Genomic DNA, 144179 nt, shown 5'->3' with positions numbered 1-144179 from the left:
CTCCAAACACCTTCAACAATAGCTTAAAGCTTATTCACAAGCAACAAAGACTGAGCTTTCTTAGAGACAAACACCTCAGATGTTATATTTTGGGAGCGAAGTTAAGAGTGCAAAGGGACTCGGCTCATCCAACTCAAAAGCACAGAATTCATGGTAAAGACGTGATATTCCTTTACACCTTCAAATCGCTGTCAACACTTTCAATAGGATGCTTCTGATAACTTCCAACTCCAGAAATATGCAGAAGAAATAGGTGCCCAAACTTTATCAAAGTTGTGCTCTTAGACACGTACTCGGCTGTTACCTCACATGCTTCTTCATCAGTTTTATTGATAAAAGTTTTATTGATAAACTCATCCGACTGCTGTTTATTTGATGTCTTTTCAAAGTCATTCCATTTTAACATTAGGATGTCATTCCACTACTGCTATGCTGCCATCTCCTCTTACTTTGGCACATAAAAGAGCAAAAATTAAGTGTTCCAACATGCAGAAAGGTTAGTAACTAGATGGCTACCATTGACTGAAAGGAGGGAAGCACCTTCCCTGGGCGTACGCGTGTAGAAGATGAGAGCAGAGTTTCATCTCGTGTCCTTTCAGTCACTAAACCAAGGCTGGCAAAAGGTAAAATCTCTTGAGAGATGCTTTCTCCAGCAGCTGAGGCCAGAGGAACGTGGCCAGCAACCCTCTCTCTGCTGGCAAAAGGTAAAATCTCTTGAGAGATGCCTTCGCCAGCAGCTGAGGCCAGAGGAGCATGGCCAGCAACCCTCTCACTCAGCAGCAGATTCGCCAGGAGGAGTCACAGCCACAGGGGAGCCACAAGAGGAGCAAGAGCCTGCAGAATGTTGGAGTCACGGGGACCCACAGGGGAGCCACAAGAGGAGCAAGAGCCCACAGAACGTTGGAGTCACGGGGAGCTTTCTTTCTTTAAGTCAAAAAAAAAAAAAAGTTCTTAAATGATTTACATATGAATTGCTTCTAATGAGGACACACAAGCTCAGTTTTCCAGCAGACTTTCAACAAGGCCAAAATTAAGGCTACAATTACATGGCAGAACACTAGACTGAGATCCTCATGGTTTTTATGTCAACAGTGAAGTCAGCCGCTGCTGGTGGGTGGGAAGCAGCTCTCTTTAGGGATGTTGAGCTGGTTGATTTTCTGATTACTTCAGAGAATTTTAAAAATAGCAAATTATAATAACAGGCCTATAGACTCTGTTAGCAGCTTTCTGATTAATGTGAACATCAAGATACACGCTAAGTTCTCGTCCATAAGGTATGCTGTTCAGACATTTTCTAGATGCTATTTTAACCTGTCTTCTGAGTCACATTAGTCAAAAGAATTGGCCTGTAATTTAATTATTGCAAATGGTGCATCAGTGAGTTATTTCCTAGGAAAGAGAGTTAAGAAAACCCAACACTGCAATTAATGCTGAAATGGAACCCATTTGCTTTGGCCTTTCGAAAATTTTTCCATATGACGGGAGCCAAGTGAGACTGAAAGAGTTTAGAAAATTCTATTAGAAAGTCATCTTCACCCAGAGCTTTCCCAGAGACCAGAGGTTTTATGACTTCTTTTTATTTCTTCCTCTGCTTTGGGACTACCTAACTGTTGCCTAATTTCCTGCAGAATTATAGGTATTTCCAATTTACTTAAGAGACCTTGAGTCTGTTCAGCTGCGCAAATGACTCAGATTAGTCACAGGATTTTAGAACTCAAAAGAGATGTCCTGAAGGTCCAGGGGGTTTGCAGCTTGTGTGACAGATGACCATGCACAGGAACCACGTAACACCCTGTGCTTGCTTTCCTTCCTGAACGGTACTGCCAGCAGCTCCCAGACATTTCCTCATGGCTCTTAATTTCTGTTTTTCTACCATTTTGTAAGCAAAGGATTCTCCACTTTTGCTTCCCACAGAAATGTAAGTACGATGCAGTTTTCACTGAATTTCACTGAATTTTTAGAGTTGGAAGGGACCATAGAGATCATCCAGTCCAACTCCCCTGCCAAAGCAGGACCACCCAGAGCTTGTCAGATCATGCCACTCAGGACTGCATCCAGGCGGGTCTTGAAAATCTCCAGAGAAGGGGACTCCACACCCTCCCTGGGCAGCCTGTTCCAGGGCTCTGTCACCCTCACCGTGAAAAAGTTCTTCCTCATATTCAAGTGGAACCCTTTATGTTCCAACTTGTGCCCATTGCCCCTTGTCCTCTCACTGGGAACCACTGAAAAGAGTCTGGCTCCCTCCTCCCTCAGCCTGCCCTTGTGCATCCTAATCTCGTTAAGAAAGAGACCCTCGCTCTATTGCTTCTTCATAACTACACAGCTTGATAATTTAGAACAGTAACGTTTGAGCTGATTAATTGACAAAATCAGCAGCATAAAGGGTTCTCAGTGGGATTCAGACACTCTCCCAAACTGAGGTAAGGAGCCTTGAAAGGTTTTAAAGCCCTGTTATGTCCGAAAGCGCCACCAGGTGAAGACTGTACCAAGTCCTGTGGTCCACCCCTCCAAACTTCCTTCTACACCATCATCTTTCAACTCCACTGTGTCTCTTGTGGGTACTTTGGGCCATCCACACTCCACAGATGAAGAGCAGGCCTTGCTGTACCTGGGCTGAAATATAGTCTTTCCACACCCAACTCATCCAGACCACCTTGGACACACATTAAGGTGGGGAGCACGTCTGGATTTTTACCTTCAGAGATCTCCAGAACATAGCCTGCTGCCCTGCAGTGTAGGTTCCATAAGTTGTGCAGACAGCACACAAGTTTGGAGCTCATAAATTATTTTAAAACCCCTCTATACAGACAGTTGAGCTGTTCTGTGAGCAAGGATTCTGCCACTTAACATCTTGGCTGAACTAGGCTACCATTGCCTTAACACTTAGCAAGCAGCACCCTCCAAGAACAGTATTTCATTCATGCAGTCCATGAAATACCCAAGTGATATTTCATTTTGGCCTATAAAATGCACTTATATTCTGCCTGACAAAATAAACAGATCAGAAATAGAAAGGGATAGAAAAAAAAAATAGCACAGAAAGGAAAAATTCTAATAAACACAAAAGATATAGCAAGTCAGAGTGCCACAAATGCAGAATGCTAATATGCAACATCATTAAAGCCTTGATCCTGTGGAATGTGTAGAGCACACACGGGAGCCTATTTTACTTGCAAGGAAAGAAAACAGTCCCATTTCCAATACATTTATCTTCTAACTTCCTTCTGCTGAAAACATGTTTGTTTTAAATTAATTACTTTGGGAAAAGGCAAGAGAAATGGGTGCGGTGGAGTTGGAGGAAAAATAAATCCTGTGAGTTTGAACTAATTTTAAAAAAAACAAACAAAAAAGACCCATGCACCCACAGAATATGGTGGAGACCAGGTTTCTGCTTTTCAGCTCTTTCTGGAGGCTGAAGGAGCATAAATGATCGACTGAACCGGTTCTACCCTCCATAGCAGGTTGCACCAGAAGATCTTTACCATTTGTCCTTCAAAGTAGAGAGCAAGATACAAAAGGAAATGTAATCATAACGAGCCACACAATCTCCATACTCCAGTTGTGGGTTTTTTTTTCACTTGATCTTTGCAGTAGTTGACCTTTAATACATGCTGTATTTAAAGTCAAGGAAGCCAAAGCTTGGGAGTGGACCAGATGCAATCTTTCTGCTGTGGGAGAGCTAAATGTTAAAAACTATTTCTAGTAGACTATGGTCTCCAGCACTTCTAGCCACTTCCTAGAAATCAGTGGACTGATGCTTGTGTTGGCAGGTGGCTTCACTGCTCCAGGTAGACTCATAGTGGGAAACGCCACCAGCTGTAAAAATCCCTTCCCTGTACCTGTACAGGATGCATGTATTAAAACTAAACACGTATGAGATGTACTGAGAGCAATTCAGATTTGTGCTTGACTGACAGAGCAGATGGTGGACGAGAAGCTCGACATGAGCCAGCAACGTGTGCTGGCAACCCAAAAGGCCAACAGCATCCTGGCCTGCATGAAAAGAAGCATGGCCAGCAGGTCAAGGGAGGTGATTCTGCCCCTCTACCCCGCTCTGGTGAAACCCCACCTGGAGTATCATGTCCAGCTCTGGAGCCCTTACCATAGGAAGGACATGGACCTGTTGGAACAGGTCAAGGCCAGGCTGGATGGGGCTTAGAGCAACCTGGTCTAGTGGGAGGTGTCCCTGTTCATGGCAGGGGGGTTGGACCTTGATGATTTTCAAGGTCCCTTCCAACCTAAAGCATTCTATGATTCCGTGTACCTTTTATTTCCAGGGTACATGTTTTCAGTGGGTCCCAACTGGCCACAGTGTTCAGATCCTTTGGCTGTTCCTGTGCTGCAGTACAATAAGCGAAGGCAGATGATTCAGTTCTCAGTGTCTTTGCCTGGAGAGATATAAATCACATCGTAGGTATTATTTCCTCATATGTTGTGTCATTTGCTGAACAATTAAGTGTGCGTTACTGGAAGATTAATAAGTGAGCCAAGGCTACAGAACATAATGCAACCCCACAGCAAGAGATGACAATGCAATTCTTTAATACTGTAATAGTATTTCATGTAAACCCAGCTGATGTAAAATCAATCTCATGCTAAATTGTGTTTCTCCCTTCAGTCCTCTTAAACTATAAACAAAAAAAAAAGTGGGAAAGGTACCAACATCCTGTAAATAATCTCTAAATAACGTGTTACAGACTGATCTTAAGTGGCACTCTCACAAACCCATATTTATATTAAAAAACCTCATATATATACATTATATAGACTATCAATTATAACAGCTGAAAGTAAAATAAATGCGATGAATGTACATCTACTTTACTATCCATTACGTTTTATCTTTCTGAGAAAATGCTATTTTTATTCCAAGCTATATATCTTATAAAGATAACACAAACATATAGTTTGTATTCGGCACATCAAAAATCTAAATATCTACAGCCAAGACACGTGCAATTACACAGAAGTGTATTATAAACTGTACAGAAACGAGTAATAAACTACTAGTTTTTAATAGAGCTCCGCAGAGAAAATACCTATGACATGCTTTGGCAGACAAATTAGTAGACTCATCCTTGCAAAACTGCACTTCTTTCAATAAACGTGACTCTGGGGTGTGATTTTGGACAGTATCTTCATAATATATGACAGCTCAACGTTAAGACTGCTGGGACCCAGAGCGGGTCAAAAAGCCCCCAGCCAGTTCAGAGGGGTTTTTTGGCTGTTTGAGGGGCAAAGGATACTGGTGTCCCCACCACATCCCAGCACGGTGTCACAAAAAGCCTGTCTCTAGAGCAAGTGCTGGCTCCACCGGCCACGGCTTGAGAAGACCCAACAAACCACCCTCCTTTTCCCTCCTCTCCCCATGTGTTGGTCCCCTGCTCCATGGAAAATGCTCCACTGTTGCTAGCACAGCAATTACGCTGCAGGAAAACTCGCTTCCAAATAATTTAGTCTTTATTTACTCAGAGGAAAAAAAAAAATGAAGAAAAAGCTAAAAGGTGAAAGCTAACGAGGTTCTGGAACGGGAATTATTTTACAGTAATAAAATAGTTTGCATGTTTGTAAAGGCACAACATCAAGCACAGATGCACAGAGAGCCCTTCAGAGCAAGCTTTCCTGAGGACCCTGCAGCTCTATACATAAGTGGGTAGGGGGAAAGCTGCTACACCAGTCTGTCCCACCACATTGAGAAGGCAGGGCACAGGTTAATCGAAAAGACAAGGCATAGCATGGGCTAATAAGGAAGGTGAACAAGCAGAGAAACCAAACCAAGTGCCCTTTCTTTCTTCATTAACTTTACACGTGAAATCTTTTTATAATGGTTTTTAAACCTAAAGTTGCAACTATCCCATATTCCAGCTCCGTGGACCCACTATTCATCTAGTTCACAAAGTTCCCTGCACCCTCCTCACAGGCATGCAATATTTCTCATTTGGCTGCTTTTTAAAATTAGTATATTCACATATAAGTAAGCTAAACTGGGAGATGCCTTTCTGTGTAACTGGCAAAACACACTGGGGGGGCAAGAGTGCTTGCCAAGTTGGAGCAGGAGCAGAGATTGTGCTCGAGACATCCCCATAGCACCTAGGAAAGGAATGATGCAACGCAGAGCTTGAGGCTTTGCTCCCACCACTGACCCCCGCAGCCAGGGAGAGAACTGCTCAGCATCTCCCTTTGCTCCTCGAAATCACAGCGCGCTCAGCGACACATCAGCTGGGGAGGTTTGAGGCTAAACTCCTGCAAACCAATTTTTTAATTCCTCCCATCATGTCTCTCATTAAGTGCAAAGCGCCTCCAGGGAAAGGCAGCTGATTAAACAGATTCCTCTGTGACATAATGAATTTACAAAACCCCTCCAGTTTCGCTGGGGATGTTTGGGGGAAAAATACCTTCAGCCACCGAGGGCAAAGTCCACCAAGAGGGAGAATCACTGCATTTCCTCTGCCTTGGGGACTGACAAACTCTTCCCACCCATCCTGGGGGCTGAGAGGAGATGCCTCCCCACAGAGAGGTATTGCCTCTCGGCACAGGAAAGGAGTACCAGGCTTTTTCCAGCATTCAGATCCTGTTTTTCATGTGACTCAGCTCTGCAAAGTCCATAAGGATGACACGGGCTGTGCTTTATTAGCAGTTAGGTTAATGTTTGGAAATAAAAAGACTGATGGTTTTATCTGTTGAATCATTTGGCCCTGCCAAGAGCGACCATAAGCACAGCCCAACGATGCATGGAGAGAGTACAGCCTGACATTCGTTTCCCCCCACTAAAATCCAAACATTAGCACAGGAGTTGCCTAGCAGGCTGGCAGGGCTGGCAGCCAGCACCGCAGCTATTGGACTGACTCAATGATCATAATTTTTCTTCATGGAGATTTTCAGCCTCCTCGCAATGGAAGGAAATAGGGATGGATGAGGTGGGCTAATTTCAGGGTTTGGCAGTTCATTTGTGATTTTTTTTTCCCCCCCAGCTTTCCTGTGCCCTCAGCTGAACTTAAAACTCCTCTAGTTTTCCCCCAATATGATTTCACTTTTGTATGCGTGGGGGATGAGGTTTGTGTGTGCCCCTCTCTCTTTTTTTTTTCTTAAATCTCCTCTTCTCAGGTACATTCTTCAGCAAACAGTAGCTGCAATGCGGATTCACCACACGTAACCAGGCGATGCTACTGCCCTGCCATATGGGGCCAGCAGCAGCTAGAGCAATTCATCACCGAAAAGATGAGATGGCCATCTCTCACAGGCAGCTGGCACCCAGACAACACTAGATGTGGCAGATGCCATCAGTCCAAAGAGCAGAATAAGAGACAAAAGGAGCCAACGGTCACAAGGATGTTCTCTTAACAGACAATAGCTACCTCAGCTGGTGTTTATCACCACTTATCACTAAATAAGTGCAGCTGTTAGACACATTGAGGCTTTGAAATGCAGGCAGAGCAGAGTTTGGTGATTTTTGGCTGAGTTACACACACCACCTCTCCTTCTGTACACACAGTCAAGGGGGAGAGAAGCCACTGAAACAATCACGGTGGAGTTGCGCTCCAAGCAAAGCTTCCTCGGGTGTGCAAACACACACACACCTTACCCACTTCTGGGAAGGCGCGTGGCTGGATACAGAATGGTCCAGCTGGCCCAACAATTCCAAGGAGCAAGTTGGAAGAGCACAGCAGAGCTTGTGACCAGCCACATAAAGTCCATTTTGTAAAAGTTTCTTAACAGCCACAGAGGTGGGCTGTCACCTAGGGGACTGGCTGACCACGTTAAACAAGAGTTTCTGCAGGGCTGGCAGACCTGAAACACAAGGACTTGAGACCCTTAAAGCTTCTGAAATTGTCCTGCATCTAATTTCTTTCTCCTGTTTGTATTCTGTTGGTATCCACTCTTTCAAATCAGAAGGGCAGTAGCAGCAGCCCATGTTCTCAATCACCTCACATGTCTGTGGTGTTTCTAAGAGAGAAGATGCTGTCAGGAGCTGCCCGTGTCAGCCCAACACTTCAAATCCTTTTTCCTCTGCCAGAACTATGCTGTTTGCTAGCATAAAAATAAGCAGAGCCCGAGCTCTGCCTACTCTCCCTGCCTTTCCTTGTATACTTACCAGAAAAATAGCTGGAGCACAACTCCCACACATTGCACAAGATCCAGAATCAAGCAGCCCTAAAACAGGCTTTTTCCTGTCCCAAGTCTATGCTAGAACTAGTCAAAATTTAACACTTGAAAGATTATAACACCTTTAGAGCAGGGGAGGTAGGGAGGGGGGAAATCCAAACAAACCTGAACACACCCAAAATGTGCTGCCACTTCCATAACTAACAGAATCCCACAATGCTAAGCTAAAATAAAATAAAAAATTCTTACCACCACCTCTTTAACCCCAGCCTCAAGGCAACCTCGACTCCACAACTATGTAGTTTCCCTCCAGCTTCGCATTTTCAGCCTTGCCATCCTAATGAGAAACCTTTGCCAGCTGGATCCAGCTCCCAAAGCAATCTCTGTAATGAGGACAGGCACCTGGGGACCTACCTGCTTGGCTCAGGAAGAAAATTTGGTTTGTTCTTCCAATCCCCCATACTGCAGAGTCCTTTGAGGCCATGATAAGGAAATGCCAGACCACCTGGCAGCAAGAGCAGATGAAAAGGGAGGGGACTGATGAAGAGCTGAGATGTGGGTGGGAGCCAGGGTGGGAGGAAAGCTATCATATCATAGAAGCATGGAATTGTTGATGTTGGAAAAGACCTTGAAGATCATCAAGTGCAACTGTTAACCTAAAACCACCAAGTCCAACACTAAACCATGTCCCTCAGCCCCATATCTACATGTCTTTTAAATACCTCCACAGATGGCGACTCAACCACTTCCCTGGGCAGCCTGTTCCAACGGGCAGCCCTTTCAGTGAAGAAATTTTTCCTAACATCCAGTCTAAACCTCCCCTGGCACAACTTGAGGCTGTTTCCTCTTGTCCTATTAACTGTTACTTGGGTGACTGAACCTGCCTCACCACACCGTCCTTTCAGGTAGTTGTGGAGAGCGATAAGGTCTCCCCTTGGCCTCCTTTTCTCCAGGCTGAACAACCTCAGTTCTCTCAGCCTCTCCTCACAAGACTTGTTCTCCAGACCCCTCACCAGCTTTGTTGCCCTTCCCTGGACCCGCTCCAGCACCTCAATGTCTTCCTTGTAGTTAGGGGCCCAAAACAGAATACAGTATTCCTCAGGAGAATATGATAGGAAATGGTGTCAAAGGAAGTCTAGGTAGGTAACATCCACTGCCTTTCCCTCATCCACTAAGCAGGTCATCTTGTCATAGAAGGAGATCAAGTTAGTTAAGCAGGACCTTTCATAAACCCATGCTGACTGGGCCTGGTCCCCTGGTTGTCTGGTATGTGCTGTGCGATGGCACTCATGATGATCTGCTTCATAACCTTCCCTTAACATCCACTGCCTTTCCCTCATCCACTAAGCAGGTCATCTTGTCATAGAAGGAGATCAAGTTAGTTAAGCAGGACCTTTCATAAACCCATGCTGACTGGGCCTGGTCCCCTGGTTGTCTGGTATGTGCTGTGCGATGGCACTCATGATGATCTGCTTCATAACCTTCCCTAACACTGAGGTCAGACTGACAGGCCTGTAGTTCCCCAGATCCTCCTCCCAGCCCTTCTTGTAGATAGGTATCACATTTGCTAATCTCCAGTCAACTGGGATCTCCCCAGTTAGCCAGGACTGCTAGTAAATGATGGAAAATGTCTTGTTAAGAACTTCTGCCATGTCCCTCAGTACCCTTGGGTGGATCCCATCCAGCCCCATAGACTTGTCCGTGTCTAAGTGGTGTAGCAGCTTGCTAACCATTTCTCCTTGGATTATGGGGGCTTCATTCTGCTCCCCATCCCTGTCCTCCAGCTCGGGGGCCTGGGTACCCTGAGAACAACTGGTCTTACTATCAAAGACTGAGGCAAAGAAGACATTAGGTACCTCAGCCTTTTCCTCATCCTTTGTCAGTATGTTTCCCCCTTCATCTGGTAAAGGACGGAGATTCTCCTTAGGCCTCATTTTGTTGGTAATGTATTTATAGAAACAATTTTATTGTCTTTTACAGCAGTAGCCAGATTAGGTTCTAGTTGGGCTTTGCCTCTTCTATTTTTCTCCCTGCATAACCTCACAGCCTCTTTGTAGTCCTCCTGAGTGGCCTGGCCCTTCTTCCAAAGGTCATAAACTCTCATTTTTTTTTCCTGAGTTCCAGCCAAAACTCTGTTCAGCCAGGCCAGTTTTCTTCACTGTCATCTCCTCTTAGAGCACGTGGGGACAGCCTGCTCCTCTGCCTTTAAGATTTCCTTCTTGAAGAATGTCCATCTTTCCTGGACCCCCTTGCCCTTCAGGACTGTCTCCCAAGGGACTCTGTCAACCAGGCTCCTAAACAGGCCGAAGTCTTCCCTCCTGAAGTCCAAGGCAGTAGTTCTGCAAACCCCCCTGCTTACTTCTCCAAGAATTCAAAACTCATTTTGTGACCACCATGCCCAAGATGGCCTCCAACCATCACAACAGCCACTAGTCCTTCTCTGTTCACCCAGCAGGGTGTTCTCCAAGAATTCAAAACTCATTTTGTGACCACCATGCCCAAGATGGCCTCCAACCATCACAACAGCCACTAGTCCTTCTCTGTTCACCCAGCGGGGTGCCTTCCCTAGTTGGCTCCCTCACCAGCTCTGTCAGGAAGTTATCTTCCACACAATCCGCGGACCTTCTAGACTGTTTCCTCTCTGCTGTGTTGTATTCCCAGCAGACATCTGGCAAGCCCCCACAAGAACACAGGCTAGCTATTGTGAGACTTCTCCCAGCTGCTTATAGAATATCTTGTCTGCCCCTTCATCCTGGTTGGGTGGTCTATAACGGATTCCTACCATGATATCTGCCTCCTTGGCCTTCCCCCTGATTCTTACCCATAAACACTTGACCCTATCATGACAATCATTAAGCTCTAGACAATTAAAACACTCCCTAATGCACAGGGCTAGCCCACCGCCTCTCCTTCCTGGATTATTCCTTCTGATCAGAACCCTCAGATATGAACACCCAACTTTGATCCCAAGCCTGAGAAGAGGGTGTAGGGTGCTGGCGCACATCTGGCAAAACTGCCTTTTTGCTTTATAGCTTTGTTTCTTTACTCTGCCTTTTTTTTTCCTCCTTGTTTCGTTTGCTGTGTTTCAGTCACAGTTAGTTGGGAACAGGAGGCTTCACTTTCTCATGAAGTTACTGTTCAGTCAAAGCCTAACTTTAAAAATACATTTTCTAAATATGCACTATTCACTCTTGTCCTCAGTGATTTGATTGGCAGAAATAAGAGCTGCAAAAGCGGATCTTGTCAGTCATTCTTAAGCCTTCCTTAATATGGAAACAATCACTTGCCATTTCAACCATATTTTTAAAGGGGCACAGTGTACTTAATAAGATGCACACACCTGCAGCCTCAGCCTCTGCTCATTTTCTGGTTAAAATTTATTTCTGGAGGCTGAAGGACTTGAGTCTTTTTAGTCTAGAGAAGAGAAGGCTGAGGGGGGATCTGATCAATGCTTATAAATATTTAAAGGATGGGTGTCAAGAAGACAGGGCCAGTCTTTTTTCAGTGCCCAGTGACAGGACAAGAGAAAATGGGCACAAACTTGAACATAAGAAGTTCCATCTAAACATGAGGAGGAACTTCTTCACTTTGAGGGTGGCAGAGCCCTGGAACAGCCTGCCCAGAGAGGTGGTGGAGTCTCTGTCTCTGGAGACATTCAAAACCCACCTGGACAAGTTCCTGCGCAACCTGCTCTGGGTGGACCTGCTTTGGCAGGGGGGTTGGACTAGATGATCTCCAGAGGTCCCTTCCAACCCCATGTGATTCTGTGACTGCAGATGTGCATGAGCACGATAACAGATCCTTCCAGGTGGCACCTGAAAACCCATCCTGGCCTACTTTCTATCATTTTCTGTAAATCCACTGCATGTATGTGTACATCTGCATATCCTTTCCATCCCGCAGACACCCACAGGCCCCTGTCCCATGAAATCCAGAGAAGGAGCATGGGCGGGTGAGCTGGGGGGGCACCTCACTTTGGAGGTCACGAGCATTTGCTTTGTTACAGGTCACGTTGGCTCTACAGCAGAAGGTGGGCCCAATATGGAGGAGATGTTGCTATTTGCTATTTTTAGGCTCAGCTTTTTTTCTTTTTTTTCCCCTTTTTTTTTTTCTTTTTCATGTGTTTATTCACACATGGTCATCGCTTGTGTGTTGTGGACACAGACCCTGTGTCATGCAGTGCCTGCTCATTTCAGACCTCTCTTTCAGAAGCAGGGAGTACCCATGGTACTGCCTGTCTTTTGAGAGACATAGAGACACCCAGACTTTAAAAACTTTAAAAGAAGACCAAAGAAGCCTGATGCTGGGGTTCAAATTATGCTTGGAGAATGGTTCCACAACAAGCAAAACATTTCCTTTTCGTTAAAAGACCTCCTAAGAATTCATCTGGAGTTATCCTATGGTAAATTTAGCTACAGCTTTTCTGGGACAGGATGTCCAGAGAACAAGCATCTTTCGTCTTATCACCAGAAGGTCTCAATTTTGACCTGAGATGTGAATTTGGTGCCAGGTGTAGTACTGTGTTTGTGGTCTGTTGCAAATACCAGCCAGCGAGGGAATGTGTTGCTTTATGGCACACAAGTCAAAAGCACAGAGCTAAGTTCAGCGGCGTTGGCCTTTGCTGGGAAAGGAAATAATTATTCCATTTGTTTTGCTTCCAAGATGGGAAAAGCAAATGTCTTTCTCACCTCACTGAGAGGAAAAAAACACACCCACTACGGTTAAGGTGCACTCCTTTTTTTCTGAGCAGAGTGACAACCTTGCAATTTGAACACTTTTTTTTTTTTTGGCTGCTACCTTCTGTTGTTGTTTTTTGCTCTTTAATGTGGTTTATCCTTGAGAGATGCCTCATGTACAAACATCTTGGGATGTTTCCTACAAAATGGCAGAGCTCATAAATAAAAGGAACGGGGAGAGAAGAAGCGAAGCTCATTTCAAACATGCTTTACAGAGGAGCTGATTTTACTGCAATCTGGAGGCAAATACTTGGCCATAGAGGAAAAAAAGAAATCTTAAAAGGGAGCCATGCCGGTTTGTCACCAGGAGTGGGCAGGTTGGTCCTTCCCAGGGGCCTGTGGTGATTTTTCTCTTGGAGGATGGGAGTCGTGGTACCTCTGAGGCTGCTGCTCTATTTCATTTGCTTCTGCAGCAAACGTGCTGCCACTGAGATCACCTTTCCCACCTTTTCCACACCTTCTGGAAAGCCAGCGGCCAGATGAGCATTTTGATGTTTGTGTCCCGTGATGAAGGGCAAGGGCTTTGGGAGAAAAACGGGAGCACAGCAGATGTTTGGACTGGAAACGCCTCTAGCATTGCTGCTTTTTGACCCACCACACAAGCCTTTTGGGGTCCCTCCTTCGTTTTTCAGCCAGTGGAGGCTATGACACAAATTTCTTGACGTGCTGCATTGCTTCCTCTGACCAAAGGGCAGCCCTTCGGCACAGCTCGTGCACGAGTTCCCCTCCTCCCCTCAGCTCCGGTGACAGCAACCTGTGCCCCCTCATTACTTTTTTGGCCACAGTCCCCTCGCAGTAAGATCCTCTGACCAAAGGGCAGCCCTTCGGCACAGCTCGTGCACGAGTTCCCCTCCTCCCCTCAGCTCCGGTGACAGCAACCTGTGCCCCCTCATTACTTCTTGGCCGCAGTCCCCTCGCAGTAAGGTGATCCACAAAGCCAACATTAGAAGGTGTTTTCTGGGCCAAGGATTTTCCCCAGGAGGGTTTCAGAAAGGACCGTCTGTTGGCCACAGTCCCCTCGCAGTAAGATGATCCACAAAGCCAACATTAGAAGGTGTTTTCTGGGCCAAGGATTTTCCCCAGGAGGGTTTCAGAAAGGACCGTCTGCTTCTCTTGTCCCCGGTGTGAGCCAGCAATTGCTGCTGATGCTGCATTTCGCTCTGGCTGCGGTATTTCGGCACAGCTCGTGCACGAGTTCCCCTCCTCCCCTCAGCTCTGGTGACAGCAACCTGTGCCCCCTCATTACTTTTTTGGCCACAGTCCCCTCGCAGTAAGATGATCCACAAAGCCAACATTAGAAGGTGTTTTCTGGGCCAAGGATTTTCCCCAGGAGGGTTTCAGAAAGGACCGTCTGCTTCTCTTGTCCCCGGTGTGAGCCAGCAATTGCTGCTGATGCTGCATTTCGCTCTGGCTGCAGTATTTTGATCAATCAAAGCAAATCATAGAATCGCAGAATTGTCAAGGTTGGAAGAGACCTTTAAGATCATTTAGTCTAATCATCAACCCAATACCGCCAAAACCACCACTAAACCATGTCCCTCAGCACCACATCTACCCACCCTTTAAATACCTCCAGGGATGGAGATTCCACCATTTCCCTAGGCAGCCTTCCAACGTTTGATAACCCTTTTGGTGAAGAAATTTTTCATAATATCCAATTTAAATCAAGGGCAGGTCAAAGCAAGGCACTACATGGATTTTCTTGTCTGGTTCATGTCTTACCCCTGGCCACATGCTGGACAAATTCCTCCTCAGCTTGTGTTCCCCTCATTACTTCTTGGCCGCAGTCCCCTCGCAGTAAGGTGATCCACAAAGCCAACATTAGAAGGTGTTTTCTGGGCCAAGGATTTTCCCCAGGAGGGTTTCAGAAAGGACCGTCTGCTTCTCTCGTCCCTGGTGCGAGCCAGCAATTGCTGCTGATGCTGCATTTCGCTCTGGCTGCGGTATTTTGATCAATCAAAGCAAATCATAGAATCGCAGAATTGTCAAGGTTGGAAGAGACCTTTAAGATCATTGAGTCCAATCATCAACCTAACACTGCCAAAACCACCACTAAACCATGTCCCTCAGCACCACATCTACCCATCCTTTAAATACCTCCAGGGATGGAGATTCCACCGCTTCCCTGGGCAGCCTGTCCCAACGTTTGATAACCCTTTTGGTGAAGAAATTTTTCTTAATATCCAATTTAAATCAAGGGCAAGTCAAAGCAAGGCACTACATGGATTTTCTTGTCTGGTTCATGTCTTACCCCTGGCCACATGCTGGACAAATTCCTCCTCAGCCCGTGTTGCTTTCTCAGCAGCTTTTGCTCTGACCTCCGTGATGGTGGTCAGGGGAGGAAACACAGCTCTGTAAGTAGAGACAGACAGAAAAGAGCTGTGTTACACTGAAGTCCCAAACCTTGTCTGGCCATAGAAGGACTCCACAGTTGAGATGCAGCCCTGTTTCCTCCCTGGAATTGGGGTGGGAATCCCAGCTCAGTTGGTGGGTCCAACGTACTGCCCCAGCTGCTGCACCGGCCACGCGGTGGGTGAGTTAAGGACATACTTTCAGCCTTAATTCTAAGTTTCCTAGGTTTTGTCAGTTTAAGCCAGATTCCTAATGTTATTTTAATGCAGTTGTTTTGTGTGTGAATAATATGCTTTCTATGCCAAACCACAAACCCTGGAACTAATATCTCATAAAAATGCCTAGAGTCCAAAGCTAATAGCTGTTATTCAGCTGATCGAGTGGTGCCTAAAAAGTTACAGATTAACGCTCTTCCCCAGGGGAAGGTAAAATTAAACTCGACTTCTGATGGGGCTGGGTGCTGCTTCCCACAGTGCCTGTGCCCTGGCAGGGGGACACAGATGGCTGCAGACCCCGGGTGCCCCGTGGCAGGGCTTGGCCACGTGAATGCATGTGGCTAATGCCATCTGGGCTCTACCTGGAGTCCCAGCGGGCAGAGGTTGGGGGGAGGTTGTGAAGGATTTTCATCAGTTTTCCCCTAAAAAAGCCCCCACCCTTCCAGCAACACCCAGCCATGGGTGACTACAGCTCATCCTCGCCCAGCCCTGCTGCTGTGGGCAGTGATTCAGGGGATGCTGAAAAAGGAAGGGGGGGACACGGGGATGGACACACGGTCACTTGCTCCCCAGCCTGGCAGTGTCTGTGTAAGTGGGACTGTGTTGAGGTCAGGCCCTGGGATGCTGCCAAGCTGGCACGATGGGCCGGAGCTGGCACTGGTGTCACTTAGGGGGTAGGTGTCCCTTCTTCTGGCAGCCAGCACTGGAGGGGTTGGCTGGGGCATCAGTGACCCGCAGGGAGCAGAGGGGGGACGTGGAGGGGACCGGTGATGGGGGGGTGAAGCTGTCCCTTCACTCTTCTTCTCGGCTTTCCCCTAAAAAAGCCCCCACCCTTCCAGCAACACCCCACCCAGCCATGGGTGACTACAGCTCATCCTCGCCCAGCCCTGCTGCTGTGGGCAGTGATTCAGGGGATGCTTAAAAAGGAAGGGGGGGACACGGGGACGGACACACGGTCACTTGCTCCCCAGCCTGGCAGTGTCTGTGTAAGTGGGACTGTGTTGAGGTCAGGCCCTGGGATGCTGCCAAGCTGGCACGATGGGCCGGAGCTGGCACTGGTGTCACTTAGGGGGTAGGTGTCCCTTCTTCTGGCAGCCAGCACTGGAGGGGTTGGCTGGGGCATCAGTGACCCGCAGGGAGCAGAGGGGGGACGTGGAGGGGACCAGTGATGGGGGGGGGCGAAGCTGTCCCTTCACTCTTCTTCTCGGAGGGGAAATGGAGCCACAGGATGTCAGTGCAGCCACACTTGCCGAAAGAAACGACTGTCTCCTCTCTCCAGCGCACAGGAAGATCTCTTTCCCAGAACTCCTTCTTATTTAGGAAACTCGCCTTGCGGCGGCAGAGCAGAATGCTTATTTGGGATTAAGAAAATGAGATGTGGGCCCCAAGCCGGTGCTCGCGTGTAGGCACCGCAGCAGAAAGCTTTGAGGAGGCAGCAGAAGCAGCTGCTGGCTCACAGCGACAGACGCGGGGCTGGATGGGCTGGTGGCCCAGATGGCTGGTGGTTGCTGCCCGCGTCCTCCCATGCTGGCCACGGGGCTGTGAGGTATCGATTATTTTCCTGTTACAACCCAAAGGGATTAGCTAGATTAGCTTCTGCAGAGGTGAGGAAGAAATGTGTCATGTAGACTGTTTAGTTTGCTCTAATTGGATTTGCACCCTCTTTCTGAATAAACCTCATTTTACTCCAGCTCTTGTGGTTTTGGTCTCATGGCCGTGAAAGCTGAGGAGCTCTTCCAGGGATGGGCAAGTGAGTCTTGGCTTTGGTGGGGAAAGCGAAGGAGTAGTGCCATGGTCACTAGAGGCAACCACTAGATTGAGGAGAAACTTCTTTACTTTACGGGTGGCAGAGCCCTGAAACAGGCTGCCCAGGGAGGTGGTGGAGTCTCTGTCTCTGGAGACATTCAAAACCCACCTGGACAAGTTCCTGTGCAACCTGCTCGAGATGGACCTGTTCTGCCAGGGGGGGTGGACTAGATGATCTCCAGAGGTCCCTTCCAACCCCATATCACTCTGTGATTCTGTGAACCAGCCTTCAAACAGTGTGGCCCAGAAAGCTCTTGTGGTCATGGCACAGACAATGCTTTCACGATCACCGACAGCTTTTGGCAGCAGGAGGTAAAAGCCCCTCTCTGAACAGAGAAATCTAAGCTTTTCAGTCCTTCTGGACACAACATCCACACCTGCTCTGGGGCAGCTGCAGCACAACATCATGACCCAGAGCCATGGCAATGCTGCCCATCAGAAAGCAACGTGTGCTGGTCCCTCTTCTGCAGGGCGAGCTGCGCTGTACGCTAAAATTGTCAGTAAATTTTCGCCTGCACTTCATCATCTTTTCTAGCTGGTGCAGAGCACGGTAGGAAAATTATCTTCCTCTGCTGTTTTTCTTGGCCCTCTCACTCAGTAACACGGAAAGTACCTGCAGCAGGGGTGACTTCTCAAGTTCATCCTTTCAATCTCTGGAAACAAAGTGAGCTCGGACGGAAAAGAAAGAAGAAAGAGCATAGTTTAAGAATTCTAGGTCTGGGTGGCTGCAAGCTGCTGTGTCCTCGCTGTGTTAATCCTGCTAAACAAGTAAATGCTTTTCACTCCTCTCTCCTTTGCACTGTGGAAACTTTTGAGGTCTCTGTACTGGCCGCTGTGGTTTGAAGCCCTGCCTCTGAGTCAGATGGGTACCAAAACCCTCAGAGCAGCTGGACTGAGCAATGCTCTCTCGTCGAGGGCCGTAGAAACCAGATGCAAAATAAATAAGCCAATGAGATTTTTTTTGGGGTGGTCTAAATTATGCCTGCATGTGCATTTCAGAGTTAAGCCTTAAATTTGAAATTCTTCCACTAATTTCTTGTTCCTACAGGGAACAAATGAGTGCCACGTCAGGAAGGCACATTTCTCTAGAGAGCACCTGCTCCTGCGGTTCCCAAAGATGTGCTGTGTTTGCAGATGCCTCTTCATCTACTTGTCTGAGAGAGTTCAGTAGGTCTTATTGGAATTTGTGCACACATATTAAACTTGACATAAAATTTCTCTTTTTATTGCTGTTTTGGTCATGTTTCTCCACATGACAGATTGTTATATTTTCTATTGGCTTTGTTACTCTATAAGTGATCACTGAAGCATCACATAAATCCATACGCTGGGTGCATTCTCTGTTTGAGGTGGGCATTGGAGTGATCTGGTATATACACTGCCATAATTTTCAAGGATACCTTTCACCTTGCTCATTTGCTCTTGCAGAACTCATTTGTTTTAGTACTTTTAGAGCCCATGGGAGGTGCTAAATAAACATTTCAAACTATAAAAAAAGTTACTTGCCAACCGTGAAGTGGTAAAATGAAGTAACTTACCCGGCACCACACACGAGCAGAGCATCCAGTTCTGCAGAGCAACCTTTAGATTCCTCCTTTTTCTTTCCCTATGCTGTCCTGCCTCATGTACAGCACATCAGACCAGGCTTTTACATCCTCCCTCCCTGCACAGTTCCCTAGAGCAGTATCCATCCTGGCCAAAAAAAAAAAAAAAAGAAAGAAAAAAAGCCCCAAATTAAAACAATGTGATCAACTAATCTGAAAGAACTTTTTAAAATATAGACCATACAGTCTATTTTCCTTATCTTCGTTTTTGGAGTGACTGAGCCATCTTAGGAAATTTCCCCCCAAAGCATTTATCCTGAATCAAACATGTAGGATTTTCCTAGCAGGGAATAGTCCAGTCTACAAAATGAAAGTTAGGTGAAAGGAAAAAGAACTGAAATCAGAGCCTGCTACTAGAAAACATAATAAGACCTGGACAGTGGGAAACACTGTAACCCAGGAATCACTGCATCTGCTGAAGTTTGCCACCTCTGCAATGGAGCTGCCAGTTGCTTTGGTTCCAGAAAGCAGCGACATACAGAGAAGGAAGCAAACCAGGATATTACCTCTAAGGGAAATCAAAGCTGCAATGAGGGGAAGTGATGGTGAAGGCATCCCTTTCCCATCACAGTACCCACACAGCACAGAGAGAAAGGCTTGATAGTACAAGCAAGGACAGGATGGGCTCTAAGGGTCTCCCAGTTAAAAGCTGGTCGGAGGAACCAACAGGCTCCCATCTCTCCCTCGCTGTCCTGCCAGGGGGACATGTAACTGGGAACTGGCTGCTCCTCTGCAGATTGGAAGTAAAGGGTTATGGATCACTTGATCCAGAACTTTGTAAAACAGCAAGATGACTTTTAAAAACGCAGTAAGACCCATCTGCCTGTTGCCTTCTTAGCAAGTTGGAAACTGAAGGGCACTGCGTAAGTTGAGGGAAATTCTCCTCAGCCTTCAGCACAAAATTCAGTTAAATCTCTGCCTTCATCAGCTTCCAAATCACAGAAGCTTTGGGAATATAAAAGGACTGGGACACGGGGCCTTAAGGGGTCAGGGCAGAAAATGATGTTGTCTCCTTTCCAGAGAAACTATAAATAGTATTTAGCATCTCCAAGCAGGCAAGTTCATAAGTGAGCCTGCCTGATTGTGGACTGGCTTCCTCGTCAACTTAGTATTCAGGAAAGGGAAGATATTGCCATAGCAACCTTCCCATCTTCTGACATGTATCATGCAGATCATGTAGTCAAGGCAGCGCAGCACCCTCTCACACATGTGCTCTGTGAACTTTTGTATTCCTGACAGTATGAAAGAGAGAAATATGTCTCATGATTGACACGCTTGCCTCTGTGTCTCTATGAATCCTTAAAAAAAAAAATGGAAATGCTTCCCTTCCCCCATTCTCCTCCTTTGAACTGTTTTCTCTTCTCCATCCCACCGAAAGGATGAGAACAGCTCATGCCCCAGATCTGCAGATATATGTTCTTGACAGTAGTCCTACGCTATGCAAATGTGTAAACTGCAAAATGTAGAGGGTTTTAAAAAATTAAGTGTATCCAGCAGAATCTAAATTCTGAGTTAAAGTGCTGAAAGGAACTAGAAATCTTCCAGTACCTGCATAATTAATGCTCTGTTAAACAAAGCCTTACGTCCTTTTTCTTTTTTTTTTTTGTTTGCTTTGTTTTGTTTTTGGTTTTGTTTTTTTTTTAATTTGAGTTAGTCTGAAATCTCCAGACACAGATGCCAACCATACCTATGGCACATAGAATCATAGAATCACAGCATGATAAGGGTTGGAAGGGACCTCTGGAGATCTTCTAGTCCAACCCCCTGCCAGAGCAGGTCCACCCAGAGCAGGCTGGACAGGAGCGCATCCAGGAGGGTTTTGAATATCTCCAGAGATGGAGACTCCACCACCTCTCTGGGCAGCCTGTTCCAGGGCTCTGCCACCTTCAAAGCAAAGAAGTTTTTCTGCGTGTTCGGATGGAATTTCCTGTGTTCCAGTTTGTGCCTGTTGCCCCTTGTCCTGTCCCTGGGCACCACTGAGAAGAGCCTGACCCCATCCTCTAGACACCCATTTATAAGCATTGCTGAGGTCTGCTCTCCCTCTTCTCTTCTCCAGGCTAAACAGACCCAGGTACCTCAGCCTCTCCTCATAAGAGAGGTGCTCCCATCCCCGTCATCATCTTCATATCCCTTTGCTGTACCCACTCCAGCAGTTCCCTGTGCTTCTTGAACTGGGGGGCCCAGAACTGGACACAGTGCTCCAGTTGTGGCCTCACCAGGGCAGAGTAGAAGGGGAGGATGACCTCTCTTGACCTGCTGGCCACGGTCATTTTAATGCACCCCAATATATAATGCACATAATATATATGTCGCCCTATCTGGGAGTGGAGTTGACAAGCAGAGCAGAATACTCTACATGTTTGCAGCCAAGGTCCAACTAACCCCTGGGATGGAGTGGGCTACGTGATCTTCCCACTGAAAGAAAAGTCCCCCACACTGCACAGGGCTCAGCTGTGGGACAGTACAAATGGGATGCTACAACACCGTGCAGAGAAAACCACTTTTGCAGCCCTGACAGTGGTGGCAGCCAGGCATTTGACTTTATAAATGTTCTTGATTTAATTATATCACAGGACATCCAGTGGGTCTCTTTCTAAGCCTATTCAGTATTGTGGCTCCCTTCAAAAATTCTGTAACGCTAGAAATAGTTGGAATAGTTGCCACTATAAATATATATTTATGCTTCTAACTATGCCTCTCCCACCAGTGGTTCTGACATTAAAAGTATCACAATATACGGTCACGTGCCGACGTATTTTTTCCTCAGACCTGGGATTTAACAGCCTGTGCTGTCCTTGGCAGGATGCCTACGGCTCTGTTTCTACAGAAGGGTTGGCCTCAGCAGCTCCTTCTCCAAGGAAAGGGCTCAAAATCCTGCATAACTCTATAGCCTCAGCAGAGAGAGACCAAAACCCACCTCGACTGAGTGCTTCTCTCTGGACTGGAGATGCACCTGCTGTGGGCTACACCTAAGGGAGGCAATTTTTCTAAGCAGGTTAGTTTATCTTCTCTTGGTTTTCCTCTTTCTTACACAGGTCCCCAGAGCTGCTTAACGTTCCTGTTGGGTGGCAGAAGGTCCCACTGTCTGTGCCAAGGGAGCTCCTTCATATAACAGTCTGCTGGAGGCAAGTCACCTTCAGATGGTGACAGTTTTTATATCTTCCCCCCATTCCTGTCCTCACCCCGACTCCTCTTCAGTGTTTACGGTCACTGTACAAAGCTTTGGGACCTTACCTTCCCCAGGCAGGGTGAATGTAATTACGTTGTGGTCAGCATTGCTTAATGGTTCAGCTGGGATGATGTCTCCAATGAGCTCCTGAGCTTCATCCAGGTTTGAGAGCCCTCCCTGCCTCTGTGTACTCCACAGCTGCTCGTTCCAAGAAATAACCACTCAAGAAATTTCCCCTTTATAACTTGTCCCGTGGTGACTCTTGGCCAGATCGTGTACAGGTAGTTGAGGTCGGTCATTATCATAATTTTTGCTGCCTCTCTAAGTATTGTGTGCTTAATTGCCTCTTCCTACTCTATGACTAATAACACTCCTGCTCTATTAAGCCACCTCTAGAGAAAATGGTTTGCAGCTTAACGCCAGGAGCAGAAGAGGGGTGACCTCCCCCTCTTTTACATCTGTTAGGTGTAAACCTAGAAGCCAAGTTGGGAGCCATTATTAAATCAGAACAACTTAATTTATTTTACATAGTAAATAAGCTAAGACGATTGTATGTAGAAAGCTTGCCAGGCACTGGTCTGCCTGCAAATTTAAACATGCAGGAATGTGGTCCTGCAGAGAATCTACAGCCACAGATTGTCCCCATTGCTACAGGCAGGACGGCCAGCAGCTCAGCAGCTTTCCTCCCAGGGGAAAAGCAGGAGTGTGGGGAGCTGCCAGTCTGGAGTTATGGTGGAATTACTGCCCGTGTCAAGAATGACACCTTTTACAGTGCCTGATTTCTTTCCATGTTGTCTCCAGGCACCAGTACAGGCTGGGGGCTGACCTGCTGGAGAGCAGCTCTGAGGAAAAAGACCTGAGAGTCCTGGGGGACAACAGGATCCCCATGAGCCAGCAATGTGCCCTTGTGGCCAAGAAGGCCAACCGCATCCTGGGGTGCATCAAGAAGAGTGTGACCAGCAGGTCAAGAGAGGTCATCCTGTGCCTCTGCTCTGCCCTGGTGAGGCCCCATCTGGAGCACTGGGTCCAGTTCTGGGGTTCCCAGTTCAAGAAGGACAGGAAACTGCTGGAGAGGGTACATCAAAGGGCTACAAAGATGATTAGGGGCCTGGAGCATCTCTCTTATGAGGAAAGGCCGAGGAACTTGGGTCTTTTTAGTCTGGAGAAGACTGAGGGAGGGTCTGATCAACGCCTATAAATACTTAAAGGGTGGGTGTCAAGAGGATGGGGCCAGTCTTTTTTCAGTGCCCGGTGACAGGACAAGAGGAAATGGGCACAAACCTGAACATAAGAAGTTCCATCTAAACATGAAGAAGAACTTTACTTTGAGGGTGGCAGAGCCCCGGAACAGGCTGCCCAGAGAGGTGGTGGAGTCTCCTTCTCTGGAGACAATCAAAACCTGCCTGGACAAGTTCCTGTGCAACCTGCTCTGGGTGGACCTGCTTTGGCAGGGGGGTGGACTAGACGATCGCCAGAGGTCCCTTCCAACTCCACATCATTCTGTGATTCTGTAATTCTACAGAAGATCGTGTGTCTGTGCGTATACATGCATGCGTGTGTATATATATCCATATGCATGTGTGTAACTGTTATGCACACAATATACATATAGCAGGGACTATCTGCATATCAAAAAAGCAAAGAGATATTATGTCCTAGCACTGAGTGTTCCATACCAATCTCTATATTTAGAATGCACACTGCGGAGATACTTCTCCTGCCTAATTGTAGATGTTTGCTTTTTAATACACAAGCTATATATAAAATGCTGAACTTGGACACCATGACGAGCTACAATACAAATTATATGAAAAAAAACAAGATGCTGTTTTACTTCTGGCTCATTTTACACAGCTGTAAGGAACAGCAGATACCTCCTCCGGTGGGCCACAAGGTCTGTGGCCTACCTTTCAAATTTCCGTGCTGGCATTTATTGTGTTGAGGCTCAAATCCCTTTACAGCTGTGGTCTGAAGAAGAAAAGGGCACTTAAGGGAATAAGACTACAACTTGCTCTTCTGGGTTACATTAAAATCCATTGATTTCCATCTGTTACTTGAACAAAACAAGAGTGCATTTTTGATAAAAATAAATTTGCTTATTTTGGAGAATATATGTTAAATCTATTGGATGTTTATGGCCTGTAAATTGGACAGTTCTGTTGTTCTTAGGGTTACTTAATAATACAAGGAAGAGGAAGCCGCTATGCTCAGAAGACCCATTTTCACTCTAAAGCACAAAAAGCTCTTCCATTACATCACTAGAAGCGTTACAGAAAGTGTCCCACCTGCAAGCCCCACTTGCCCCCTCACTCAGCAGAGCCCCTGAGCTGAAAAGAACCAGGGTGGCTGCTGTCAGCATGGCATGTGCCCACCTACTTCTTACTAAACAGATGCCAACAGCCAGACCTTCTTACTTCCCAAGCTCATTTCATTTCCCCTTTGCTCCTCTTGCTTCAAAAAGAGGAGAAATCATCGCCACCACAGAAAGTTGACCAGTCAAACCTGCAGCTGCTATTTTTTTTTTTCCTGGGAATTCAGCAATAGTCAGATCCCAGGTCTAACACCGGAGCCAGACACACTGAAGAACACTTTTACAACCTGCTCTGGTGGGAGGTGTCCCTGCCAATGGCAGGGGGGTTGGAACTCGATGATTTTTGAGGTCCCTTCCAACCCAAACCATTCTATGATTCTATGATTCTACATATGGACACGTTGGCCTAACATAGTGGCCCAAATATGCAATAGAACTCCCAGGTTTCTTTCCTTCCCTGCAACACCCATGACCTCAGTTTGAGTGGCTGGCTACAACAGCACGTGGAGCTTTGATGCCCAGGAGCAGAGCCAAGTGGCTGGGATAACCTAGAGGAGATGACCTCTTCTACTACTCTGCGCTACGCTTTGATTAGGAGCTTTCTTTTGCCGCTGCAGATGTAAAAGAGCTGCCAGCAACATCTGTTCTCATGAAACACTGGAGCATTAAAAGACAGGATTAGTGGCATGATTTCTCCAAGGTTGCACCCAGAGGCAACCTCACCTCTGCACCAGCACAGGAAAAACATGGATCTGTTTCAATGGGTCCAGTGGAGGGCCATGAAGATGGCTGGAGCACCTCTGCTATGAAGATAGGCTAAGAGAGTTGGGGTTGTTCAGCCTGGAGCTGGACCTTAGAGCAGCCTTCCAGTACCTAAAGGGGGCTACAGGAGAGATGGGGAGGGACTCATCAGGGTGAAATGGTAGGACGAGGGGTAATGGTTTTAAACTGAAAGAGGGGAGATTTAGATTAGATATTAGCAAGAAATTCTTTCCTATGAGGGCGGTGAGGCACTGGAAGAGGTTGCCCAGAGAAGCTGTGGATGCCCCATCCCTGGAGGGGTTCAAGGCCAGGCTGGATGGGGCTTGGAGCAACCTGGTCTGGTGGGAGGTGTCCCTGCCCATGGCCATCGGGATGGAACACAATGATTTTTAAGGTCACTTCCAACTCTAACCATTCTATGATTCTGTGATCTCCTACTGCTTGCTCCTTTATTCCCAGAGCAGGAACACTGAACCTACCTCAGTGACACTAACCTCAGGTTGATGGTCTCTTGAGGACTATACTTTAACTCAAGTTTTAGATGATAAATCCTTTCAGTGTTCAGTCTAACAGTATCCGAGTCTTCAAAGGCTACCAAGGTGTGCATCAGAGCCCTGCAGACTGACCGGTCTTTATAGAAACTAAAAGGTGAAGAAGAAATTGTTGTTACATTTTGAAATAGTCTTTGAATAGCAAATTCAATGGGGAAAATGAACTAAGAAGTCTGTGCCTTATCCACTGTCATTACAAGCTGCCACATGGGAGCCTGCAGAATGGTTGGCTGTTTTTCACTCTACTCAGTGTCCAAGTGGCTTTGACGTGCACTGGTGCTAATTCAGCTGATATTACTCATGCGGGCAGAGAAGCAATGAATCAACTTTAAAATTAGGGAAAATACCTGTCATTTTCCTTTAAAATAAGGCAGCGGTTGCAACAGAGGGACAGCAAACTATGGTTTTACAGCACACGAGATAAATCACAAAATAAAATAATTACATTTTGAAATTGTGGCGTAAGTTTGCAATTTATGGCAACCTCTTTGTAACGGAGTGGTATGGGAACTGTGCATGTATGTTTTACAGTAGCTAAACCCATGCAGAAAGTGAGGATGAGCCTTCTAAAGCCAAACTGGGGATACGGTCGTACTGAAATTCATGGCATCTCTGTGGCTAGACCTTCTAACCAGCCTTAAAAAAAATCCTTCCTTTTTTTTTTGTGTTCTCTACCAAGTCAAGAGAGGATTATTAAGATTGCAAAGTCGGGCGTTCAAGAGTGAGGTAATGTCAGAATTAAGGCCGTCTGCTCAACCTTAATTTGGCCCCTTGCGAGTATGAATTATGATAGTGCCTTTAATTAGATGATCACACAATATTTTTTCCTCTGCCTCATTCATAACACATGATGGATGGTGCTCACTGAATGATGAAACTGTGTTTTGTTTTTTCCTTGTGGTCCAAGGTGGGGCAGCCTGCCTTATTTACTGCACGCTGTATTCTTCTCTGACAACAGAACTAATGATTCCTTCACAGAGTTTTCTATGTGGTTTATCATCACAGCTATGACATACTCAACAAACATTACCAATTTAATTTTACTGCAGTCCTCAAGGGAAAAGCTAAGAGTTTTGTTCATGCAGTTTATCCATCTAGAACCTATTCTCATGGCACAGGTTTTCACCAAAGCTTTGCTTCCTTCATATTTGGTCAAGGCAGTTTTATTTGCATCAGCTTTGGGGAAGCATTGACAATACAAGGGAACCAAAGTCGGGGTCCCCATTCTGGTGTGTGTCTTGGGTAGTTGGGCCTGGAGAAGGTCCACAGACATCCACACATCAGGGGTGGTAGGGAAAATCCTCTTCAGCCACAAGGTTGATCATTCCCAAAGTTGATAAACACTTTGGAGAATCACTTGTGCACTACAAGGAAGTGCAGGCATATTTTTTCTGAAACTTGGGCAAAGACTAATAGATTTGCTTCATAAATTCAGAAGTGCTACCAACATAAATGTTATCCTTCTTCCAAAGACCCAGTTCCACAGCAAGAGAAAAGTAGAGAAAAGTTTTCCAGACAATTTTTTTTCATAGACTTGCACTTGGAAATAGATGACTTGTTCTGACAAAAAGTTTTCCACCAAAAAAATAGTTCCCCCAAGAGAAATACCTTTCAGGGACAATTTCAGCCAAGATGGTTGAAATTTGGCAAGCTTACAAGTGACTTTTACTTTAGTCATCATTCATCCATCATCTTTCTTAAGAATGATGGATTGTGTAATTCTAAAGGGAATGAACAGAGTCTAGAAGAGTGCTCTCTGGGTACACAGGCCCCTAAGTTATTTATATCATGGTTCATACATCATAGGCTGGATTTAATGCTCTAAAATGTTTTTGACTTTAAATACAATGATTCAAAGCTCACAGGAGTTGGGGAACTTTTTGAGATCGGAGAAGACAAATTGAGTTCAAACCTTCTTGGAATACTATAAATTTCCTCAAACCAAATAAACCCCACCACATTTTGTGTCACATATATTGCCAGCCTCAGGGGCTTAACTGAGATCTAAGCCTGGTAGTCTATTTGTTTGAGGTGCTGAATATTCACAAATTCATGGACACAAGGGATGACAATTTTTAGTGTCCCTATGGAAGAAGAGTCTTCGTCCACTTGGACACGTACCTATGGATTCATCTATGCAATTCCGGTCTCAGATGTTTATGTTCTCTTTGTATTCTTACTAGATCTCCAGTATCACCTAAAATAACATGGTATTAGAAGAAAAATGCATCTTGAGCAGATGCAAAACTTACTGAGAAAGAAGCAGCCAGTTTTTGAGGCCTGAGGCATTCAGTGGTGCAATGAATACAGCAGAGATGTTCAGTGTACTCTAGCAGAATCTGTACAGCTGTGTGGCATTTTGGCATTTCTTATTTTTATTTAACACATCCTTTCCATCTGTACGGACTCCTGAATTCAGTGGAGGAAAGAATCCCTGTGAAATAGAAAAACCGCAAAAAATGTCCTAGGCTTAACAGCAGAGCGTTGAGTTCTGTGAGTTCTTCAAATGACAAGTCAACAGGGGTTGTGCTTTGGGCTTCCCACCCCAAGCCACAGTGATAATCCCTCACGGTGTGGTGTCTGTCACCACTGCTGCTGCTGTTGGGAAACACGGCCAGATTCCTCAGCACAGTCATTGCCCACCAGTGCTTCCATGTGCTACCACAGCTTTCAGAAGAAGCAACTTTTAACAGTTCCTAGCTCACTAAATCTGTGTTTTCCTTCCCTCCTCAGTTTTGAAAGCCTGTTGCAAGTAACAGACATCTTACCACCTCCCATAACAACTCCCATTTTCGATCAAGCCCCAGTTATCTTTGAACGGAGTAATCATGTTGCAGTATTAATTGTGCATAATATCCCTAACACAAGGCCACATTTGCTTCCAGAATTCTGCTGGTTTTATGTCCTCTCCCTCTGTGGGACCATCAGAGGAGCTCCTTCTTCTTTGTCTGAGCACTTATTTCCAAGAACTTTCTAGTAACTTGCCCAGCTTGGAGATCTTTGCAACTCTGATAAACAAGTTAAAAATTATTGAGAGGACCGACAGTCACAAAGACAGCATCATCACAGAAGCCTCATTTTTGAAGGAAATCAACCAAAAAAGCACATTCTTGAACTTGTGCAGTGTTTCTTACATTCCCGTGTACATAAATACAAGTACATTTAAACAAATAGTGTAGTGGCATGTCATGAGTTGCACAAGATCAGTTTTCCCTGGAACTGTTCCAGAGCAGAAACATAGTTATGTCCTACTAAAACACAGCAGAAATCCCTTTAATAAAAAGCACACATTAACATTATGCATCTTTGAAAGCACTCTCCATGTGTTAAAATAAATACATCTAAATACACTAGTGAATAAATATGTGAATATCAAGACATTTGGATTTTAATTAGTTTTTTATAAATAATTTCTTGCTGGAAATTATTCCATTCACTCTAATTCTAGACAATTCGTCTGCCTTCTGGTGCTCCTTCTTCATTGTTTGATAATTAAACAGAATCCTGTCAAGTTTAAACGATCGCTAGTATTTTGCAACTGAATTTCTAACACAAACAGGCATACATTTAACTTCAAACATTTGCTTACGTGCCTTCCTGAAGTAGGGCTTAAATGCTCTCTCTGGGACAACACTAACGGCTCAGCCCATCTATTGAGAACTTACAACTTGAAAATGCAGGATCAGGCTTTGTACTAGGAAAATAAGAAAAAAAAAATCCTCATGTACAAATAATATCATCTACAGTTGATACCGGAAAATCTGAAAATGCACCATTCAAAGGATATCTAGAATTTCAAGAATAAGCATGAAGAAACAGAAACGTGGGGATAATTTGATCTTTATTTGGGTCTATTTAAGAAAAGTTGTGTCATATTTGGATCGTCTGCAAATGAGATTTTACTGGACTGAAAAAAATTTTTAACATCACCGATTTAAGGCAGCTCTTACATAGTGTTACATTAATATTTCAGTCAGATTGAATTCTTCTTCGGATACATTCATGCAATTAGCTTCTATTATAGTGTTACACTGTACTTTGAAATATAGAGGGTTGCTTTGTTTCCCCATATTAGACCTATCTGGTTAAGCTTTTCTCAAACAATACAGAGAATGGACTCGTTCTTCTTGGTGGAGGTGAAAAGATCTAATGACTTATTTGACGCAAGAAACACACATTGAGAATGCCTTGGAGATAAATATACATCTTATATGTGTATGTCACATGCAAGCATGGAGAAACAGGAACGGAGGTTGAAACATTATTATTATTCTTAGCTAAAATCATTTTCCCTCCATATAAAACCCAAAAATATCCTTGCACTGAGCAGAGGGCTCATTAAACATCCTCCTTCCCAAAAGATTCCTCTCCATGCCAACCTCTACTGGGGATGAGAAATCTTCCATGGAGCCATGAAGAACCCTCCATGTTGCCTCTAGTGTTCAGTCCAATTTTGGCTTTTCTTTTCCTTCTTCAATACCTGAAAACACATGGAGAACAGCTTTTAAAAATCTCTCAATGAATGAAAATGAAGAGTTTACTTAGAGAGGTTCTTCTAAGGCGTTAATCTTTCTTTCCCCTTGATTGCTGTTGTCTCTCCCCTACTTGCTGACATGTTCATACATGTGTCACCACACCTGCTATAAAGAACATCTGCACACCTGATGGCCGTGGTTGTCCAGTAATGAAGCTCAAAACCTTCCCTCCAGACCATTTTCAAACCAGCCTAACCCCCTGCCGCAGGCTCAGCCTCTGGCTGCTGCAAGGGTCTGGGAACAGATAGTTCCCTCACCTTCTCTGCTCCCCTACAGGCAAATTAAAGTAGATGCTATTATAGCTGAAGCTCAGCAGCTGACTTTATTTGAAAGTGTGTTTCAGAATTTCAGAATTTGACATCCCACCCCACCCTTTCATCATTGAAATTTTAAATATTGGCAAGTGCATCTCTCTTTTTTGAGAGTACAAGAAAGAAGAATCAATCACTGCCTCTCTCTTCTTGCAACGACCATGTCTTTCAGCAATATCAGAGGGCTGAGCTGAGTGTCAGGCTCCTTGAAGCACTTATCCTTGCTGCAGGACTTGTCTCTTTTCTATGCTGAGCAAAGCCTGGGCTGGGCAGCAAATTTTGTTTTTTCTGGCAATGAAAACATTCAGCTATTTCATATGCCTGTTCCTGGACAATGAATTACTATTGGTATCTGACACAAGTATTGTTCTTCTGACTAAGCCCTCTCTGCCAGACATCTCAAACACAAATATTTCTTTTGGAGGTCTGCAGGCCTGCTGCAGGCTGGAAAAGAAAGCCTTCTGAGGGCTGAAGGCGAAAGAGAAGCAATGTTGGAGAACACCGAGAGGAAAATCCAGTCGCAAGTAAGATCACCTGCTAGTGCAATAGACGCAAATTTCACTGAATTTCACTGAATTTTTAGAGTTGGAAGGGACCATAGAGATCATCTAGTCCAACTCCCCTGCTAAAGCAGGACCACCCACAGCATGTCAGATCATGCCACTCAGGACTGCATCCAGGTGGGTCTTGAAAATCTCCAGAGAAGGGGACTCCACACCCTCCCTGGGCAGCCTGTTCCAGGGCTCTGTCACCCTCACCGTGAAGAAGTTTCTCCTCATATTTAAGTGGAACCTCTTATGTTCCAACTTGTGCCCGTTGCCCCTCGTCCTCTCACTGGCAACTACTGAAAAGAGTCTGGTTCCCTCCTCCCTCAGCCCGCCCTTGAGATACTTGTAGGCATTAATAAGGTCTCCCCTCAGCCTTCTCTTCTCCAGACTAAAGAGTCCCAGCTCTTTCAGTCTCTCCTCATAAGGGAGATGCTCCAGTCCTTGAATCATCTTTGTAGCCCTACGCTGGACCCTTTCCAGTAGTTCCCTGTCCCTCTTGAACTGGGGAGCCCAGAACTGGACACAGGATTCCAGTTGTGGCCTCACCAGTGCAGAGTAGAGGGGCAGAATGACCTCCATTGACCTGCTGGCCGGTAGGCACACCAAAAGTGTGCAAAGACGGTAGGCACACCAAAAGTCACTTCAAAAACACAAGGCAGAATGACCTCCCTTGACCTGCTGGCCGGTAGGCACAACAAAAGTGTGCAAAGACAGTAGGCACACCAAAAGTCACTTCAAAACAACAGTTAATTAATTCCAATATGGCAAACAATAAGGCCCATCTGTAGTTAGGAAGCCATTTGTTTCTGTGTTGCTTCTTTTAGCACGGCAGCTCCGCAGTTGTGCCTTCCCAGCAGCCCAAGGACAATGGCCCTGGGTGCTGTTGGCCAACCCCTCTCATGGAAGAGCCACAGCTGAAGGTTTAACAACCAAAACAAGAGGCCGGGGCCAAAAGATTACAGTGGCTTTACAAGGCTCCTCCAGAGCCAATCTGGAGCCTTCTGCTTTCTGCTGGAAGGAGGAACTTTTCCAATAGTTTTAAATGAGCTGTTTTATTTGCCTTTTTAAAAGAGCCTCTTTTCCTTTCTTCTGCAGCAGATGCATCGCATAGTTTGGCAGGGATGCAGATACCCTCAAAACTGTGGACAGACACTGGCTTGTACAAAGGGCAAATTTTTCCTTGCCTACCATGTTTGTGGTTTAACTTGGAAAAACTAACTGCAAATCATTTTGTCAGTGGTGAGGTTTTATTTAATGCATCTCCAGAGGAAAAGGATAAAAAAAAAAAACCCACCTCCAAACCCAAACAACCCCCTTTTCACCCCAGAAATCTTCTCACGGCAGCCTGCTTTAATTTGCAAGCTTACTGCTCAAAAGCCCCTTTGAAATGTACATTTTTCAAACAATATTTTCCCAAGTCTGGCATTATTTTACATCTCTGCTGGTGGTGGTGTGCACACCCTACGCTGCAGGTTAGGGTTATTCAAAGTGCTTGAAGCACAGCACATCAGCAGGTGACTCATGGCATCTTCTGGTTTGAGCCACAAAGGAATTTGGATCAATATTCTTTAACCAAATCGAGGAAACGCTGGTGAGGATAATAAGGCCGTGGTGAACATCAGAAGAGGTTGGAAGAATGACTGGATTGATGTTAGCTCCTCTAGGGTGGAGGACCACAAGAACCAGGGATTTCGTTACGCGTTCTGTCGAGTAGTGAGGGAGATTTTCCACCACTTACTTATTCATGGACTCGGTAAGAACATGTGATTTTTCACCACACTATTATTCTTCATACAGGACTTAGGTCGAGCGAAATTATTCCTTGCGTCTGCCTTTTTTTTAGGAGCTTGTTTCCTGAATTAACTTAAATATGGATGTGAATTAGGAGCTTGTTTCCTGAATTAACTTAAATAAGTCAAATGGATGTGAACGTGACATCAAACTGAGAACTGAAAAACAGGCTACGGCAAAACCAGGTGCTAATATCAGCAAACGGCAAATAAAAGTGCTTTGAGCTTCTGGCATTAGGTTCTACCTAGTACTGGAGGACTTGTTAAAAGAGATTTGTGTGTGCAATAAACTACTATGTGAATTTAGGGTGTATTAACCAGCGCACACGAGGTTCCCCACGAGGGGATACAAACTGCTCACAGCGTCCCAACGTGTTACTGCCCCAACCAATGTCATGGCAGAACTCCCACGGAGCATGGATTTCACCCCAGTTGTGATTTGCTCCTGTGGCCATTATGAAAGTTGTTTGCTTATTGCAAGTAATGGCAGAACTCCCACGGAGCATGGATTTCACTCCAGTTGTGATTTGCTCCTGCAGTGGTTTGATAAATGAAAGACAACTTTCATAGATTAAATGAGTAGATTTAATCTTGTGTTTGTCTTTTTTTCCCTTTTCCTCAGCAAGGGGTGGCCGATGCGGGGTAGATGATGTAGAGCCTGCACAGTTATGTTTCCCCTGCACTAAGGTGATTTTTCATTCCTATTAACTTACACGAACATTTTCATTCTCCTTGAGTAAATTTATAAGCAGAAAACACCTCATACCTGCAAATACTAAAAGAATACATTTTTATTTCTAAGTCTAAGCACCCATTAACAGCACTCCCACAGAATGCTACTTTATTCTAGCTGCATTTAATGGGTTCATCAGCTAATAAGTGGGTTGTAAACCAAGTGGGTTGTAAACCTCTCAGGTAATTGCCAACAGCTCTTAAAATAGTATTGGAAGTTATAAAAAAGAATACATATTCATAGCTCATCATCCTCTTAAGCAGCCATTCTGTTCACCCGGATGCTTTTAAGAGCAAGCAAGACATTTCAGTGGAACTTTTGTCATTCTCCTTTGTTTTAGCCAGCTGAAAACCTTCTCGACTTTCAGGGGAGCACACTCAAGTTGCAATGGTGTATTTCAGGAGTTAATATTCTTAAAACAATACTCACATTTTTGGGTATCCCAGATGTAGTTGTTCAAAACCTCTCCCACCAAGTAGAATATGTTAATTACTACGGTAACAGCTGCAAAAAAGATTACTTTGACTCCTGGGCTGAGGTGCTCAAGAAGCGGGTACACCCACACTCCTGTGACGTGGTGGATCCAGCACACCCTGAAACAAAACACAAAATAACAAGCACTGACTCTTACAGCCCTTTTTTTTCAAAAGCAGCTTGGGCTGCTGTTACCTGAAAAGCCATTATTTGAAAGAACTGGAAGTTGCAACTGAACTGGAGCCCTTGGATGACATCCACCCAGAACAGACATCACAAATGCTGAAACTATGACTGATTTCCCACATTCTTGCTGCTTTGTTTTAAATTTAATATGAGCAGTCGGACAGCTTTTCACGTTCTGCTGTAGGTAGGTATTTCCTTGCTGCATTTATATTTACAGGGAATACACACCCGTTTTGTGTGGCAGAGTGGAAACTGCAGCTCCCTCCGTTCCAAGCAGGTTCTTTACCCAAAGAGCATTCCAGGTTCTCCTACATAGCTCAACTCTCCTTTCTGCAGTGTCTTTCTTCCATTTTGCACACTTTTGTGTGTTTCTGCTGCTTCTCCTCGCTACACCTGGCAAGAACGTCAGTTTTTGGGTTTGCCAGAAGCTTCTCTTTGAGAGTAATTCCTCCAGCACCTGTGTTTTAGGTTGCTCCTCCTCTTCTTTCAGTTACCTGCTATCTAACTGGGATAATAATTTTTCCTCTAATAATTTTTCTCTAAGTAGGATATTTTTTTTTTCTAAAAACACAGGAAACCACTTTATCAGTGAAATTCTGCCCAGCTCCACACTCAACATACAGTAAAGGAAAAGGAATGACGGTGGTTTGCTGATGACACAGAGATTTTTAGCACTCAGCTCCAGTGTGGACTCTTGGTGTGCTGACCCAAGGGACACGGTGTCAGCTTCGCTGTAACACAGCCTGATGAAGCACTCTAGGTTGGTGGTTTGGCTGTGTGTGACCACCATGGACACCTGTACCCTCTGTGTGACCATCATGGACACCTGCACCCTCTGAAGGGACAGCTTTTGCCTTGAGATCTGATGTGATGAGTAGTGAAGTCAGAGGGAGCAGAGCGAGTCCATACCTTCCAGCAGGCAGAAGCTAAGAAAGGCAAATGCTGCCAAAGAACTGAGCAAACATCACGGAGGGTGCTGGGAAAAGCACTCAGTGGAGACAGGCTGGGGCCCGTGAGCTGCTGAGCCCTCTCCAAAGACATAAATCTCTTCCTTTCTGACCCAGCAATTTGAGAGAGAAGCTCCCAGTGAAGCACAGCTAGAGAAGACCCAGCAGCTGCACAGACTATTATTGAGGGGGATTTCCATGTCTATATGATTTGTTGCACTTGCTGATACTTGCATTTGTTTAAGGAAATCTTTTGATCTCTAGATCAACAGTCACAGGCTCCCAAAGGGCTGAGACACACAAGTCCACCCAAAACTGTTACCATAAATGAGAGTACAGAATCCCTGTTTAACGACTCTCCATCACCCTGGAAATGTACATGGTTGTCATAGCTTCCCTCCTCCTTCGAAAAGCTTTTATTACAGCCAAACCCTCAACAGTTGGACACTTCATGTAGGAATTTACATGTGTCAGTAAATTAATCTGCATGATCTAAATGCAGATTAAAAACCCTTTCTCCAAATGAGTTCACATATGGAAAATGATCTCTGTACTTTACAGTTCTTTTCCACAACATTCTTCTGTGCCAGAATTAACCTGACATGATGAATGTATCTGTGAAAAAAAAAAAAGGGTTCCTGTGTAACCCATGGTAACAGGGGATACCATACTCATCTTGACTGAAGAAGAAGAAGAAGAAGAAGAAGAAGAAGAAGAAGAAGAAGAAGAAGAAGAAGAAGAGTTGGGTAGAAGGTAATGGGATGTCCTCTACACCCAGGTTGGCTTAGCAGGGAGTGTCTATTATTGCCTGAAGTTTTTAAGTTTCATTTGCCTTTGTTTTAGGATCATTCTGTGAAAAACAAGCTCAATGAAAAAGCTTGAAAAAACACCCAGTGCTTCTTCTCCACTTCTTTTCCCTGGTGTGATGGAACTGCCCAGCACTTTATTATACAGGGACTTTTCATGGGACCTTCTAAACTGCACCTACATAGCCAACTTCATGAACCAAGTAGAAGTGGGACTTACTAGAATGCATTTATGCTGGAAAGAGCAAATATTTTCTAAATCCAGCCAATGAATCCTGCTCTCTGCTGCCATTCATTGCCTGGTGACACTGCTCCTGTGTTCAGTGTGGCTCTTCTACACCTGGCCCCGGCGCAGCCACATCGTAGGAACTCATCCTCTGAGCACAAGAGGTACCAAGCACCGCTTGGGAGATGATGTTGGAGCACCTCTGCTACGAGGACAGGCTGAGGGAGCTGGGGTTGTTCAGCCTGGAGAAGAGGAGGCTCCGGGGAGACCTAATAGCAGCCTTCCAGTACCTGAAGGGGGCCTACAGGAAGGCTGGGGAGAACCTGCTTAGAAAGGCCTGTAGTGACAGGACGAGGGGCAATGGCTTCAAGCTGGAGGGGAGCAGATTTAGACTGGAGATTAGGAGGGGGTTCTTTACTGTGAGGGTAGTGGAGCACTGGAACAGGTTGCCCAGGGAGGTGGTTGAGGCCCCATCCCTGGAGATATTCAAGGAGAGGCTCGATGAGGCCCTGGGCAACCTGGTCTAGTTGGGGGTGTCCCTGCTGACTGCAGGGAGGTCGGACTAGATGACCTTTGGAGGTCCCTTCCGGCCTGGGCAATTCTATGATTCTATGATTCTATGTTCACAAACCCACCTAATCTTCCTTAAAATGAGCCATACCATGGTGCTGGGGACATTGGGATGGAGTAATATTAGCTTTCTCTCCACTGAGTGGTGACACACCGGCTGTTCCTGCATTGTCTACTCCACCAACGGGAGCAGCAAAGGGATGGCTGCTGCCATGGAAACCTCACCTGATGGCCTTCGTTCCTGCTATGTTGACGCCGCACAATAAAGGGCTGATCAACTGTGGGCATAAAGCTTCCACACAAGATTGCTGATTACTAACGTTAATGAATGACTTCAATGTTGCAATTCTAGTACTCATTATTCCTGGCCAACCTCATTATTAGATAAGCGCAGGGGAGCATGCATTAGGATTTACTTAGGAGTGCAAATCTAGATCCAATTTAAGACCCTTTTATTGAACAGGTATAAAAAATGGGTCGTTCAGATAAAAATAAACTGAGGAGAAAAAGTTTAAGCTAAAACTGGACGGGCTACTTTGAGAAGATAAAATTAACTTGAACCTCCCTGTTTTTTGGTTCCATGGCAGCTGATGTAGCCTTCACCATGTGTTTTCAAAGATGAATGTGTTACAGGTCATGGAGCTCATTTAGCCATTTTTTTTAGAACTGGTAAGAAAAGAAGGAATGGAAATATTCACACATTGTATTCAAATTAAAATGTCTGTTAAAAAAAGTGGTGATTTTCAGAAACTTTCAACCAGCTGGTCTAGAACTCAGAAAAAGCTATCTGAAAACACACAATATTGCTTCTTTTTAAAAAATCTGTCAGAATTTTGACTTTGTGACTGTTTTTCACTTCTAGTGTAGAGTAGATGTTGTGTACGTCTCCCATCAAAGTAATCAGGAGGAAATGAAAACTATGTAGAGAAGATACATGTATATTTATTCTTTGGCTACAGACGTTTTGTTCACGAGGAAAAGTAACTACAAAAAATTGTGGGGATCTTGTGGTTTACGTGTGCTCTACCTGTTGCTTTGAGCAATGTAGGTTTTACAACAGCGTGTAGGAAATGTAGTCCTGGTACAGGCAAGTTCAATGAGTGGAGGTAATGGTAGATAACCACAACACCTGAAAGGTTTGGCCATGGGAGCCATGTTGCAGAAAATGGTTGTTCTTTCACGATGACTGCTCTCAGCTACGGGAGTTTGAACAGGACTAGAAGATCCCTCTTATGAGGAAAGGCTGAGGGACTTGGGTCTTTTTAGTCTGGAGAAGACTGAGGGGGCATCTGATCAATGCCTATAAATACTTAAAGGGTGGGTGTCAGGAGGATGGGGCCAGTCTCTTTTCAGTGGTGCCCAGTGACAGGACAAGAGGTAATGGGCACAAACTTGAACACAAGAAGTTCCATCCAAACATGAGGAGGAACTTCTTCACTTTGAGGGTGGCAGAGCCCTGGAACAGGCTGACCAGAGAGGTGGTGGAGTCTCCATGTTTGGACATATTCCTGCGCAACCTGCTCTGAGTGGACCTGCTTTGGCAGGGGGGTTGGACTAGATGATCTCCAGAGGTCCCCTTCAACCCCTACCATTCTGTGACTCTGTGAATACAATTGCAGAGGCATCACAGCTTGACAGCACATTGTGGTCTGAACTCTGAGAGTCTCCACCCACTTCCTGCCCAAGTTGAGTCCTTAGTGAAATCTGCAGCCAAACAACAATCAGTACGACATGTTCCGGAAACAGGAACTACTAGATGAGGGGCTGTGTAACTTTTCAAGAGCAATGAATGAAAGGACACAGAATAATAATGCATGTCATAAAATGCCTGAAGAAGTCCCAGTGCTCTTCCTCATAACAGAAGAAGCACTTCAACAGAACTCAGAGACAAGAAATTCAATTCTGATAAAGGAAATATCTTTCTGCATGATATTTAATTAGCCTCTGGAATACTCTACCCTATCTCTCAGTGTTAGATCAAGATATTCAAAACAGTTTTGAAGCTTAGAAGTTGGAAAGTCTATTTAGTCTACCCCTCTTCTCTGGGCCATATCATGCAACTGTAGCAAGCTTCTGAAGTCAGGAGACTGTACAATATGGAAGTGCACAGGTATGCTTAAACTGCAAGAATACAAGGTATATAAACCATCATGGCTGAAGTATCCAAGGCCTTATAGGCTGGTTACTCCAAAATAGCCTGATAAACCTTCTCCTGAAGCATCTGACATTAGCTACAGCTGAAGCCTGGATAAGTGACTACTCTGATCTACTATGGCAGTTCCTTTCTGGTTCTTGCAGCAGCAAATCCTTTCCCACATCTTCTGTGCTGTTCAGGTTTGTGGTGACTGGCTCAATCCTTGTTCCCAAGCAAATCCTAGGCCAGTTCCTGTTCTGGCTCCTCTTTACCAAACAGCAGAACACGGGCATTACCTATGCTTCTATTTCATGTTCTTTCCTAGCATCACTCTTCCACAGAAAGTAAGAACTTTACCCAGAACTATTAAATTGTGGAATGTCTCCCAAAGGAGGTGACGGGCTTACAGCAGCTGAGTCATTCAAAACTTGAACGAACAAATCATTTGTGGTTATAGAGTAGGGACCAACCCTGTGCCTTCAGAGGCAGGAGCACAATGACCCACACTAAATCTGGTCTACACTTGGTTTCTAATACTGACTGAAGTGACGTGAGGCACATTTTCATAAATCCTTATGATTTGTCTTCTTTTTCCCCACCAAAACATAGGCCAGCTTGTTTTGTATCTAATCAGAATTGTTCTCAGCCACATCCAAGTTACAGATGATAGGACAAGGGGTAATGGCTTCAAGTTGTGCCAGGGTAGGTTTAGACTGGCCATTAGGAAACAATTCTTCACAGAGAGAGTGGTCGGGCAGTGGAACAGGCTGCCCAGGGAGGTGGTTGAGTCACCATCCCTGGCTGTGTTTAAGAACCGTTTAGATGTGGTGTTGGGGGATATGGTGTAGGGGAGAACTTTAGAGTAGGGTGGATGGCTGGACTCGATGATCCCGAGGGTCTCTTCCAGCCTAGATGATTCTGTGATTCTCTAAGATGCTGGGGTCCTTATAATACCAGCCAACCAGGTGAAAGTTACTGATACTAAGAATGTACGTTGTTTAGAAATTTTAAATACTGAAAAATAAGTTCAATAAACAGTCATCAGATAGGAAATAAAAGCAATCATCTCCTGATGTTCCAGTTTCTTACACTGGATTCTTCTCCATCGACCCAAGTGGTGCTGAACAATATGTGACCCACAGGACTGTGCTACTGGTATGGAGTGCTTTATGCAGTCAGAAGAAGACAAGTCCTGGAAAACTGCAGCTGCAAATAATGGCACATACAAAAAGTTCTCAGCATGACATGATGCTGGCATCCTCTGGATGAACAAAGCCTCGCAGAGATTTGTGTTTATGTAAAGGTAGCTGGAATGAAAGAAACTCCGCAGATTCACTGCAAGGTGTTGTCATCTTGGGAAGTCATCTATTTTGATAAATAATATTTCATTTTAAATATAGTAGCGGTTGCTATGCCTTCTTGAGCTGTATTTTAAGGAGCTGCACAAGTGAGAATGTATTATCCGTGCATGTCATCTGTGATTGTACTGTTGCTTTGACTGCAACATTGGAGGATGTGGAGGCGGAGGGGAGCCGGAATCTAACAGTCCATAATGGCGATGTCAGGCCCAACAGGCTGAGGATCCGCGCAGCCTCCTCTCGCTGAAAGCCTTTCTGCTCCCACCCTCCTTCTGGGTCAGGTACAGGGGATGCTAATCTTCTTCTGACCTATTTCTGCTGCTTCTACTTCTTCCTACTCTTTCCTGTTCTGAGTAGCTCTGGCTCCAACTCTTTTCTCCTCCTCTGCATTGTCTCATCTATCACCCACCTCTCCATCAGCCTTCCACTCCCATTTCAAAGCCTGTCTCTCTCTCTCCCCCCCTCCCAGTTTTTCCCACTTTACTTGCCTGATTTCAGCTCTCAAGCTGCTGATGTGTGAGCTGAACGTTTCCTTACCCGTTTCTCTTTTTTCACCCATAGTTCTAGGCCATCTCTTTCACTTGGCCTGAAGGACTTTTCACTTGGGTTTTCCCCATGTCGTTCCTCCATTGAATTCTGTCCCCTGTGCTCACTTCCAACAGCGTCCCTGATCTCCTCCCTACACACAGACCCTCAGAGCACACCCCAGCACAGCCACACCGTGTCTCTCCTGCTCCATTGGTACCAGCCACCTCAGAGATCCTTCTGGTTTCTCAGAGATCCTCCTGGTTTCTCAGAGATCCTTCTGGTTTCTCAGTCCTGCCCTCTTTTATCGATACGGCTGTCAATTCCCACCAAGTTTCATGCTCTAACTCTCCACCCCTCTCTTCTGAATGTCAAGGTTTGTCCTTGCAGTCTGCACCCTTTGCCAAGATCTGCTCTTTCTGATCTTCCTCTCCTTCTATGGAGAATGGCTGGTGGAAATCCTACAGCAAGGCTGACAGCACTGATATCAAATTAATTCCAAATTCTCAGTGTACATTCCTTTCTTAAATTTGTTCAAGAAAAATTCAGCAAATTACCCCATCTAACCGCTCTCCCTCAGCAAATCTAAATAACTCTCCTAAAGCCACTTCAAGAGAAACTTCATTTTCAAGTGAAAGTTTAAAGGTACCTGAGCTCTTTAAACAGATTTATCAAAGAATGAATCAAGTCCAAGCTTGGCACGCGTGGAGGCAGCTCCTAGTGGATTTGAGATATCAACAAGAGAGCAGACCAAGCCTTTTGTTCCCAAACATGTAGCCCAGCACGACTGGAGCACTGGAGTCAGGTTCTTAGGGTCTGCTTTTTTGGCACCCTCAAGGGCTCAAAAGCAGAGGGAACAAGAAAACCATTTTAAATAAACGTATTTGTCTCAGTTTATTTTAGGGACATATTAGGCTCTGATACTAGTTACCATGAGGTCATTCTTATTACAAGGAGCAACACATTTCTGGCTCTTTTCTGTTCCTTGACAACCAACTCCATACACCCATTGGCAGTATTTTCTGGTAGTACTGGCAAGCTCTTGGGTTTTCTTAGCACTGTCTAGATTTAACAATTCAACACAAACTGTGACCTTTTCAAGCCATACTAAATAAAGCCAATCGGCCTTTCCCGTCTTATCCCATGGCCTTGATCCTGAAAGTCCATGTATGGTCTGCGACAGGCAACGCAAGTCTGTGAATGCTCTTCTGGGCACGGTTCCTTAAGAGCAAAAGAGAGCTCCCCCTTGCAGAGAGCACATGAGCTAAGTGTGCCTACTCAAATGCTCCCCAACAAAAAGAAAGAAAGAAAAATAGAAAAAGGTTTTACTCTTCAAGAAAGGCTGTTTCTCAGATAACACGTCTCTGAATAATGCTCAGGGGATATCAAGTTATTTGGCTGTGTTCTTCCAGCTTCAGTGATTCTATTCATTTTTTCCTCATTTATCTCATTTATCAAATATACCTAATAAAAAGCTGGCTACTCCACCGTCTCTTCCATACGTGAAGGATTCAGTCACATATGAAATAAAACAGGACCTATCCTCTACTTGGAGTTGAAAAAAACATTAGTGGAATCAAACCTAAAGAATATCCTCCTATATGATCCTTCCCAGTACAAAGTGCGACATGACACATGTATCAAGTAGCGTGGTAAGAAGGTCTCAGCTGAGGTGGGAAGAGAGTTCAAAATTCAGGGGGAAAAGATTGAGAACATCTGATCAGCAACTGTCCCTACTTTATACTGAAAGAGTTGCAGTGAAAACACTTCTGCTGAGAGGAAAAATGACATAGGGAGAAGGACAAATTCTCAAGTGGCAGATCCCTAACTTACAGGTAAAAAAACATAAACCAAGAACTAAGTTCCATCAGGGGAATCATGGACAACCAGAGGTACAGAGGAAGGAAGTTCCACCAGGCAGTATGTCACTGGGTCATTTGCAGTTCTAGTCACATTTTAATGCACCTTCTAAGCTTGAAGGGCCTAAAGGGTACACCAACAAGGGCAGAAAATCTGAATTAAGTAATTCCAAACCCTCTACGTGATTAAGGCCTCTACTTCAACGTGGTCACTCAGCAGAAGGAAGACAGCAGACCTCTCCTGTGAAAGGCAGGCACGCTCTGAGTGAGAGGGATGAAAAAACCTCCACTTTTCATACTTTCTGGTAGATTTTCCCAAGCTGTGAATGTCAGATACATTGTATTGGTATCATTCAGACAAGATTTGGTCAACCAAATCTTGGAGAGAGGCTTCAATAACACTTGCAGGATGAATACATGCAGAACTTGCAGATGACGGCACAGTGTAGCCTGTGTCTGCCTCCAGTCTTCCCCAAAGACCTTCTTTCATAAAATTAGAAGGAAAAACAGGCTGTAAGTGCAGAATTTAGGAGAATGACCTTTAGGCTGAATAAGCAATTGTCTCATACCACCTTTAGAGAAATCACAACTTGGAAGAAGGTGAGTCTAAGACACCTCTAGTTTTATTTCACACTCAAAACTGGTTTGTTTCAATTTTCTATGCCTATTGGATAGCAGGTGTCTACTCAGATGAATTTGAGAAAACAGGAGTTGCCATAGGAGGTCAGATCACAGGTCCAGCAACTCTGCCAACCTGTCTCCAGGCACCCTTCAGAGGAAGGTTGAGAAATACCACAGTTATGTATTATTATATACAGGTTAAAAAAAAATTAAATAAATCCTTTCTCCTGAAGGCATCATTACATGCCTTTTTGCATGAGGCAGTACTTATCTTACAATTACAAATATTGTAATTTTTTAAGAAGGATATGTATGTTTATAAAAGCAAAAGGCAGAATGTGACTGCTGTCCTGGGACACAACATCCCACTTCAGTTGGATTATGAGCATTTTATGATCATTCTGTGCAAGGATGTGTATGAATAACAGCGTCTCTCTCACCAGATCAAAAGGGGCAAGTTGCAAAGTACTGTCTTGAGCCCATGTTCCTCCCCCATTAGTTTTGTCTCACTTGACTGGTGGAAAAAGCAGCATTATCCACAATTTTGGAAAATACCCTCTTAGCCGAGGGAAGGGTATTGTGAGGTGAGAAGAAAGAAGATGAGAAGTAAACAGGGGGTCGTGAAATGTTTGCAGAAAGGATAAAGGATACATGGTATCAAAGGAGCATTGTAAATAAAACAAAAGCTTAGTGGAAATAAAATGCTACAGTGACCAAAGTAAACAAACTCTGTCGTGTCAGTCAGTTGCTTGAATAGAAACTGCCCAAAGACTTAATTTAATGCTGTGTAAGAAAGGTTACTTCTGTTTTAGTTTAATTTTTCACAAACATTTGCATTTTTGAAAACAAACTTTAGAGTGTTTGGATTACTGGCTTATTCTGTAATCAATTTTACAGAAAGAAGTTATGAACTAGCAAAGAAAAAAGACAATGTTCTATCTTTTCTGTTGCCACTTAAATACTGATGCAGGGAATCATTTGCCTATTCTCAATTTTATTTGATAGAACAAAACCCCTAAGCAATAAAACGAAGGTCCAAGAAAAACATTTAGCTTGAAAAAGGTTGAAAAATGTACCCTTGGAAAGACCACTGCTTACATGGGATTGTTCAACAAATTCCTGTTGTGTGAGGTTTGGCATCTACTTTCTAAAAATATAAGCATCTGGGGAAACCAGACAAAGCCCAGGTCTTGGACCAAACGAGGCATGCAGCGTGAATCTGTTAGCGATTATATCCATAATGAAAAATGTGCCCAAATTTAGCAGTACAAAACCCCCAATACAATATGAAAACACAGCGTGTAGAGCCCTTACCATAAAATATAGCCAACAGCGAAGGTGCACACCGCAGCCAGTCCACAGCTCCTGCTGGGATACTGATGATGTGTTGTTCTCATCTCAATTAATACGAAGGGCAAAACTGTTGTATGCTGAAAAAAAATCCACAAAACAACAAAAAACCAGGTGATGCAAATGATTCTAACTGCATTTTCATGCAAGTTTTACAACAAGAAACTTAATAGCGAAAATCTGAAGATGATTTCTTGATGGTTAGAGAGACAAGGTAAAATGACTCCATAAAGTCTATCAATAACCCAGACAATATTGTCCCTATGACATCCAATGGTTCAAGAGAGCAGAGGAAAACTGAGTGAGCAGAATGTGCTGTTCCTTTTGTCCAGGGATCCAAAGCAGATACTCAGTGAACAAAAAGGGGATGTGGCACGAGGAGACACAGGCCCCAGTCCCAGTTTGGCCCTGCAGTTGATCTGTGATCTCTTATTTTAACCACTAAAGTCAGGAAGGAACGCATCTCATTTTCAGGGACTCTAGGCACAAACAAAGCCAAACGAATGGATATAAATGGAGGTATTTAATCCTTCTGAGAATTAGGTTTAAATGTATCGCAATCTGGGGACCTGAAAACAGGGGACCTGTTTTCAAATGATAGCCTCAATACCTCTGTTCCTCCATCTGTAAAACAGGAGCCATTATCTTCTTTGGAAAGGTGTTGTGAATCTTAATTTGTTCGTTGTTGTGCAAAATGGTTGTAGAATCCCAAATGAAACCTATGAAAGCCAAAGCTGTAAAAACCATTTTCAGCCACTTGTCTTTATTTAGCTGCGAAACTCCTTATTTTCTCATTTTTCCATACATATTCCATACCCTGCCCCTTCTGAGAAGGTCTGTTCATCCAATTAATGTCAGCAGCATGAAAAATTGCATCTAGCCTGCTCTCAACACTCCATGTCTAGATTTCAGAGCGCTGGCAGGCATGAAAATATATATAAGTAAAGCACAAACGTGCCAGGAAATAAACCCCATCATTTCTGAAAGCACAGCTCACCTGGGACCAGCAGTATTGGTGACTCCAGAAACATACCCTGCCTTGCCATTGTGGGACCAACTTATCGCTGGTGTATAATGGGAATTACTTTGGTTAGGGGCTTGGTGTGACTGGGAGCGTGAGCTCTCCTGCCCAGTTCACTGGGAGGTCTGCAAGGATTGCAAGGGCAGCCTAAGTTCCAAACCAAGTTCAATCCCTCCTCAAGCACTTGATGGCCAACTGGGAACATGGTTATGGCTTACGTTGGCCACGTTCTGCCATCAGATGCAAACATCTAGTTCTGGAGGGCTGGACTTTTAAGTTTGTAATAATTATGCTATCAATCCACACTGATTTTCACCAACATGAAGGTAGAACAGGCATGGAGTAGAAATATCCTCGCATGGATAAGAGATCCAAACAAGAGGAAACAAAGCAGGTTCTCAGCTTTAACAACTGCAGAGAAGGAAGAATTGCTTGAATGAGAAGTGATAAGAAAACAGAAATGCTCTGGCTCAGAGATGGAACATAATTTGAATCAGAGAACTGCTCTGATTTTCAAGGCACTAGTAATTAATGACCAGCATTTGGTGAATATCAGGTGGATAATAAAGCAGTTAGGGGAGCTTCCAATGTCTTCATCTTTTAACAACTTGTTCTGTCCCCATCCCTTTAAACAGTATAAATCAGCACCAAGTGAATGCAAAGATGTTTTACATGTGGTCTGCAACAGAGGTGTCCACTACTAGACGAGAGGTCTATAAACCACACATTAACAGGGAATGACAGCAAAGCAAGCCCTGGAGATCCACCTGTATGTCCTACATCTGTATGAATCAGGTCTTCAGATGGAGACTCTGAAGCAGGGTAGCTGGAGGCTGTGCAAGCATCTCCTGCCCTGCCTCCACAACCTCTTCAGAGAAAGAAACAGAGGACAACAAAGACTTTTAACTCCAAACCCCACCCTTAACATTCCTTGTAGGATGTATTCTTGTAATCCAGTCACTCAGTATTAACTCTCCACTACATGGATGGTGGTTACAGAGGTTGGGAGCGCTGTTTCTCAATTTAAATGTTTACTGCTTGACTCTCCACTACATGGATGGTGGTTACAGAGCTTGGAAGCACTGTTTCTCAATTTAAATGTTTACCCTTTAGATACTGCTTGTTGACGCGCTCTTCATTGATGATAACAACTCAACCGCTTGCCAATTAAAAAGTAGTTAAAATAATTTCAGCAATCAACCCTTAATCTAGAGTTCTCTTCACCTTTCCCTCCTCCCACTTCCTGTGGTTATATAATAAAATAGGTTATTATTTTCTTAAATTCTCCCTTCTACTCTTTTCTAAAGGGAAGGGGCTGGGGGGGGGAAGGATAATGTGTTGTATCTCTGAAGAGTTTATGTAAAAAATCTTGTAAAATCTACAGTGCAATTAACAACATCAGGAGAAAATCACAGACGTGTATCTTTAATCTTTGTTACAGCAAACGTCGATGCTACCTGCAAACATGGCAGTTTTACAAATCTGGAGTATGACCTTTGGTTTATAGTGTTCTAGTGAAAATGCCACTCTAAAAAGCTGTTTCAGATGCTTTACCCAAACTACAACCAAGATAAAAATTCCCTTTCCAACATTTCAGCCCCTCCAAAAACCTTAATTTAAAAAACATTTGATTTTGCAGGCAGGGATACCTTCTGTCAAACAGTGCCAATTAAAACTCTGGTGCTATAAATACCAGATTTGAACCAGATTGACACCTGGACTGAAGCCTAGTGAAGGTGAGCAGGGATCAAATGTGCTTGGAGTGGGATCCATCAGGGCTGAGAAAGCTGCAGGAGGCCAGAAATTTCATACCCTCTAACATTTTTGCCACCTGATTTCTGAATAAACTTGGGCCAATGGGAATCTGAGACTTAAAGAGAAAATGACATTGATGCTTCCTTGACCTGTTTGATAACAATCACACCATGCCGATCAAAGATGCCTGACTGGAATCTCTGGGATTGATCCCTTTTATTTACTGGGAGGCTGGAGGAACAGCACACTTCTCACCTTGCTTGTCAAAGTATCTCCAGGGGTTTACTTAAGAGAAGACTAAGGAATGAAGAAGTTCAAATATCAAGGAGGTTTAAGTGATGAGGACGATCAGCTGCTGTAACAGCTTTCCAGTAGATATTTCGCACTATTTAAAGTCTTTAAGAAAAGTGTAAATTTAGAGTATAACAACTAGTACGGTATTATAACAGGTCCAGCAGAGGGGCCATGAAGATGCTCAGAGGTCTGGAGCACCTCTCTTATGAAGACAGGCTGAGAGAATTGGGGTTCTTCAGCCTGGAGAAGAGAAGGCTCTGGGGAGACCTTATAGTCCCCTTCAATACAGGATTTCAAAGCAGGATTGCCAAGAGCACATCACTCAGGGCTGCATCCAGGTGGGTCTGGAAGATCTCCAGAGAAGGAGACTCCACAGCCTCCCTGGGCAGCCTGTTCCAGGGCTCTGTCACCCTCACCATAAAGAAGATTTTCCTCATATTTGAATGGAACTTCCCATGTTCCAGCTTGTGCCCGTTGCCCCTCATCCTGTCACTGGGAACCACTGAAAAGAGTCCAGCTCCATCCTCCTTCAACTCACCCTTTAGATATTTGTAAGCATTAATAAGGTCTCCCCTCGGCCTTCTCTTCTCCAGGCTAAAGAGTCCCAGCTCTCTCAATCTTTTCTCATCAGGGAGATGCTCTAATCCCTTCATCATCTTTGTTGCCCTGCGCTGGACTCTCTCCAGTAGTTCCCTGTGTGTGCGGAGCTTGGGTGGAATTTGCAGGAAGGTTATAATATGGAGAATTTGATCCAGAAAACACTCTGGAGACTGATTCCAAAGGAGCAATCTCTGAGTGATGCTGAATTCGCACACAGTTCAAAAAAAACCACCCTGAGAGCTGCAGGTGGATTAATCCCTAGGACCACTGCCACTGCTTTCTGAACTAAACTCTACTCAACTCTTTAATAAAAAGATATTATTAAAATATGTGCCACCCCCCACATGGTATATATGTGCCTAATGGCATTTGAGACTGGAAAATCACATTACAAATAGGAAGCACATCTGTAGCGTTAGCTTGACAAGTTGAGCTTTGAAGGAAGACTCTGCTTCCCCATTTTAGGTGTGTGCTGCAACAGGTAATTGGAAAAAAAGATTTTATGCAAATTAGGTACATTAAGTATGAGTTCTGCAAGTCTTTAGGCAAATTAAGTGCTCATTCTTGAAAGCCTGATTATATTTTTTATCTTCCAACCAGTTAAGTGCTGCTTTTTTTAACGCTGTTTTCATCAATACCTTGCTTGGCCTTTTCTCCTCCCTTAACTGTGTTTTAAAGGGAATGTTAAAACACTTTTTGGTGCTAAATTGACAGCTTTGTGTATTGGTATCTTCTGTCCACAGCACAAACATGGCAGTGCTACCTTCCCCAGTCACCCAGCCCCGATCTGCAGAGACTCTGCAGAACTACCTTTACGAGAAGGAGCTCAGTCTAAAAAATCATCTGCTTTCTCAGGTGCCCAGGCACGAGGCAGAGGTTCTGCAGGGAGGGTGAAACTGTTTGGGGATCACATAAATTGGGATTCTAATTCACTTCAACCAAAAGAACACTGCGCCTTGTTACTCAATTTTATCAGACTAGAAACTACAGGGTAGTATAGGACATTTTAGTTCAATGGAAATACCATGGACCTCTATTGAGAGGGCTTCAGAATGACATTCGGTCCATGCTCTTCAGAGCCAGTGAAAGCCCAGTGACAGGAAAAGAGATCTTGCAGCTTTGATGTCACCAACATTTTAACCGACGGACCAAGAGCCTCTTGGAAGGGTTGGTGCTCCCTGAACAAGGAGGCTGCAGATGGGTCTTCACCCACAGAGCTCGTGCAGGAGGGCTGCATCTGCCACTCAAAGCTGTGTCCCTGTTGAAGCTGCTCCAACATAGAATCATAGAATCACTGAGGTTGGAAGAGACCCTTGGGATCATCAAGTCCAACCATCTACCCTACTCTACAAAGTCCTCCCCTACACCATATCCCTCAGTACCGCATCTAAACGGCCCTTAAACACATCCAGGGATGGTGACTCAACCACCTCCCTGGGCAGCCTATTCCAGTGTCTGACCACTCTTTCTGTGAAAAATTCCTTCCTAATGTTCAATCTAAACCTACCCTGTTGGAGCTTGAAGCCGTTCCCTCTCGTTCTATTGTTAATTACCTGTGAGAAGAGACCAGCCCCAACCTCTCTACAGTGTCTGCAGGGGAACTTGCAGACATCTGGAGGGGAACCTGCCCCCCAGCACACTGCCACCATGCCCGAGGCTTGGACTGGTACAGATTTGATGGAGGCCCCCTTCTTTGCACACTGCTGCGCCCGCCGGCTGCCTCTGCTTTCTGTCTTTCTAAATTCCTCTATAAAATGTAGTTTCCATCAGTAGGATGTCAGCCTTAGCCTTTTTTCCTGAGCTCACAAGCAGCTTATGTGTTGTTAAACAGCTGCTGCATGTCAGAACGAGAGGAGCAACCCCCCTGCACCTCCTTCTTACCTCTCAGGTGTTTGTGGAGCACCTTGAGATTCAAGGTTTTACAGGAACGACCAGCAAAATGACGTGTGCCCATTCCTCCTAATTTAAAATCCCTACTGGTGTATTCACCTTGGAAACCAACAGTAACAGGCTTAAAAATCCCTACAGTTGTAATCAGCCCCATTTGCAGAATAATAGCAGTAATAAAGCTGCATGTTCCGCCTGCTCCTAGCAGAGTAAGGTGGAGAACCAGACCAGAAACTAGTAAAACAAGGGGGCACGATTATGATTTACTCGTTGAGAAACTTCGGAGAAAGGAACAGCTGGCAAGAGAGTATTTATGTGTCATCTGAAGGATGATACCTTCCACCAAGGCAGCCTAATCCATAAAGAGAGCAGCAGGATATCAGAGCTGGGTGCATAATAAATTGGAATCCTTGAGTGAGCCCGAGCCCTTCTGAGACTGAAAGCGCTGGTAGCACTTTTCCTCTTACAAATGAGAAATTATGACTATTAACTGAGACACGCTGATGCACAGGATGCACTCCAAGGCAGCCACAGACGGCTCGTTAATTGTTATTGTAGGCTGGAGGGAGGGAGAAGTACTGTATGATCTAAACAAAGACCAATACCCTATAACGCCACAAAACACACAGGAGCCAGAGAGAACTGTTCTCAATCAATGTAAGAGTGTAGCGTTCTTTGAAAAGAAAATTAACACTTCCTCTTTAAGGATAGTGCCTCTTTTCACTGAATTTCACTGAATTTTAGAGTTGGAAGGGACCATAGAGATCATCTAGTCCAACTCCCCTGCTGAAGCAGGATTGCCTAGAGCTAGAGCATGTTACTCAGGACGGCATCCAGGTGGGTCTTGAAAATCTCCAAGGAAGGGGACTCCACACCCTCCCTGGGCAGCCTGTTCCAGGGCTCCGTCACCCTCACCGTGAAGAAGTTTCTCCTCATATTTGAGTGGAACCCTTTATGTTCCAACTTGTGCCCGTTGCCCCTCGTCCTCTCCCTGGGAACCACTGAAAAGAGTCTGGCTCCCTCCTCCCTCAGCCCGCCCTTGGGCTACTTGTAGGCATTAATAAGGTCTCCCCTCAGCCTTCTCTTCTCCAGACTAAAGAGTCCCAGCTCTTTCAGCCTCTCCTCATAAGGGAGATGCTCCAGTCCTTGAATCATCTTTGTTGCCCTTCGCTGGACTCTTTCCAGTAGTTCCCTGTCCCTCTTGAACTGGGGAGCCCAGAACTGGACGCAGTAGATAAATCTGTAGATTTTTTTTTTCTGTAGATAAATACAGTGGACCTGGCATATCTGACTTAACAGCAATTGTATCATTTTTTCCGTGCATACCTGATGTTGATGGATTTGTTCTTCTTGTTTCTGACACATGCATCACATACTATATATTGAAATAGTCTGACCCCTGTAGCTGTACTAGTGTCAGGAAGGTTATATATAGGTGATTATAGAATTTCCACAGCACTTCAGAACCTCCAAAGTGTTACTAAACATATCCCACCGCCCTGACCGTATCAGCAGCCCTGATCCGTGGGGGCAGGATATCCAAGGAGGGCAAGATGGAGATGGCATGGCTCACTCGAGGTCACGTAGGGTAGCTATGGAGGAATGGAGAACTGCATTGTATTGCTCAGTTCCGTTCCTGGATGTCAGCCTAAGATGAGCAAGCACGTATAGAGAAGTAACAAAAATTTGGTACGAAAGCCAATCTATTCATTCAAGTTTATAGCTCTGAGACATCTTGGCCCCTTCAGCATCTCTCAGTTGTTACCTTGACTGACCCTTTGTCCTGGTTCCTCTCTGCTTTTGGAGGCTTCTTCAATTGCTTCCCTCTGAGCAATCTGTTTCTCTCCCACCTCAGCTCCTGCTGCGATGCGAGTTGTTTCCTTGCTGCTGCCATCCCACCAGCCCAAGTGATCCCTCCGTGCCCTCCTGGCCCTGATTCAGCAGTTCCCTGGATCCTCATTTCTGCCATGGCCTCTTTCAGTGGTGACTGAAAGACCCTTCACATCCATCAGTACCTTGTGCAGGCACATGTAATGACCTAACTTGACACAGCAAAATCTTGGTCGCTTGGACTTGGAACAACATGATGGCAAGGATGATCAAAACCAGTGCCAGATGGCCAAATGGAGCAGCATTGCTATATGTTTAATTTTAACTTTTTATAATTCAGTACAACAACTTTTAATGCATGTCATGTATCCAGGTATCATTGCACACAAGCAAAGTGCAACGTCACAAATTTGTCACCTCTCTCCTTTTGCTGGGGTACACAGCACTCGAGGTGAGGCCTCACCAGTGCTGAGTACAGGGGGACAATCACCTCTCGGGCCCTACTCACCACGCTGTTCCTGATACAGGATGATGCATCCTCATTTCTGCCCTGGCCTCTTCCAGTGGTGACTGAAAGACCCTTCACATCCATCAGTACCTTGTGCAGGCACATGTAATGACCTAACTTGACAGGGGGCCCAAAACTGGACACAGCACTCGAGGTGAGGCCTCACCAGTGCTGAGTACAGGGGGACAATCACCTCTCGGGCCCTACTCACCACGCTGTTCCTGATACAGGATGATGCATCCTCATTTCTGCCCTGGCCTCTTCCAGTGGTGACTGAAAGACCCTTCACATCCATCAGTACCTTGTGCAGGCACATGTAATGACCTAACTTGACACAGCAAAATCTTGGTCGCTTGGACTTGAAGCAACACGATGGCAAGGATGATCAAAACCAGTGCCACATGGCCAAATGGAGCAGCATTGCTCTATGTTTAATTTTAACTTTGTATAATTCAGTATAACAACTTTTAACGCATGTCATATGTCCAGGTATCATTGCACACAAGCAAAGTGCAACGTCACGTATGTCACCTCTCTCCTTCTGCTGGGATCCCTTAGCTGGGCTTTCTGGTCCTTCTGTGCCGTGGCCAAACTCCCGCTCAGCTCCCGACAGCGTGCACTGCATTACTGTTAGGAGACTTTTAAAATACAGGAGAATCAACAAAGCCCAGGTTCTGTGCGTTCAGCCACAGCAGAACAAACCCTGAGAACCCTAATTTACTTTCAACCTCAAGTCCTTATTTTTCCCACCAAATAATCAGAAAAAAACATACCACTAACAATTGGAATATATACACACATACATCCCATCCAAGGATCACCCATCAATCACACTGTTGTGTAAAGTGATTTTTCTCTGTATTTTGTTCAGCTTATTTGCCTCTTACCAGTTAAACCACTTGCCCTAGAACTTCTTAAACTGCCATTGGCAAAAAGGTTTACTCAGGCAAAGAAATATGTTCCTGTCTCTTACAATTATCCTTAAAATCCATGTTTATACACACACGCACACTTACATGTATCACTGAGATTTAATTTGCATGAATGAATGTTGAGTGTTTATTGCAGGTCATGCTGCGAAAGTGCTAGTAAAATCATGGAGCCTCGTGCATTCCCAGCACAAATGTCACTCAAGAAAGCTTGCAGATGTATTTTAGCAATGGCTTAAAACAATTTTACTCACAGCAAATAGTATCCTCTCCTTAAAAAGCCAACTCCTTCCATACGATGAGTCCAGTTGCACAGGACTCAAAAGGAGAAACTCATTTGTGTCAGTACATATTCTACATCTCTTTAACTGACTTGAAAAGTTTATCTGTACATAAAATGTGCCATGTTAAATTCTAACATCTGGCAATCTCCCAGGGCTAGCACTAAGGCTTTCACAGAAGGATATTTCTGGCTTCACGAAAGCCAAAGTATCCTCTTTCTGACCTGAAGACATTGGACTTTGAATCTGTCACTGGTCCAGGACTGAACAGTGCTTGTCCTGGGCTTTGGGCCAGTGCAATTTGGGGAAAGAAATTCCACATTTGGGAAAATCAAGAAACCATTATTTGGCAGTTTCTTTTTCAAATGGTGGCTCTTTGATGCTACTTGGAAATTTAAAATCTTGGAAGCGGTTTCTGAGGAGGTAGATTTATTGGGTGTTGTGCAGGTGAGGTAGCCAAAGGTCAAATTTTGGTTCATCACATGGTGACTGCAACTATCTGCAACTTGGTTCAGACAATTTATCTCACAGACATTGCCATTATCATTATTTAATCATTTCGTTGTATTGTACACACAAACCCCTTTGATAAATAACTCTAGGAGGACGTAACCTCCTAAGCCTTTTTGCTCTCGTATTGCAGAAAGCAATAACGACTAACGCAAGCGTGGTCTCGTTACTGCACCCAGTGATCTGTCCGTAAGCAGTTTTGCATGATGTGCATTGCCTGGTGTCTTCTAAATAGAATCACAGAATCATAGAATGGTTTGGGTTGGAAGGGACTTTAAAGATCATTGAGTTCCAATCCCCCTGCCCTGGGCAGGGACACCTCCCACCAGACCAGGTTGCTCCAAGCCCCATCCAGCCTGGCCTTGAACCCCTCCAGGGATGGGGCAGCCACAGCTGCTTTGGGCAACCTGTTCCAGTGTCTCACCACCCTCACAGGAAATAATTTCTTCCTAATCTCTAATCTAAATCTCCCCTCTTCCAGTTTAAAACCATTCCCCCTCATCCTATCGCTACACTGCCTGAAAAAGAGTCCTTTCCCACCTCTCCTGTAGGCACCAGCTCGTACCCCACTGTGAGGCAGAGGTGCACGATGGAAGAGCTTCTCAAGCAGTGGTGTACGTGCCCCTGGTCATGCAGGAACACCAGCTCCCTGTCCCTCCAGCCTGTGGAAGGGCTCAGGGCCAAGCTCTGCAGTGGCAGCCGGACGCTGGCAGCTACCGCCGAGTGACCTGATGACCGGTGATAAGCCATGGCCGGGCACCAAGGCAGCTCTCAGCTCTGCACTTGGCTTTGCTGACAGCAGCCCTGCAGGAAAAAAAACCAGCCCTGCTGGTCCTGCACTCCCTGCTGAGGATGCAGAAGCCAGGCCAAGGTATGGTCCGGAGGAACTACAGGATCAGTACGACCAGAAGCGATGGTGGTGGGTGAGTAAAGGACTGGTGTGTGCTGGGGTGCAGGGAGGAGAGGGTACCTGGTGGTTGTGCTGGGAAGACAGGAGGCACAGGTTGGGGGGTTCTGCATTTACTGGGGTCAGATGGGGCAGCAGGTGTGTTCAGAAAACTTGTTGAGGGGGAAAATGAGCCTGTTGCAGGAAGGCAGGGGAAGAAGGACGGAGGTGCAGCCCTGCTTGTGGGGCTCCTGGAGCTGCTCCTCCTCTGCGAAGGCAGAACGCAAGCAAAGAAGCCTGGGGACACATCCCAAACTAAGGTCTTCTGTCACCAAAACACACTGACGTTCCCTACTTGTTCTACCCACTATATGACACACTTTATTTAGGAGAATCATTCCTCTTCAAATGCGATTAGTTCTAAATACTATTGTTCATGGTAAAACAATTGTTATTTTGATTGATAGTAAAAGCCTCCACAGGATAGTAGAGGCAGCAATGTCGGACACAAAGACATTACAAAATCTATAACCTGACCCTTTAAAACCCGACTTGAACCATCAGATTTGACTTATGAGAGTAGTTACAATAGTGCTTCATGCAAAAAGCATTAGGTTAATGCTGGATCAGGCAAAGTTGCCAAACACACCCTGGCATAATTAATCAAGAATATTTCAAAAACAGATCGCCTCCAAGAGGTTATTGATTTCCTGTCACGACACGTTTTCCTTATGAGGTGCTGCTACAACGCCATGGATCTGAGATGTGCTGGCGTGTGTTTTTCGGTGACTAAGCCCTGATCTATCTTCCTGGATCCCTGCCACCGGTGCACTGACATCTGCAACTACTCATGTTTGACAGTCTCATGCACGAGCTATGTGGCTTCCAACTTGGATGGGATTAGGGCAGGAGACTTTCTGAATACTTCAAATGTAATTGGAAGCAGATAAATACAAGGGTCTCGAGAGGGTGGCATACTTTTTACATATGGTATCACGTTAAATCACGCGTATACATGCTTAGAGTGAGAAAGATCTCAGTTTTATAGAATCATAGAATCATAGAATTGCCCAGGCCGGAAGGGACCTCCAAAGGTCATCTAGTCCGACCTCCCCACAGTCAGCAGGGACACCCCCAACTAGACCAGGTTGCCCAGGGCCTCGTCGAGCCTCTCCTTGAATATCTCCAGGGATGGGGCCTCAACCACCTCCCTGGGCAACCTGTTCCAGTGCTCCACTACCCTCACAGTAAAGAACCCCCTCCTAATCTCCAGTCTAAATCTGCTCCCCTCCAGCTTGAAGCCATTGCCCGTCGTCCTGTCACTACAGGCCTTTCTAAGCAGGTTCTCCCCAGCCTTCCTGTAGGCCCCCTTCAGGTACTGGAAGGCTGCTATTAGGTCTCCCCGGAGCCTCCTCTTCTCCAGGCTGAACAACCCCAGCTCCCTCAGCCTGTCCTCGTAGCAGAGGTGCTCCAACCCCCTGATCATCCTTGTTTTAACCAGTGTAGTATGCAAGAAAGTGTTTGCCCTTGTTCTTAAATACGTATGAATCCTGATAAGGTCACATCCTTCTAAAATCCAAACACGCTGTATGGCTGAAGCGTGGTTTAGACAAGCATGAAAAGGTACACATTTGGGGAGAAGAGGGGGGAAGAGGAATGCATTGGGCGACTGGCAGGTGTTTTGCCTTTCATCCATGCTTGAACGAAGGCACTCGCGCGCTCTGTGAACCATCCCTGCCAAGTGATGAGAGCTGAAGACACACTGTGCATCATGTAACTCCAGATTACACTGTTACAGTGTTAAATGTCAGCAAATAAGAAACGGTGTTCTCTTTTAGAGGAAAATTCAACCACATTTTTTCCACAGAAGACGTTTCTATTTCCCTGTTTCTCGCCGTAAATCATAGAATCGTTCAGCTTGGAAGAGACCCTTGGGATCATCAAGTCCAACCATCTACCCTACTCTACAAAGTCCTCCCCTACACCATATCTCTCAGTACCGCATCTAAATTCAACCACATTTTTTCCACAGAAGACGTTTCTATTTCCCTGTTTCTCTCCATAAATGTGGACATTGATATCATAATCTGTAGATGTATTTCTGTCCATACTTACTGATTACAGTACAACAGAGGATGTAAATAGACCTGATGTTAACACTGCTATACAGAGCTTATCTTTCACATTTCCTTACTTTTTTAGACTTTGAACTTCGCAAACATAAGTAATCTTGCTTTAATGCAGATAATGCAGAGCTCCAGAAATCTTTTAGTGGGAAATGGCCTCCTATTCCCTGCTGTCAAATACCTGCCTGAGGACTGCAGCGATGGGCAATATATGAGCATCATAAGAAGACAGCGATACTGAACATACGTGATACCAAAGGGCTTCAAGACAACCAGGTTGCAGTGGAGCTGTGATGCCCATAATAATAAAGCTTCTCTGGGTTGTCTTGTAGAGTCTGGCCTGATTTTTATTCTCTGCCTGAACCTTGATATGCCTGTCTCTGCTTTCCTCACTAACAGCTCTCTCTCCACCCACCAGTGACTCGTGTGGCTTTTCTGTTTCAGATGTGAAAAAGGAAGAAGACCTGGAGGTGAGATGTGATTCTTCCTCTTACCACATGGTAGCATTTCTCCTATCAAGGAGGGGAGCCTGTTTACAGTCAGTGGTTCCTTGGACAGCAGTAGGTGAATGGGAGGGCTGCAATGGGATGAGTGGTTTCACGTCTCATACTCTGAAGAACCTTGGAGGAAGGAGGGCTTCTTTGCCTGGTATCGCAGCTCCTACCAGTGGAATAAAGTCCTCAAAGACTTCTGCTCTGGCCTCCCAGCGACAGAAATCAGCTGAGGTCCAAAGCAGTACCCCTTCATCTCCTTCCCAGGACTCTGCCAAATGAGGTCTGAGAATTTCATCAGTTTGGTGATACTTGTAGAATCATAATGCATTTTTCTGGTACCAGAAAATTTATCTGTATTCTCCTATTGCTACTAGGATTCAAGATGGAACTTTATTTGCACCTGTTCATAAACCTGTACAATCAGTCACCTGTAAAGTCTTCCTGTGTGTTCTTCAGCTGCTCTGATCTCTTCTGTGCTGGGGGATGGAGATGCCAATATTGGGACTGAGGTGACCCACACATGCAAATGGTCCATGACAATTTTTCTTTAAACATAAGCCAGAAAGGCTGGTTAGGGCCTCCATCTCCAGAACTGGAGCTGCAGTCACCTCAGCTGCACTGGCTGCAAGCCAGACTTGCTCAAATTCGGGTCTGTACACAGACAACAAGGTATGAGGAGCCCACAGTGGAGACAGCAAGGATGGTGGCTAAGATCTGAGAGGGAGGACCGAGTTAAGAGCATTGCAAAGGCATGCCAGAAGGAGAAAGAGACTTATCTAATACTGTTGATTTATTCATCACGGGCTTCCTCATGCTGTTGCCCGCCCCCTCATCAGAAAGGATGCCTTAGCATCAAGCCCTTGAAACCACCGCTAGCAGCTCAGCACTGCTGCTTAGGGGCACCCACGGGTGGAATTCACTTCTACAAGTTCCTGGGTGGGATCTTGTGCCAGGGTTATTTTCAGCAAGAAGACCTAAGTGATGGGAGCCGGCCCGTTTGACTGGCAGTAGGGCTGGGCAGAGGGTACATAACGTCCACCCACGCCAGAGTGGGCACCTCTTGTTTCTCCTCTGCTGCTGCAGCACATTCTTAGCCGGTTACCAAACTCTGTGTTGGCATTTCTGCAGAAGGTACCTGGCAGTAGAATGGTATTAGTATTTTAACTACTTGACCTATTGGCCTACCTTGTTGAGCAGTCTTCTTTAGTCCTACAACCGATTCCTTAATGCTCTCCACTATTGAACAACATGAAAACATAAGGAAAAGCTCGCCGCACTGATAAAATGTCCCAAAGTAGCAGAATTGCTACAAAAACACTCAAAACTATATTACTGTCCTTAGATAAATCCTAAACTTTAAACAGATTATCTCTAGTACACTCTCCAGTGCATGACACCGCTTTCTCATCTCAAGAATCTCAGTTACCATTTTGCCATTTTACTGCAAAAAAAAAAAAAGAGCAAAATCAACCCAAAGCCCCAGACTTTTTAGCAAAGTAGGACAAAAAGTACATTAAGAGGCCCTAGATAACCCACAGTCACTATGGGATCAGCAGGGATAACCAGAGCATAATTCCTTGTGATGGTGGTATATCATTAGTCTTATTAATAATTAAAATAACTTCTGACTGTCAGTATGCCTTATAAGAACTCCAATTATAACATTTCTCTGAGATGGGAAAAAAAACATAAAAGCACTTTATCCATGAAGAAATGCACACAAAGAAAGAAAAAGCATCTTGTCTAAACCAAGGCGAGAAGCAATCAGTGATGAATTTTGTACTGAAATGCGGGTGTCAGCGATGCCTTGAGTGGGCTCAGCCCACGTCACCACACTCCTCCCCTGTCAGGAGGTCACAGTTGGAGAAGTCCTGGTGGGAAGTCCACAGCTACTTAAGGGCTTCACTGTCCTGACCTCAAACGTTCGTGGAGCAGGAGAAGAAAATCACGTGGATAAAATCCGATAGTTTAGGCACCCAATCGAAGCAGATTATTTCCAAACTTTTTATTAAATGTGAGTCCATCTGCCTCTCTAAATGTCAATGCAGACATGCTGGAGGAAACACAAAAAGGCCAGAGGAATACTTGGGCTCTTGCCTGGGAAATTTATTCTTGTTCTGACCCCTCTCTGCTGGTGAAAGCTGAGAGCAACTGGGGGCTTAAACTAATGGACTTCAGCTTCAGGGCAACTTTAGATGGGGCCCATGAATGTGAGCCCAGGCTTAGCAGCACGCAGCCCAGTGAGTCACACAGTTGGGATTCAAGGATTCATGGCATGCCTTCAGCTAGGCATATCCTGGGAAGCAGAAAGGATGCAGTAGGAGGTTAGGGAGCCAGGAACACCACAGTAATATTTGGGATGGAGTTCCCGTTCTGTTTCCCATGTCCCCTTCCCAGGAAAAGTCACAACACATTTAGGAATAACCACAAGCATAAGGAAGCAAAGAGAAACTGCACTTTGGTCTCCTCCTCCAGTCTGCCCTCAGATGGGATCATCAACGTTCCTGGATCAGCAACGTTCCTGGATGACCTCATGGTGGCTATGGATGTACTGCAAACCTCTGTGCCACAACTGCTGTCTAAACAAATACTCAGTTTGTCTGTCCCACACCACAGCTGGGAGCCTGGCACACACCAACCAGCCCCTGGCACTCCTGTAAAGCAGGGAAGTGCCATCCATGTTTTAAAAAGAGAACTGAGTTACCAAAACTACAAATTATTAGCACACAGAACATAAGTGGCAGCATTATGAACTGCACCTTGATCCTTCAGGAAACTTTCTCTACTCATCCTTCTCGTCTACTGGTAGCAGAGACACCAGCTTCTTCCCCCAGGCAGAAGATCCTCCCTTTGTGCTGGGGACAAGGTGCTGGTGGTGAGGCATGGCTGGGTGCTGGATAATGCTGCAACTGCTTCTTTCCCCCAAGCAGGACTTCAGAAGCTCTCTAATGTACTTCCCTCCATCTACTTTACAGATGATGGACTGCTTTTGGCCAGAAAATGGAGAGGCCTTCTCAGTCTGCATCTGGGAGAGGTCAACAGCTCCTCTAGCCAGTAAATCCTTGTCTGAGAGCTGACAATTGCAGCATACGGTATTAAATCAATTGTTTTCAGTTGCTTTTGGGGGGGGGGATTAATATAAAAACCTTTTATTTTTGAGAAATGAAAGCAATGTGGATTTAGGTGCTCTTTTTTTAATCTTTAAGGAAAAAAAAATGCAGTTTCTCCCCTTAAAAATAAAAAAAATGCTGAAATATCTATTTGATTAAATCTAAAAAGCCATTTTTCATTAAAAATCAGTCTGAATTTAATATGTGACCAGCTCTGGTGGTAATGTAATTGACCAGTGATGTTGAAAAAATGTCCCAATGCCTACTAGAATTCCTTTGTGAAAAACAGATGCATCTAGTGGGACTGAAATATCGTTGAAATAGGAGAAAATACTTGGAAGATCTTGCTAAAAGTCATTTTTCATCAAGGACATTAGCACTCTATTTGTCAAAGCATTCAGAAAGCTCCTTAACACTTCTGGACTCACTGCTAATGCTGCTGCTTATGTTGGGACAGTAATAATCTCCCATTTAATAGGAAGCCACATTCTTTCATTTTGGGTGAGGATTTGCAAATGGCAGTCTATTCATTCATTCATCAATTCCAGATGTATTTAATAGTCTTTCAAACTGAAAGTGGGGAAATGAAAATTGGATTAATTGTAATATGGCAGCAGCCTTCAGTACATTATACCATGCTTTCTGCCCTCTAAGGAGTCCTAAATCACTTCAATTACCATTTTGGTGCTTGTTTGTACTGAGAGCAGGGAAACCTCCAGCCCTGACTTCATTTGGGATGAGCCACCACCACCTGAAGTGTTCTTCCTCTTCCCACCTTTCACCTGCCTTTTCTCTATAAAATCCCTCTTTCCCTTTCTGCTTCCAGCGTCATGCTGCCTGGATGCTCCTCCTTTCTCTCTCCACTCATGCTGCATGGTGTGAAGACGGGTGGGTGTTAAGAAGGGCTTCATCACTGCTTGTCCTGCCTGGCTTTTGGTAGGGAAGAAATTCCCTGGCCTGGCCTGTCTGTCTTCTTTATGCTCTACTCCACGACCAGACACAAAAAAAGCCACTGCTTCATTTTTCATTTATGAGGGAGTGGAGCGGCAGGACGAGGGGTAATGGTTGTAAATTGGAAGAGGAGAGATTTAGATTAGAGATTAGGAAGAAATTCTTTGCTGTGAGGGTGGTGAGACACTGGAACAGGTTGCCCAGAGAAGCTGTGGCTGCCCCATCCCTGGAGGGGTTCAAGGCCAGGCTGGATGGGGCTTGGAGCAACCTGGTCTGGTGGGAGGTGTCCCTGCCCATGGCAGGGGGGTTGGAACTGGATGATCTTTAAGGGCCCTTCCAACCCAAACCATTCCATGATTCTATGATTTCTAGCCACAGCGAGAGGCAGACTTCCTAGAGACACTGCAGCTATGAAGTCCTCCAAGGAGGATAGTTATTTTAAGTTGGAGGTTGGTTAAGGATGCTCAAGTTTAAAATGTGGAGTGGGAGAAAAGTAACTGAACCACATCACTGGTATTTTTAACACTGCAAAAGGCAGTATTTTCCCAGTCTTGCAAGGACAGGAAAATCAAAGAAAAAGGAAGCAGAGGCAAAATCCAAACCAACTGAGCACCACAGGGAACACAAAGGGAGGAGGTAAAGCACAGAAGCCACTAGAGACAATGCACATCACAAGCGCCAGGTCTTGCAGTTAATAGGGCACAAACTCTTTGTGCTCCTGGCTTACTTCTCACTGAGAGATGGGCGACCTACCTTGGATCTCGAGTGGGCTTGTGCGAGGCAAAAGCACACAGACAGACATAATAGAGCAGATGGAGAAGGTATGAGTCAAAGCACGCTCTGTAAACAGGGGTTACAGAAGAGGATACGTGGAAGACGATGATTTTTTATTAAGCGCTCGTAACATTTCCTCGGGAGCCTATTCCTTTAGCATAAGGAAACAGTCCTTCTTGGTGAGGAATTGAAAAATATTGGTTTTACTGATTGCTTTGGTAGAGATGTAAGTTTTGGGAATCTGAACTGTAAGATGAAAGCTCAGTGATGCTAATGATATTTGCGTAGGATGTATCTTAGCCTGGAGGCTGACACAGGCAGAATATGTAACATACAAGCTGTATATTTCGAAGATAAGATACACAGTTTTCCAGCATTTTCTCATTTCCATTTGAGCTCTTCTTTCTTAATCTCTTTTTAAGAAAGAATGAAAGATGCGGAAAATCTCTGGATAGCACTTTTTTTTTTTTTCTGACATAAAAATGGGAAAATCATAGGGAGAAGGATAAAATGGCAGGAAGAAGATCCATAATGGTAAAAATTCGAACTACTGAAATTTAAGTTTTGATGGAAAAACAGATGTAAAACCAATTATGAAAAAGAAGGTTCTAGCCAAAGTTGACGGGTTTTTTTTGTGTTGGAAATAGCTTTTAATGACTCTATTCAGCTTTTGATACCTTCCAACTATAAAGTGCCTAATCAGTACAAAATTTTAAAATTCATCACAAGTTGCATAATGCACCTTAATTATGTACCTTATTAATGTACTTTAATTAAGTCCATACATAGACGCATTAGTATATCTTGTATATATAGAACTCCTACCATTTAAACCTAAGACATCAGCAATTTTAAAATGTCAGGCACCTGCAAAACAACTTCTGTTGTTTCCACCATCAGCATGTATGTATGAGAGCCTCATGGATCTTCTTAAGATCCTGGTGAAGTATTCTGGTTCCTTGAGGCACACCATCTCTTTCTAATATTTTCAGAAAGCTATCTGCTGTTAGCTTTCATTAAAGCCTACGTGCAACCACTCAGTAAATATTTATGTCCCCTGGCAGGTCAATTATTCTCAAGGTTCCCACCCCAAGACGAAGTCCTCTGAGATCCACTCTCCTTCCCCTCCTCTCTCCTTGTCATATTTGAATTCTGCTGTTTGCTTGCTGAAAGGATGAGCTAATTCAGAGGCATCATTGCTATATTTTACCTGCCTAAAGAATGGCCAGCAAGGAGGGCCTGTTTTATTTCCCTGAAAGGCGTGTTGCCATAATGCTGTCTTGCATTTGATATAGTCAGATGAGTCTTCACAGTCCACATACAAATGGAAATGATGTCGCCACTTCTGTGTCTCAAATAAGCTTTTTCCCAATGACTGGATTACCTAAAACCACTTAGATAACCTTGGTGCAGTTTAGATATACAAGAGAATTTAGCATAATCAGTGTTTTTTTGCCAAATGTTCTTTTTTAACACTTCCTCCTATGAATCCCAAACCACTTTTTGTTATTCATCTCACTAACCATTCATGGATGAATGGCAATTGCTGAATGTCTTAGAAACAACACCTTGAAAATGTCATTCAAATCAATTTTTCAACAGCATGAGAGGCTAGGAGGTAATTCACACTTCTTTTATAATAATATTCTATAAGAGGTACTGTAGTCATCTGCCTTCCCGCCACCCCCTCCAAAAGTAAAGGATTATAAATTCACTCTGATTTAGTGCAGCCAAATGTACCAGGCAGAGAAAAACACTGCAGACAGAATACGATATTAAGAATGGTAAATTATGAGAAAAGCCATCTCCATTATCACCCCCAAAGTAACCTGTTCCCCTCCAGCTCAGCAAAAGCATGGGAGAAGAATTTCACAACTCTGACTTTTCCTCCTCTAAAAGAGCAATGTATCCATGGCCAGCAGCTCCAGAAGCATCCAAGCCCGGCATCTGGGAGCACTGCTTCCTTCTGATGAGAGGAGGCCAGAACCCCACTTTGGTCTCCTAAATATCAGCTACTTATTAAGACCCATGAGATCCTTCCTCCTTAAGTGGCGTATACACCTTAGGAGTTCATTGAACTCTCCTGATCCTCAGATGCCAAGACAGTGTTATTTCAGCATTTGCTCATATCCAACTCTGCCCTGAGTTTTGGGGCACCTCAAGCCCCAGAGTTGGGACAAAGGGATGAGAGACCCTACGGCTAAAAGACTGTTTCAGCCTTCCAATGAAGGTGAATGAAGAGATACCAGCTAAGAAGTTCATACCACAAGATCCGTCCTGTATCAGACTCCTGAGATCAGTTTCTGCTGTTGTCACCATGTCCCCAAAGCACCCTAAATCAAAGCAACAGCCAATCTGAACCCTGACAGAAGAATGTGTGAAGCAACCAAACCCAAACCATCTCTTTTCAAAATCTGCCTGTATTACTCAAAGCAGATGTAAAAAACAAAAGCACCAGCACTCCTATTGCTGAGCTAATTTCCATGTTATATTCTACATCCACAGACTAAGACTAAGCCAAAGCAATAAAAAAAAGAGGGGGAAATATTGCCTCTTTCCTCTAATGAGACACGCAGACCAGGCATCTTCCTGTAAGTCAGTTCCTTTCAGGCAAAACCTCTGATAAATCTTACAGCTACGGGTGAGCCCGCTTTTTATCACAACATTTCAACCTAAGCTCATTGCTTCTGGTGACTTCATATGAAGGATGTTGGCACCACACAGCCAAGGACACCGTAGCTCAAACTCCTCTCAAGGTGGACGCTGCATAATCTCTCGTTTGACGCACAGAACTGCATGCACTTGCCATAAGCCTCAGCCTTACAGGGCTGCTGGGGAGGCTGCAGATATTCTGATGGATTTAGGGCCTTCTCCAGCCCTCCTGGTCAGAAGCTCTGTCAGTCTGAGCGGTGCCTCACGTAGGGAAAGATTTCTCTTTCCTTCCATCACACCTGGAAGCAATAAACCTGATTTGCAGGCAAAAAAATAAAATAAAAATCCCTACCCGTGTCAATCCTTCTGGGTTTCAGCATGTTCTAGGACAATTCCCACAGTCTCCATCATGGGGCTGAGAAGCTCCATCTCATGTTCGCACTTGCCATAAGCCTCAGCCTTACAGGGCTGCTGGGGAGGCTGCAGATATTCTGATGGATTTAGGGCCTTCTCCAGCCCTCCTGGTCAGAAGCTCTGTCAGTCTGAGCGGTGCCTCACGTAGGGAAAGATTTCTCTTTCCTTCCATCACACCTGGAAGCAATAAACCTGATTTGCAGGCAAAAAAATAAAATAAAAATCCCTACCCGTGTCAATCCTTCTGGGTTTCAGCATGTTCTAGGACAATTCCCACAGTCTCCATCATGGGGCTGAGGAGCTCATCTCATGCTCACCTAGTAAGAGACTCTTTTCCCCACAGGCCATCTGTGGGCACTCTGTGTGGCACGTAGTGGAAGACACACCCTGAGAGAGATGGAGAGCCTCTACGGTGCCCAGTTTCTGGGCTGCTGCAGGATCAAACAGGTCCCTCAGGTAGGTCAGAGGAGCTTCAGAGACTTGCCCAGCCTTCACTGTGAGGGTGGTGGAGCACTGGAACAGGTTGCCCAGGGAGGTGGTTGAGGCCCCTTCCCTGGAGATATTCAAGGAGAGGCTCGATGAGGCCCTGGGCAACCTGGTCTAGTTGGGGGTGTCCCTGCTGACTGCGGGGAGGTCAGACTAGATGACCTTTGGAGGTCCCTTCCGGCCTGGGCAATTCTATGATTCTATGATTCTATGAAAGTAAAGCTATGATGCCTCAGGAATAATTTTAAAAGTGAATTCCTCATGTTGTTTACAGGTTTGGACCTTCCCATTTTTAAAGCAGTGGAAGACTTAACCTCGCCTATCAAGCTCTCGAGCTGCTCGCGTGTTGTCCGTCCGTCCCATTGGAGAACATTTCCTGTTAAAAGAATTTTTGGCACGGCTGCTTCTTTCTGCGCAGGGAGCAGAAAGTCGATGCCCGGATTTAGCAATCGATTTTCTAAAAAGTACCCCGCAAATCAGGTCTCCTCTCTCTCTGTTTGCCTTCACATTTCTGCCGGAGCCTCTATAATTAATTTAAACAGATACAAGCGCTTCTCCTCCTCTCCTTTTTGATGCGAGCTGTTCCAACAGACTGTGCAGCGAAGCTGCAGCGATTTCAAAGGCTTCCGCTCCCTGCGCAGAAGGGAGCAGCTGCAGGAATAGCTCTTTGAAGAGGAAATGGCACCCAATGGGACTGGCAGGCGGCTCCGAGCTGAGCTCAAACAGCCCCCAAAGTCCTTGGGAGCATCTGAGGACATCAAAAGAGGAAAGATCTAGGCTGGGAGAAGCCTGAAGAATTAATATAAATGACTTCTCCCTCCCCCCCTCCAATCCCTGGAGCTTTCTTCTGTGTAAACGGCAGGGTCTGAGAGGAAAAGTCTTCCTCACATTTGGCTCAGATGCCCCTACTCATATTGAAAGGCTGGAAATAAGAGTTGAGCACGAGGGATGGCTGCACTCCTGGCTTATTTTTTACTATAAATATATAAAATACATATACAAACACAAAAATACGGATAAAAATTTTGTATTCCTGTATATTACCAAAAAGCTACAATGTTTCTATTATATTTCTACTCCCAATGGGAATGTATCCAGTGAAGCCCTGCAGCCTGTGCCTCTCCTGCAGGACTGCCCCAGGGAGGGGGAGTTCAAAGAGCAATCAATTTTTTGTGGCAGGCCCCCGACAACTGTCTTAGACCAAATGCATGCTCCTTTCTGAAAGCTGTGTGCTCCCCTTAATTACTTATGTATAAATAGATGCCATTTTACTACACTCTGCTGCCGCGCGTAACCAAGGTGTTGCCTAGATAAAGAACTGACACAACAACATCCTGCAAATGCCTCCTTTGTCAGGTTGCACTGATTAGACAATCACTGCATAAAACTGCCCCATCTTTGTCCTCCTAACTGGCAAATTCTGCCTTTTCCCCAAAATTTCACACCGCGCCTCTCTTTTCACTTTTGAATTTTGCTTCTGGATGAATTTAAGTTCATGGATGCCCAAGCCTGAGTTAAGTGGTGCCCAGATGTACTGTGTGTGCCGACTGATGCCCACACTTCTGCACATCCTCCTGCACAGATGTGGAGAGCCTTTTTTTTCTGAGATCCTGCCGGGTTTGGCAGGACAACCCTGCATCCTGGCAGGAATTGCCCTCAAACGATTTTTCTCCATAAACAGTTTTGCTTTGCTATTAACATTATGCCCCATTGTTTCTGATACCGCCCCCAAAATTACAACTATGCATTATATTGTGACTATTTTATTATACATTGCAATGAACTGACTAATGAACTTCATTAAAAACACTTCACTTTTCCTAAGCGTATAGGCTGCTTAACAGAGTTACTAGATGATGAGGAAAAATAATATAAGGAACTAAGGTGAGATCAGTGGAATAATTCTCCTTTGCACTTTTCTCTGGAGCACAAGGTTTGCTGATACTCCTTGACACATCACATCTCAGTTGTAGTTTCGACGGCTGAGGGAGTCAGCTGTTGAGAGACAAAACCTCCACAGCCAGTTGTTTATACTTCTGACAGCAAAATTAAAATGCAGAGCAGGAAACAAACTGCAATGGTCTCCTACTTGAATGGAATATAAACATTCTGCTTAATTGGGTCACTAAGCATATGTTTGTTTAAATTGGGTATTTTCTCTCTGGCAGTTCATCTCCGGGTAACACAACTACCTCGCTGGAGACACTGGAATTCCCATGGCAGATAACATAAAGCTGGTACTTTTGGGGCCAGAAAAGTCTGTTTGTTAACACGATTTCAAGTACCTCATAACGAAGAGAGCTAGAGTGCGAGAGCAATGCGTGGCTCACTGGCTTCTGTGGCAGGTTGGTGACATGGCCAACACCCAACACCCTACACAAAGGCCAGCAGAGCCATTAGGGAGCTGGTTATAGCTCTCTGAATTTCTGCCTGTCCCTGATTTACCCTCTTGATTGATTGTAATTCAGAGAAGCGTGTAGGAGCTAGCGCTGCCTATTCCATACATATGGAAAATCTTCCCATGTTGCAAACCAAGAGGGACGAGTGATATCGCCGCCTACATTCATCTCAATCACTATATAAATTTTTTTTTTTGGGAAGGGCTGAGGGGGAGAAAGTCTTGCGCTGGTTCCCAAAAGCTGACTGGGGAATTAGAAAATAATTAGAAAATAATTACAGCTTTTAAAGAATGCAGTGCAGTTGATCTGAAGAGAAATGGCAGCAGCAGCTTGCAGTGCCAGCCTGAGTTCAGAGTGACCCTCTTCCTAAAGCTGACTGGAAGCAAACTGAGATCCCCATTTTATTTTAGCTGAATAAACTCCTATTAGTTCACTGTACCCTGAAGGCATGAAAGCCACCTCTCAGTTTCTCACTGTTGGCACACGGGGCCCAGAACATACTATCTAAAGCAGATCCTTTATTTTAAGAAGTGAAGGTGGCCGGTTTCTCAGAAGAGCTGAAGAAGGACACTTTACTACTGTGATTCACAACTATTTGCTAATGCTGAGGCTGAGGAAGGAAATGGTGAATACTGGGATTTACAGGAATAGCCACAGGCCCAGAAACCCTAAGCCTGTGACCCCTTCTGCCTTCCACCTTGTCGTTATTCTGTTCACAGGCTTCAATCCTCACTTCATTTTTGGTTCTCTACCACAGACTTCCATCTCTGCTGCCCTTTTCTTCCTTGCCATGTTCCCAGATTCCTGGCCAGCAACTCACATGGGACTCAAGATGAATCCCTTAACAATCTGTGCTGCATCCTCATCCACCAACTTCCATGTGGTCTCTTTTTTCCTGTCCCCCCTACTCACTGGGCACCACCAAGGAGAAGGTAAGGACACAGAAGACCTAGGTTTGCACCAACTCAAAAGCCATAGATTGCCACATGCCCACCTCTAAAAGCCTTAGATTTTGCATCCTATGCTTAAGCCTGGCTTTCCCAAGGAACATGGGACCAGCACTCTGGCATGAAATGATGAGTCCTGCCTGGGAAGGGGTGTCTCTTGCACAAGGTTCACAAGGAAATCAGTTGAGTCAATAGTTTGTATGTTGCTGTTTCATTTGTCACAGTCAACAAACCTGCCTGCCTGCACACATATCACATCAGCTTAATCTGCATGTTGCAACAAACATGCATATATATATATTTTTTAAGAAAAGCATGTTATTTTTAAATTCTGTAGATATATTTGATCTCTGCTACTCTGAGATGCTACCAGGAAAACTGACTGTGGAGATAAAAAGGGAGGGAAAACGGACCGTTAACTCCAGAATACCATTGGCTGCCTCACAAAGAAGAGAAGACAACAAATCCATGTTGCTTAATAAGAGATCTTGAGCTAAATCACTGAAAGGCATGCCTGGACAGACACACTCACTACCTGCAGTTCCTGTACGACCACAGAAATCCCCAGCAGTGCGGAGAGCAATGTCATCAAAAGTCATGGTTGCCCTTCCCACTCCAGGCAGAAACATGTTCAGTTCTTCTGAGGATGGTGTCCATGTGCAACTGGGTCCTCAGGACAAGGCTGGGGTAGTGTTACCTCTGTGGGACCGATGGAACAAGCTGCCCACTTCTAGCAAGCCTACCTGGAGACTCGGGCAACTAAGGACCTCAGAAGCTTGCAGGTTCTCCAGATCTCGGTAGACTGAAAATGAAAGACCAGCAAAATATTTATCCCTACACAACATTGTCTCTTTGTCAAAATTCAGCCTCTTGTTCTAAGGATGAAGGTGTTGGAATACCTCCGATGTGAAAAGGTACTGTTTCTCATCATCCAGTTTTTTTTATATGGGTGTTCTGTGGTTTCTGAAGTTACCTCCTGAAAAAAACGAGGCAGGAATGTAATGCCTCATGGAAAATTTCAGGCTACACTTTTTTATCTCGGCAAAGTAAGAAGCAATGGAAACTGTTAGGCAAACTTATCTAGAAGCATTTTAACGCATAAAATCTACTTGTACAAAAAGATGCACCAAACTGCATTTCTCTTGCATTGATTTTCCCCATATACCATTTTCTTCTGCATCCATCTATGCATTATTTTTGTTTGCTTTAAGAGTGCAGGCTGCCTGGAACAGGTACGCAGCTTTCTTGTCTTCAGAGGCCCAAGCACACTTCTGGTGGTGCATAAAAACCCCAAGAATTTCTGTTTCTTTCTGCATGACAGGCCCAAGCTGCAACTGAGACTCATGGAAGACCTTCTGAGATGGCCACAGCACAGACAAGTCAGAACAGGCACTGTGGAGACAGCAGATCCCCCTCCTTTTATGGGCCTGTGTTGAAAGCAGGACGGGGCTTTCAGAAAACTGCATCTGCCAGTCCCCCCAGATCCCAGTTCCAGGACACGGAGCTTTAAGGACCAGCGTGTTTTTCACAAATAGCCAGTATTTTCTGGACGGAGCACCTCAGCAGTTGTTCCTTCGCTATCAGTCTCACGTCATCTCCTGGGATGAGTTTCTTCTGATTTCTCAATACAGATTACTTGCACCTGGATGGGAGTGATAGGGTGTTGGCAGAGACACTGAGCAGACGAAGAGGAGAGGGGGAGAAACCTTGCCAGCCTTTGTGTGTGCAACTGCTGAGTCAGTTCAACAGCCCCAGATACCCCCGCCCCCACAAACACAGGTGCAGATGGCCACATAAAAGTAATCTGAAATTGGCTGCTGCCCAAAATTCCACATTCCCCTTGGCTCCGCCGGACCCATTTTCCCACATGACCTCATCTCCCATGGCCTCTCGGTGGCCAGCCAGGCAGGCAACCCACACTCGATTCTCCAAACATCCCGGAGTTGTTGTGGAAGTGGGAAGATGAGAGTCCGATATGGGCGAGAGGAAGAACAAATAGGCATGCCTGGGTCTGGGCCTTTGACCCCCCGACTTCCCCCACACCCACGCAAGTCTGGGAGCCAGATCCTCGGAGCTACCGGGCCCTCGTTGAGTCCTTCCGCTCCAGCAATAAGGCTGCAGGAGATCCCTCCATGCGAAGGATCTGCTGGGGTAAAGCTGCTCTGCGCAGAGCTGGGAGTCCCTCCTCTGTCCCCCTCTAGGACAGGATTAGAGGCTGCCTGGTGGTGTCAGGATGCTCTTCTGGGAGACTCCAGCTGCTGCACGCCAACCTTAGCTGGTGGGGGAACTGGCCAGGCCCTTGCCCCTCTCCATACTCAGCTCCAGATAGTTGAGGGCTGAGGTGAAGCTCCATGAACACCAACTCCAGTGCCAGCTTGAGGACCAAGAGCTAATTCTTGCACCCAGCTCAACACCTGAGTTAGCACTGAGTACAGCTACAGCATATGGAGCTCATAAACATCATGGAAACACAACCACTGAAGATTAAGAAAGTTAAGTTTAACCTACACAACCTTTAACAACACTCTTGACTACCCTGCAAAGTGACTGTATCCACCTGTCTACAAAAGAAGAGTAAATTCTTTCTTTTAACTTCAGCAAAACAACCAGCACATCTACACGTCCACCTCACACCAGGGAGACTCATGAAGCCAAAGCCAGTGGCAACGAAATCCATGATGTCTGACCAAAGCAGAGCCCTGGAACAGGCTGCCCAGAGAAGTGGTGGAGTCTCCATCTCTGGAGACAGTCAAAAGCCACCCGGACACGTTCCTGTGCCACCTGCTCTGGGTGGACCTGCTCTGGCAGGGGGGCTGGACTAGATGATCTCCAGAGGTCCCTTCCAACCCCATATCACTCTGTGATTCTGTGAAAGGTTGTTTCCATGCTGTGTCTCTCTTTCCAAAATGAAGCCACTTTGTGTGCTAAGAAACCTTGCAACTTGCCCAGTTTGCTTTTGAGGGATGCTTATTTTTCCCCTCTTCAATGATTTATCAAAGAAAAGGGAAAAAAATAAATGGTTGACTTGGATTCCAGTAAAGCAGAGACAAAGCCTGAAGTACTTCAGAAAGCAAAAGTTTCAGGAATTGACAAGCAGTTTGAAACAGGAGAGTGGACTCGAAATCATGACACAACTTCAGGGCAAGGACCACTGCTTCAGCTGTGATGACTGGGAAAGGAAAATCAAAATCTGTAGCACTGGGGTGCGTATCACATTTCATGACGCATATCTAAGAAGCACCCATTCCCTCGTCTCATGTTTAGCATATCCCATGTGTTAGGGCAAAAAATAAAAACCTGAGCAGTAGGCACGAGAATGACAACACCATCGGGAGCCTCCTGCTGTTGGAGGCTATATCGAGGGGAACTTTGACTGTCAGCTTGGCTGAGCTTCAAAATTGCCCTAAATACGGTGAAACTGGCTGAGAAGAGCTGGGACGACAGGGTGAGAAAGCTTGCCACCGGAGAACTAGCAACGCGAGCGGGTGGTTACCTTCCTCTTCGCTGGGCTCTCAGGCAGACTGATCATAAAGGGAACACGACTAAATACTAACAAGGGTCAGGTACTGAGTGTGCCAAGCTCGAGCAGAGCTGCTCATGCAGAGCAGAGGCTGTGGCCTCGCAGAGGGACGGAGCAGCACGCAGGGGTCCTCACAGACACCGTGGAGCTCCTGGTGGGAAGGAAAAAAACGGCTGCTAATGATATTTGCGTAGGATGTATCTTAGCCTGGAGGCTGACACAGGCAGAATATGTAACATACAAGCTGTATATTTCGAAGATAAGATACACAGTTTTCCAGCATTTTCTCATTTCCATTTGAGCTCTTCTTTCTTAATCTCTTTTTAAGAAAGAATGAAAGATGCGGAAAATCTCTGGATAGCACTTTTTTTTTTTTTCTGACATAAAAATGGGAAAATCATAGGGAGAAGGATAAAATGGCAGGAAGAAGATCCATAATGGTAAAAATTCGAACTACTGAAATTTAAGTTTTGATGGAAAAACAGATGTAAAACCAATTATGAAAAAGAAGGTTCTAGCCAAAGTTGACGGGTTTTTTTTGTGTTGGAAATAGCTTTTAATGACTCTATTCAGCTTTTGATACCTTCCAACTATAAAGTGCCTAATCAGTACAAAATTTTAAAATTCATCACAAGTTGCATAATGCACCTTAATTATGTACCTTATTAATGTACTTTAATTAAGTCCATACATAGACGCATTAGTATATCTTGTATATATAGAACTCCTACCATTTAAACCTAAGACATCAGCAATTTTAAAATGTCAGGCACCTGCAAAACAACTTCTGTTGTTTCCACCATCAGCATGTATGTATGAGAGCCTCATGGATCTTCTTAAGATCCTGGTGAAGTATTCTGGTTCCTTGAGGCACACCATCTCTTTCTAATATTTTCAGAAAGCTATCTGCTGTTAGCTTTCATTAAAGCCTACGTGCAACCACTCAGTAAATATTTATGTCCCCTGGCAGGTCAATTATTCTCAAGGTTCCCACCCCAAGACGAAGTCCTCTGAGATCCACTCTCCTTCCCCTCCTCTCTCCTTGTCATATTTGAATTCTGCTGTTTGCTTGCTGAAAGGATGAGCTAATTCAGAGGCATCATTGCTATATTTTACCTGCCTAAAGAATGGCCAGCAAGGAGGGCCTGTTTTATTTCCCTGAAAGGCGTGTTGCCATAATGCTGTCTTGCATTTGATATAGTCAGATGAGTCTTCACAGTCCACATACAAATGGAAATGATGTCGCCACTTCTGTGTCTCAAATAAGCTTTTTCCCAATGACTGGATTACCTAAAACCACTTAGATAACCTTGGTGCAGTTTAGATATACAAGAGAATTTAGCATAATCAGTGTTTTTTTGCCAAATGTTCTTTTTTAACACTTCCTCCTATGAATCCCAAACCACTTTTTGTTATTCATCTCACTAACCATTCATGGATGAATGGCAATTGCTGAATGTCTTAGAAACAACACCTTGAAAATGTCATTCAAATCAATTTTTCAACAGCATGAGAGGCTAGGAGGTAATTCACACTTCTTTTATAATAATATTCTATAAGAGGTACTGTAGTCATCTGCCTTCCCGCCACCCCCTCCAAAAGTAAAGGATTATAAATTCACTCTGATTTAGTGCAGCCAAATGTACCAGGCAGAGAAAAACACTGCAGACAGAATACGATATTAAGAATGGTAAATTATGAGAAAAGCCATCTCCATTATCACCCCCAAAGTAACCTGTTCCCCTCCAGCTCAGCAAAAGCATGGGAGAAGAATTTCACAACTCTGACTTTTCCTCCTCTAAAGAGCAATGTATCCATGGCCAGCAGCTCCAGAAGCATCCAAGCCCGGCATCTGGGAGCACTGCTTCCTTCTGATGAGAGGAGGCCAGAACCCCACTTTGGTCTCCTAAATATCAGCTACTTATTAAGACCCATGAGATCCTTCCTCCTTAAGTGGCGTATACACCTTAGGAGTCCATTGAACTCTCCTGATCCTCAGATGCCAAGACAGTGTTATTTCAGCATTTGCTCATATCCAACTCTGCCCTGAGTTTTGGGGCACCTCAAGCCCCAGAGTTGGGACAAAGGGATGAGAGACCCTACGGCTAAAAGACTGTTTCAGCCTTCCAATGAAGGTGAATGAAGAGATACCAGCTAAGAAGTTCATACCACAAGATCCGTCCTGTATCAGACTCCTGAGATCAGTTTCTGCTGTTGTCACCATGTCCCCAAAGCACCCTAAATCAAAGCAACAGCCAATCTGAACCCTGACAGAAGAATGTGTGAAGCAACCAAACCCAAACCATCTCTTTTCAAAATCTGCCTGTATTACTCAAAGCAGATGTAAAAAACAAAAGCACCAGCACTCCTATTGCTGAGCTAATTTCCATGTTATATTCTACATCCACAGACTAAGACTAAGCCAAAGCAATAAAAAAAAGAGGGGGAAATATTGCCTCTTTCCTCTAATGAGACACGCAGACCAGGCATCTTCCTGTAAGTCAGTTCCTTTCAGGCAAAACCTCTGATAAATCTTACAGCTACGGGTGAGCCCGCTTTTTATCACAACATTTCAACCTAAGCTCATTGCTTCTGGTGACTTCATATGAAGGATGTTGGCACCACACAGCCAAGGACACCGTAGCTCAAACTCCTCTCAAGGTGGACGCTGCATAATCTCTCGTTTGACGCACAGAACTGCATGCACTTGCCATAAGCCTCAGCCTTACAGGGCTGCTGGGGAGGCTGCAGATATTCTGATGGATTTAGGGCCTTCTCCAGCCCTCCTGGTCAGAAGCTCTGTCAGTCTGAGCGGTGCCTCACGTAGGGAAAGATTTCTCTTTCCTTCCATCACACCTGGAAGCAATAAACCTGATTTGCAGGCAAAAAAATAAAATAAAAATCCCTACCCGTGTCAATCCTTCTGGGTTTCAGCATGTTCTAGGACAATTCCCACAGTCTCCATCATGGGGCTGAGGAGCTCATCTCATGCTCACCTAGTAAGAGACTCTTTTCCCCACAGGCCATCTGTGGGCACTCTGTGTGGCACGTAGTGGAAGACACACCCTGAGAGAGATGGAGAGCCTCTACGGTGCCCAGTTTCTGGGCTGCTGCAGGATCAAACAGGTTCCTCAGGTAGGTCAGAGGAGCTTCAGAGACTTGCCCAGCCTTCACTGTGAGGGTGGTGGAGCACTGGAACAGGTTGCCCAGGGAGGTGGTTGAGGCCCCTTCCCTGGAGATATTCAAGGAGAGGCTCGATGAGGCCCTGGGCAACCTGGTCTAGTTGGGGGTGTCCCTGCTGACTGCGGGGAGGTCAGACTAGATGACCTTTGGAGGTCCCTTCCGGCCTGGGCAATTCTATGATTCTATGATTCTATGAAAGTAAAGCTATGATGCCTCAGGAATAATTTTAAAAGTGAATTCCTCATCTTGTTTACAGGTTTGGACCTTCCCATTTTTAAAGCAGTGGAAGATTTAACCTCGCCTATCAAGCTCTCGAGCTGCTCGCGTGTTGTCCGTCCGTCCCATTGGAGAACATTTCCTGTTAAAAGAATTTTTGGCACGGCTGCTTCTTTCTGCGCAGGGAGCAGAAAGTCGATGCCCGGATTTAGCAATCGATTTTCTAAAAAGTACCCCGCAAATCAGGTCTCCTCTCTCTCTGTTTGCCTTCACATTTCTGCCGGAGCCTCTATAATTAATTTAAACAGATACAAGCGCTTCTCCTCCTCTCCTTTTTGATGCGAGCTGTTCCAACAGACTGTGCAGCGAAGCTGCAGCGATTTCAAAGGCTTCCGCTCCCTGCGCAGAAGGGAGCAGCTGCAGGAATAGCTCTTTGAAGAGGAAATGGCACCCAATGGGACTGGCAGGCGGCTCCGAGCTGAGCTCAAACAGCCCCCAAAGTCCTTGGGAGCATCTGAGGACATCAAAAGAGGAAAGATCTAGGCTGGGAGAAGCCTGAAGAATTAATATAAATGACTTCTCCTTCCCTCCCCCATCCCTGGAGCTTTCTTCTGTGTAAACGGCAGGGTCTGAGAGGAAAAGTCTTCCTCACATTTGGCTCAGATGCCCCTACTCATATTGAAAGGCTGGAAATAAGAGTTGAGCGCGAGGGGTGGCTGCACTCCTGGCTTATTTTTGTACTGTAAATGTATAAAATACGTATACAAACACAAAAATACCGATAAAAATTTTGTATTCCTGTATATTACCAAAAAGCTACAATGTTTCTATTATATTTCTACTCCCAATGGGAATGTATCCAGTGAAGCCCTGCAGCCTGTGCCTCTCCTGCAGGACTGCCCCAGGGAGGGGGAGTTCAAAGAGCAATCAATTTTTTGTGGCAGGCCCCCGACAACTGTCTTAGACCAAATGCATGCTCCTTTCTGAAAGCTGTGTGCTCCCCTTAATTACTTATGTATAAATAGATGCCATTTTACTACACTCTGCTGCCGCGCGTAACCAAGGTGTTGCCTAGATAAAGAACTGACACAACAACATCCTGCAAATGCCTCCTTTGTCAGGTTGCACTGATTAGACAATCACTGCATAAAACTGCCCCATCTTTGTCCTCCTAACTGGCAAATTCTGCCTTTTCCCAGCAATTTCACACCGCGCCTCTCTTTTCACTTTTGAATTTTGCTTCTGGATGAATTTAAGTTCATGGATGCCCAAGCCTGAGTTAAGTGGTGCCCAGATGTACTGTGTGTGCTGACTGATGCCCACACTTCTGCACATCCTCCTGCACAGATGTGGAGAGCCTTTTTTTTCTGAGATCCTGCCGGGTTTGGCAGGACAACCCTGCATCCTGGCAGGAATTGCCCTCAAACGATTTTTCTCCATAAACAGTTTTGCTTTGCTATTAACATTATGCCCCATTGTTTCTGATACCGCCCCCAAAATTACAACTATGCATTATATTGTGACTATTTTATTATACATTGCAATGAACTGACTAATGAACTTCATTAAAAACACTTCACTTTTCCTAAGCGTATAGGCTGCTTAACAGAGTTACTAGATGATGAGGAAAAATAATATAAGGAACTAAGGTGAGATCAGTGGAATAATTCTCCTTTGCACTTTTCTCTGGAGCACAAGGTTTGCTGATACTCCTTGACACATCACATCTCAGTTGTAGTTTCGACGGCTGAGGGAGTCAGCTGTTGAGAGACAAAACCTCCACAGCCAGTTGTTTATACTTCTGACAGCAAAATTAAAATGCAGAGCAGGAAACAAACTGCAATGGTCTCCTACTTGAATGGAATATAAACATTCTGCTTAATTGGGTCACTAAGCATATGTTTGTTTAAATTGGGTATTTTCTCTCTGGCAGTTCATCTCCGGGTAACACAACTACCTCGCTGGAGACACTGGAATTCCCATGGCAGATAACATAAAGCTGGTACTTTTGGGGCCAGAAAAGTCTGTTTGTTAACACGATTTCAAGTACCTCATAACGAAGAGAGCTAGAGTGCGAGAGCAATGCGTGGCTCACTGGCTTCTGTGGCAGGTTGGTGACATGGCCAACACCCAACACCCTACACAAAGGCCAGCAGAGCCATTAGGGAGCTGGTTATAGCTCTCTGAATTTCTGCCTGTCCCTGATTTACCCTCTTGATTGATTGTAATTCAGAGAAGCGTGTAGGAGCTAGCGCTGCCTATTCCATACATATGGAAAATCTTCCCATGTTGCAAACCAAGAGGGACGAGTGATATCGCCGCCTACATTCATCTCAATCACTATATAAATTTTTTTTTTTGGGAAGGGCTGAGGGGGAGAAAGTCTTGCGCTGGTTCCCAAAAGCTGACTGGGGAATTAGAAAATAATTAGAAAATAATTACAGCTTTTAAAGAATGCAGTGCAGTTGATCTGAAGAGAAATGGCAGCAGCAGCTTGCAGTGCCAGCCTGAGTTCAGAGTGACCCTCTTCCTAAAGCTGACTGGAAGCAAACTGAGATCCCCATTTTATTTTAGCTGAATAAACTCCTATTAGTTCACTGTACCCTGAAGGCATGAAAGCCACCTCTCAGTTTCTCACTGTTGGCACACGGGGCCCAGAACATACTATCTAAAGCAGATCCTTTATTTTAAGAAGTGAAGGTGGCCGGTTTCTCAGAAGAGCTGAAGAAGGACACTTTACTACTGTGATTCACAACTATTTGCTAATGCTGAGGCTGAGGAAGGAAATGGTGAATACTGGGATTTACAGGAATAGCCACAGGCCCAGAAACCCTAAGCCTGTGACCCCTTCTGCCTTCCACCTTGTCGTTATTCTGTTCACAGGCTTCAATCCTCACTTCATTTTTGGTTCTCTACCACAGACTTCCATCTCTGCTGCCCTTTTCTTCCTTGCCATGTTCCCAGATTCCTGGCCAGCAACTCACATGGGACTCAAGATGAATCCCTTAACAATCTGTGCTGCATCCTCATCCACCAACTTCCATGTGGTCTCTTTTTTCCTGTCCCCCCTACTCACTGGGCACCACCAAGGAGAAGGTAAGGACACAGAAGACCTAGGTTTGCACCAACTCAAAAGCCATAGATTGCCACATGCCCACCTCTAAAAGCCTTAGATTTTGCATCCTATGCTTAAGCCTGGCTTTCCCAAGGAACATGGGACCAGCACTCTGGCATGAAATGATGAGTCCTGCCTGGGAAGGGGTGTCTCTTGCACAAGGTTCACAAGGAAATCAGTTGAGTCAATAGTTTGTATGTTGCTGTTTCATTTGTCACAGTCAACAAACCTGCCTGCCTGCACACATATCACATCAGCTTAATCTGCATGTTGCAACAAACATGCATATATATATATTTTTTAAGAAAAGCATGTTATTTTTAAATTCTGTAGATATATTTGATCTCTGCTACTCTGAGATGCTACCAGGAAAACTGACTGTGGAGATAAAAAGGGAGGGAAAACGGACCGTTAACTCCAGAATACCATTGGCTGCCTCACAAAGAAGAGAAGACAACAAATCCATGTTGCTTAATAAGAGATCTTGAGCTAAATCACTGAAAGGCATGCCTGGACAGACACACTCACTACCTGCAGTTCCTGTACGACCACAGAAATCCCCAGCAGTGCGGAGAGCAATGTCATCAAAAGTCATGGTTGCCCTTCCCACTCCAGGCAGAAACATGTTCAGTTCTTCTGAGGATGGTGTCCATGTGCAACTGGGTCCTCAGGACAAGGCTGGGGTAGTGTTACCTCTGTGGGACCGATGGAACAAGCTGCCCACTTCTAGCAAGCCTACCTGGAGACTCGGGCAACTAAGGACCTCAGAAGCTTGCAGGTTCTCCAGATCTCGGTAGACTGAAAATGAAAGACCAGCAAAATATTTATCCCTACACAACATTGTCTCTTTGTCAAAATTCAGCCTCTTGTTCTAAGGATGAAGGTGTTGGAATACCTCCGATGTGAAAAGGTACTGTTTCTCATCATCCAGTTTTTTTTATATGGGTGTTCTGTGGTTTCTGAAGTTACCTCCTGAAAAAAACGAGGCAGGAATGTAACGCCTCATGGAAAATTTCAGGCTACACTTTTTTATCTCGGCAAAGTAAGAAGCAATGGAAACTGTTAGGCAAACTTATCTAGAAGCATTTTAACGCATAAAATCTACTTGTACAAAAAGATGCACCAAACTGCATTTCTCTTGCATTGATTTTCCCCATATACCATTTTCTTCTGCATCCATCTATGCATTATTTTTGTTTGCTTTAAGAGTGCAGGCTGCCTGGAACAGGTACGCAGCTTTCTTGTCTTCAGAGGCCCAAGCACACTTCTGGTGGTGCATAAAAACCCCAAGAATTTCTGTTTCTTTCTGCATGACAGGCCCAAGCTGCAACTGAGACTCATGGAAGACCTTCTGAGATGGCCACAGCACAGACAAGTCAGAACAGGCGCCGTGGAGACAGCAGATCCCCCTCCTTTTATGGGCCTGTGTTGAAAACAGGACGGGGCTTTCAGAAAACTGCATCTGCCAGTCCCCCCAGATCCCAGTTCCAGGACACGGAGCTTTAAGGACCAGCGTGTTTTTCACAAATAGCCAGTATTTTCTGGACGGAGCACCTCAGCAGTTGTTCCTTCGCTATCAGTCTCACGTCATCTCCTGGGATGAGTTTCTTCTGATTTCTCAATACAGATTACTTGCACCTGGATGGGAGTGATAGGGTGTTGGCAGAGACACTGAGCAGACGAAGAGGAGAGGGGGAGAAACCTTGCCAGCCTTTGTGTGTGCAACTGCTGAGTCAGTTCAACAGCCCCAGATACCCCCGCCCCCACAAACACAGGTGCAGATGGCCACATAAAAGTAATCTGAAATTGGCTGCTGCCCAAAATTCCACATTCCCCTTGGCTCCGCCGGACCCATTTTCCCACATGACCTCATCTCCCATGGCCTCTCGGTGGCCAGCCAGGCAGGCAACCCACACTCGATTCTCCAAACATCCCGGAGTTGTTGTGGAAGTGGGAAGATGAGAGTCCGATATGGGCGAGAGGAAGAACAAATAGGCATGCCTGGGTCTGGGCCTTTGACCCCCCGACTTCCCCCACACCCACGCAAGTCTGGGAGCCAGATCCTCGGAGCTACCGGGCCCTCGTTGAGTCCTTCCGCTCCAGCAATAAGGCTGCAGGAGATCCCTCCATGCGAAGGATCTGCTGGGGTAAAGCTGCTCTGCGCAGAGCTGGGAGTCCCTCCTCTGTCCCCCTCTAGGACAGGATTAGAGGCTGCCTGGTGGTGTCAGGATGCTCTTCTGGGAGACTCCAGCTGCTGCACGCCAACCTTAGCTGGTGGGGGAACTGGCCAGGCCCTTGCCCCTCTCCATACTCAGCTCCAGATAGTTGAGGGCTGAGGTGAAGCTCCATGAACACCAACTCCAGTGCCAGCTTGAGGACCAAGAGCTAATTCTTGCACCCAGCTCAACACCTGAGTTAGCACTGAGTACAGCTACAGCATATGGAGCTCATAAATGTCATGGAAACACAACCACTGAAGATTAAGAAAGCTAAGTTTCACCTACACAACCTTTAACAACGCTCTTGACTACCCTGCAAAGGTATCCTGCAGTGACTCTATCCACCGGTCTACAAAAAAAGAGTAAATTCTTTCTTTTAACTTCAGCAAAACAACCAGCACATCTACACGTCCACCTCACACCAGGGAGACTCATGAAGCCAAAGCCAGTGGCAACGAAATCCATGATGTCTGACCAAAGCAGAGCCCTGGAACAGGCTGCCCAGAGAAGTGGTGGAGTCTCCATCTCTGGAGACAGTCAAAAGCCACCCAAAGCCAGTGGCAACGAAATCCATGATGTCTAACCTAAGAACAGCCCTGGAACAGGCTGCCGAGAGAAGTAGTGGAGTCTCCATCTCTGGAGACATTCAAAACCCACCTGGACACGTTCCTGTGCCACCTGCTCTGGGTGGACCTGCTCTGGCAGGGGGGCTGGACTAGATGATCTCCAGAGGTCCCTTCCAACCCCATATCACTCTGTGATTCTGTGAAAGGTTGTTTCCATGCTGTGTCTCTCTTTCCAAAATGAAGCCACTTTGTGTGCTAAGAAACCTTGCAACTTGCCCAATTTGCTTTTGAGGGACGCTTATTTTTCCCCTCTTCAGTGATTTATCAAAGAAAAGGGAAAAAAATAAATGGTTGACTTGGATTCCAGTAAAGCAGAGGCAAAGCCTGGAGTACTTCAGAAAGCAAAAGTTTCAGGAATTGACAAGCAGTTTGAAACAGGAGAGTGGACTCGAAATCATGACACAACTTCAGGGCAAGGACCACTGCTTCAGCTGTGATGACTGGGAAAGGAAAATCAAAATCTGTAGCACTGGGGTGCGTATCACATTTCATGACGCATATCTAAGAAGCACCCATTCCCTCGTCTCATGTTTAGCATATCCCATGTGTTAGGGCAAAAAATAAAAACCTGAGCAGTAGGCACGAGAATGACAACACCATCGGGAGCCTCCTGCTGTTGGAGGCTATATCGAGGGGAACTTTGACTGTCAGCTTGGCTGAGCTTCAAAATTGCCCTAAATACGGTGAAACTGGCTGAGAAGAGCTGGGACGACAGGGTGAGAAAGCTTGCCACCGGAGAACTAGCAACGCGAGCGGGTGGTTACCTTCCTCTTCGCTGGGCTCTCAGGCAGACTGATCATAAAGGGAACACGACTAAATACTAACAAGGGTCAGGTACTGAGTGTGCCAAGCTCGAGCAGAGCTGCTCATGCAGAGCAGAGGCTGTGGCCTCGCAGAGGGACGGAGCAGCACGCAGGGGTCCTCACAGACACCGTGGAGCTCCTGGTGGGAAGGAAAAAAACAAATCGCAAGAGGAATTCCATTTTTAACAAGTTGCTAAGAGGCACTCTGTACCTATTTAAATCTGAGGTATTGGAAGGCAGCCCTGAGGAAAGGGACTTGGGGGTTCTGGTGGACGAGAAGCTGGACATGAGCAGGCAGTGTGCAGCTGCAGCCCAGAAGGCCAATCGCATCCTGGGCTGCATCAAAAGAAGCGTTGCCAGCAGGTCCAGAGAGGGGATTCTGCCACTTTACTCTGCTCTGGTGAGACCTCACCTGGAGTATTGTGTGCAGGTCTGGAGCCTCAATAGAAGAAGGACATGGACCTGATGGAGAGGGTCCAGAGGAGGGCCACAAGGATTATCAGGGGGATGGAGCCCCTCTGCTACGAGGACAGGCTGAGGGAGCTGGGGTTGTTCAGCCTGGAGAAGAGGAGGCTCCGGGGAGCCCTAATAGCAGCCTTCCAGTACCTGAAGGGAGCCTCCAGGAAGGCTGGGGAGAGCCTGTTTAGAAAGGCCTGTAGTGACAGGACGAGGGGAAATGGCTTCAAGCTGGAGGGGAGCAGATTTAGACTGGAGATTAGGAGGGGGTTCTTTACTGTGAGGGTAGTGGAGCACTGGAACAGGTTGCCCAGGGAGGGGGTTGAGGCCCCTTCCCTGGAGATATTCAAGGAGAGGCTCGATGAGGCCCAGGGGAACCTGGTCTAGTTGGGGGGGTCCCTGCTGACTGCGGGGAGGTCGGACTAGATGACCCTTGGAGGTCCCTTCCGGCCTGGACAATTCTATGATTCTATGAATTGTGTAAGCAGTGGAACCAGAAAGGGAAGGGTGGGCAAGGTTAGGACTGCCCATTAAATCTCCTGGACTGGCTGGGAAAGAATCCTGTTTGGCATCCAAATACGCTGCAGGAAGCACTCTTGATGTTGTGTCTACACCTTTAGGCTCCTTTACAGCTATGACCATATGTCAGAGACCTTCTTCCCATGGTAGCCATGAAGTTGCTTTGCAGTCTTTACTGGCTCCTAGGGAGAAATAGAGTGGGAAGGTTTGGCTGGATATTAGGAAAAATTTTTTCACTGAAAGGGTTATCAGCCATTGGAATGGGCTGCCCAGGGAGGTGGTTGAGGCACCATCCCTGGAGGTGTTCAAAAGACAGGTTGATGTAGTGCTGGGAGGTATGGTTTAGTGATGATGTTCCTTGTTTGTTGTGTGGGTGTCTATTTTTGTCAGTTAGGTTGATGGTTGGACAAGATGATCTTTAAGGTCCCTTCCAACCTAGAAGATTCTGTGATTCTGTGATTAGAAAGGTTTATTCTTTCTGTCAACCTGGACCACGGTCATTGCAACTTCCCATGGTTGCAAACCGCATCCAAAGATCCTACGGATGTCTTCTTGCACATAAGCTCTGCGCTAGGCTTTAGGTTGAAACCATGCTGTGAACTTGGGAGAAGGGAGATGTGTGGGAAGGAAGAAATGAGAACAGAAGGGAAGGACACCTCAAGAGCCAACAGCAGGATGGAGAAATGGAGATACACAGGAAACTTGTCCTTACCAGAAACGCTGAACAGAAAATTGTTGACATGACACCCTACGTGAAACAGAGCTACACAAAATACTATCAGCAGCTTTGGAGGTGTGCACGATCAGAGTAGCAAGGAAGAAGAAACATCCTGAATCTGAATCACTATCTGTCCCTGAAACAGACAGCTAATTAATTTTTGGTTTTAAAAGCTGGAAGAGATCACTGATCATTTGAGCATGTTTCAGCATGACTGAAAACAAGTAAGGAAAAACCTAGCTTACAAGTACAAGCAAGCCACGTTTGGGATGATTTGTTTTTATTAGAATTTTTTTAGAAAGAGCATTTATAAAAATCCAAATATAGATCTGCAGCTCCGTATGTACAGCAAGCAGAACATTTGGTCGCACTGTGGTCATCTCAGTGGTATTAACCTGCAGCCTCGTGATTCGTTATTTATAACATCACTCTCTTTGTGAAGTGACAATCATCACAAGCCTGAGCTCTTTCACGTCATTTTTGTCAGTTTTCAAGAATGAAAAAAGGAGAAGAAATTAAATCACCTAAATGGACAGGACAATTAGATTCTGGGGGAACACACAACAGGACCAACAGATCGTGTCAACAAGAATTTCAGTTTGAATACACTAAAGTGTGAACAGAAGCTCTTGCACCATGCTTTTCAAAAGACTACATGCAACAGCTTGGCCAGTCAAGCACACCATGACCTTCTGTGGACCTGCAAAGTAATTCCAGAAGTGAACGTGCGCTCCCCATCTCAGCTACTAAAATTCAGTCCTGCTCCCACTTCTACAAGCCATGGCAGCCCAAACTCTCATTAGACAGGAAGAATTCGGGGCAAGGATCACCCTCCACTATGTACTCTGTACATTGCCAAGTAGGAGGGAGTGGAGGACTCCAGCTGCCACACAATATAAATAATAGTGATTCATCTTTCTGATGCCTCACTATTAATTTGATTACCTGGCTTGATTCACTTGAGGTCTGTAATGGCTTCCGGGGGCTGTCAGAAACCTTATTTCCTGAAGCTGTTTATATTGGTGAAAAAAACCCCAACACACCTGCCTCCTGAGGGGATGAGTTTGAGTCAGAATATAACACGGCCTCTCCTCTTCATGCCAGTGAACACCAGTTTGCCTGAGCTGCTCTCGAGGTGATGAGGAAGGGTGGGAATCCAGGCTCTGGATCTGCAGCCAAGAGCAGCTTATCTTTAGCTCAGGTGAGAGTTGTGTTTTGGGGGAAACACACCCTCCATATTGTGCTACTTCTCCTCATCCCTGTGAGGGACAGGAGGTTCCTTCTGCTCCCTGAGTGCATGGGGACACGTGCAGGAAGAAGGTCCTGGTGTCTTCGCTCTGCTCTAAACCATGCCCTTGGCTCACTTGTTGGTGCAGCAACTTTGGGGAAACGGATATTTGTTCATTTTAATAAAGGCTTGTCACTATTAATCCATCCTGGTCACGTTCTCATCAAGATCCAGACTCTCACTGTCTGGGACTCCAAATGTCTGGGACATTTGGAAAAAAAAATAATCGATGCTTTGTTACTCCAGCCATCCTCATCTATCAATTGTTTTTGCAATGACCCATCCCACCTCTTTTGTTTCTTCATAAGCCTTTGTCACATCTTGATCAACCCACGATCTATTTCTACCTGTCCTCTCCTTATCTGGGTTTAAGTATTGTGCTTCTACTTGTACTGGATAGAATTCAGCATTTTTCAGCTTGTTCAGGGCCAGAGTGATTTCAGGTTTTATTTTTTCAGGCTGGAGTTTAGCCATGTGGTTATCCAGCATGTCCCCCTGGCAGCTCTTACTCCCAACAGCTTACGACTGCGCTGATAGCAGCATCCTCAACCTCAGAGTACTGCTCTTTTCAGTGGAAAGAACAAACCGGTGAGGAAAAAGCAAGAATACCAAAACCTAAGATTTTTAAACACAGTCTTCATAACTGCCTCTTCTACCTAAAGGCTAACAAACTCTTAACCCACCTCTGCAAGTCTAAGTTTTGAAACATTTTATTTCAATAACCAGTCTGATTTTGCTGAACAACTTCTCAACCTCAGGAGACGATTCCCTTCTAATTCCTATATCAGTCTGATTTTGCTGAACAACTTCTCAACCTGAAGAGAGGATTCCCTCTAATTCCTATATTCCTTCAGTGCATGCTTTTCTCTTCATCCCTTCCTGGCATTGTCCTCTAACCACACTTAGGAAAAAATATTTGTGGAAAAAAATCACACATCTCTTTCACCTCCACTATTTCCCTTCTATTCCACCCAAGACCCATGACCAAACCCCTCCTGATCATTGAGGTGGTTTCTAAACTATACAAATACCTAAAGACAGAGACACCTTTCCAAGTACACCACAAAATTAAATCTTGTCATCTACAGCAGTTACAGGCACTGCATCAACCTCAACTAATTAAAGTTACGAGCTGTTTCAAATGCCTTCTTCCAACCCTCCAGCTAAAGCAGGTGAAAGCCTTCCGAATTAAACTCTTACAACTTCTAAAAGCAACGTCACATCTCTTTTTGTGCAAGTAATGTCTCACTGGTGAAGCTCGGTCAGTCCCAGCTTGAACTGCACCTCCAAAGAGGTGCTCAACATTCACATGGTGAGGCAGACAGGTCACATCATACACTCTTGAAGAGTCAAGACCATAAATCTCTCTTGTGTAGCCAGTGAGAAGCAATTCCCTGTCAGCAGACACAAAAGAGGAGGTATGAAGATAACCTTTCCCTATCAGTGTTGCAGTAGCCTCTGAAGGCTGTAAATCTCCCCAGAGCGGCCATCACAATGATGGCTCTGCCTGTTGGGCTTGAAGAAAAGTGACATTTCATCATCTGCCTACTAGAGATGCTGAATCAATGGAGAAGTATTTTACAGTTTTCCAAGGGCACACGGGGCCAGCAACACATGCTGCTACTACATCTGCTAAAGCTTTTGCACTACCCACTCACACATTGTTAGTAATTTTCCCATGTGCTTATAAGGGACGTCTCCTGACACCTCTGCCAGATGTACCTCTGCAACCCACCCCACCATGCTGCAGAACCTCTGCTCAACCAACCTTAGGTTACCAAATGCACATCTTGGTTTCTTGCTTTCCTGAGCTTGCAACAATGGCTGATATTCAGCGTTTTTCTACTTCTCCATGTTAGATAAAGAGCAAAGAGCCAAATGACAGCTTTTTGTGGATGCCCCTTCCCTGGACGTGTTCAAGGCCAGGGCAGATGGGTCTTCGAGCAACCTGGTCTAGTGGGAGGTGCCAGTGCCTATGGCAGGGACATGATGGTCCATAAGGGCCCTTAAAGGCCAACTAGATGGTCTTTGAGGTCCCTTCCAACCCAAACCATTCTATGATTTTAGGTTGTACGTAGTTAAGCAAAGGTCACTTTGAATCAGGACTGATGTTAGCTGCTGCTATGTTCTATGGTCTCCTGAAAGATCCATTTCCAAAATCACTAAGCATGGGATAGACTTTTCCCACCTCTGCAACCCACCCCACCACACTGCAGAACCTCTGCTCAACCAGCCTTAGGTTACCAAATGCACATCTTGGTTTCTTGCTTTCCTGAGCTTGCAACAATGGCTGATATTCAGCGTTTTTCTACTTCTCCATGTTAGATAAAGAGCAAAGAGCCAAATGACAGCTTTTTGTGGATGCCCCTTCCCTGGACGTGTTCAAGGCCAGGGCAGATGGGTCTTCGAGCAACCTGGTCTAGTGGGAGGTGCCAGTGCCTATGGCAGGGACATGATGGTCCATAAGGGCCCTTAAAGGCCAACTAGATGGTCTTTGAGGTCCCTTCCAACCCAAACCATTCTATGATTTTAGGTTGTACGTAGTTAAGCAAAGGTCACTTTGAATCAGGACTGATGTTAGCTGCTGCTATGTTCTATGGTCTCCTGAAAGATCCATTTCCAAAATCACTAAGCATGGGATAGACTTTTCCCAAGCTACCTCTATACCTAATATAGTCCACATTCCACTTCCAAGTGAGGGAAGTACTTAAGAGCCTAAGAGCCATCCATGTTTGAAAAGGTGACTTTGAAATCAGAAAATCAGAAGATCATGGTGTGGGAAGGAACCACTGATGATTATCTAGTCCAAACTAACTGCTCAGAGAAGAGTTAACTAAAGTAGGCTGCCCACTGCAGTGTCCAGTTGTGTTTTGAATATCTCCAAGGATGGAGACTCCCCAGCCTGTCTAGGCAACCTGATTGAGTATTCAGGACAAAAACATCACAAAGTCACTCCCGTTTTGCTGGCCCCATTACTGGTGCTGATGAAGTGTTTTATTCTTCATTGCAATACAGGATACTGATGATGCCACCTGCCTCTGAGGTTCATGAGCAGGCCAAAAACAATGCTATTATCGTATCCATCTCTTGGTACCTACTGTTCAGTCTAAGAACCTCACACAGAACCCACCGTCTGTACATCACAGGAGGAAACAGGGAATTTCAAATGGGAATTCTCCACTAAATATAGCCTTGCAGCCAGCCATTAAGGCCACTGGTTTTTCCATCCATGTTTGAAAAGGTGACTTTGAAATCAGAAAATCAGAAGATCATGGTGTGGGAAGGAACCAGGTCCCTTCCAACCCAAACCATTGTATGATTTTAGGTTGTACGCAGTTAAGCAAAGGTCGCCTTGAATCAGGACTGATGTTAGCTGCTGCTATGTTCTACAGTCTCCTGAAAGATCCATTTCCGAAATCACTGAGCATGGGATAGACTTTTCCAAAGCTACCTCTATACCTAATATAGTCCACATTCCACTTCCAAGTGAGGGAGGTACTTAAGAGCCCAAGAGCCATCCATGTTTGAAAAGGTGACTTTGAAATGAAAATCAGAGGATCATGGTGTGGGAAGGAACCACTGATGATTATCTAGTCCAAACTAACTGCTCAGAGAAGAGTTAACTAAAGTAGGCTGCCCACTGCAGTGTCCAGTTCGCCTTGAATCAGGACTGATGTTAGCTGCTGCTATGTTCTACAGTCTCCTGAAAGATCCATTTCCGAAATCACTGAGCATGGGATAGACTTTTCCAGTGCTGATGAAGTGTTTTATTCTTCATTGCAATACAGGATACTGATGATGCCACCTGCCTCTGAGGTTCATGAGCAGGCCAAAAACAATGCTATTATCGTATCCATCTCTTGGTACCTAATGTTCAGTCTGAGAACCTCACACAGAGTCCACTCTCTGCACATCACAGGAGGAAAAAGGGAATTTCAAAGGGGAATTCTCCACTAAATACAGCCTTGCAGCCAGCCACCAAGGCCACTGGGTTTCAATATCTCCAAGGATGGAGACTCCACAGCTTGTCTAGGCAACCTGATTGAGTGTTCAGGACAAAAACTCCCTTTTTGCTGGCCCCCTGTTACTGGTGCTGATGAAGTGCTTTACTTTTCATTGCAATACAGGACACTGATGATGCCACCTGCCTCTGAGGTTCATGAGCAGGCCAAAAACAATGCTATTATCGTATCCATCTCTTGGTACCTACTGTTCAGTCTAAGAACCTCACACAGAACCCACCGTCTGTACATCACAGGAGGAAACAGGGAATTTCAAATGGGAATTCTCCACTAAATATAGCCTTGCAGCCAGCCATTAAGGCCACTGGTTTTTTTCTCCAGCTTGTCCATCACATCTCCACCCTTCTCCTGTAAGGGTATTTTTTTCAGCATGCCTACTAATATCAGGACTATCTTCTCCACCTAGCTAGTCTTCTTCACCAAGTGTTATCTTCAGGGACCTGTTGCTCCCTTTTACAACACTTAAACACCCATTATTTGCCCCAGTTAGGTTTCAAATTGGAAAAAAAAAAACAAACCAACCAAGTGGTGGGAAAGAAATACCCTGAAATTTGGTACATACAGGACCACTGCTGAAGAATCAACTGAAATGATCTCCAGAGAGGTGGGGTTGTTGAAGTTTTATCACCTGTGCCTTCTCCAGCTTGTCCATCACATCTCCACCCTTCTCCTGTAAGGGTATTTTTTTCAGCATGCCTACTAATATCAGGACTATCTTCTCCACCTAGCTAGTCTTCTTCACCAAGTGTTATCTTCAGGGACCTGTTGCTCCCTTTTACAACACTTAAACACCCATTATTTGCCCCAGTTAGGTTTCAAATTGGAAAAAAAAAACCCAAACAAACCAAGCGGTGGGAAAGAAATACCCTGAAATTTGGAAGCAAGACTGCCAGGTACGTACAGGACCACTGCTGAAGAACCAACTGACATGATCTCCAGAGAGGTGGGGTTGTTGAAGTTTTATCACCTGTGCTGCCAGTATTCTCTGTCCCCTAAAAAATACCAAATTATGAAACAAGCATAAACCTAACCAACTTCCAAGCTGTAATTAAGGCAATGCTACAAGATAGTCCTCGGCTAGGGAGGGAATTTTGGGGGTATTTTTTGTTAAAACTGAGAAGTGGATGTGTCAGAGCAGCTATCCAGCACAGCTTCCAAAGTAACTACAAAGTGTAATAGATGTACTAGGTTATTGACTGCAAAGGTTACAGACATCTGGGCCAAGACAGGATTCTTTTCCTTGAATTTTTATATTGAAATTGAAAAAAAAGTCAGCTGAAGTCTGTATCAGAAAATGAATGTCTATTAATATGTATTAAATAACTCAGCATGAAGAGATTAGGGCAGACAAAGACTACATTTAAAGGACCTTAATGCTAACTGGAACAACAGATGATGATATGAAGTTAAGGTTGACAGCGCTACGTGCCACGTCAAATTTAGCTCATGTAAACTAACATGATAGTTAAAGGATGTTCAAGTATAGCTTCCAGATGGAAGAGGGAAAGTAAGTCAGAAAAAACTTGCTTAAGATGTTTTCTGATGACTTTCTTACTGGAAGGACATAATCGGCCAGTTAAGACCATGGTAAAAAGAGAATGTAGCATCTTGCAGGAATTTTATCCTACCAAACAAAATGATCTAATATATGCACAGAACTGATGACAGATACTGCGACAGAATAAATGTAAATAGAAGAAGCTACCCCTCATTTCTACCACTGAAAATTCTGAAAACCCCAAGTGTTAGATGGGCATCATTGAAATAAAGCAAAAGTTGCCCGTTCCTCAGTCCAAACAGCAGCAGTTTCTACTTGATGTGTCCTTCCACTGTTCACTGTTGCTTTTTGGCTAAGACTACGTTCTATACTGTTTTTCAAGTAGGGATTCCAGACAATTTCTAATTTAAATAGATAATTTTATAGTGTCTCTCTGTAAAACCGAAACGCTAGATATGAAAACAACCAGCACTAAGATACTAATATCTGAGGTACAAAACTTCTCAATGAAAGCACTATACTTGGTAATCGAGAGATACACACTTTCATTACGGACAATTATATTTATGTCTGAGTCTTTAAGCAGAATTGATTAGATTCCTCCAGCAACTGACATAGAATAATATCATTGTCATCAAATACATTATGAATTAAAATATGTACACCAGAAAGTCTCACTTCCACAATATAAAGCAGAGAATTCAGTCCATAAGCAGGACAAAGTGGTCTTCAAGCACTTTAAACTTCAAGGGGTAGAAATGGGTATTAGGTAATAATTCCTACCTTGGAGTATGGGCCTTCCACAATATAAAGCAGAGAATTCAGTCCTTTGTCCTGCTTATGCAGGACAAAGAGGTCTTCAAGCACTTCAACCTTCAAGGGGTAGAAATGGATATTAGGTAATAATTTCTACCTTGGAGTATGGGGATTACTTTCTTTCAGATCACAGCTTTCCATCGATAAATGCAACTACTCTACCACCACCCTCACTACAAAGTAGGAATATAAGGGGAGGGCACCAGAAATCATGATGATGACCGACCTTCTCTGATGAGGCCGAGAGACGTGTTTCAAGGCTGCCCATGTGGTGGCCAAGGTGAGAGCCCAGCCTGCAGTACTGATTTTAAGGATGACAGTAAGGGCTCAATTCTCCAACACGCTCAAGCTCTGGTCAGCAGAAATGAACAGCAAAAGCTGGTGAGCAAACGTACAAACCCTTCACCTTTTGCATTACCTGGTTATAACTAGAGCCACCAGCGTCAGCCTCCCAAAATGTAATGTAGATCAAGACACGTATCTACGTAGATGTTCTACCAAACCCTAACTCTGCACAGGCAGTTTATGCTGGCAGAAAGTTCCTTGACCAAAATATGCTACAATGACAAAAATACTTTTGTAAAGATAACCACATCCACTTCTGTACAGAAAGGAAGAGACATCGGGCAACCTAAACCAACACTGCCACAGCAGCGAGAGCTTCAGCGAGCCAGCTTTCACGGATGTCAACTGCCACAGACTTTGCCACATTTCTTCTGAATCACTCCCAGACATAAACTGCTGCAAGGGGCTGACAAACGGTGGCTCCAGCAGGAGAAAAGGCCCTTGCTATCCTCTGCCATGAGATGCTTCCTCGCTGCAAGAGGAATGCTCCAACAGCTTGTCCATGTTCAGCTTCTCCCACTATTTGGCCACTAGAGCAGAAAATGTGAGATCAAACTGGAGAAGAGTTTACACTCTTCCTTCTTTTTTCTCAACGAGCGTTAGACTGGGGCAGTGGGGAAAGAACAAGGGGAAGAAAGGAATGATAAAATACACAACAGTAGCATTTTCTTAAAACTCAAAAGGCAAAGAAGAGCACTGATTTTACACTCTTCTTCATGTTTCTGTTCCACATACCCTGTCCCCAAACACAGGAGAAGGCAGAGCAATGAAGACAGTGAGCTCTGGTTGCCCTCCCACCACACAGCCCAGGACCTGGAAGTCCTGCACCTTGTTGGGCTGCACTGGGGCCAGGGAGGCAACGTCAAGTCTTTAACTATTCCTAGAGTATAGGACATTAGAAAGGCAATTGCTTGAAAGCACTTTATAGGCGTGTAAGTTGTATTTTCTCTTCAGAAGACAAAGATCTTTCCTCGTAGAAGGCTAAATACTGATTTATTTCTCTTTTCCAGATTCTTACATGTTTTCAAAACCCACTAATGCAGTTTGTTCGAGGAAGAACTTGAAATATGACCTTTTTATCAATTACCAAGAGAAACTGAGAGTTACACAAAGGTTTTCTTTTTTGTTCTTGTTGGGTTTCCGTTGCTTCTCTGTGCGTTTTTCTTTTCACACAAAACGGGAAGGAAATAACGTGTTTCTAAAACCAGCCAGCATTTCTCTATCACATCAGAAAATATTTTTGAAGCCTGGATAAAACGAGACTAACCAAATGTTTAAATACCATCTTTCCCCCTCTTTGGCAAAAGTCCAGGTATTTTTCTTAAAAAAAAAACTCCTGTCTTTTCTATTCCTTTTACAGAGATGGCAAAGCCTCGGCCAAACATCTTCCATTAACATTAAGAAAAAATGATGTGGGCAAACCTTTTTGTGCGATTCTCTGAAAATCTCAACCTTTGATAAAACCAAATGCCAAAACAAGAGTAGTAATACTGCGGTCAGCATTAACATGAATGGTTCAGCTGGTTAAGCTTTATCTGATTCCATGCTTCCTGAATATGGATAGTTTGGTTTCTGGGATAACAGCAATTTGGATAGTTATTTCATTATTTCATCTCAACTGGGTTTTTGAGGAAATGTTAGTTGATTTGTGGGTATGTTGTTCTTATTTACCAATGAAATACTATAGTCAAATACAGCAAACGCATTTTCCCATTTGTTTTATATAAAAATAATAACAATTCAGCCATATCCCTGGAGGATTCCTAATTGACAAAATCCTTCCAACGGATACTTTATCTTCCTTTTTTTGGTTCATGCTTCCAGTTTGTCAGCAACTGAATCAATAATTAACTTGGACTGTCATGTTTTCTGTAACATAAATAGAACATTTAAAATAACAACCTTGAAAAGCCCTGTTTTCTTTAGGTTACACAACATCTCAAAAAAAAGAAAAAGCAGAGGGCTGAAAACCACTACACAATTGATTTTCATGTTCTGGGTTCCAAGGGAAAGTCAGCTGCAGGACATCCAGGGCTGTTTTTCAGAGGTTCAGGGTGAAGGAGAAGTGAGCACCCTTCCCAGGTTTTCTAAACAAGTGGATGACAGGGCTCCCTGCTTTCTCACTGCCTAAAAAAGTAGGAGGTTATTCCCAGCCTTACAGACACCTTTGGTCTGGATTGGTGAGGACTCATCAAAGAATCTTCTTTCTTAGAGGCTCTCAAACCATGACAACAGAGAAGCATGCAGACAAGTCGTCCAAAATGCCAATTCAGGTGACTGCTATTAGCAAAGACAAATGTATAATCTATTCATTAAAGAAAAAAAAGGAAAAAAAAAATCCTCACTCATATCCCCTCCCTCCAAATCTCTGTAGCTATAGGAAATAGCTGGGCCCTGCTGTTTCTTAGACAGTTGGGACAGTGTATTTCTTATTATTTTATCGAGATGAGAAGCACAGTGACATGACATCAGTGGTTACAAACGCGGTTGCAGCTAAGATTGTCAAAAACCTCTTGCTTTATGAAAGCAGTTCTGCTCAGTTTCAGAAGGGCTGACTTCTTAGGCCTCTTTATTCCTGATGTATTTTGGTGGGGGGAAAATACACTGAAAACAAGGAATCTGCCAGAAATATTGACTGCAGTGTACTGCATTGGAGTATGCGGTGAGGTGTGATCTTATTTCTGGAGGAGATACACATTGTTGGGTCTAAACCCAACAATGTACCGCTGTCAAAAACAATGGAATATAATTACCAAGGAGGCTCTTTTGCAAAGGATCACATGAAGACAACATTAAACGCAGAAGAAAACTATTATTAGGCTTAAAGTTTTGTCACTGTGGGCTTCTCTATGCTGAAGACAATTCCCTACAATTTTTTTTTCCTCCATGAGTTCTCAAAAACCAGGGGTGAAATACTTATGAAACCCATGTTTTCTAGATTAAGAGATGAGCAGCACACCACACTGCACTTCACTAACCCCAACCTGGTTCCAATAGTTTAATAATCCTTTCCCCAGGGGGAAGCCAACACTGAAAAAGCACCAAAATGGAAACAACGCTCCCAGCTCGCGTTAAAGATTTTGCTGTTCATTTTGAACGTAGGGGATCGGTTTAGGGAAACCACCTTTTCATGAAGAAGCTGTTTAATAAATGGCAAAGAACGTTCCCTGCTGGAAATGCCTGCGCAAATATATGCTGAAGACCTCAGTATCTCCAATATGTTGTCCTCACTACTGGGGACCTGGCTGCCCTCTCCATTCCCATATGGTAAGAAGCAGCTAAGCAGCGCAGTGATTTGATGAAGCTCTTTCTCATGACATTCTGGAAAATGATTCAACTAATGGCTTGGTGGGCAGGTCCAATTTTTTGCCTCATTGTCTGTGTTCTGACTCCAACTCCGTATAATATTTTGGAGAAAGTTCGCCTTTTCTGCACTGTGCCGAGTAAATATTTTGTCAGTTGTTAGGGATGAGCTACAGAGTAAGACCCGGCAATGTATCCAAATTCAGCAGCAAGACTTGGAACCGTGTTAGAACTTTTTCCAGATTGTGATTTGTAAGCCAGCAGAAAACCAACCACTTGAACTATTACAGAAAGGCTGAATGAACCCTTTTCAGAGCGGTGAAAATGTTTTTCCCCATAGCTGGGAAAAAAAATAAAAAAATCATTAACGCTTGCAGAAAGGGCTGGGTGACCAAGGGGAAAGTTTCCTTCCTGACCACTCCGTGGTGAGGCACGATCCCCAATGAAGAACAGTGAATCTACCCTTCTACTCTTCTCTGGTGAGACCCCACCTGGAGAACTCCGGCTCTGGAACCCCCAACATAAGAAGGACATTGACCTGTTGGAACGAGTCCAGAGGATGGCCACAAAGATGATGAGAGGGTTGGAGCACCTCTACTATGAGGACAGGCTGAGAGAGTTGGGGTTGTTCAGCCTGGAGAAGAGAAGGCTCTGGGGAAACCTTATAGCAGCCTTCCAATACCTAAAGGGGCTACAGGAGAGATGGGGAGGGACTCTTTATGAGGGAGTGGAGCGACAGGATGGGGGGTAATGGTTTTAAACCGAAAGAGGGGAGTTTTAGATTAGAGATTAGAAATAAGAATTTCTTATTCTCTCATGTGAGGGTGGTGAGACACTGGAACGGGTTGCCCAGAGAAGCTGTGGATGCCCCATCCCTGGAGGGGTTCAAGGCCAGGCTGGATGGGGCTTTGAGCAACCTGCTCTAGTGGGAGGTGTCCCTGCCCATGGCAGGGGGGTTGGAACTCAATGATCTTTAAGGTCCTTCCAACTCTAACCATTCTATGATTCTATGATGTGTGCTGCACCAGACAGTAAAACCTCACTGGGATGAGGCTAAAGCAAGACTGTGACACCAAACCACCCACGTCAGGGACATACCCGTATGACTCGCTGGTGAGGGGTGAGCAAGGAAAATGCAAATAGAGGCTGGCCTCCATCCTGTCTCCACAGTGGAGCTATAGAGAAGGAGGCACAAACGAAGACTAAACAAAGACTCGTTTCAGGAACATAATTATTTGATCTCTGCTGCAGCCAGGCAATTACTAGAAGCAATGATCACTAAAACCGAATTCCACTACTTAAACTAGACAAACATCCAGCTTATGAATTACTAAATAAAGAGAATGAAAAGTGAACACAACTATGCAGCTCAGGATACATCTATAACAATGTCATGGTAACCACTTGTTTGTAATTTTTATGTTATGTCTAACATAAAATCTCTACAGTAATAACCTGTGGAAAAAAGAAACAGACAGACCCATATACTTGGTGCTGTTGTTTGGATCAATGAAGAAATAAAATAATAAAAAAAACCCCTTCCTTTCAAATAAAACAGCCCTTCCTCATATAGTTTTGCTAGAAGTTGTATAAAAGTAGTGGGTATCTGGAGATTAGTATGCCAGAGAGATTCTGTCTCCCTTTTACTGTTATAATTGGGGCCTGAAAAATAATTTTTACTGTCTGCATGGAAAGGTACAAAAATCCTAAATCACTTGTTAAGAATCCAAAGCATGAAAGGAGCCACCAGAAAAGCAGAAACAGAGAGAGAAGAAACTAAAAAAATGATGCTGGTGTCCTCAGTGGTGGGTATATCTGAGGAAATTTCTGTCACTACTCAAGCAATCCAACAGTAATAAAAATGGCAAGCAGTTTCATTTCCTTCCATCCATCCATCCATCCATCCATCCATTTGTTCTTCCTTCCTTCTCTCCTCTCCATCCCCCTTCCCATCCATCCATCCATCCATCCATTCATTCTTCCTTCCTCCTCTTCTCTCCATCCCCCTTCTTTCTTTTTCTCTTTCCCTCCCCTCCTTTCTCTACTCCCCCCTCTCCATTTTTGATGGGGTTTTTTTGAGGTACCATCTTCATACGGGAGATACTGGTAGTTTTTTTTCTATCAGAGGACAGAGTATCACTTTCTCAACCAGGAATTTTTTTTTGGATAGAGTTTACAATCCAGCCTGGCTAATGATTCCAGTCCCTGACTAACCTCTGCTGCTTCTGGTATGCTCAGAGCAAAGCAAGCCAGTCCTTGAGGGCAGGCCGTACCGAAAAGCTCCTAGAAGGCCAGAAGGATTTAATTTTTGTTGCGGTTACATTTCGCTATTGGCAACAGCATGCAAAATGTTTCGCTGAATCATCAGGCAATTAATTGAGGCATAAATTGATAAAATCTACAAATTTCAGTTTGTAAGAGGATTAATTCTTGAAAAAATTTACAATTTGCACCGTGAGAAACATTTCCAGTTTTGCTTCTTTAGCAGATTTCCAAACTTATCTTGCTCTCCCTTCACCTTCGGGGATATCATGTCAGACAAAAAAAGCACAGGCTTCTTCTCCAGACCAACATGTCCTAAGACCTTTATGTGCCATCCTTCTATCCCATCTGATTTCAGGACCTTCTTGCCACATTCTTAGGCCACAAACTCCTATGTATCACTGCTCTCCTCCTCCCCATCTGCTGGGTTGGATGCACCTCCTCTGCTCAGCCCTTCCCTGCCATGCCCTGAGCTCTGGGAGCCCCCTCCTGCTTCACAGCCCTCTCCTCCTCGTCCTTCTCCTTGTCTGTGGCTTCCCATGCTCTTCTTTCCTACTCTTGTTTCTCTCCTTTCCCTCCAGAGAACTGCTCACACATCAGTCTTTCCCAATTCAGCAGAAGCCAAGCAGAAGTGACACGACCAGCTGAAGAAGCTGCAAGCAGAGTGTGTGGTTGTGTCCTGCCTTCCTGCGGCAGCTACTCCGTCAGTGCCTGCCTGTGACTGGGACTCTCCACCATGGCCAAAGTGCCTCCAGCCAAGCAGAACGTTTCAGAGCCCCTGGTCAGGCATGGAGATGCACAACATACAGGTCTACAAGTACTGCTCAAAAACTTGCTGGTCAAAAAAAAACTTCTGAGGGAAGTCTAGAGAAGAATAGTTGGGTGTCTCATGACACGTGATGGTCTCTGGTTTTAGAACGGCTTTTTAATCACCTTTCAAAAGCATACAAAACTACATCTAAAATGAAAAAATAAGCAAGTTCTGGACAGACATCCCCAGTTCTTCCTCCTGTCCTTTTCTGGTTGGGTTTTACAACTCCGCTGCAGACCAACCAGAGACCAGAAAGTCAGTACAGACTGGAGGATCCACCCAAACCTCATGTTGCTTCAGCCTGAGACACTCACTGAATCCCACTGGGTTCCTGTGTGGGACAACGCAGAGGAAAGGACACATTTTGGAAAATGCTAACCCAATTAATTCCTGCATGTTGAAGAAAAGGCATGAGGTGGCACAAGGATCTCTAGCTGCTCTTTCAAGGATGGCTGAAGCAGGTGGGAAAAGAAACTCATTTAAGATGATGATTTTCTCATATAAGCAAACACGTAATTCCTGCATGTTGAAGAAAAGGCATGAGGTGGCACAAGGATCTCTAGCTGCTCTTTCAAGGATGGCTGAAGCAGGTGGGAAAAGAAACTCATTTAAGATGATGATTTTCTCATCTAAGCAAACACAACAACGATGCAGCAAGGCATTAATCCTGTGGTCTCCTTTCAAGGTCTGGCCCCATTTTCAGCCCATATTTACATCTACTCTCAACCAGTTAACAACCATTTTGCCCCCTTAGGGAGGTCCAGTCCCTCCCACGGGGCCATTCACCTTCTCTGAGCTGGTGAAATTCAGGACACCACAGGACATGTTATTTTACATACACAAGTGACCAAATCCAGGCAGCCTTTATCATCTGTTATTTTTACTCGGTGCTCTCTCAGGCAAATGTCATTGTCGGTTCCTGAATGTAAAGGGAGTTTGCCTGAGGACAAAATGGGTAAGGATCTCATTTCTGCTGACTGCAGTATCACAAAGTCTTTCACACCCTGTAACTTCCTTAGTTGCTTTCCAGCTTCCATCCAGCTGTTTGAACCACTGTCCAAATGTTGTAATCACCTGAAAACTCTGCTGGTACCACAACTTATAACAAGAGGTGTGCCAATTTTTCAACTACTTCTTAAATTCTGTTAGTCTTGAGGAACCACATCAGCTTATATATCATCGGAGAGGAAGGGACACGACATAAAAAACCTGTCTCTTTCTGGTACACAGACAGAATTTTGGTGAGATTACAGGTGCAAACCTTCTCAGCATTTCAACAAAGTCCTTTCCTTGTGTGTCAAGACCGTCATATCAAGAAGAAACATCACTGAGCTCTTAAGCTATTTATGCACGTGTTTCTAACTCTTTTCTTTCAGTCCGTTATCGAAAATTAGAAATTACATTGGTATAAGAACACAAGTTTTCTCTGTCATGGTTTTCATCTTTTCATCTTTCTGCTGGATGAAGGAATGAAGTCATAAGAATTTACTTGTATATGTTAAAAATTATAGCCCGGTTACATGTATTTATTTTCAGATAAAGGCAGTAACTATCCTTAAAAATTAAGCACAGTCCAAATAAAAGTCATTGTTTTAACCAAAAATAAAAGGAATTGCTTTCCTCAGTAGTCTGTCTCCATAAGGTGTTCCATGTGTTTATGGACTATAAAACTCAACTGAGGTTAAGTGAATGAAGGGATAGAATCAGTGACCAAGAGAGGAGACAGCAGGCAACAGAGTCAGGAAATGAAGTATAAACCACACAGGATGGATGATAAAGACCCAGTGCTCTGAACTACTCCAGCATCTGGCCTAAAGGAATGCACAGCCTTCCTAAAGGAATGCCCAGGTATATATGCTCCCCACCTACACCCAGTGTCAGGGATGGACACACACTGCCCACTCCTATAGCTCTGCCACGTCACTGAAAACATACTGCAGACATCATTTTTTTTCAGCCTGTGCATATTCAAGCCACTTGCTTAGAAGAAATAAGCCATTTTGGGGGGTATCTGGCAATTCAGACTGCAGTACTTACTTTTTTAAGACCAGTGACTGAAAGCAAGTTTCTGCAATTTTGTTTACTGCTGTGAAGAAATTCACACTGCATCTTGACAGCACAGAAGATGACATATGATGAGGAAAGAGCTTAATAAGGCAGACAAATATCAAAGAGCAATTCACTGCAACTTGAGAAAAACATTTTTAAAAATTTGCTTAGCAAAGTTTAATTATATGCATTTTTAAATCTGTGAATGTGTTTCTTAAAAAGCAAACTGTTGGATAATTCCTCACTGCAGTGAAAGGCATGGCTTAATTTGTACTGGTGTCAAAGGGGTAAGATTTCATTGCATATTATCAAAAAATGAAGCTACAGCAAATGGCAAAATTAAATAGTATCTTTTGCAGGTTAGGCAGAGTACGTTCACAGCACAGCAAGGATGACACGATACTAATTAAATATCTTTCAGAGACAAGAACCAAATTTTTGCAGGTTTTGTAAGTTTTTCCTTATGATGTGCATATCTAGCATTTTAAATGACATATATTTGCCCCCCCAAGGCAAAAAACTAACTCGAACTTTATTTCAAGAACAAACCAACAGAATTAACGAAACTTTAACTTCACCGAAAGGAAGACAATCTAGAAGATGTCCTTACTTCTATTTTTGTGCTTTTACACTATGTGAAAAGCAATTAAGCAATAAAAAGGGGCTCTGGAAGCAACTGGAGAAAAGATGCCTCTAGCAGAAGCTCCATGATGACAGCTATATGGCTATCCTTATGCACAACGTATATCAAAGTAGAGGTGTATCTCACAGCATGACTGGAATTTCATACCACACTCAGCCCAGTGGGAGCCTGTGTAAATCACTAATTCAGGGAACACAAATCACAGCAAAAGTCTTTTCAACGTATGGTGCAGAGAAGATGCAGGAGGGCCTCAGGACAGCCTGTCACCTCCATTGCTCCTCTGTTCACTGGGACATGAGTTAGTTTAATCTTTCAGAAGCTCAGTGCAGAAACTTGCCCACAGGTTCAACATCTGTGAACTACGTATTTCTTCATATTTAATTTATAGTTATCTTTTTCATATTGCCATTCCATCTTCCACCCAAATACCTAGTCAGGTCTCCTTCTCTTTGTAATCTGGAAGGACTGGAGTGCTGTGATTCAAGCTTTGGCTACACCTTTCATTTTCATCTAGATATGCTATTGATTTTGTTAGAAGATTGCATTTGGGAGGGATGAGAAACCAAAATTAAGTTAATAGTGGGGTGGACTTTTTAAAAAATTTGCTTCTCTAGCTATTCTCTGCTCTCAATCTTGAGAACTGTAATGAACTACAAGTCTATGGAGGCAAGCTTAACAAATTTTTAATCAATTTTTTCCTTTCAGAGGATAATTTATTATTGTTTCCAAAATTATCTTCCGCAGACTACTGCAACAACAAACACAAGCCCATGCTGATCGGAATATCATCTCAGTGGCTGATCTAATCTCACTGAGAGAAAGGGAGGCTTATAAAAAAATGTTTAAAGACTAAACAGTGCAACTGGTGCCAAGTTTCACTTGACTCATGCTATATGGAAGCTGAGGCCCAAATAGCCAATGTTCTTGTCTGCCAGAGGCCCATGTTCTCAAGTACAAACACATTTTATAGTTGCCAGTCATGCTTCCAGTAATCACCAAGTGCTACTAAAGAAGACATTTACTAACTCGCATGACACCATATGCTATATTTAATTTTATCTTTAAAAATGCATTAAGAGACATTCCGTAAAAAACAAATTCTTCATAAACAAAACGTAATCAGTATGGGTGTGTGTACCCAGATGTCTAGTGTGAGAGAGATTTTGGAAACTAAAGGCTCTAATTCATCTTTTCTGAAAGGCCCTAGATTTTATAAGGTCAGAACAGGAACTCTCAAATCAAGAAAAAGCCCATGATCACACAGAAGGAACACACATCTGTTATGCTGCAGCTCATAGTGCAATCCAAAAGCAACATAAGGGAAGGCATGCAAACAACATAACAATTTTGGTGGTTCTGCTGGGATTTTAGATAACCGGGAAATTTTTGGTTAAGAGCAAACTAGAAAAAAAAAAAAAAAGAGCTATGAAAACTCAGCATATTCCAGCTCTATGCCCTCTGGCTGTTTTGCTCTGAAGAGGCTGCTGCAAAAAAAAGACGGAAACCTCTGACATTTCTGATGCTCCTTCTAGAGGGAAGCAGAGAGTCTGTCCATCCTCCTTGTTCCAGTTCGGAGGCTGTGTGAGCGTACACTGGTATTTTAAGATGGAACAGGGACGTACCAGATCTAGAGGGAAGCAGAGAGTCTGTCCATCCTTCCTGTTCCAGTTTCGGAGGCTGTGCGAGCGTACACTGGTGTTTTAAGATGGAACAGGGACGTACCAGGGGCCAGAAAATCCCTTCCCATAGGTTGTCTTGAAGAAAATAGAGCTGTGGGACGAAGCGAGAGGAAGCGGTCTCGGGTGGCAGGCGGTGGTTTGGGAAGGAGTCCCGGCTGCCCAACGCCTACAGTGCCCCAGAGCGGGAAGAGCGGCGTGGGCAGGGCAGGGCTTTGCTCCATCTCATCCAGAAGGAATCCTGGAAAACGTAATCCCAGGATCTGCTGGGATTTGCAGACTTCCATAGAAATGGAGCATATTTGGAAGGAGCGCACGATAGAAGCAGCCTCCTTTCTAATAACTTAGAAGAAACCAGAGATGATGCTCATCTCTCCTGTAAGCAGGGAAAAAAACCTCTTTGTTTGCCTTTCAGTGTCAAAGCTGAGGAGGCAGCCAGGAACTCAACCACAACACCTGGGATAGTTTCAAACTCTGTGAGCAGGCCTTTTTTTTAAACTTACTGAAAGTGTTTGTAGTTGCTTGTTTGTCAGACTTCCTCACAGGAACTCTGGGGAGAAATCTCTCCTCAGAGAGAAGCTGTATTGTTTGTTTGTAAAATAACTTGATAGGCAAAGCCTGCAGGGAAGACTGGCCTGTAACATGCAGTAAAAGCAAACGAGAATGGTAATGGATGCAAAGGTTAATGCAGAGTCAATGAGGAAATTAATTAGGTTAATGAATGCCCTCAGCTACCCATCCACCCCTCCATCCCAATAGAATGGTATGGCTGCACCATGCAAGTGGGATGAGTATCAGATACTGCAAACCAGTGTGAGATGCAACACATGGGAACGTATCATAGAATCATAGAATGGTTTGGGTTGGAAGGGACCTTAAAGATCATCGAGTTCCAACGCCCTGCCATGGGCAGGGACACCTCCCACCAGAACAGGTTGCTCAAAGCCCCATCCAACCTGTCCTTGAACCTGGATGTGGGGCATCCACAGCTTCTCTGGGCAACCTGTTCCAGTGCCTCACCACTCTCACAGGAAAGAATTTCTTTCTGGTATCTAATCTAAATCTCCCCTCTTCCAATTTAAAACCATTACCCCTTGTCCTGTCACTACATCTCCTGACAAAGAGTCCCTCTCTGCTCTCCTGTAGGCTCCCTTCAGATATTGGAAGGCTGCTAGAAGGTCTCCCTGGAGCCTTCTCTTCTCCAGGCTGAACAACCCCAGAGAATATAGGAGCTCTAAGTGTTTAAATATGGGCAAGTGCACCTATACCTTGCCAGGCTGCAGCACTAATACCTTGCTGATTGACTCACTTCAGGCTGGGAGGGCCCTCACTGATTGCCCCTCCTGATTGCCCACGGTGCACAGGCCACAACAGTTTCCCCTGCAACTGAATCACAGAATCACAGAATTATCTAGGCTGGAAGAGACCCTTGGGATCATCGAGTCCAACCATCTACCCTACTCTAAAGTTCTCCCCTACACCATATCCCCCAACACCACATCTAAATGGGTCTTAAACACAGCCAGGGATGGTGCCTCAACCACCTCCCTGGGCAGCCTGTTCCAATGCCCGACCACTCTCTCTGTGAAGAATTGTTTCCTAATGTCCAGTCTAAACCTACCCTGGTGCAACTTGAAGCCATGAAGGGAACCATTCTTTTCAAACGTGTGTGTGTGTCACTGAGCCCAGCGTGGTAAGGCTGAACTACAGATCATGGTGCAGGTGGAACTTCCCAACCCATCTTTACAGCTGGATTTTCTCACACTAGCTCCTGAAAAGCTTAAAAGCAGCAAAATTAACTTCCCAGCGCGGCTTAAATTCAGGCAACGTTTCAGACTCCTTCATTTCCGAAGAGACTCCCCAGGCTGCCTTTGCCCAATTTGGGATTTAGAAACAAGCTCCATCCAAAATTCCGGGTCACAACTGGTAAGCAATTTACTGTGACTGGCTTATTTAAGATCATCCCTTCTGTACTTTGCTGTTATCTTCAGGAACTACCTTGAGACTGTAAGGTGCTGCAGAAAATGTTTATGTAAATTAGAACAGCAATTAAAGGCTGCCAAGAAATTCTACAGCGTGCTACCAAAATAAAACCTCAAGGTACTTGACAGAGCCCCAAAACTAAGGCTGAAAAAGCATCGCAGTTAAAATAGTCACAAAGTTGCACGTTGGGGTTAGAAAATTTCTTTCAGACTGAATTTCTGACAGAAAACAGTTTGGGTAAAACCGGCATTTTACCATTTTTGATTTAACAAAATTTTTCCATGCTCATAAACAACCTAAAAGATCCATCCGCCTACTTCAGCGCAGCTGCACTTGGGTCATCCTGCCTTCTCCCAGCAGCCCTCCACAACAACGTAGCCTTGGGGAATTTTAATTTTCAAGCACCTGATGGACCAGCTCTTGGCTGTGGACTGGTTTTCTGGCTAGAACCACACCTCTCATAATGCAGTTTTTCCTCCTCTCAGACCGACCAGTTCGGAGAAACACAAGTGCAACTGTGAAACATCACAAGAACTAGGTTTGAACTAACTCAGAATGAACTATTTTGTGACTTCCAGATTGAAAATGTTTGAAATATATATAAAAATAAGATATATTGGTACAAAATAATGAAAAAAAAAACCCAAACAAAGCATAATAATTTTTTTGGCCTTCATTAATGATATAAAAAGTCCAATCTATGGATATATTAAAAACTGGTGAATAATGGCTACACAGAACTGCTGCATGTCTATACAGCAGTGGTGTGTTTGGGTCTGTGAGATGTGAGACCTTGGAAAGCCCTACTTTTGCTGCGTTTATGAGTATATACAATCTTTGGTAAGCTTTATCTTTCCATCCAAATGAGAGAGAGACTGGCTTATTTGAGGCTGTACACGAAAAAAGGGGAATAATTAATGCAAGCTTCCAGTCAGGTAAAGCAAGCTGCAGAATTTGCTGTCCTTCCTGGGGAAAACCTGTGAATGCAAGAATAAGGGACTGGGAGGGCTTCAAAATGAGTCCAAGGCCAGGGAACCATATCCAGAAATGAAGTGGCATTAACGAGTGACGAGCTCACATCTGTCTCTAATAGCACAGTAAGTGGTTGAAGTGCTACAGCCACTCAGCTGGGTCAACCAGATGAGAACAGTTTATTGTATGCAGTGAATTTCCTCTGTCAGGCTTTCCTCCTGAGATAAACAGCACTGTGCTCCATGAAAGGCAGGTGGTGACCACCCCACCTTGTGTCTGCACTGATTTGCTAGGGATGACCAAAATGAACTGTGTGGGGATGCTGGACCGATGGATCTGTGTAGGTGCCCCCCCATTAAAAGAGGGTGTTGGAATAGGGGCAAGAAGAGCCACTTGTGCTACCAGGACACTGCAGAGCATCTCCTGAGGTGGGACTCTGAGGGGTCTCAACCTCATCAGTTTATCCAAAATGAGACACTCACAAGATCTCCCCCCCTGTGGAAAACAGTGATACAAAACAAGAAATAAAGGGCTCTTTAATGCAGCAGTGGAAAGCGTAACAAGCTGAACTCAGACAAGTTAGAAATTTGGAAAAGAATTAGCAGTGACAAAGAGTAATGACAGGAGCAAGCTGCTAAGGAAAACAGAAGATTGTTTATCTCTTCAGATCATGACCAAATGCCTTTCTGGAAGATAAACTTCAGTGGAACAGAAATTACAGGGCTCGCTACAGGTGCAAGCGAAATGTTATGGCCTGTGTTAAACAGGAGGTCAGACAAGATGATCTAATATTCTTTTCAGACCTTAAATGCCATGAATGTCTGGGTTTGTCCATGTGGTATTTTGTTGGTAGGTGAGAACTCACTCTGTTTCTGAGCCTGGATGAATCCATGCCAACAAGGACCGAGGAGCCTTGTAGCTGTAGTTAGCACGGGGCACAATCCAACCTAACAAACTGGCTCCTGGCTTGGAGCTGGCTGATGCCCGCCAGGTTATAGCGTAGAATAATGTTCTATCTGTCTGCAAAACACCATACAGGTATTTTCCCTATGAATGTTCCCTACCCAGCAAGCCAGCCACCCCATCGTGGTGATAAGGACCCCATCTTGCAGATAAGGAGACAGGAGGCACGTCTGTGCCGTGTCCTGGGATGTGGTGCAGGGATTTCTGAGATAGCACCCACAGAGTTCACACTGGAGCCACCTCAGCCCCATTCAAAAAGCCTGACTGAGGGGCAAGGCCTGTCCCCTGCGTCCCAGCACTGGCCATGCTGCCTTCAGGACCAATAAGCACATTGACACAAGAGCTGTACCAGATGGTACCAGGACACAGCCGGCCATGGTGACCACCCCTACTGCAGGACAGATGGGCATAAGGTCCTCTTGCTGCATGTGGTCCTTCAAGGCAAATTGTTTCACGGATTCTCTTCTTCTGGAGCAATAAGGCGGTTTCAAGACACGGTCACTGGTCATGGTTGGAGCTCAAATGCTCCAAAAGGACAACCTACATTCCCTTCCATGCAACTCCCAGCACCTGCTTGGTGAACTCTCTCTTTTTCTCAGCATGAACCGAACCTAAACAACTCATACAGAACGATATGGGGTTGAAAGGGACCTCTGGAGATCATCTAATCCACCCCCCCTGCCAAAGTAGATCCACCTAGACCAGGTTGCACAGGAATGTGTCCAGGCAGGTTTTGAATGTCTCTGTCCAGAGACGGAGACTCCACCACCTCCCTGGGCAGCCTGTTCCAGGGCTCTGCCACACGCAAAGTAAAGATGTTCCTCCGCATGTTTAGATGGAACTTCTTACGTTCATAGTTTGTGCCCATTTCCTCTTTTCCTGTCTCTGGGCACCACTGAAAAAAGACTGGCCCCATCTTCTTGACACCCACCCTTTAAGTATAGTCAATGCCCTTAAGGCAGATCCCCCCTCAGTCTTCTCTTCACTAGACTAAAAAGATCCAAGTCCTTATCTTCTTGACACCCACCCTTTAAGTATTGTCAATGCTCTTAAGCCATCTTCTTGACACCCACCCTTTAAGTATAGTCAATGCCCTTAAGGCAGGGCAGATCCCAGTCTTCTCTTCACTAGACTAAAAAGATCCAAGTCCTTCAGCTTTTCCTCATAAGAGAGATGCTCCAGGCCCCTCATCATCTTTGTAGCCCTCTGCTGTACCCTCTCCAGCAGTTCCCTGTCCTTCTTGAACTGGGGAGCCCAGAACTGGGCTGCAAAAGGAGTGATGTGATCACACTTTCTGTGCTTTGCAACTAAATAGTAAAGTAATGAACAAGGGGGTAAGAACGTGTATTGGATGTGCAAGGAAGGGCAAGTAAAGTGCATGGTGCTAACATCATTGCCACTACATGGTTTGCCATTACAGAAAGTAGAGTGCAACACACTGAAAACCTTAGTTTATCAGCTCTGCACCAACAAGAAAAGCACAGCACATGCAAAGAAGACAGAATGTGGTCCTGATGGAAGAATGTTTTCCAAAAGACAGGACTGAATTAATGCCGTGAAGAAGTATTGAAGTAAAAGTGCAGAGCAAAAGCGAAATTCAGACGTTTATTCCACTTGCAACAATCTGATCCAAAAATGGTAAGCGCTGGGAAGAAATTAATATGGGAGAAAGGATTTACCACTTCTCCAGAGACATAAATATAGAAGAACACTTCTGAAAGTATCTTAAGAACTGTAAGAAACAGCAGAAGAGAAGTTTATATTATAAAGGCATCAGCTCCTCAATTTACATGATTAGTTGATAATCTCAGCTTTTATTCAATAAAATAGTTTTACAATTCTTCACAATGTGAAGAAGAGCTTAGAATTGAGGTCCTAAGGATTAAACTACCAAGGCAAAATTCCCAAACTTGCATATTTCTCAGCCTCTGCTATTTTTAATCCTGACCGTTCGTGTTAATACTTGCAGGCTTGCCCTGAAGACCACTGATACCTGGTGAAGAGCTCAAAAATGCTGGCACCACCACAGGATGCTCAGGGTTTGTCTACATATTTCACTGAGATTACATAAAGAAATACTCAATAAGAAGGAGTAGTGCATGAGCAGTGCTAGCACATGCAACTTATTCCACAAGAGAGCTCCTGAAAGCGTCCTGTGTCATTAGTTGCTGTGGGTGGACAGTTCCTTGAAAGAATAATGCCTGGCTCAACGGGAAGACTATTTGGAAAGGAGCACTGGGGGTGGGATTTAGGCAGTATTGCAGCTTCAAGCTGCATAAAACTATAAAATATGATAAACATTTCAAAGGGCATATTAATTGCAAACCAGAAACATTTAGGATGATAGCAATGCCCTTAGAGTTAAGTTTTTTCTGTAATCATAGGACCTTAAAAGTTGAAAACTCTCCTCCTTTCCTCTCTGTTGTGCACCAGTATGATTCTCACAAACACATCACTTCAGTTACTGTGCTAGGAATGAAAACAGGATGGATATTAGACATTGGAAACTCTCCACTTGCCTTTACCACAAGGGTTTTTTTTTCCCATGGATCATAAGAAGGGCAGACGGGCATTCCCTTGAGGCAAACAGAGCTGTTTTCAGAACATCATGCAACAGGAATACTCCCTGACAACATGTCTATAATAATACGTTCTAAGTACAACTTTCTGCACAGCACCTTAGGGTATTTGGTGGTGGAAATATTTTCACGCCCATTCATTTTCCCTGAACTTGTGCAGGGACCACCGCAACTACGCACCAGGCTTTTAAAAGCAGTAGATCTCATTTAGCCACACAGATGCTCCTAACAAGTCAACAGGTCCATAAAATTTTCTGAAAAAGGATCTGTGTATCATCATTATCCGGTTTCTCCATCAGCAAGGTGGAAAAGGTTACGATGAAAGAAATGCATTTAGTCACAGAGTATCTGGTGAGCAGAAAGATTCCAACCCACTCCTTGTCCCAGCATCTAGTTTCCCTACAGAGCCTCTACGATAAAGACATGAAAAGTGAGACGGTGCCAAATGCCATCCAAGGCTTCCTTGTGGATGGACTTGCAACAGAAAGGAAAGAAGATTCTAGGTTCGTTTCAGTCCCAGGAGGCTTCACTCAACACACAGCCAATGTAAATGCCTCCCCGGGTGGTGTTTCCCCAAGCACTAACACCAGGTAAACATCAATCCCTGGCTCGAGGTGTGAGCTACACAGCTCAGCGTGGTTCTCCCCGGGCAGCTCAGCAGCTCCTTCCCCGCACGTTCTCCCCGGGCAGCTCAGCAGCTCCTTCCCTGCACGTCATCATCATCATCATCATCAGGATGACAGGACATCAGGTCGGGTAAATGCCCTGCCACGAACACAGCAAGAGGAAGAAGACTGTTGACTCTCTCATGCCCTCAGAGCAGCTGCCTTCCCTTTGCATCTCTGCGAATCCCAGCTGCAGTAGCCCTCCTCGCTGAGAAAAAGACAATTTCTCTGTGCTGCTGCTGGGCCTTTCCATTTCACATCTGGAGATTGTTAACTGTTTCCCATGTGGTCTGAGTTTAAGCAGCAAAAACACTCCAGCAAATTCTAGTAAAACTGATTTATTTGTATTAACTGGATACTGGATACCAAAATAATACTGTATGGGGGACTTTATTCTGCCTTCCTTTTCACATTGACATTTCACCTCGACCTGTCCTCTGAAATAAACAGTAGGGAAACCTCATGTTTTAGTGGTTGGAAGTTCAGAACTGAAAAGGTCAAAAGCTGAAAATAATTTAAGCATGACATCTCCTCTCTTTAGGAGAGCTTAAGTACTTATGAGTGGTGGAAGTCCCAGCTAAAACTCCAAATTGATGCTGTGAGGCTGCGACTTCCCCTTGGATACCAACAGCTCACAGGAACCTCTGGTTTTGCAAAGTCATAATTTGCTGCCATGGGAAGAATTATATTAGCTGAAACCGAATACATTGGTTCAAATCTGCAGGAAGGAAAAAGATACATAAACGTATATGTATTTTTTGCAACTGCAGAAAAGAAGAAACCGGATAAATAAAGCAGGGGAAGTGCTGAGTGGAGCTGGGAAAATGGTTTTAAGTTGTGAACGTGGAGGAGAAATTACCCAAGTCTTGGATAGTAAAATTTACTACCTTTCCAGAAGAGCCAGTTATGAATTTATCAAAGCCTTACTTTGTGCAAAAACACTTCTGCAGAAATACCTTTGTTTAACATTCAAGCTACTCTTAGGTGAAAGCAAGAAAGATAACTTAAACGCTCTTCAAAAGTAAACTACTACAAGTAACTAAAGAAACCAAGCTATTATAAAGGTATTTATTTAAAAATCACCACTAGCAGGAAAAAGAACCAATTTAATACTTGCAGAATGCTTTCCACTCTATTCAAGCAGGAACAGCCCTCCCCCATGAGATCACCCATGTGTCTAAACCACGTGGCAGAGAAATAATCTTTAGAACTGAGAATGTGAGAACGAAAGAGATGATGGGTTTTATCAGTCAAATACTTGCTCCCTTATCTTACTTTCTCAGATTAATTTAATTTTGAGCCCATGGCTGCAGATTTGCCAGCCACCAGAACCTCTTGCTGCCTATGTTGCTACACCCATGAGCGTGGCAGAAGAAATAATGCACTCCAAGGCTGCCAGTGAGGACACCTCATTTTGGCATTTGTGTTGTGGATAAAGGTGGTGTAGTGCAGGGCACAGAAAGGAGGTGCTTGGCTGTATGGATGGGTGTTTGTAGACACGAAGTGTTAAGAGGATGCTGCAGACCACAGGAGGCTCCAGCCTTGCTGTGGCACAGTGAACTTCAGCAATACCTCTGCCCCACACAAATGCCATCTCCCGGGGAAAGGGTTTTCTGCCCAGCATTCAGCATCAGGTACTCAGGAAAAGGAAAGAGAACAGGTTTTATTTCTGCTACAAACAACACAGCACCAAAACAGAAGAAAGCCACAGGTTTGCCTGTGGTCTCTGACAAAGAAGGACCTTTTTTTTTCTTTTTTTTTAAACTGAGACACGTTGTAGCTTTAATGTAATGGCACTGAGTGTCCGTTTTGAAGAGTTTTGCATACCATTCTCACTTAAGAAAAGGAAGAAAAGACGTGAAAATCGTAAGATGATGGAGAGAGTGCTGTGCTGTAAGAAGCAAGCTTTGAAGATCTCGAAAACATCACAACTGAGCCTTCCAGGCCAATGCAGGAAAGCTGATGCAAGAGCTCTGGGAGACCCTCCCTGCCAAATCCCTGCTAATTGGGAATAAGGACAGCTGAAGACACCGGCCTCTGAAAAGAAAAAGCAAAAGCAAGCTTGAAACCTCAGACCAACTTCCTCAGAAACACAACTACTGCTGAAGAGAGCTGTAGATCCCTGTGCAGGGATGGATATAGGCTCCTGCCTATAAATAGCTCCAAGCTGGCAGCGCCCCGGCAGTAACAGAAGCCAGACTGTGGTAACAGCCGGCTGCGCTATAGAAATATTCATCTTAATGCCATCTTCCTTCTTGCCGTGGGAGACGCACTGCAAACAGGTCTGGACAGTATATTAAAACTCTATCATGCTTTCAACAAGGTTTCATAAGGTCATACCAGTAATTTTTAAATTTCATTTTAGGAATTCAGTTCAATCTCTACGCGATAGCAACAAAATCCCTAGATTTCACTGTTTACATGAAAATGCCAAGGAATAAGACCTTCAAATACAGGTTTTATATTTAGTCCAGTAAGTTTTCTCTACAACAGCAGTAAGGAACCTTATACTGAAAGAGCTTAGATAAATTAGCCAGATTAAAGAAGCAAATATTCTTTATTCCTTTTGCTGCTGTTATTAATTTAAACTGAGATACATGATTTTAATCCTTTAGAATGAACATAACCCCTCTCAATTAAAAAAAAGAATGTAAAAGCCTATGTAAATTGTCTTTAACACTCTTGTACAGTGTAATTGATTTGTTTGTAAAGTCACCTGAAATACCTGGAAAGGGAGGGACTCTTTACCAGGGAGTGGAGCAATAGGATGAAGTGGAACAGTTTTAAACTGAAAGAGGGGAGATTTAGATTAGACATTAGGAAGAAATTCTTTGCTGTGAGGGTGGTGAGACACTGGAAGAGGTTGCCCAGAGAAGCTGTGGCTGCCCCATCCCTGGAGGGGTTCAAGGCCAGGCTGGATGGGGCTTGGAGCAACCTGGTCTGGTGGGAGGTGTCCCTGCCCATGGCAGGGGGGTTGGAACTGGGTGATCTTTAAGGTCCCTTCCAACTCTAACCATTCTATGATTCCATGATTAAGTACTATTTTTTTTCCTTAGCAAAGGTTAGAATATGTTTGAGAATTCCGCTGTGGTAATGCTAAAGAGACTGGTTTCCATGAATGTAATGAAAATACAAGATTTTTGAGTACATCTCATCTGCACTGAGTTACACAGACAAAAGTAAGGTGAGAGAGGAGGAAAATGATAGCACTTTCCTACCCTTCTGACATGGTGGGGTTGCTGGGGCTCACATTTCCTGCAAGAGTAATCGAGAATAATTCGCTATTCTAACATGTACTGACAGGAACTGCCTGGTCTGTGTCACCTCTGAGGGGACCAAGCAGGGACTAGTTCTATTTAAATATTGTGCAGTTAAAGCACCGTCAGAGACATTTTAATGCCAAGGAATTTTACATATTCCTATTTATATTTTGACATTGCAGTCACATAGTGTTCAGACTCGCCCTGCTCTGCCTAGCAATGTATAGGTGGGATCTTCCATCTATAAGCCAATTTGATCTAACATGCTTCCAGGTTCACTGCAAAATGTTCTTTCTTACACCGCAAAACTTACCAAGAGGCTGTACAGCATTATATTACATGGCAATGGTATTTCCAGAAAAAAAAAAAGAAAAAAGAAAAGAGAATTACACATGAATAAGGCAATGAAAGTATGCAGGTAACCATGGCTACTGTTGTGAACTAAATAACATTTTTTATACAGCTGTGAATATTTGTATTATTGCCAGTTAAGCCGTGGAGTTCAGATTTGAGACAGGGCTGGTAAACACTGAATTCTTTCCCGAAGGAAGGTACTTCCCAAAGTGGATACAGGCCTCTACATCGTGCCACTGCGCATTCCGGTGTAAATTCTGCCTAATAAACACACATCTTAGTACCTCAGTCAAAATAATCAAAGTACAGCTCTTCATGGCCACTACTGACACTCCACCGTCAGGGACACACTTTTGCACAAGCAATGTTCTCACTTAAGGGTATTTTTATTTCCTCTTGCCATATACCAGCAACTACAACTTTTGACGTCGCTTTTGAAATAGCTTTGGCTTCATAAAAGAGACTTTTGAAAGAGCTTAAAAACATTTGCAAGCAGAACTCTCAGCTTCCCTTGATTTTTCGCTAGTAGTAACACCCCCCTCCTTGGTCCCAACAGCATTCCTGGACAACAAAAGGAAAAACAATTCCAAATGATAGGGCAGATGAGAGGGACCTTTTATCCTTTAAAATCTTTTCAATTTCCAAGTTCATCCTTCTTAAATCATCCTTCTGTTTACGTGTCAGAGTCTCTCCTCTCAAATCAATCATCATCAGAGAAGGAATGGAAACCTAAGGGATTTTTTCTCCTTACGGAGAAAAGGTACGCCCAAAATCAAATTATTTGGAATAGGTTGACAGTAGTTGCTATATGAAAAAAAAAACATAAACACAAAAGCAGTCAGGGGGATGAACCTGTGCTTCCAATAATATAAACAAAATGAAAATAATGAAACGCCTATTGTAACTAAGTGAAGCAGGACTTTGAGCAACATCTCTCTATTCAAAAATTGAGTCACTTCTTCCTTTCAATAGAGCATGAGTTTGAAACCCGTGTGAGCGCTCGTTCCTTCGCTGTGAATTTGTCTTCTTTGCCTGGTTTGGAGAGAGAGGATAATTTCTTAATAAAAGCACTGGCTAATGAAGCAAACACAGATTCACTTTGCAGTTCAGTCTTTAACGAATGGCCTGGAGCCTCGGGCAAACCACAAATTCCATGGTTTAGTGTCTCCTCTCTAACATGGAAAATAGGAACTCTTTTCTGCCAGTCATTACCTGTCCTGTTCATTTAGGCTGAAACAATTTTCAGGACTAAACATTTCATATCTGTATCAACGGTGCTCAGCTTATATAAAATTATAGGAGATGTTCTTCAAAACGGTACCCGGTACCAATATCATTATTAATGTATGAATATCATTATTAATGTATGAATATATATAGTATATATATGACTATATACCCATTATATATAGTGTGCATATATACACACACTACATATACTATATATACACACAATATATCCACACAATATATATATTACTCTCTATATATGATATATAGTGTATATATATACAGACTATACAGAAATCCTACCAAACTGATGTTGTGGAGAATAAAACTGCAGGAGGGACAGTAGGATAGTGCTCAGGCAAACAACTGTGAGGTCTAGAGACCCACAAACTGTGGGGACATCAGAGGCACTGGGAGTACAAAGCAGGACACTGCTGATTTCTGCACACACAAAAATACCGGAGAAAGAAAATTGCTCTGCAAAGAGTGATCCCGTGCAGTGGTCACAGGAAACCGAGTGGAGCCCAGTTTCTGCATATTGGTGTAGAATAAATGAAGGGTCGCATTTTCAATATACACTGGGTACTTTAAACTTCCCTTTCAAGCTTTTTCTCAGTGATGTACAGTACACACAATTATCACCTCCATGTGCTATGGCTCCCTCCAGCTGACTATTATTATCACCTCTTTATTTCAGTATTTGGTTTCCTCTACTTTGCCTCTTCTCCTCCTTAGCAACCTCTAAGGCTATCACTTCTTCTCTTAGCTTCTGACACATGCGTGTCTTTCTCCTTCAAATTCCCTCCTCTTTTCATCTTTCATTCCTCTGCTTCAGCAGCAAAGGCCAAAACACCATCCACCTCCCTTTTTGATCTAAGTATATATTCACCTCCTAAAATGATTTGCAGCTGTATGTATTTTTAAACAACTTGAAGCCAACACAATTTTGTTTGTTAATGGAAACATCAGTAAATCTGTGTATTAGTGAAAAAAAAAAATCTTTAATGGATGTTTCCTTTATAGAAAATGATATCATTTCCCATTTCTTCCTTTTAAGAAGTGCCTTAAAATACAAAGTTCAGTAGACCGACATACATATTTCATCTTTCCCATAAATAGTTCATGAAAAAATTCTACATTACATACTGTATTTGCAAAAGAAGCCACAAAAATGTGCATGGCAGTGACTCAGCAAGTTGGAACTCTGCATATAGAGTTTATAGAAAGCTGGTGAAGCTCAAAGTAACTGCCTAAAAAGCTAAAAGCCCCACGACGCAAATAAAATTTCTTCCTGTTGGAAACAAACTTAAGGATGTGATTTGAATGTTACAGCCATTTTTGATAAAGAAGAATTTTCTTTCTAGGTATATTTGAACTTTCTACAGCACGCACCATGTCAGCCTAGAATATTTTATGAGATAGCAGGAGCACTAAATTTGGTATATAACCATAAGTAATGTTATTATTTGAAGCGGAGGTCACTTCTGTTCTGTAGCAGAATGGACAACTACACCAACTCCAACTCTCAGTTGCATTTGCATCCCTGATCCTCCAAGCAATTTGCAAAAGGCAATTTGCCTCTTCATTGCAAGTAAATGAATGGGACGCTGCGGCACATGAAATGGGAATAAATACCTCTGAGCAGCCAGCAAGCACTTTGTAAACGGACTCAGGCACAGAACTATGGACCAAGTACCAGCCAGCAGTGTTTTCCTAACTATCATTCCACAGCCCCGCAAAATGCACACATTAGCTAATTAAGGCTTATGAAAAATGCTTTTGGTTAAACATGACATAATTTCTCTCAGGTTATTCAGCAGAACTAGGAATAAACCAGACATTTAAAAACAGATCTTAAACAGCACTTCATATACGCAGTGATACTTGTTTTGAGGAGAAACCAAGTGATGAAGAGTTAAAGGGCACCAATTAATATTGCAATAAAGATATAAGAGCATGTACTGGCCACTGGTCTGCCTTTTGCCATTCTGAGACACCTCCATCCTCATCCTATTTCTCCATGGTTGGAGCTTTTTCCTGCTCAGGTAACTGTGGTGCCAGAGGGAAAATAAAGGGTGACCTTAGTCACCCTTACGGTCTCTCTGGGAGAAACAGACACCTCTGAAAGGTGATGGCTCTTCCTGAGCAGGGCACTGGGCCCTAAAGGGAAAAGGGAAAATGGTAAATGTGCATGACTAATGGCCATGGCTTACACATCTGTCAAAAACATCCTTCGTGCCACACCTTGAATTTGAGTCTCTCATATTTGAGGAGTTACTAAAAACGTACACTGGTTTTACTTATTGGTATCTACGTGGGAAAGTAAAAATACAAGGTTTGAACTGAAGAGCAGGGCAGACATCAGGTTCTATCAATGCTCATAGCCCAGCATGAGCAAAAGTAATTACCAATGTTGTCCCCAAACCTCTGATTTCTGTCTATCAGCATGTATAAAACATTACTTCTGTGGCACTACTTCAACATATTAATCATCTGAATATGAAATGATTTCTGCAGAAATGATGACTGTTTCCAAATACAAAGACATGTAAAAAGACAGCAATCAACAAAGAAAAAAGTTACTTTTAAAAAGTGGTAATTTGTTACAAAAACGATGTCAAAATATTTCCTTGTATTATTGTTCCTGTAGCAATAATAATTTTGGGATACAGGGAGAAGTAATATTTTTTATTCCACCAACTTCAAGGGCTGGAAAAAGCATATAAGCTTCTGGGCTCAGTATCCCTTTACCAGGTCTGCTGATTCTTCTGGTATTGTGTCCATGTGAAATAACCCACTTTCCAACAATGATAAATAGGTAAAAATCTGGTCACTGAGTTACTGCATATGCCTTCAATTGAAGGAAAAGCTGTCTGCCAAGCTTCAACCAAGTAGATCATAGGTCTGTGAAAAAAAGAATCTGAAAGGATGGAATCCAGTTGCTATAGCGGCAAATTAAACAAATAAATGAGATACCATGGAATGCTGCAAAATATTTGTGGTCTGATTAAGTCATATTTGCCACATGTGTGAATACTAACAGCACAGTTTAGTAAAGTGGGTACAATACAGTACAATCCCATTTTTATTGTATGTATATTCTAATTCTTAGCTGAGTAAGTGCTAACGAATGGTAACCAGCGTGTCCAAGGATACCTAATATTGCATTTTACTGTAATCATAAGGCGAAGCATAGTCCCTTAAATACATATAGACAAAAAAATGCATATTAAACTGCTATACCTTCAAAGAGATATTTGTATCCTTCTGTGTTTGCATGGCCTGCTAAAGAGACCATGGTTTTTGTAGTGATTGCCTTTGGGATGACTTGCATGTGGGGTGCTTTAGCGTACACAACCTGCAGCTGGCAGCTGACATATTAAACCTTCTTCTATACAAACAATCCTCCCCCCAGTACTTTTTTTTCCAGTGGAATGTTAGCTTTTCTCAATAAAAGGCACCGTTTGAATATACTTGCCATTAATCATAATAATATATCACTTACTGTTTGATTCTACTAACTGCCAATGTTCTTTGGGAAAAAAAAAAATCAGGAAAAAACCAGACATCTGTTATCTCAGAAGATAAAACAAGTGTCTTATTTTAAGAGAAGAGAGGAGGGAACATAGATTTTTATCAAAAATGCCTAACAGTTATCGATGCATTTTTGCACTGATTGAACAACAACAAAGTTGTTCAGTGATTGTTCGACAACAAAGTTGAACATTTATTTACATTTCTAACCTGCAAACCACGTATCCGACAAATCCTGTAGCAGAAATGTACCAGGTTAAGCACTACAAGGGGGTTGTGCCTGGCTCCAGCAGTCACTTCGGCCAGTGACAAAAGCTGCACAGAAAGTGAATGGTAAAACGAAACCAGCCTTCCTAATACTGTCAGGATTATGGGAATGAACCGAATGCGTTTCCATCCCACGCGGCTGCCGGTTTAACAAACAGACCCAGCAGCCCAGGGCCAAACCCTGCTTCTAGGAAAACACGGTTCAGTACGTCCTCCACACCCAGAGAAAGGCAGAAAGCCTAAGCCTCCCTCTCTATGTCTTTTTGCAGTTTTTCTCTGGTCATTTATTTTGTGCCTGTAGAATCACAGAATGGTTTGGGTTGGAAGGGACCTCAAAGATCATCGAGTTCCAACCCCCCTGCCCTGGGCAGGGACACCTCCCACCAGACCACGTTGCTCCAAGCCCCATCCAGCCTGGCCTTGAACCCCTCCAGGGATGGGGCATCCACAGCTTCTCTGGGCAACCTCTTCCAGTGTCTCACCACCCTGAGATCTAATCTGAATCTTTTTTCTTCCAATTTAAAACCATTTCCCCTTGTCCTATCATTACACCTCCTGGCAAAGAGTCCCTCCCCAGCTCTCCTGTAGCTCCCTTCAGATATTGAAAGGCTGCTATAAGGTCTCCCCGGAGCCTTCTCTTCTCCAGGCTGAACAACCCCACCTCTCTCAGCCTGCCTTCATAGGAGAGGTGCTCCATCCCTCCTATCATCTTCGTGGTTCATCATCATCTTGGTAAAGTAATCACTTTACTCCATCCCTCTGATCATCTTCGTGGCCCATCATCATCTTGGTAAAGTAATCACTTTGCCAAACAATTGTATGAGCTACTTCAGCTGAAAATTTGGCTTGGAGATTTTATTATGGGTATTATTGTGATTGCCATAATTATGACTTCCAGAGTTACACCTGGCTTTAGCTGTTGGAAATACAGACAGCACATCTCCTTACCCCTCAAATACGTGATCTCCCAGCACGACTGCAGCCCTTAGCAAACGGCACATCTGCTTGAATACGCAATGCAACCTCACAGCTGATAGGAAAAAATAAGGCACGCGCTGAAGTGGCTCATTTTCAACAGCAGGACCGATTTTGTGGGTCAGAAAGTCAAGATAATGTATGGGATCATCAGAGAAAAATATAGCCAGAGATGCAAAGACACCGATGCCACTCGAGAGATACCACACAGATACAATTTATGTGAACACAGGCCTCACACTGTTGCGTGGTTGCAGGTGGTTTTAATCCTTAATATTTTACGAGGATTTGAAGATCCTGGCATGTCACTGTGCAAAGATTACTTCATCGGCCCTGTAAACCTACATCCAACAACAACAGAAGCGATTCTCCTCCTCTCACAGCAGCAGCAATAACCCCCTCCTTCTCTCGACTCTTCTAATTAACAGATCTCAGGGAAGTTTTCCCAGGGAAGCGATGGAAAGATATGGTAAGAAAACATACTGTTCATTTCCTCTTTCTTGCTTTTCCTTATTTCCTTGCTTTTCCTCTCCTCATCCTTCTCCTTCCACGGGCCCTCTTTAGCATTTTGAGTCTCTTCCAGCATGTCTATATTATTCTGTGCCTGCTTTTTTTATTCACTTGCCTCATCTGTTTTGGTTCTTTTCTTTTTTTTTTTTTTTAGGTAGGAGTTGGAACAGCATCAGTTCACTTTCTGATTTGTCTCTTTTCCTCCAGCCTGTCTTTTCCTCTCATCCAACTATCCTCTCCTAACCTCTTTTTTTTGTGTGCTCTGACTCTCTCCCCTTCTCTCCTCCTCTGGTAGTCACTCCCGTGACTCGGTGTTGACACTCCATGCTCTCATCCCCTGTGCTAACAGAACGAGTTACGTGACCTTGTCAACAGAAAAAGGGCAAAACTTCAGAAAAAAGATCTCATCTGGGGATTTCAGCTCTCAGGCTTTTCATTTGCAACGCTCACGTCTGGAACAGGGCTCGCATGTTTAGCTGTTACTAAGTACTCAAAGATATTTTAGAAAAGGTCCCTCATTACTACACACACGTTGGGCTCGTTTGTACCAGGAGGAGCCTCTGCTTGTGTCTTTTCTCTAGATTACTGGAAATAACAGATAATGAGAAACATTCAGCACCTGCGTTGAGTTAGAAAGCTGTCTGCACCTTACCCTGATGAGTCTCCTCTGGCAGACACGTGATGTGGTTAAGGCCAGCTTCTTACTCACAAAAACTCTTGTGCTGTTACTGCATTAGGTAAAGGGGTTTTCCTAATGCTCCCAGAGGATGCCACTCAGGTAATTTGGTCTTCTTTACCCAGCAGCCTCTCTCAATTTCCAGGTGCTATACTCTCATACGTTTTGACACACTACCCATTTCCAAGCCCTTCACATAAGGAAGAGAAAATCAAAAAAATCTTTTAAGCTGCTGCAGTTTTTCTCCCCAGAGCAGGGCATAATTGATACTACTGTGTTCACGCTCCAGTGGTGGAACTGGGAGACAATGATATGGGATACCAGGCACAGCCACGTAACTGCAGCATGAACATGCAAGTCTACAAAACCTACATTATTTTCACTGGTTTTGCAAATATTCTGAGTCCCCAGGAAACCAGCTTCAATTGCTGTTCTTTCATCAGATAGATGTTTAAATAACAGCCATAGAATCATAGAATTCATAGAATTGCCCAGGCCGGAAGGGACCTCCAAAGGTCATCTAGTCCGACCCCCCCGCAGTCAGCAGGGACACCCCCAACTAGACCAGGTTGCCCAGGGCCTCATCGAGCCTCTCCTTGAATATCTCCAGGGATGGGGCCTCAACCACCTCCCTGGGCAACCTGTTCCAGGGCTCCACCACCCTCACAGTAAAGAACCCCCTTCTAATCTCCAATCTAAATCTGTTCCCCTCCAGCTTGAAGCCATTGCCCCTCGTCCTGTCAAGGACGTCCATCTAGTAGTGAGTATTCTGTTGGAAATTAAATTACAAATTTTCCCTGATTTTTATCAGAAAACTTTGCAAGTTTTGCAAGAAAATCAGTGGGAACTCCTTCCTGCAGCACTGAAGACGTTATTCACCCCTGACATATGAAAATATTATAGATAAATTAAGAAGAGCACTTGAGTTGGAATATCCTTGAAAGTCTTAAATTGGGATTTAGAAACATATCTCAAAAGAGGGCAAGTATCTTCTAGACATAAGCATGAAGCACTGCCAAGGCGCAGTACATTGTACAAAAATAGCCGATGGACGAGATGTTGCTGTATTAGGAAAGCATCCTCAAGAAGTATAATGCACTGTTTCAAATGAGTCATTTCTGAAAAGGATTTTTGGGGTAACATGCTAAATGGGAACACTTTGCTGAAAGAAAGGGCATCTCCTTGTTTGTACATCAGAGCGAGCGCGGTGCAGCAATTGACCCAACTAATGATGGAGAGACGGGTTTGTCAAAAAACTCACCAGTTTTGGACCTTCCAATCTTTGTATGTCAGGTTACTATGAATTTTGATCTTTGCATGGCTCTTCTATTTTTCTACTTGTCAAATCACCAAGGAAAAAAGCTTTCTAGCAGAAAAACAGAGGAACAAACAAGCAAGGCCACTGGACCTCAGACAAGGCTGCCAGACAAGGCTCTCCAACAACTGGAGAGATGGCTGGAGGGACTCCATACCTCTCTCTGGTGGGCTGAACTTCTCCATGGAGCAGCCAGCAATAAGCAGAGATAGCAAACTTGTGAAATAAGTAGAGATGCATCACTTGGACAGGCTCCTTCCTCTCCGTAACTTACCTTCATCTGCTATTTGTCAGTTTTTATGCATTGAATACAAGGACATTGAATACAAGTATGTCTAAGAAGGCCTTTGTTTCCCAAAAGCAGCATAAAAAGAACAGAGTTCAAAACTGGAAGAGCTCATATAGATTGTAGCAGCACAGAACCCAAACAATAATCAATTTTCCAACTCCACAGAGGCAGCGCGTATTCCCCTTCCTCCTTCCCTGACCTCTCCCCTGAAGTTTTCAGATGAAGACAATTCTTTGTTCCTGACCTCCAAAGCCATTAAACTCATCAGTATGTAATTTCTATCTCCGTATTTTACTCTCCTTGCCACAAACAAAAGATGATTCACATTTTTAGAAAGAATTTGGGAAGTGTGTGTGAAAAACAAAGAAGGACCCTCGCTGAAATGGTACACTAACTTGGACAGATACAGTCCTACCATGTAAACTGGCTCAAAATCAGCAATGCTTAATCAGCAGCTTAAATTAATTCAGTCCCCAGATCTGTTTATATGGGCCTCAGATAGAATAGGGGCAACCTCTGGTTTTACAGTCTGTGCTAATATTGAAGAGATTATAACTTCTGGAAACAAATGTTATCTGTGCATCATCCTGTCCAGTCCCAACACAAAAAGGCGCAATGAATGAGCCGATAAAAATCCTGTTACTATGACACACTAGTTTTAAACACGAAAGGTTAGCCTTTAATTAAAAATTCCTAATACTGATAGAGATCAGAGAGACAGCCATCAGAAAATGGGAAAGAATATTTCCCATGGAAAATATGCCTGTGGAATTAAGGGTTGATATGGATCCAAATTGCAGGACAGTCTCAAGAACACAAACAATGTCTTTGATAGAAGAGTGCAGTAATTTGGCAACTAAAATTGTAGCCAGCAAAGACGAATTCATCTGCATAACTAATAAATATAGGAAATTAACTTGAAACTTCAGAAATAGACCAAGGCTGAGACATAGCCCTATTCTCCAACAGCTCTCTTGAGACAGGGAGTTATATCTACTGACAGAAGCTTAACTTGAGCTACTCAGATGTGCTCCTTCACATAATAAACAGAGATAAAAATCCTGTCCTGCTGAAAATTGACAGCACCCCTGCCATTGACTTCCCCATGTCACTTCTCAAGTCATAGCAACACCAGCAGTAATGGATGAATTGACTGACTGAGATGATGAGATATATCAGTTTTATGGCACAGCACAACTCTGTTAGCGATGCCTTTCACAGGTATAGGAATCTGTATGTATGAAGTACCAGCTGGTAACACATGGCACCACTTATTACACAGACTTATTATGGTGTGTATATATATATAATAGAAATACAGTTCTTGACACTATATGTAACTTTATAGTACATAGTTTGTGGCTTTTATCTTTGTGCACAATGATGAGCCTCCCTCTGTTTCTATGAAACTTTATAAACAATATTAAGACTGAATTGGTAATGGGACTGCACAGCTCTGAGGTCAACTTCCGTTAAGTTTTCCATTTCTAAAGAGGATTTTTTTTGTCATTAGGAATTTTTTAGATGTTGAAAAAGTGTTGCTATGAAAGAGTGATATCTCTGAGTAAGACATTGCTATGTATTCAAGAAAACAGGATTTTTTTTAACTATAGTCAATGTTGTAAGGGATGGGAAAGATGGAGAAGAAAAAGGGGCACGAGAACTAAATTATAACTTAATGAATCTGTAGACACTGATAGACAGACCACTTCTGCTTGGGCTACTGTACTGAATTGGACCAGTCCTTCAAACAACATCCAGCCTTCAAGATAGTCACCTAAAAGTATAAATACTCTCAAAAGAGAGGAGATTTAGATTAGATACCAGAAAGAAATTCTTTCCTGTGAGGGTGGTGAGGCACTGGAAGAGGTTGCCCAGAGAAGCTGTGGATGCCCCATCCCTGGAGGGGTTCAAGGCCAGGCTGGATGGGGCTTGGAGCAACCTGGTCTGGGGGGAGGTGTCCCTGCCCATGGCAGGGGGGTGGAACTCAATGATCTTTAAGGGCCCTTCCAACCCAAACCATTCTATGATTCTATGAAATATTTTTATATATGCCCAAATTTCTAATGGAAATATGATGGCTCTTATTGCAGCCAGATTTCATGACTTTTCATTCCTTTTCTATGTGTGGATTTTGCAGGCTGATGTTGACAGTTGAGCAAGTTGTTACAGCTGGTCATAATACATCTGTCAGAAAGTTTTGAAAAGATGACTTTTCAATGAAAGTAGGGAATTGTTTCACTGTGGAAAATGTATAGTTTTATATTTTCCACCTTTTTGTGGCTTTTTTGGTGATAAATACATGTTCAGGGAAACTTCTGTGAAAAAACCCGGACAGAGCATTCAGATGTGAAGTACCACTAGAGCTCAGGTCCTTAGGAGCTCACCGGGCACTATGGGGGAAGCTCATGGAGAAGAGGGGATTAATCAGGGATGCTGCAGCAGCAAAAGCACCCACCTCTCACTGAGAGATTTCACCCCGCCAAGAGGGATGAATCTCTTGGGTGAGTTTTGTTGTACAAAGTTAGGCTCCTGCGCAGCCACTCTTGGCTTCAGAAAAGTTACCACTCAATGTGCACAGCTGCTGTCAAAACATGCAGGGAAGGATGGGAATAAATGTTTATTTCAGGAAAAGACAATAGCCAGGGATCCCGACTTTTCTAAAACTGTATTGCCAGAGGTCCTACCCTTTCACCAAGGGGACCTCTATCACATTCTCTAAAATCTGCCATGTCAAAATTGTAACTATTAATAAGTGAGGCGCTAACACTGGCAAGGTAGTTTAAGAACCCCTTCATATTATGATGGACAATGCATCAGAATTAATTAGTATGAAAGCTGGTGAAGATAAAATGATGGTTATAACATCAGAAAGAATTAGACTGAAAGGTGGTGAAAGGCCCAACAGCCCTAAGCTTTCTCTGTGACCGAGCTAAAGGAACACTTGGATAAATGGAGACTGACACAGCAAACAATTCCCTTTACAAAAGACTTCAAAAAATGCCTTCTACAATATTTCAAGTTGAAAAAAAAATGTCTAAGATGCTCGCACGCAATTCATTTCAGCAAACTCTATTATGTCCAAAAATCTCAAACAAAAGCTCTCTTCAGATATTTCAGTTAGTATTCATTTCTACAGAGCAACATGAGCTTGAATTGCCTTTTAGTTATGGCACAGAGGAGAGTTCCTGAATACAACAGGGCCGTTTGTTGTCAACTGCTTCACAATGTACATTCATGACAAATGTTATAGGTTGGGCACTTTCAGTATGTGGAATGTCACCTGGAAGAAATGTCATCAGCGTTGGCACTGATGTGGTGGGGGGAAAAAATCAATGTCTGTACGGCTTGGCAGCATTTGCAAGCGTTCAGTTTGTAACCTCAAAACTCCAGGGAGGACAGTCTGAACAAACACAGCAGGAGTCATCAGACTCTCCTCAGCTCTACACACAGCTGCTCCCTTCAAAACATCATAAAACAGTACAATATCTAGCAGAAGCTGATGCTCCTCTTGTCAGTAGTAACTCTCATACTGCTCCTTTAACACGCGGTTTAGGGAATAAATGAATAGCAGTGCCATCTGCCCTACCCCACGAAGGACCAATTAATCAAGCCCAGCAGTAGTGGACAAATCTTGATCTGCCGTGGTGACATAGCATTTGCACCTTGAAGGATGAGCTCTGCTGTCATCTACTGATGAACAGCACTGCCGAATGGTTTGCCACGCCTTGAGATGGAAAACAAAGTAATAATTAAATACTTAGTGCAGATGCAACTAGAGAAGCAAACACGACGGCTCTTTTCAGGTCCAAATGCTGCATAACCAGCACTAAGTACCTGTTGGCAAAGTGTGGCCTTATCTTTCCCTCAGCATTTCAACATACAGTTGAGAGAAAGAATGTCCAACTTGACATACCAGAGAGCGATGAAAAGGTCAGATTTCTTCTCGAGAAACTACTTTTATGATTACTAATGCAGCAATTTTGAAACTTTGCGTTGAAACATATAATTTCACATTATTAAAAATATTCCGATACAGATTCTCCTACACAAGTTTGGTGTACCTGAGAAATGAGGAATTACTTCATTTTTTTTTCTAGAAACATACAAGTCCAAAAAGGATAGTGAGATTTGTTGAACAAGCATTTTAATCAAAACATTTTCATCACAAATTATACTTTAGTAGAATGGCAAAGAATCCTTCAATTAAGTGTTTCTGTCATTTTAGAGCAAAATTTGTCAAAGTTAGAACAACTCTTTCATGGAAGAGACTCTTTTGATTACATTTCCTCAAGACCAGGATGACATTGCTCTGGGAAAGGTACTTTATCAAAGAAACCAGCCGATCCCCACAACCAGCCTGGGATGCAGGACACACAAGTTCAAATCTCCACTCTGTCAACCTAATAGGGATTCAAATATGTCATTCTTGCTGGCAAACAATGTTCCTTAATCACTTCTGAGGGGATTAGCTCTAAGTGTATGCAGAGTCATGCACAGGGAAATCAAGACTCTTACACTTTTGTTTATGCAAGAAGTGTTTGAACCACTCTACTCACCATTCCATGGTTTAGCCACGCTGGTATAAAATTATCGAGCAGCTTCGGGTAAACTAGTTCCCTGTCATAGATGTAGATGCTCCAAAACATCGTCACAACAAACTAAAAAGAATAAAAAAAAAGACAAGACAAGGAATTTTAAAATACATGCTTCTGAACAATTAGCTACACATTTTAGATAACAAAACGGGGCATTTAGCAAATAATCTATGGACACAGACATTATTGTTCTTTGAGCAAATCCTGCTTTAATCAACAGTATGAATCTGGATTATTCTTTGCATTCACAGGAGTTTTAACTTTTCCTCTTTTTTACTTTTTGACTTTCAGCCTGGAAAAAATCTCATTTTTTTGAGTTACATGCCTGTGGCCAAATTACAACTGAGTACTATACTTTAGTAGCAGATGTGGCACATAAATAATGTTTTACCACTAACAGGATAGAAAACAAATGGAAAATCAGGTAAAGTACCCCTTGGAATTCATAGAAGATATAAATATGAAACATTCACCCCTGAACAGAAGCCTATAAACTCATCTTTGCCCTTTTTCATGTCAGCCACCAAAATAGCATTGTTTAAAAAAAATAAAATTAACCCTTTACCTCTCTGCACACAGTTCACGGATTGGGATCCACAGAAAAGAGGTCTAGTACCCTGCTTGTCTGTCAATGTGAAATTTGGCTTGGCTCTTGTCAGACACTATTACCAGGAGCCCAGAGAAAGACCATTATTTCCTCTAGACTGAGGTCAGGACAGATGGCTCAGAGAAAGTTTGCACCAGGCTACATTTTTGCCAAAGTGTGCACAAATTCTTTAAAGATACCCTGATGTCTGAAAAGCAAAGACAATCTAAAACTGCAAAAACTTACAGAAATAATAGTTTTAGCTTACTTTATCTGGGGAAAGAATAAAGCAAGTAATCTCCTAATTAAAACACAATTGCTTTCTTACCTTGAGTCACAGTTTTCTAGTAATGAAAGGCTTATTGTTTACAGCAGTAAAACCTAGTACTGGGGCCAGGAGTTTTTCAATGACCATTTTCAGGGGATCTCTACACAGTAGAGACAAGTCCAAGTTTAAAGTTTGAGAGGCACCAGATAGGACTTTCACTGAGATCAGCAGGGAAGTATTCGCTTACATCCAAACTGATGTGGCCCATGATCTTACATCTAATTTGGGGGGGGTGTGTGTCAAAGAAAGTAAAAGAAAGTGCAAGAGATAAGGGGTGAGCACAGAAAGGTCAGAAAATCAGTAGTGCGTGTGATAGCGTAGGCATAAGTTGTTTCATATGCTTCTGATGACTTGGGAAAGTTAAAACTGAGGTTGCAGTTTATCAATGGCACCTTGTTCTAACCACAGACACGCAGACTTGGGCCAGGCAGTGATGTGAATGACCTGAACCAGCGGGGCTGTTCCCTCAGGGTGCATACAGTACATAGTTTCTTGGTTTGCAGCACACTTGTCCATCTGTTACGATAGCTATCGGTGCCCGCTCAGAATAAGCTTGGACTATTCCACTAATGCACAGAGGCCAGGAAAAAAAAAAAAAAAAAAGGGTTATGATGGACAGCCTGAAAAATACTGCAAGTGTAAAGTACGCCACAAGAAGTCTCTCTCTTCTGGGCCACTCTTGACATTGGCACAGCCGAGCTCTTCACGCACCTGCTGACACACAAGTGCCAAGATATGAATAGCTGAACAGCAGGGAAAATGGAAGCAAAGTATCCTCTTCTCTATAGGCTTCCTAGAAGTCGTGTATTATCACAGTGGGACTCTGAGAACCTGCTAAGACCAACTGGGTCATAAAAACATATTCTCAGGCAACTGAAGACCAAGACTGATAATGCTTTTTTTCCAAGGAGGTCTTCCAGCAAGAAAAACCACCCAGGATTAGGTTGAACTCTATTACACTGAAGACAACAAAGCTGGCATGTTTTGACCTGTGATTTTTGTGTGGAGCAGAATAAAACAATAGATTTTGCCAAGGAGGTAAAGATAAGGAAAAGCGGGGACGTGCCATCTGTCCCTTAACCAAAGTCAGCCAATGGATGGAACGGGATCAGCCTTGCTGGTTGCAACCATCTGGAGGTACAGACGGCAAACGCTGCTTAGCAAAGCACTATGGCAAGGCAGACATAAGGTAAAGGAAGTGCACAAACCCCAAGGTGTCACAGAACTAACCCATCCCGGAGGAGGACGCGACATGAGACTAACGCTACACCCCGGGGAACATCCTTTCCAGTATCTGAATGGTTCACCTTACCTTTCCCTACAGTTATTCACTTGGATAAAATGAACTATAGAAGTGAACTATTGCACTACGAACTAAAATGAACTATAAAAATGAGCTATTTGGATAAAAAGAACTGCAACAAGGACTTGCTACTTAGCTACATTGGCTGCTTCTGAATTTGTTTACTTTGATTAATGAGCAACTGTTGGTCTGGTACTATTAAATCACCTCTACTATGCTTACAATTTGGTACTGGTAGACTTTTATTTGGGCTGGGCTTTGCCAAGATCACACATGGTCATGCAGTGCCAGACCATGATACAACTCAGCTGCTTCTTCACGCTGCCTGTGTCAGGCTCAGCCAGAGCTGCTGCTCTGATGCTCCTGCTGCCTTCCTTGTGGCACAATTCTCAGTGTTGTGGGGACAGTCATGGTACTACCCTCACACGCCAGGCTGAACAGGCTGCTCATACGCAGCAGACGTCTTTCAGGGAGCCAAATAACTCTTATTTTCTTTTGTTCCCAAGGCAAAATGGCACAACTGTCAACCTTCCACTTCCTCTTGGGGCCTGGAATTCAAGGAAGAAAACAGACACCCAGCACTGCTTTTACACTGCTTTACACAGGAGCCTCCTAAGATTGCCAGCTTTCCAAAGGCAGTGATTACTTGGTTAAACATAAGGTTAAGCAACACATAAAAGAACAGAAGAGTCCCTCATTAGCTACTTTTCCTATCTAGGGTCATTATAGACCAAAGGGAACCTCAAGTGTGCAAGCAGACCTTGGAAACTTTTTAAAAATATAGAGTATTTCACTTGTTGCAGGCATCTAAAATGTTGCTAAACAAATACACAGCAGCAGGAAAAAAATAAGGCTGAAAACTAAACTGTTTTCCCACTTAAGGAGATATTAAGGAGATATATGATTTTTTGCCCTCTGTCTCTGAAGCTTCAGAACCCATGAGAAGAGCATGTGGCACAGCCAAGGGAAAAATTTGAAAGGACAAGTTGGGAAGCAGTTGGTGATTCAAAAGGGAAAACAACTAGCTTTATCAAAACACCACAAATGGAAGCAAAAAGAAACTAAGAGAGAAAAGCCAGTGAAAAGAATTGCATAATTTGCTGTTTTACATGAGCCCAACAAAGAAATCTTATGCAAACGAAGAATGAACTCAGTGGAACTTTATTTTCCTGTACTATGTGTTTTTGTTTTTGGCTGGGCAGCACAGCTCAGTTCACTCATTTCCTGGATGTCCTCACGACAGAGAAAAAAAAACCCAACCCTTTGACCTTGACAAAATTTCTTGTAAGTATAGTTAAAGGTAAGCTTTCTGGCTCTCACCCAAGACATTTGTGGTTAAGTGTGAGTATAAATATATTGTTTGTGAGCCTGAAGTGTTATTAAAGGCAGACCACAGTAAGCACAAATTGGTATAGCACTGGTTTTAGGTGGGACCTAGTGCTAGCACAGCATCCCACCAAATGAAATTGAAAAGGGCCAATGAAAGAAATCACAAGAAGCAGGAACTGAAAATTAGGGATGACTCCTCTCAGAGAACAGAGTTCAGGAGGGAATCACACCACTGCTTGCTCGTGTTCCCACCACCAACCACATCACCCCAAATGAGGGCAAAATCTAGAATACAGAGATTTTGGCATGGTGGAGTCAGTCATGGAAATAAAAGAATTTTGTATTGTCATCAAATAGTGAGATAAGTAGGAGACTGCAGCAAATGCATACACATCTTTTCTTGGGATAAGATCCCAGATCAGCCTTACTGATGATCTACAGAAGAAGGGTGGTCAGATGTCCTTTTGACTATACCAGTACTGAGAAACAAGAGATAAGAAAGCATGCCTGGCTTTCTCTCTTTCAACAAGAGATAAGAAAGCATGCCTGGCTTTCTTTCGTATCACAGGATTTTTAAAAAATAAAAGTATAATATAAAGAATAAGACATCACTCTAGCCTATTCAGACTCAGACCTGAATGGAGCTTTTAAAGCTACATCATATAAAATATTATAGAATTATACAATCATAGAATCGATTGGGTTGGAAGGGACCTTTAAAGGTCACCTAGGCCAACCTCCCCTGCAATGAGCAGGGATATCTTCAATTAGATCAGGTTGCTCAGATTGCCATCCAACCTGACCTTGAATGCTCCCAGGCATGGCGCATCGACCACCTCTCTCGACAATCTGTTTCGGGGTTTCACCACTCTCATTGTAAAACATTTCTTCCTTATATCTAGTCTAAAACTTCGCTCTTTTAGTTTGAAGCCATCATCCCTTGTCCTATCACAACAGGCCCTGCTAAAAAATGTGTCCCATCTCTCCTGTAGGCCCCCTTGAAGTACTGAAAGGCCGCAATAATGTCTCCCCAGAGCCTTCTCTTCTCCAGGCTGAACAACCCCAACTCTCTCAGCGTGTCCTCACAGGAGAGGTGCTCCAGCCCTCTTATTATGTTTGTGGCCCTCCTCTGGACCTACTTGCATTGGTGACTGTGAGGTCTAGTATTGCATCTCTTCTGGTGAGGCTGTCTATAACCTGGTTATCTCCAATGCACTCCAAGAGTCTCGTCTTGTAGATGTGCCTACAGCTCGCCATGCTACTTTTCTAGCAGATGTCGGGGTGGTTGAAGTCCCCCAGCAGGATGAAAGCCTGTGAGCGTGAGGCCTCCTGTAGCAGGAGTAAGAAGGCTTTGTCGGCCTACGCAGAAGGCAACGCCTCCACCCCTCCTTCCTCGCCTGTCCCTTCTCAACAGCCTGTAGCCATTTACGTTAAACATAAGGTTAAGCAACACATAAAAGAACAGAAGAGTCCCTCATTAGCTACTTTTCCTATCTAGGGTCATTATAGACCAAAGGGAACCTCAAGTGTGCAAGCAGACCTTGGAAACTTTTTAAAAATATAGAGTATTTCACTTGTTGCAGGCATCTAAAATGTTGCTAAACAAATACACAGCAGCAGGAAAAAAATAAGGCTGAAAACTAAACTGTTTTCCCACTTAAGGAGATATTAAGGAGATATATGATTTTTTGCCCTCTGTCTCTGAAGCTTCAGAACCCATGAGAAGAGCATGTGGCACAGCCAAGGGAAAAATTTGAAAGGACAAGTTGGGAAGCCGTTGGTGATTCAAAAGGGAAAACAACTAGCTTTATCAAAACACCACAAATGGAAGCAAAAAGAAACTAAGAGAGAAAAGCCAGTGAAAAGAATTGCATAATTTGCTGTTTTACATGAGCCCAACCAAGAAATCTTATGCAAACGAAGAATGAACTCAGTGGAACTTTATTTTCCTGTACTATGTGTTTTTGTTTTTGGCTGGGCAGCACAGCTCTGTTCACTCATTTCCTGGATGTCCTCACGACAGAGAAAAAAAAAACCCAACCCTTTGACCTTGACAAAATTTCTTGTAAGTACAGTTAAAGGTAAGCTTTCTGGCTCTCACCCAAGACATTTGTGGTTAAGTGTGAGTATAAATATATTGTTTGTGAGCCTGAAGTGTTATTAAAGGCAGACCACAGTAAGCACAAATTGGTATAGCACTGGTTTTAGGTGGGACCTAGTGCTAGCACAGCATCCCACCAAATGAAATTGAAAAGGGCCAATGAAAGAAATCACAAGAAGCAGGAACTGAAAATTAGGGATGACTCCTCTCAGAGAACAGAGTTCAGGAGGGAATCACACCACTGCTTGCTCGTGTTCCCACCACCAACCACATCACCCCAAATGAGGGCAAAATCTAGAATACAGAGATTTTGGCATGGTGGAGTCAGTCATGGAAATAAAAGAATTTTGTAGTCTCATCAAATAGTGAGATAAGTAGGAGACTGCAGCAAATGCATACACATCTTTTCTTGGGATAAGATCCCAGATCAGCCTTACTGATGATCTACAGAAGAAGGGTGGTCAGATTTCCTTTTGACTGTACCAGTACTGAGAAACAAGAGATAAGAAAGCATGCCTGGCTTTCTTTCGTATCACAGGATTTTTAAAAAATAAAAGTATAATATAAAGAATAAGACATCACTCTAGCCTATTCAGACTCAGACCTGAATGGAGCTTTTAAAGCTACATCATATAAAATATTATAGAATTATACAATCATAGAATCGATTGGGTTGGAAGGGACCTTTAAAGGTCAACCTCCCCTGCAATGAGCAGGGATATCTTCAATTAGATCAGGTTGCTCAGATTGCCACCCAACCTGACCTTGAATGCTCCCAGGCATGGCGCATCGACCACCTCTCTGGACAATCTGTTTCAGGGTTTCACCGCTCTCATTGTAAAACATTTCTTCCTTATATCTAGTCTAAAACTTCGCTCTTTTAGTTTGAAGCCATCATCCCTTGTCCTATCACAACAGGCCCTGCTAAAAAATGTGTCCCATCTCTCCTGTAGGCCCCCTTGAAGTACTGAAAGGCCGCAATAATGTCTCCCCAGAGCCTTCTCTTCTCCAGGCTGAACAACCCCAACTCTCTCAGCGTGTCCTCACAGGAGAGGTGCTCCAGCCCTCTTATTATGTTTGTGGCCCTCCTCTGGACCTACTTGCATTGGTGACTGTGAGGTCTAGTATTGCATCTCTTCTGGTGAGGCTGTCTATAACCTGGTTATCTCCAATGCACTCCAAGAGTCTCGTCTTGTAGATGTGCCTACAGCTCGCCATGCTACTTTTCTAGCAGATGTCGGGGTGGTTGAAGTCCCCCAGCAGGATGAAAGCCTGTGAGCGTGAGGCCTCCTGTAGCAGGAGTAAGAAGGCTTTGTCGGCCTACGCAGAAGGCAACGCCTCCACCCCTCCTTCCTCGCCTGTCCCTTCTCAACAGCCTGTAGCCATTTACAGCTGCACTCCAGTCATGGGATTTGTCCCACCAGGTTACAGTAATGGTAACCAGGTTGTAGCTTTCAAGCAGCACAGTGGCTTCCAGGTCCTCCTGTTTGTTGCCCATCCTGCAGGCATTGGTGCAGAGGCACTTCATCTGGGCTGTTGGCCACGTCACCTTAAAGGAAGATCTCTTAGCTCCTTTGGGGTATTTCACTGGTGTTTCCCTCTTGGCTCCTATTACCTCAGGAGCCCCTGCCTCATCTCCATAAAGACTTCAAGCGTGCTGCAGAGCAGCCATCATGCCTCAGAGCTGTGGGCCCTTGCAGGGCCTAACTGTGGCTTGACATCCCACAGATTGTCATGGGCAAGTCTGACATTGTCCCCCTCTCCCAAGTGTAGTTTAAAGCTCTGTCAATGAGCCCCAGTAGTTTGTGAGCAAAGACCCTCATGCTCCCCTCAGAAAGGTGAACCCCACCTGAGGCCAGCAGGCCTGGTGCCGTGTAGGCCATCCCATCATAAAAAAACCCAAAACTGTGGTGATGACCACAGCCACAGAGCCACGTATTGATAGACTGGGCTCATGTTTCTTCCAACTCCCACAACTGAGAGGAGAGAGGAGAAAATAACCTGTGCTCCAGATTCCCTTACCAACTGTCCCAAAGTCCTGAAGTATCTTTTGATCCCCCTTGGACCACATCAATGCTCCCTTTCTCCCCCTTGACCATATCAATGCTAGAGTTTGTGATTTTCTAGGCAGCAATCTCTCTTCTAATATGTAACTATAAATTTTCTTTCTTCCTATTAAACATAGACTTGAACAACTAGAAATGCCTGTTTTATCTCTTCTTCCTATTGTTTGGAACAAATTAGAAGAAACATATTGATACAACCATATACAGCTTACACAAAACACTAATTAACCACAGAAACTCAGCAACTTCATTATCCATGCCAAATGAATAGAAAAAAGAAGGGATAGTTTAAAACACTGGTGTAGTCTCTGACTTATAAGTGCGTCTCACACTTCTCTAGCAGTGTAAATTATTCCCAATAAAAATTTCCTTTACATTGATACAGGGGGAGTAAGTGCAGCCAGTATAGATAGGAATTGGTAATGATCTTCTAAAATGTCTATGCAAGCATTTTCCTGATCTCTTAGGCATTTGAACGGTATCCCAGCCTTAAACTAAAAAAGGGCTAGGAAGTTCTGCCCACAGAATTTTTGTGGCACAAGGCTTCACTGCATAGAAAATTGGTCTGTTGATTTCTGATTTCGTTCTCTTAAAAAGTTACATTAAAAAGAGCAACAATAGGTAAACATTTGTCATTACGTCCTTCAGAGGTTCATGTTTATTTCTTGATGCTCCTAAACAAAACGATAGGTTGGCAATTCAGCTTTCTCTGAGCCCCTGAAGATACACAAGGCATAACACACCATTGAGGAGATGTGATTTGCTGCAAAGATTTTGCAAGATTTGATCTGTTGTAAAGCCACCCAAGGAGACTGTTTGCCCTTGGGCTGGTTCTTTCCCCTCCTTTGGAAGGTGGGAGGAGGTTGGTGGTCAGACTTCCCAGGTGGTTTATATGTAATACTTTTTTAGGAAGTACTAAAAATGAAATACTTTATTTTGTTACATTTTTTTCACACATCATTGTTTGACTTGGGAGTGGAAACCCCTTTTCTCATCTGTTTTTCAGAACAAGTCATCTCAAGGGCTTCAGTAAGCAGGAAATACAGAAAAAATTGTGTTGAATTGCTCTCGAATAACTACAGTTATTGGGCTTTAAAATGTTCCCCATGTATTTGCATTATTCCCTAAATATGCCTGTGTAAAACACTGAGCAATAAAAATAATTTAGATGTTAAGGTAACTGACAAGTACTTAAGCATGACCACCGCTGTTACATTAGAAACCCAACAAGGATTTTATTCACATCCTTCCAGTTTTTATGTGCGAAGGTTCCCTTGTGTGGCTACTGGAAACCGCTGAGAAGCTCCATGGAGAGGTAAGTGGGTGAGTCTCAAAGAAACTAAAAGTCTGAATTTGAACTTCTTTTGTTCTTTTTTTTTTTTTTTTTTTTTTTTGGAGTGAGGAAGCGGTTGAGAGAATATGGGAAACGAGGAAACTTTAACTTTTTTTCTGCAGACACTCTGGTGTTTAGTAACTTCCTTCTAACAAGCATCTCCAGCATACCAAAATTTCACTGGGTATTTTCTTACACATAAATAGCTCTGCAGAGAACAAAGCCAGTGTTCGAGACATTTGCTAATTTTGGGGCCTGAACTTCTCCTACCCTTAATCCCACCAAAGAAGAGCCCCCAGTGGCCACCAGTCCCTCAAGCACTAGCCAAGGCTTTGGCAAGTGGTAGCTGTGGTGTGGTGGGTGCTGCTGGAGAGGATGAGGTTTCAGGAAGGAGCCGAGACCAGTGCTAAGTCGTGAAGTGCTGCTGTTCGTCTCCCAGTAGCCAGGAGAAAAAAAACAATGAAAACACCCTTTTTAGGCTTTCTTTGTAAGAAGTAAAGTGAAAAAATAAATGGTAATCAATTGCTCCCCACCACCACAGAAAGATTGCATTTGGAAATGGAGAGAATCTGTCCAGTGAGCATCGCCACCCCTTATTATTTTCTGCTTTTTTTTTGTGGGTTTTTTTTTGGTTTAAGACAAAAGTTGTTTCTGTATGAAACCCTTGGGAAAGCAGCTACCTCCTGGTATGCAACGTGTCTCCAGGAACTGCTAACTTGTAAATGCTACAACAGCACTTCCAGTGCAGACAATGGCAAACTGGGATTCCTCACTCACTGGCGGCAAGAGAAACAATGCTTGAAAAAAAATGTGCAGAATTGCCAAGACGAAGTGAAGCTGGAATTCTCCATGACCTTGAAAAGTTTCAAGGTCAGGAACACTACCGGGGTGGAGGAGCACAGAGACACCAGTACAGAGCTAAAACAAGGGGGAAAGAGGGAAATCCCTGAATCCTGAGTGGCGTGAGAGAGCCAAGGAGGGTGTACTTTGATGCATGTAAAGGCTTACACTTCTAGATTGAAAAAAGCATTTAAAATCTTTAAGTGAAGACAAATACGTGCTGTTGTTCTTCTTCACTTCTGCTATCAACATAGTAGGACAAGCATCTGTTGCCAATCACAATTACAACAACTTTTAATTCCCAATCTCCCTCAGAATACAAATGTAACATATAAATCTCTGCAACCATGAAATACATATATGCAAGACTGTTTATGCACAGATTTTTTAAAAACCGTATTAGTTGATCCAGTTTCTTCTACCATGGCTGGAGAACTGCAGTCTGTTACCCCAACACAAATTGTGGCAATTCCCAGGAGGCCAGCTAGTACCAGTAAGGGAAGGCTACCAGCTGGGATTTTATGAAAGAAATACCTGCACAGCGTTTCACAAACGCTTTGCATTTTCTTACTTTGCAAAAGCATTCTGTATTTCTTCACATACTGTGAAAATCCACGTAAATGGTGAAATCACATTTTAATGAAGCATCTTTGAATATATCAAGTCATAAATGATAGGTTGATAAATGGTGAAATCACATTTTAATGAAGCATCAAGTCATAAATGATAGATTGACATGTTCTTATCTGCTGTTAACTCACAGTAAGTGATCAACTTTTTGTGAAACAGTACAACTTTAGAGACTTTATACAGTTTTCTAGTAGTCCTACCACAAAAAATATTTCTTCTAGTGAATTTAAACTACTGTACACTGAAATAAAAAATGAGAATTAAAGGTTGATCCTGAATTACAATAAAAGCAACACTTTAATGCAAGGTTCACACTTTTTTTTTTAATGTTACCTAAACTTAGAACTAGACTGACACATTTCCATGTAAAAACCCATGAAATTCTGGATTTTCAGCTGTTTCCAGTGTGTGGTATGAGGTACATAAAGACACTCAGCACCTCTTACCACTGAAAGTGATGTGCAATGTCCCAGCAGAGCAGGACCTGATCCAAAGAATAGCGTTCTTCTGAAAAAGACATGTAAACCCCATATCTTCCCATACCTTCTGTGTGCTTTTTTACATTACTGACCAACCCCTTTTTTTCCTACCCCGTTTCTTCTGTCAGCTCTGAATCCCTCATGGGATTAACAGGGAGCAACCTGCACTTTCACTTCCCTTGCACACGACAAAATTGGCTTGTAGACCAAATTCTGGTCAGGTCTTTACAGTGTGAAACAAGCCACAGTCAGCACTTCCACTACTCCTGACAACACATGGCACAGAAGCGAATTGACTCTCAAGATGCTGCTGGTAAAATTCACATTTGAAATGACTTGTACAATCAACTTTCTATTGTAAAGCACTTCTTTTTTTTAATGAAACAAAAACAATTTCAGCAACACCAGTACTCCCTTACACCTGCAAAAAACAAGGAAGTAGTAAAATCATCTCTACCATTTTTCCTTTTCCACATAGCCTTTTGCATAGAGGTGGAAAAGCCAAAAAAAACCACCAGTAAATAACACGGGTCATCCACTTTAACACAGTACTTACCACTCCAACAGGGAAAGCTAGAACAGCCATCATCCAGTCACGGAGGGCAATGAGTTTTTTCATCTGCCTCTCTTGCTCTTGACTGTCATTTCCTTTAGTGAGAAGACTGGACAGGTCAGTCAAGACACAGATCCCGAAGAAGACAGCCTGGATAACCTGCATGGAAAGGGAACACATTCTTGAACACACAGAAGACCAGACCTTTGGCAGAGAGCAGGTCGGACATGTGCATGTATGAGGAATATTGCCATGGAAGTGACATGGGGAGTGGGAAAATATCAATTCCTTAGATATAGGTAAAAGCCTCTCAGATGGAAAAACTGAGGAAAGCTCCCTATAAAAAGAAAGGAAAGAAAAAAGACAACTGGTTCTTTCTCTTGTGCCAGAGGAGACCCTGCCTGCCCCAGACACTCTACCCAAAGGCAAGGAAGGTGCCTGAGACTTGCTGAGAGATGCACCCCACAGCCCAGGCGTCGACAAATTTATCACTGCTTCGTCTCAGATAGCAAATGACAGAATGAGCGAGCTGCAGGAGTGATTCAGGCTTTCTTTTCATCATGGTAGACTGTGATCTACCTGCCTTTTCCTTTTTTGCATTTACATATTTGTGTGCAATATCGTAAGATTATCTGTTATATTAAATTGGCAATTTAATCACCCGAACCCACCGATTGGGTTCAAACTTGATCTTAGTTTGATCATTGCATTGTTCCTCCTTAATTAGCTCAGTAAAACTGCAGTAAGTTAGCTGAGGAATGCTCTTGCCTGAGGAGCTGAGCATCCTTTCTAGCGCAGTTCAGAGGAAGGGCACGCAGCTTGTTTACTCCCTGAGCTGGGAGCCCGGGTCACAAACCCACACACATCAGGTAATCTCAGGTAAAAAATTAACAAAACACAGGCTTGGTTCCCAAATTGCACAGTGATTCATCAAAAAACCATAAACATACGCTTAAAATATGTACTACATGTTTTTCAAAGCAAGCATGGAGTACTATTTAGAGGTCTTATCTGTAAATCTAAGTGTCCCTCTGACTAGGAGTCTCTTGACTAAGCAGCAACCATCCATAAGACATAAGAGTAGCACATACCCAGATTTTGCAAAATACAATTTATTATGTGCATTCCTCTCTGCAGAATTTAGACTATAATAAGTAATGTAAAAAACCACCTTAGGCTGTGGGACAGTGATTGGGAATATGGTAGGGAAGGGAGGGCAGTGGGGGCAAGAGAAGGAGGAAAGAAAGGGAGGGAGGGAAGGAGGAGGGAAGGAGGGAAAGAAGAAAGGAAGGAGAGAAGGGAGAGAAGGAATGGAAGGGAGGGAAGAAAGAAGGAAGGAAGGAAGGAAGGAAGGAAGGAAGGAAGGAAATACCAAACAGATGTTGGCTACTAGAAAAAAATCCAGAGATGTGTAATTGTTGGACAGATTGCAGCACATTCCCTTGCTCAACAGTCCTTATATGACCCAAATACTTGTAAATTCTGGCTGTAAAGCTGTGAATGACAGATCTTCAAATGACCCCTGGATCTGCTTGCAATTCTGCTGCTGTTGCTCTCCCCTCTCCAGGCTGTAGCTACATATAATTTGCTTGATAAATAGATGAAGCAACATTACAAAACATCCTCTGAAGCCATGAAATGTGACTAGTAGTGCTAGAGCTGTATACTGTGCTAGAAAAAAGGTATTACTGCTTTAAATGGCTCTCTCTAAAAGTTCCCATCTTGTACCTAATTTCTGAAAAACATTTTGTATAAAATTTGGGGCTCCCTGGAGCTACATAACCACATGAACTCCTAATGCATTTTTTCATATTATTTGTTTGAAACAAGCACTGAGCAGAAAAAAAAGCTTCCCATACTCGGCCCTGTTTTCCACCAAACAGATGGCCTATTTGGAGAGAAGGACTAGAAGAACTAATTATGCATTTGCTTGACTTAAGAGGAGCTATGATACCATCTACTATTCACTCGAGAGTGTGCATGCCAAAGAAGGAAAAAGATTTAAGACAGGACTGGAAAAAAAAAAAAGTATACCTAACAGTAATGAGATCAATCTGGGTGTTAAAAAGTTTAGGCTGAGTACCAGGAAATATTTCCTAACAGTGAGCTCTGTCAGACCATGAAATAGTTTCTCAGAGGAAGCGGTGGAAGCCTCATGGCTTGAGTCACTCAAAGAGATATTGGACAAAACACTCAATAATGTACTGCAGGGAACGGTATTACGCTGGCAGGGCTTGGACGAGTGACTAATGGATTGTTTGCAGCTCTAACTACGATTCCCTGAAACGGGCTCTCTCCAAAGAAACACAGACTCAAACAATCACACGCCCACTTTCCAAGGGAATTGAGATCGTACATCCACTAATCAATCACAAACCCAACAGCTTCTCTCCCCATTATCTTCTTATGAATGCAGCGCTTCAAGGGAAAATATAATTATATCATGGGGAATAACTGAAAACTCCTAAAGGGAAAGAAAGTACGCGAAGACTTCAGAGACTAGGTATGAAGTAAACTACTCTACAAAAAGATTAACAAATAAAAATCCATATAGGAAAGAGAAAATTACATATTTATTGAGAACATTCAGATCCAACGAAAAATCATATAGTGTTCAGGGAGGAACAGTTCCAGTTTATTCATAGAAATAATGTACGTACATTTGCTCTAATACTTCCTTTCCTTTCTAGAACGTGCAAGAAAACTCTTCTGACACCTGCCCACATCTAGGATTAGACTGAGGACCTCCAGAGCCGCATGAATCTCAGCAGCATAAACTGAACGGCCAGAGTCAGTAGTGATTTACATCCTTTGTGGGTCTGGCATAGGAAAAGCGGAGCATACGGCTACTGATGGTTTATGGTATGAAATGAATTTTTAATGTCCATGATCCTCAGTGTGAATGCTGCCTAACAGATGTGAAAAGTTCACAGCAAGAGAGTAGAAACTCCCTCTAAAAAATATTCTCCCAAGTGCCCTGGTGTTACCTCAGATTTAGGATCACGTTTGCACCTTCTTTTGAAAATCTGCAGGTGGTGAATCTATGCATGAGACATCCCCGAGATGTTAAACAGTTGACTTCTTTTTTTTTTCCCTTGGAAATGTAAGTAATAACAGCACTTTAGAGGAAAAATCTTCCAATTTTGGCACTAACTAGAGTTTGAAGGAAAACAGTGATTTAGAAAATGACAAATACAAATTTGACAGAAAGCAGCCATACCTTCCTTATACCGTGTAACAACGACAGAGGCAGCAACTTGTAAGCAGAGTATGCAAAGACAAGAAAATCATTAAAACAGGTATAAAATACTAACTTACTACCAACCCCATTTTCTCCACTGCAGCCTAGAGGAGCCACTACTACTATAGTTGATACTACAGTACCCTTAAGTTATGACAACATAATGACAAGTAATGAAAATGACCATCTAGAGGTATTTTAACAATACAAAACTCAGAGTAGAGAAAATATTCATTAAGTTGCTGCAGGAGGAAACAGTTATGAACAGGAGAGGAAACCAAACAGCCCAGAAATTTTCTCAAACAGTGAGATCTATTCAGATTATATATCAGAAAACATTGTTCTTTATGAACCATTAGAATAAAGTAAACTAATTGCACATGTCTGTCTCTTAGAAGAAAATAAAGACTTGTTTCAGTGGGATGGTTTTTGCACGAGGTGCTCACTGCAGGACAGCAGCTACTGACCTCCCCGTACTCCCCCTAATTTGACTTCTTAGAATCAGACATAAAATATATTTCCTCGTAAACCTTTCTTCAGGGCATGGAGACTCCCTTCTCCTCTGGGCTGCAGGGCTCCACAGCGCAGATAAAATCTCTGCACAACTGAGGTCAACGGAAATTTTGTCACTACTCTTACCAAGGCAGAAAACTCCCATTAAATTCACTGAATCTAGGACTTCATTGCCCGTGGACTCCTCCTCTTTCAAGATCACTGTCTTAATCAGAAGCATTCCTTAGAGCTCGGGGCACAAGAACTGGAAAAGTCTGTGCAAGCACTACTATTATTCACTGGTGTTTTTTCCTCTGTCTGCTTTTGGAAATGGAGAAGTCACTGTCCTCAAGTTACCATTTTCGAGATAAACAGCGCTTACAAATTATTTCATGTTATCCCTCTATGAAATAAGGCGTCTGAGTAGGCTGGCAAGTAGACAGCGCTGCCAGAACAAAACATGGGAGTAACACTCATGAAATCAACAAGAAATAACAAAAGGGCACAGAAAATTAAAACTTTTACACAGAATCACAGAATCACAGAATCTTCTAGGTTGGAAGGGACCTTAAAGATCATCTTGTCCAACCGTCAACCTCACTGACAAAAATAGACACCCGCACAACAAACAAGGAGCATCATCAGAAAACCATACCTCCCAGCACTACATCAACTCGTCTTTTGAACACCTCCAGGGATGGTGCCTCAACCACCTCCCTGAGCAGCCCATTCCAATGTCTGATAACCCTTTCAGTGAAAAATTTTTTCCTAATATCCAGCCTGAACCTCCCCTGGCGCAACTTGAGGCCATTTCCTCTTGTCCTGTCACCTGTGACTTGAGAAAATGCCGTGTTTGCACATGAAGTGCATGCACGGGTGTGTGTATGCACACACACGTGTATTAGGTACCTGTATTGCACTGACCAGGTAACAGTCTGTAAATATAACCCATTTTTTAGCAAGACTAATTCACCCTAGGGGGGTGAGGGAGGCCTGGCTGGTCCCTGGGGGCTTGGAGCATCAGGCACCTCCCTGAGGACTGGTCACCAGCCCAGGGTGGGAGAAAGACATAACCTGACTCATCAAAGCAACACTCACGCTTAAGACAACCCATGGCTTTCCAGGGGAAGAGGAAAGTTTAGCTCTACCAGCGTGCAAAATCAAAGTGCTGAAAGTTGTCATTTCTCAGCTATTTCAGACGTTA

The 144179-nt window shown here is 44.0% G+C and overlaps 1 protein-coding gene across 1 annotated transcript; it reads right to left on the bottom strand.

Annotated features, from left to right (window-relative positions):
• Window positions 1-29433: 29433 nt before the first annotated feature.
• AIG1 (androgen-induced 1) lies at window positions 29434-139422 on the bottom strand. The gene is made up of 5 exons (XM_014939550.1): window positions 139246-139422; window positions 127656-127757; window positions 44547-44662; window positions 33956-34119; window positions 29434-30089 (listed from the first exon to the last, which is right to left on the bottom strand). Exons 1-5 carry the CDS (start codon window positions 139420-139422, stop codon window positions 30052-30054), a joined length of 597 nt encoding a protein of 198 aa, XP_014795036.1. The 3' UTR covers window positions 29434-30051.
• Window positions 139423-144179: the final 4757 nt, after the last annotated feature.

This window comes from Calidris pugnax, unplaced genomic scaffold (genome assembly GCF_001431845.1).
Source record: "Calidris pugnax isolate Ruff unplaced genomic scaffold, ASM143184v1 scaffold57, whole genome shotgun sequence".
NCBI classification, from domain to species: domain Eukaryota; kingdom Metazoa; phylum Chordata; class Aves; order Charadriiformes; family Scolopacidae; genus Calidris; species Calidris pugnax.
The sequence above is the reverse complement of the archived record's forward strand: the minus strand, read 5'-3'. Positions and strand labels throughout refer to the sequence as shown.

Bases quoted from the DNA above. Each gene is read 5' to 3' on its own strand.
- AIG1 (XM_014939550.1), bottom strand. From the start codon at position 139,422: ATGTGTTCCCTTTCCATGCAGGTTATCCAGGCTGTCTTCTTCGGGATC. The intron at 34,120-44,546 runs GTAAGGGCTCTA...GTTTTGTTTCAG, and splicing joins GCTGTTGGCTATATTTTATG to GGTGTGCTGGATCCACCACG. The intron at 30,090-33,955 runs GTGAGTATTGTT...ATGTGTTTTCAG, and splicing joins CATCTGGGATACCCAAAAAT to GTATTGAAGAAGGAAAAGAA.